At 44.4% G+C, this 121,896-nt stretch overlaps 3 protein-coding genes across 5 annotated transcripts; 2 read left to right on the forward strand and 1 right to left on the reverse strand.

Annotated features, from left to right (window-relative positions):
• Nucleotides 1-10,608: 10,608 nt before the first annotated feature.
• Nucleotides 10,609-17,243, forward strand: LOC112252642 (fibroblast growth factor receptor substrate 2). Its single transcript, XM_024424078.2, has 7 exons — nucleotides 10,609-12,064; nucleotides 12,617-12,700; nucleotides 12,830-12,921; nucleotides 13,159-13,345; nucleotides 14,733-14,867; nucleotides 15,141-15,304; nucleotides 15,589-17,243. The coding sequence occupies exons 3-7, from the start codon at nucleotides 12,856-12,858 to the stop codon at nucleotides 16,732-16,734; spliced, it is 1,698 nt and encodes a 565-aa protein (XP_024279846.1). The 5' UTR covers nucleotides 10,609-12,064; nucleotides 12,617-12,700; nucleotides 12,830-12,855; the 3' UTR covers nucleotides 16,735-17,243.
• Nucleotides 17,244-18,812: 1,569 nt separating this feature from the next.
• On the reverse strand, nucleotides 18,813-43,517 carry nup160 (nucleoporin 160). Of its 2 annotated transcripts, none has more exons than XM_024424081.2 (30): nucleotides 43,373-43,517; nucleotides 42,551-42,659; nucleotides 41,600-41,810; nucleotides 36,488-36,786; nucleotides 36,250-36,364; nucleotides 35,831-36,067; nucleotides 35,575-35,672; nucleotides 33,997-34,081; nucleotides 32,357-32,509; nucleotides 32,059-32,229; nucleotides 31,747-31,846; nucleotides 29,541-29,706; nucleotides 29,166-29,299; nucleotides 28,730-28,884; nucleotides 28,448-28,584; nucleotides 28,261-28,331; nucleotides 27,965-28,115; nucleotides 27,637-27,706; nucleotides 26,248-26,346; nucleotides 25,905-26,024; nucleotides 24,840-25,127; nucleotides 24,613-24,718; nucleotides 24,266-24,487; nucleotides 24,037-24,147; nucleotides 23,708-23,831; nucleotides 20,441-20,542; nucleotides 20,131-20,272; nucleotides 19,856-19,981; nucleotides 19,411-19,506; nucleotides 18,813-19,318 (listed from the first exon to the last, which is right to left on the reverse strand). In XM_024424081.2, the coding sequence occupies exons 1-30, from the start codon at nucleotides 43,461-43,463 to the stop codon at nucleotides 19,235-19,237; spliced, it is 4,173 nt and encodes a 1,390-aa protein (XP_024279849.1). In that variant the 5' UTR covers nucleotides 43,464-43,517; the 3' UTR covers nucleotides 18,813-19,234. The 2 variants fall into 2 exon arrangements, with proteins under 2 accessions (XP_024279849.1, XP_024279848.1); XM_024424080.2 differs by having other exon boundaries at nucleotides 28,730-28,887.
• Nucleotides 43,518-54,198: 10,681 nt separating this feature from the next.
• On the forward strand, nucleotides 54,199-121,623 carry cttnbp2 (cortactin binding protein 2). Of its 2 annotated transcripts, XM_024424082.2 has the most exons (22): nucleotides 54,201-54,700; nucleotides 58,611-58,718; nucleotides 94,233-94,460; nucleotides 97,899-99,342; nucleotides 101,461-101,667; nucleotides 102,590-102,689; nucleotides 104,776-104,926; nucleotides 105,928-106,158; nucleotides 109,524-109,641; nucleotides 111,293-111,592; nucleotides 115,470-115,565; nucleotides 116,305-116,384; nucleotides 116,678-116,864; nucleotides 117,418-117,585; nucleotides 117,805-117,986; nucleotides 118,205-118,389; nucleotides 118,557-118,762; nucleotides 119,423-119,605; nucleotides 119,695-119,746; nucleotides 120,178-120,289; nucleotides 120,380-120,481; nucleotides 120,637-121,623. In XM_024424082.2, exons 1-22 carry the CDS (start codon nucleotides 54,620-54,622, stop codon nucleotides 120,958-120,960), a joined length of 4,845 nt encoding a protein of 1,614 aa, XP_024279850.1. In that variant the 5' UTR covers nucleotides 54,201-54,619; the 3' UTR covers nucleotides 120,961-121,623. The 2 variants fall into 2 exon arrangements, with proteins under 2 accessions (XP_024279851.1, XP_024279850.1); XM_024424083.2 differs by lacking the exons at nucleotides 120,380-120,481; nucleotides 120,637-121,623 and adding an exon at nucleotides 119,882-119,931 and having other exon boundaries at nucleotides 54,199-54,700; nucleotides 120,178-120,268.
• The last annotated feature ends 273 nt before the right edge of the window (nucleotides 121,624-121,896 follow it).

Raw genomic sequence — 121,896 nt, forward strand, 5'->3', positions numbered from 1 at the left:
TTGTAGACGCGACCCTTTGTTAAAGTTTTGAACAATTGTGTTGTTTACAAGGAGTGCAAGGGCAAATTGAGTTACTGCACACGCGCACTTTACAGAGAAAGTGTTCCCTAGCGGAAATATAGAATCTCGCTAGCTCATGCTAGCTCATGCTAGCTCATGCTAGCTCATGCTTGGCTCTGCCCACCTCCTTGCTTTTTTTCTGCCCACAACGTTTAATTTACTCCCATTGCAAACGGCACAGATTAACTATCTTGAGTTAGTTATAAATATCTTTGAACCATTTGACCTCTGTACTAGAGACACTATAGTTTTTTTGGACCCCTGTTCTTACCTCTGACGCCCTCTACAATTTATCCCCTCCATAGAGCCAGAGCGTGTTCAGTACCTACACTGCCGCCCCCAGAACTCCACCTCCATCTCCTGCTCCTGGGGCCCCCCGGAGGCCGACTGTGACTCCTACACCATTGAGTGCCTCCACCAGGACTCCCGCACCCTGGTGTACTCCCGGCGTACGGGCCGCGACAGCACCCTCTACCACATCACCCAGCTGGAGCCGCACAAACGCTACACCGTCTCCATCAAGGCTATCTCCGACAGCATGACCAGCGAGGCCGCTGAGGATAGCGTGGTCACCATGATCGACCGTGAGTGCCAAAGGTTTTGTTTGGCTTGTGGTCACAGTGACTGTGTGATGATGACCACAGGGAGAGATGCGATACGGTCAACTCTGTATGGCTAAATGACAGCCAAGGCCATTGACTTTGAGTATGGTCTCACTGCTGTCTCCTCTAGTTATTTTGTGGTCCTTATAGGTCACTTTAACCAGTTATAAACATGATTCGAAGGCCACTATGATCCACTGTGGTGTGAAGCTGTTGTGGGCTGATATTCTGTGAACTAGGATTCTGCTAGTCCATGTATGTTCCCGGCTAACAAGGTACATTCCAGTACAATCCTAGCTGTTCTATTGCTGCGTTTCTCCCTCCAGGCCCTCCCCTCCCTTCCCTCAGCACCCGGGTTAACAACAGGGCTGCTCTCATCACCAAAAACACCATCTTCTTCAAGTTTAACTGCAGCTGGTTCAGTGACATCAACGGAGCAGTCAAGTTCTTCACAGTGGTGGTGACCGAATCTGAAAGTAAGCAGAATGAAGGTTGAACAATATAGGCAAACCTAGATAGAGAGACATACTGACAGAGATGGAGAGATAGAGAGACATACTGACACAGAGATAGAGAGACATACTGACACATAGATAGAGAGATATACAGGCAGGCAGGCAGGCAGATAGATAGATAGATAGACCTCCAGCCCTATCTATCTATCTATCTATCTATCTATCTATCTATCTATCTATCTATCTATCTATCTATCTATCTATCTATCTATCTATCTATCTATCTATCTATCTATCTATCTATCTATCTATCTATCTATCTATCTATCTATCTATCTATCTATCTATCTATCTATCTATCTATCTATCTATCTATCTATCTATCTATCTATCTATCTATCTATCTATCTATCTATCTATCTATCTATCTATCTATCTATCTATCTATCTATCTATCTGCTTGCCTGCCTGCCTGCCTGCCTGCCTGCCTGCCTGCCTGCCTGCCTGCCTGCCTGCCTGCCTGCCTGCCTGCCTGCCTGCCTGCCTGCCTGCCTGCCTGCCTGCCTGCCTGCCTGCCTGCCTGCCTGCCTGCCTGCCTGCCTGCCTGCCTGCCTGCCTGCCTGCCTGCCTGCCTGCCTGCCTGCCTGCCTGCCTGCCTGCCTGCCTGCCTGCCTGCCTGCCTGCCTGCCTGCCTGCCTGCCTGCCTGCCTGCCTGCCTGCCTGCCTGCCTGCCTGCCTGCCTGCCTGCCTGCCTGCCTGCCTGCCTGCCTGCCTGCCTGCCTGCCTGCCTGCCCTGCCTGCCTGCCTGCCTGCCTGCCTGCCTGCCTGCCTGCCTGCCTGCCTGCCTGCCTGCCTGCCTGCCTGCCTGCCTGCCTGCCTGCCTGCCTGCCTGCCTGCCTGCCTGCCTGCCTGCCTGCCTGCCTGCCTGCCTGCCTGCCTGCCTGCCTGCCTGCCTGCCTGCCTGCCTGCCTGCCTGCCTGCCTGCCTGCCTGCCTGCATATCTCTCTATCTATGTGTCAGTATGTCTCTCTATCTCTCTCAGTATGTCTCTCTATCTCTCTCAGTATGTCTCTCTATCTCTCTCAGTATGTCTCTCTATCTCTCTCAGTATGTCTCTCTATCTCTCTCAGTATGTCTCTCTATCTCTCTCAGTATGTCTCTCTATCTCTCTCAGTATGTCTCTCTATCTCTCTCAGTATGTCTCTCTATCTCTCTCAGTATGTCTCTCTATCTCTCTCAGTATGTCTCTCTATCTCTCTCAGTATGTCTCTCTATCTCTCTCAGTATGTCTCTCTATCTCTCTCAGTATGTCTCTCTATCTCTGTGTCAGTATGTCTCTCCATCTCTGTCAGTATGTCTCTCTATCTCTCCATCTCTGTCAGTATGTCTCTCTATCTCTCTATCTCTGTGTCAGTATGTCTCTCCATCTCTGTCAGTATGTCTCTCTATCTCTCCATCTCTGTCAGTATGTCTCTCTATCTCTCCATCTCTGTCAGTATGTCTCTCTATCTCTCTATCTCTGTGTCAGTATGTCTCTCTATCTCTGTCAGTATGTCTCTCTATCTCTCCATCTCTGTCAGTATGTCTCTCTATCTCTCTATCTCTGTGTCAGTATGTCTATATAATTGCTGAATGTACAGTAGGTTGATTTCTTTGAATTACTGTAATCATGGATGGATGTGATTGTGAATCCACCCCCCCCCCCTCCAGACAATGAAAACATTCAACCAGAGCAGCACCACCCTCTACCCTCCTATCTGGACTACAAATTGAACACTTCCGTCAAGGCCTACCAAACCAGCTACTTCCCCAGCCGCTGCACAGAGGGATCAGACAGCGAGACCCAGAGCTTTGCAATCAGCCTGGGTACGGGTATGGACACCCTCGGGGGGGCATGTGACCACCTACAGGCCCAGGACAGGGAGCAGGACCCAGACAAACACAGAGACCACCCTTTCTGTGATGGCCCACTCAAACCCAAAACTGCATACAGGTATAGTACAGGGTTCTGCCTAAATCAATCCAGTTTCCTCCCGCAGTCTTGGCAGATCTGTCGTTTCTTTGTTGCTGATTTCTGCAAGCAGGAATTTGCCCCGCTGTGTACGATGATGTCATATTGCCCGCAGTTTGTTTTTCTTTTATCTGTAGTTGATCAAATTGGGGCCTTAGAGTGTAATTCTGTAACACTTTATTTGGATAGTCCCAAGTAGATAGTTTGTAGATGTTCAATGACTCAACAACATTTCAGCTAGTGTCATACAGTGGGACCATACTGGGTGAGATGTCATGGTGGGCTTTCTCTTCTCTCTAGGCTCAGTGTGCGTGCGTTCACCCAGCTTTTTGACGAGGAGCAGAGCAGATACACCCCGCCCCTCTACACAGACACTTACCTGTCCCTCCCCCTGGTCACAGAAGCAGGTGGGATACTATTCACACACAACTCTGATTGGTTGATGGTGTATGATGCCGAGGTGTGATTGGTAGTTAGCGAGAAATGCTTATGAGTGATTGGTCCTCTATGAGAAAGACCGTTGATTGGTTGTATATTCCTCTCATAGAGCCCCTGAGCGGTGTGATCGAGGGCATCAGTGCCGGCATGTTCCTTATTGTCATGATGGTGGGAGTCACTGCACTGCTCATCTGCAGACAGAAAGTTCGCAAAGTGTGAGTTCCTGGCCCTCCCTGCCCCATGTAACCTACCCACACACTTTGACCTACCTATACACTGCATACCAGCTTGATATTGCACTCTACATACAACACTTGTGATTACAGTAGTGTGCAGGAGCGGCGGGTGGTCCGACTGAGCATGAGGAGGGAGAGGCCCACATCAGGAGTGCACATGGGCGTCAGGGGGTAAGAGGAGGAGCAGTCTGTGATCAGTTCTAATGCATTTCATTTGTTACATATATAAAATATAATGTGTTTCCTGGCAGGATAAAAACTCACAAAGAAATGACCATGAATGCATTTGAGCCAATAATACCTTTATCTCCTCTTTTTTTCCAGTAACCGTCGTATTTCAAGGTATGTTTTAAATGCTTTGGTTATTGTTTTCACCCAATTACTGTTAAGTCCATTTTGGTTCGTCTTTTGCTCCACTCTGTTTGGCTCAAACCTTCTTTTTTTAAAAATCTGTTGATCCTGCTGCAGCCCCGTCAAGATCATGCACTTTGAGTCCCACTACACCAAACTCCAGGCTGACTCCAATTATCTACTGTCTGAGGAGTACGAAGTAAGACTGGATAACATTCACTGTCCGTTGGGCATTCTCAATCACATATAATAGCATTGGAGTACATTTACAGGAAGTGGGAATAGTCCTATTTACTTTACTTTAATAAAGAAAACAATACAGACGTGTGTAGATGTATTTTCCTGCTCTGACACCTATCTTTTAATTTAAAGTGTTTTAAATAGTAGATTGATTATGACATTTTATTAAAGGCATACAGTATTTACAGTGGCAAGAAAAAAGTATGTGAACCCTTTGGAAGTACCTGGATGTCTGCATAAATGTGTCATAAAATCTTCCTCTAAGTCACAACAATAGACAAACACAGTCTGCTAAAACTAATAACACACACACAATGATACGTTTCCATATCTTTATTGAACACACAGTGTAAACATTCACAGTGCAGGGTGGGAAAAGTATGTGAACCCTTGGATTTAATAACTGGTTGACCCCCCCCATTGACAGCAATAACCTCAACGTTTTCTGTAGTTGCGGATCAGACCTGCACAATGGTCAGGATCAATTTTGGACCATTCCTCTTTACAAAACTGTTTCAGTTCAGCATTATTCTTGGGATGTCTGGTGTGAACTTCTCTCTTGAGGTCATGCCACAGCATCTCAATTGGGTTGAGGTCAGGATCAGACTGGGCCACTCCAGAAGGTGTATTTTCTTCTGTTGAAGCCATTGTTGTTGATTTACTTCTGTGTTTTGGGTTGTCGTCCTGTTGCGTCACTCAACCTTTGCTGAGCTTCAATTGGCACACAGATAGCCAAATGTTCTCCTGCAAAATGTCTTGATAAACTTGGGAATTCATTATTCTGTCGATGATAGCAAGCTGTCCAGGCCCTGAGGCAGAAAAGCAGCCCCAAACCATGATGCTCCCTTCACCATACATTACAGTTGGGATGAGGTTTTGATGTTGGTGCGCTGTGCCTTTTTTTCTCCACACATAGTGTTGTGTGTTCCTTCCTTCCAAACAACTCAACTTTAGTTTAATCTGTCCACAGAATATTTTGGAACATCTAGGTGCACTTTTGCAAACTTCAGACATGCAGGAATGTTTTTGTTGGACAGCAGTGGCTTCTTCCGTGGTGTCCTCCCATGAACACCATTCTTGTTTAGTGTTTTACGAATCGTAGACTCGTCAACAGAGATGTTAGCATGTGATCTCGCAGTCAACTTTGCAGGACGGACCATCCTAGGGAGAGTAGCAACAGTGCTGAACTTTCTCCATTTATAGGCAATTTGTCTTACCGTGGACTGATCAACATCAAGGCTTTTAGAGATACTTTTGTAACCCTTTCCAGCTTTATGCAAGTCAACAATTCTTTATCTGAAGGTCTTCTGAGATCTCTTTTGTTTGAGGCATGGTTCACATCAGGCAATACTTCTTGTGAATAGCAAACTCACATTTTGTGAGTGTTTTTTTTGTAGGGCAAGGCAGCTCTAACCAACATCTCCAATATTGTCTCATTGATTGGACTCCAGGTTAGCTGACTCCTGACTCTAATTAGCTTTTGGAGAAGTCATTAGCCCAGGGGTTCACATACTTTTTCCAACCTACACTGTGAATGTTTAAATGATGTATTCGATATAGACAAGAAAAATACAATCATTTGTGTGTTATTAGTTTAAGCACAATATGTTTGTCTATTGTTGTGACTTAGATGAAGATCAGATCAAATTTGATGACCAATTTATGCAGAGCTCCAGGTAATTCCAAAGGGTTCACATACTTTTTCTTGCCACTGTATGTTCAGTAGGTATCTTTGGTAACCCTAACGTGTCACTTCCTGTGTAAGGACTTGAAAGACGTAGGAAGGAACCAGCCCCTGGACACAGCCCTACTGCCAGAGAACAGGGGGAAGAACCGATACAACAACATCCTTCCCTGTGAGTCAGATGCACAATGCGATTTCACAGGGTTCGAATACATAGACAAAAAACAAGGGGATTTAGAGATTTCTTTCCTTTCAATATGACAACTAAATTGCCAACTCAATGTCTTTGTGCACGGCCTGTGTTGTGTAGACGACTTGACCCGTGTGAAGCTGTCCTATGTGGATGATGATCCGTGCTCTGACTACATCAACGCCAGCTACATTCCTGTAAGTTATCCAAACAAACGGACAAATCCGAACCAACCTTCACTCTGGTAAAATCCCCTCTGCTGTGTGGGGTGGGGGGCTGGAGGTGGTTGGGAGGGCTGGGGTAGGACTGGAGGTGGTTGGGAGGGCTGGGGTAGGACTGGGGTAGGATTGAGGTGGTTGGGAGGGGTGGGGTAGAACTGGAAGGGGTTGGGAGGGGGTGGGGTAGGGTAGGGCTGGAGGTAGTTGGGAGGGGTTGGGTAGGTCTGGAGGTAGTTGGGAGGGGTGGGGTAGGTCTGGAGGTAGTTGGGAGGGGTGGGATAGGGCTAGAGGTAGTTATGAGGGGTGGGGTAGGACTGGAGGTAGTTATGAGGGGTGGGGTAGGACTGGAGGTAGTTGTGAGGGGTGGGGTTGGACTGGAAGTTGTTGGGAGGGGTGGGGTAGGGCTGGAGGTAGTTTTGGGGGGTGGGGTAGGGCTGAAGGTAGTTGTGAGGGGTGGGGTAGGGCTGGAGGTAGTTGGGAGGTGTGGGGTAGGGCTGGAGGTAGTTGGGGGGGGGTGGGGTAGAGCTGGAGGTAGTTACTGAGTTGTTGGGAGGTGGGGTAGGACTGGAGGTAGTTGTGAGGGGTGGGGTAGGGCTGGAGGTAGTTGTGAGGGGGTGGGGTAGGACTGGAGGTAGTTGTGAGGGGTGGGGTTGGACTGGAAGTTGTTGGGAGGGGTGGGGTAGGGCTGGAGGTAGTTGGGAGGGGTGGGGAGGGCTGGAGGTAGTTGTGAGGGGTGGGGTAGGACTAGAGGTAGTTTTGAGGGGTGGGGGAGGGCTGGAGGTAGTTGTGAGGGGTGGGGGAGGGCTGGAGGTAGTTGTGAGGGGTGGGGTAGGGTTGGAGGTGGTTGGGTGGCCTGCGACACCATTTTTATATAAAATTATTTAGTTACCCCTCCATGTAAAATAGTTATGTAATCAATGTTACTTTTTGAATTTGGGCTATGACAGTCTATTACAGTCGGACAGTATTTACAGTATTTCAATCTGAAGATGCATCAGAAAGGTATTGGGAAGTTCAATAGATCATCAGGCAATAATGTTGTATGATCTTCTGTGTAGAAAAGAACATAATCATTGAAGATGTTATTTTTCCCCCAGTCTGATTTAGTGCCTAGGATTGTCCACTCGGTTCTAACGGCTTGTGGGTATAGTAGAGGGAAACAGTACGGGCGTATGTGTTCCTTAGAGTCATATATGTCAGGGATGGGGTCATAATATTTTGTATCTTCCTTAAACTATTCAAAAGATAAACATTTGTAAGAAGAAAACAGAAACCACTCTGTTCATTAAAACCGCCTCTACCAGAGGTTACTTACGTTACCCAGGTTCTATGAACCAAGTGCAAATGTTCTCTTAGGACCCCATTTTCCAATCAGATGGGGTCGCGACCCCTAGTTTGGGAAACCCTGCCGTAAACTCAGTTCCTCGGTGCAGGGTTGATTGATTGATTCTCAGCCATGTTCCTCAATTAGTATACCTGGGATTTACTACTTACTACACACCCTGTGGAGCATAAGGCTGCCACAAGCCCATGCCATGCCGGATAATAAGGGTCAGGTGAAAAACGAAATGTCAATTAAATCTCTTCCTTGTTTCAGGGGAATAACTTCCGTAGGGAGTACATCGCCACTCAGGGCCCACTTCCTGGAACCAAGGATGACTTCTGGAAGATGGTGTGGGAGCAGAATGTCAATAACATTGTCATGGTGACGCAGTGTGTGGAGAAAGGCAGGGTGGGTAGAAGGAGTTGCCTTTTTGCTTTGTCCGGACCAGTGCTGCTATCATGTTCTATTGAACAACATGTTATTACAATGTTACTATCTACGCGTCTTTGTGTGGTCCTTCCAGGTGAAGTGTGATCACTACTGGCCCTTTGACCAGGAACCTTTGTATTATGGAGACCTCATAGTCCAGATGCTGTCTGAGTCTGTGCTGCCAGAGTGGACTATCCGGGAATTCAAGATTTGCAGCGTGAGTGTGCAGGACACTGATTCTAGAAACTGTTTTTTTTTTTAAATACCAAGTTCTTTTCTTCAAAGTGATATATTGTGTGTTGGCCTTAAATTCAGTTTCACATATAGTAGTGATTGTTTTTTTTTATCATATTGAAATACAGTGGGAGTAGTGAACTATATATGTAGTTAAATTAGTAATTTATCTAAATTTTGCAGTAGCTTGTTGGTAGTTCAACTAAATTCAAATCTAGGTAGTGTTTTTGGTAGTTAATAACTTTTTTTGCCATGTAGTGGCATGGCTAACTACTTATGCAAAAATATAAGCAAATATGGGTGAATCGGGCAATAATTTAAATATTTTGCAGTGTCAGACCTGCCTAATTCTCACTTGAAATATGTTGTTTTGTGTTTAATAGGCAAAATTTCACATTCTGTTAACATATGACCCAAAAATGAACTGTTCTTGCAATTTGTAGTCTATGACATTTCAGATTTACTGTATATATGATAATGTTTCACAAAGTAGTTTGGTTGTAGTAAGTAACTTGAGTTAGCTAAGTAAACTTTTTCTGAAGGGTAGCTTTAATGTAGCCTAACATCTTCCAGTGTGAAGTATTTGGCAGCTTGTTAAACCATATTTTCAGAGTAGCTTCTCCAACACTTGAAATATGACCATAATTGGGTGCAGCTAATGCTGTCTTGACGTATCATTATGTGACAGCACATACAGTAGGTAAGTAGCGAGCTGTGTGTAGTCAGCCTCTAGTCTCTCTTTCTGACTGTGTCTTAACTCCCATGCAGGAGGACCAGTTGAACTACTCCAGGGTGGTGCGTCAGTTCCACTACACGGTGTGGCCCGACCACGGCGTCCCAGAGACCACCCAGTCACTCATCCAGTTTGTCAGGACCGTCAGGGACTATGTCAACAGGACCCCTGGGTCTGGGGCCACCGTAGCTCACTGCAGGTGGGTCACTGTCCCAATTCCCTAGTCTCCCATTCAAAACAAAAACTCCATAGGACACACTAAGATATAGTGTCTCGTCTTTCCTGAAGAGACAGTATAGTTACAGCCTGCAGTAATGACCAGAGTTGAGGTTAATTCCATTTCAATTCAAAAGAAATTGACTGAAATGATGTTGACAAATTATATTTCCCCTCTCCGTTTAGGTAAGGTAACTAAACTGTATTTGTCCTCCAACCCTTTCTCTCTCTCTCTCTCTCTCTCTCTCTCTCTCTCTCTCTCTCTCTCTCTCTCTCTCTCTTTGTCTTTCTCTCTCTCTCCTCTCTGTCACAGTGCTGGTGTGGGCCGTACAGGGACTTTCATATCCCTGGACAGAGTCCTGCAGCAGCTGGACACAAAGGACACAGTAGACATCTACGGAGCTGTCTTCGACCTGCGTCTCCACCGCTCACACATGGTGCAGACTGAGGTGAGACGGGTGTGTGTTTGTGTGAGATACAGTTTTACAGCTTTACTCTCTGTTACTCTGTGTGTATGTGCAGTTGTGTGTTAACTCCAGAACCTGTGTTATGTAATAACACATCCTGACATTGATATATCTGGGTATGTTTCTTTTCTTCTTTTCTTTAAAGTGCCAGTATGCATATCTCCACCAGTGTATGAGAGACGTCCTCCGAGCCAGGAAGCTTCGCAGTGAGCAGGAGAACCCCCTCTACCCCATCTATGAGAATGTCAACCCTGACCCCCAAAGAGGTAAGCCCTCACATTCCTTATAACTCTCTGTACTGCAGTTCATATCTAGAAGACATCACAAATGATCTATCCTGTCAAATATTAGCCTGGTGCCTGGTCCAGTCTGTTTGTGCTTAGCCAACTCCTGTCTGGGTTAAAGTAAGATAATACAGTATTCATATGCCATTTAGCAGACACTTTTATCCAAAGTGTCTTACAGTCATGCGTGCATGCGTTTTACATATGGGTGGTCCCGGGAATCGAACCCACTACCCTGGAATAGCAAACATGTATGACATGGCAACGGTAGTAGAGATTACTATAACACTTACAGTTATACAACCAGGCTACACAAGCAACCCATTTCAAACACAAAACGCAGCTACACACATTTAGGAGGTTGGAGAGCTGGATGACATCACAAATTATATTTTTTGTTTTGTTTTTGGCCTACAGATATGGTGTATGCCAGACGTTAAAGAGTGTCAGGACTACTGAAGGAGAGAACTGTTTGTCCTTTCACTAGTATAGCACTGCAGGGACACATGTTCTACTATTTCTGTTGATTGTTCTTTTCTAGATATTATGGAATATAGAACACTTTATAGCTATTAAATGATACGAGAATATATATTAACAGAATTGTATATACTTGCCTTATATCTGTGTGTTTGTATATATGCTTTACATTTGCATCCTTGGCTTTCGTACACAGTGTGTTCATTTTGTTTGTTAAGCTGCCATTTATACATTATTATGTGGCAAAGACCAAAAACCTGTAAAAAAATAATAATAATTCTGATACTGCATAAGTAAAAATGATCTAACAGTATTCACATATCTACAGTAAATGTACAGGCTATTGCATCTTTCACAAGTCACATTTTTGTCAAATGTTAGACAAAAATGCTTTCTGTTTGAAATTATACTTATTTTCATAAGCACTGAAATCATTCAAAAATATCTGAAATATATATGTAGATAAACCCATTGCACATTTATTTGTAGATATTGTACAGCACGTGCGATATATGGCTTGAATAGAAAACTAGTCATGCAAAAGGATGACCATATGAGTTATGAAAGCACACCGTTTATGTTGTGTAATCCATATGTGTAGCCTGTAAAATGATAATGATTTTTGTGTATATTTTATGTATTTTAACACATCGTTTGATGTATTTTAAAATCATGTCATGGAACTACAAATCACACACACACAACTCACACATCGGCAAACATGATTGTAATCATCTGAGTGACTGATGGATTCTGTGAATCATTACACAAATTATAGTAGTTACTGTATGCAGTTTCCCATTTTGCAATCTAAGTAGGCCTAGAAACGTAACAAGACGAGGGCATTAATATATTATTTGAGTGTTTCAATAAAATACTTAGATAACTAAAAAAATAATTGACAATTATTTATTCATATAATACATTTATTATGGAGTCATGATTTGGGAGATGATGACCAAAGAGCCCCCCCAATCCTCGCGCATGCGCAGTGGGCTGCACATTCACCACATTGAAAATGTTTGCCTGAAACTCTCGGAAGTTTAGCCAAGAAGTTGCTGTGATTTACCTAGCTGCAATAAAGACGGTGCCACTAAAATAAACGAGCTTATTTTTTTTTGGGGGGGGGGTGTATATATATATATATATATATATAGAAAGAGAGAGACATAAAGGATTATACATGGATTTATATCAATTTTCATTATCTTGCGGTCGAAAACATGAATGGTAGCCACCTTTGGAAGAAGTTGTGATTTATTTATTTTTTTGGCGCTCTACTAGCTAACAACGCAGAGGAAAGATGGTGGAGTTGAGCTAGCTTCGTATGAGTAGCAGAGCTAGCTAGCTAGGTTGCTATCGTTTGTGTCTGAAAAGTTTGGAAGAACTGCCCCCTTCCGTTTGCCATACTCGTAAGTATTCCAAAAATGTCTTAGTTAAGACAACTTGCAATCTATGTTTTTTTTATTACTAATTCGCTAGCTAACTAGCGTGGCTGCTAGCATTTCACGAGAGCTAGCTACTGTAGTTAGCTAATGTTAACCTACTGGCTACAGTAATGAATGTGCTAACGGTGAAGTTTCGTAGTTAGTCAACCACGTCTGACCAAGGAGGTTAAGTTACTAACGTTAACATTATCTAACCATTTGAGGAACTAGCTAGCTATAACGTTAACTATATATTTTCATATCAATAAAGCCAGTTAAACCAAAATCGTGTATTCGGAATATAATGCTTTGGCCCAAGCTACTTCTAGAGTTAGCCAGCGTAATTCGGTAACTTTAGCTAGCTTGTAACGACGTTAACTTTCCTTACTAGCTAACATTGTCTTATTTACATCCTTTGAGGCCAACGCTAACCTTTTAACTTGCCAGACACAATAGCTAGCTAACGAACTCCAGTTGTATAACAAACTAGGTCGTCCAGCTACCTAACTTGGCTGACTGTAAATGATCTGTGTGCAGGCCCACATCTTATGTTGGCATAGCAGATAAAGAAAACATGAGTGCTCGGAAGATGGAACCAGGGATACTGGAGGTTGGATCTAGGTAAAAATATATATTTTTTACTTTCTTTAGGTACAACTCTTCCTATGGTGAACATTCACTCTTCCTATGATGTCTTTTCACTCTTATATGATGTCCATTCAATCTTATTTAAATCACCTTATGATCCAGACATCAGATGGTGCTCTGAAGAAGCCATGGGTAGCTGTTTAAGCTGTCCAGAGAAGGAGTCAATCCCAGATAATCATCAAACCAAATTTAAGGTGAGTCTCTTGATCCACTACAACAAACATACTTCAGCGGTGGATCATTGCTGAGCCCATATTCTACTCCCTAGTTATGACAGATTTTGCGACATGTCAAAATATGGAGACCTCTCACCTGAATGAATGGGAGATATTGGTTGCATAATGAAGACCAGCTTCAATGCATTGCAGAGTACACATGTTTGTGTCAACTGACACAGTGACCATTGTGTAACATTATTGTTCTGTTGCCAGGTGATAAACGTGGATGACGATGGGAATGAGCTGGGCTCGGGCATGATGGAGCTGACAGAGGTAGAGCTCGTCCTCCACACCTATCGCCGTGACGACGTCAAGTGGCCCTACATGTGCCTGCGTCGCTATGGCTACGACTCCAACCTCTTCTCCTTCGAGAGTGGCCGCCGCTGCCAGACGGGACAAGGTAAATTAATAGAGCTTTCCATTCCGCAGAATTATTGATTTCACGTATTTCATTCATTGATTTTTGTCATTTTCAAGGGCCGCTCTCAGCGTATGTCGCACCATTGACATTGAGGTCATTTAACAGACGCTCTTATCCAGAGCGATTTAAAGGAGCAATTATGGTTAAGTGCCTTGCTCAGTGGCACATCAACATATTTTTCACATAGTCAGCTCTGGGATTCGAACGAGTGTTCTGTCAGTTACTAGCCCAACTGTCTTAACCGCTAGGCTACCTAACTAACTTATGTGGTGCCCCAGCTGCCTGGGCATTATTATACATTTTTACATTTTAGTTATTTGGCAGACGCACTTATCCGTAGCGTTAATCATAAGGGAGCTAGGTGAGACAACCACATATCAGTCATAGTAAGCAAAACATTTCCTCTATAAAGCAGATATCAGCAAAGTCAGTGCTAGTAAGAAAAGACAAGTGTTAGTGCCAGAGGCAATGGTGTTAGTATTTGTTTTTTGGGTGGGGGAGGGTTAACCGTGATAAAAACCACATCAGAATACATTGAATCACATCTGCAACTAGGTCATTAGGACCCAACATCAGCTTTACTGTTATATCGACTTGAACCAGTGAAATATTGATTATGCTGCAATGCTAATGACACAATTGTCTGTGTGGTTATTTTTTGACTCCATCCATGCTTTCAAAGGGATGAGGTCTGGGGGGGGGGTACTATGGGTTCTGGGGTTCTGGTAAGTCAGGCTTGCTGTGTTCCCGTGCTGTGATAATGATGTAATAATGTGATTACCAGAAATGTTAGTCATAGAAATAGAATCATAATGGCTTCATTGACTTAAATACGGCAATAGAAGCCCACTCTCGTGATTCTATTTCTGTGGTGACAGTATTGATGCCTGTGTCTGACTCTGTGTGGTGTTGTGCTTGAGGGAGTTGGAGTTTTCGGGTTTGGTCCCGCATAAGTTGTGTGTTCTGTTCTCTGTGCAGTGTGACTAGTCTCGGTGATAGGATCCTGTGTAGTTTGTCCCTGATGTGATGCCATACCTATGGTTGTTCCTATGTGTTCCTTCTTGACGTATTACTACGCTTCCTTTTTATCTCTATGGCTCTGTTGCTTTCACCTATCCAGTCCCTTTACATCATTGATTACAGGCAGGCAAGGGCATAGGTGGCAAGGACAAGTTGAAAGAGCCCATAGATGTACAAAACTTTGTTAAACGTGAATGCGTGAGCAGTGCTGGTAATGGTTGTTTCTCAAAAGTCTATATTGCAGTCGTGCTGCCCAATGTGTGGTTCCTGAGTTGAACATCATGATGAGCTCTGCGGCGCAACCGCACTTTTGACTTTTCTTGACTGCGTTTGACTGTGTCTTCAGGGATCTTTGCCTTTAAGTGTGCTCGGGCGGAGGAGATCTTCAACATGCTGCAGGAGGTGATGCACAACCACAGCATCAGTGTGGTGGAGGAGGCCGTACTGGAGACCAACCAGCAGGCCACACATACTCCTGCCGGTAATCCTATATTCATCCTACAACTAGGGCTTGCACAGGCCCCATAATGAATACTTCTACCAACATTTGCAATGACCTGAGAAATGCCTGTTCCTGTCCCTAGAATGTCCATTGCCTCATATGGCTGTCACGCTCTCAAATACCTAACTCTTTCATTACTGAGCCTTCCTTCATTAGATAACTGCTATAAAAAGAAAAGGCTGAAGTCTTGTCTGTCAGTCAACCCTTTCATTGTCCCCACTGACCCCCAGTTCTTCGCTTATGTCTATTCAGCTCTGGGCTACTCTGTTCCCACCGTGCACAATGGTGTCACCCGGATCCCTTCGGTGGGCGACGCCCCCTCGCACCCCTCCACACGCCACCCGTCTGTGGCCAGCACCCGACTGCCCTCAGTGGGAGAGGAGTCTACACACCCCCTCCTAGTGGCTGACGAGGCGGTGAGAGAACAACTCTAACACCAAATGCCTGGCGAATTTGAGGGAATAGAATAAGGCCTGCCCTGCACACTGAAATACTCCCAAAACGTATAGCTTTATTGATAAAACTACACCTCCATACAAATGTTTGGGTCATGTTCAGTAGAGCACATTTTGAGATATCCTAAAGAAGACACCCACTGTGCTACTTGTGACATCGATGGGAAATAATGAGTTGATGTAGAAGCTGCTGAGTTGGAGTGATAACGATGTTCTATTAACCCTGTCTCCTGATCCGTCCACAGGTCCACACTTATGTGAACACCACAGGCCTGCTGGATGACCAGCCCAGCCCTCTGACTGCTCCAGCCCCTCTGGACAGCCCTGGCTCAGCCCAGTCCCAGTGCCCCCCTACACCACCACCTCCGCGGGTAGCCAGACCAGAGCCCCAGGCCCAGCTCCAGGAAGAACCCCAGGTACTGCTGGAGTCCCAGGGGGTACGCTTCGTGCTGGGGCCCACCCCTGTGCAGAAAAAGATGGCCAAGGGGAAGCATCAGACTGAGGATGGAGATGAAGAGGCAGGGGAGGACTCAGAGTCCCCGGAGCCTGGAGAGGGAGAGACCAACGGCCACACAGACACGGAGGCCCCAGCATCACCAGAGGGCCAGCCTCAGCCATCCTCTACACACTCCAATGGCTCCTCTGCCTCTGTCGGGGCTCCAGCCACAGCCCCTCGCCGCCATCTCTTACCCCCCGTGACCCCTGACACCCTGCAGAATGTCAACAACTCAGCCCAGCGGCGCACAGCCCTCCTAGACTACGAGAACCTCCCGGCCCTGCCACCCGTCTGGGAGACCCGCAAGCCCAGCAACGAGGAGGAGGAGAACAACGGTGGACCCCGTGGTGGAGGAGGCCAGGGGGGGCTAAAGATGTCCTCCCTCAACGGCTACAACCACCACCAACACAGCCTCCTCCACCACTCCTACTCCCATCCCCTGTCAGCCCACCCCCCTTTGTCAGCCATGGAGTCCTCCCACAACTATGTGAACACAGAGAATGTGACTGCCCCCCTCAGCGCCCGCTGTGCCCCCGACACGGCACGCCGCCGCAGCGACGGGCCCATCGTGTTCAACTTCGACTTCCGCCGGCCGTTGGGTCAGGAGCATCCCAAGACGCTCAACTACATCGAGGTGGAGATGGAAACTACCGCCTCTTCCTCCGCTGCCTCCAAGGGTGCGTCCTCAGACACCAGCAACCCCCACACGCCCCGCACCCCAACCTCGCCGCCTCTGCCTACCACCCCCACGCGCCGCACCGAGCTCTACGCCTTCATCGACATCGAGCGCACCGCCGCCATGTCCAACCTGCAGAAGGCCCGGCCGCATGACGACGGGTCACTGAGGAAAACGCGGCACAATAGCACAGAGCTTCCCACCAAAAGCACTGTCTGACGATTACCTGATCCGCCTGGCACCTTTTTCTACTATTTACCCCTTTTTAAAATATGAAACAAATGGGAAGGCAGCCTATACAGGGGCCTTTGTTAGAGACACAGACAGAGAAACACGTGACGGAGACATTGGAAATGCAAAGAGACTCCAGAAAGCGGTCCTAAAATGAGATATAAACAGACTTGATTGGGGTTACCTGTAAGGGAATTCAGGTAGACCAAAGTAGGTACTTACTTGCCATATACCAATTTATTCCTATGGTAATATAATACCTCTTCTCCTTCACCCATTCTACAGTGCATTTGGGTTGTTTATTATGTTAATAAGACTGGACTGCATTCCTCCTCACCCACCGTACAAATCAGTATTACTGAACAAAGCATTCCATTTAGCCTTTTTATGATTCACTACATGCTGCTGTAATTTCAGTATCTGAGGATTACATGGTACACTTCATGTTTGACTATGTACAGTAGATTCTGGCACAATAAATGTCTGTTCTGTTTGTATTTAGCTGATCAATGCTTCCCCCCTTAACTTTAATCCTAGATGATCGAGCACTAACTAGATATGAAGGTATGACATGTATTCTATCCAAATTATACAAGGTTTGATATTGTGGGTATGGGCCTCCTTATATAAATGACCCGATGTGGTTTGATATCCCTCAATATTTTAACAAATTAGATGACATCTAATATACGCTACTGGTCAAAAGTTTTAGAACACCTCATTCAGGGGGTTTTCTTAATTTTTACTATTTTCTACTTTGTAGAATTAATAGTGAAGACATCAACACTATGAAGTTATGTAAAACCATAGTGATAAATCAACATATATTTGAGAATCTTCAATGTAGCCACCCTTTGCCTTGATTACAGCTTTGCACACTATTGGCATTCTCTCAACCAGCTTCACCTGGAATGCTTTTCTGAAAGTCTTGAAGGAGTTCCCACATATGCTGAGCACTTGTTAGCTGCTTTTCCTTCACTCTGCGGTCCGACTCGTCCCAAACCATCTTAATTGGGTGGAGGCCAGGTCATCTGATGCACCACTACATCACTCTCCTTCTTGGTCAAATAGCCCTTGCACAGCCTGGAGGTGTGTTGGGTCATTGTCCTGTTGAGAAACAAATGATAGTCCCACTAAGCGCAAACCAGATGGGATATCGCTGTGGTAGCTAAGTGTGCCTTGAATTCTAAATAAATTGGACTGTCACCAAAAAAGCACCACCTCCATGCTTTATGGTGGGATCATCATCTGTTCAGACACCAAAAATCTCCAATTTGGGCTCCAGACCAAAAGACAAATTTCCATTGCTTGTGTTTCTTGGCCCAAGCAAGTTTCTTCTTGGTGTCCTTGAGTGGTTTCTTTGCGGCAATTTGACCATGAAGGTTTGATGTTAAGTTACTTGAACATCCTCTGCAGCAGAGGTAACTCAGGGTCTTTTCTGTGACAGTCGTAACGCTTGGTTTTTGCAACTGCACTTAAAATTTTCCATATTGATGGTTGTTTCCTCTTTGCTTATTTGAATTGTTCTTGCCATATGTACTTGGTCTTTTACCAAATAGCTCTATCTTCTGTATACACCTACCTTGGCTCAAACGTGTTAAGGCAGACCTGTTAATTGAAATGCATTCCAGGTGACTACCTCATGAATCTGGTTGAGTGCAAAAGCAAAGGGTGGCTATTTGACGAATCTCATTTTGGTTACATGATTCCATCTGATTTCATTCTACAATGTAGAAAATAAAAACCCTTGGATGATGTCCTAAAACTTGGAACGGGAGTGTACGTGCAGTTCTAATTTGTCTCAGCCTTAATATGTTCTACTTGCTAAGAACATTGGAATGCCTTTAAGCTAGACTCTGCAATATGACAAGTTAACCTTCAATGCATGCTTACCTTAGGTAAGAGCCAATGGTGCTCTTGTAAGATTTGAATACTTCCCTGCATACATTCAGAGAAGAGACACAGGGTTCTTGTTGATTTATGAAGGAAGTTGCCCTGCTGTGTTTCATGTCGCTGAGTCTACCTTCAGTGTGTTCAAATACTAATAAAATGGCATTTAGGACAACTTCTCAATACCAAGGAAAACTTTAATTGCATTACAATTTACAACAAACATGATTGTAAAAGTTCACAGGCAGCAAAGTACAAAAGGACATGTTTCAATATGATTACAATGTAAAAAATACATTGTCTCCAGAGGTGAAAACACCTTGAATTGTTAGTTGGAACTCAGACAATATATACAGTACATTTGAGCAACAAGCAGGTAAGATGCACTCTTTTCCTGAACTCAATCTGGTGAGATTCATACAAAGTGTTTATTTGAACCTTAATACAAAAATAGGTGTATTTATCTTCTTCCAGAGTCATGACAGTAAGCGCACCATATGGAGGGGCAGTGCTATGGCTCTTTCAATTAGTCTTTCCAATACGGTTAAGGTGAGGAGGAAAGGTTAATTGAGATTGAGCCTGTGTTCTGACTGAGGTGCTACTGGGCCTGGAGCCTTCGCCTTGTTGTCTGGTCCACCAGTTTGTGGTAGTCATTCAGCTTGTCCTGCAGTTTGTTGTATATCTGAGAGGACAGTCATAAGAAGCATGGTGATTCGTGTTAACATTTAAACTGATGACAAAGTCATTTAAAAACAGTATTTTAAATGGACTTACACTGGCGTTAGTCTGGGTCTCGTTGAGCGCCTGAAGAAGCTGGTCGATGGAAGTGTATGGGAGCCACACCAATGATGCTGTAGCAGAGAGGGGCCTCTGTAACACACACACACACCATTAACATCTCAGAGAAACACAAGGACAAACATTTGGCTTTAATCTTATCAATCCCTATTACATTTTAGAGATGAGAATCAAGTTAACTCAAAATGGGTAAAACAATTGCAAGTGATTTATGCTGTAATGTGGGGTCCCCCCCAAAAAGTGAAGGAACTCAGTTCGGCTTTCAATTTGCCCTTAAATTGTGGTAGTGCATCAGTTTTCCTCATGTCAGTCATTTCATAAATAGCTCCTAGGTATGCAATGTCCAGGGGGTTGTGGGATGTTCCCCAATGCTGGAAGTGGGCCAGAGTGAAACAGTTTGGGAACCCCTGCTGTAATGTACCTCAATGCCGAAGTACTGGTGTCCCTTCCCCAGGAGAGCATCTACGTACTCCAACACCAGCTCAGCTGCTTCCTCCAGCAGGTCATAGTTCAGGTAGAGCCGTAACAACGCTGCAGCGTCTACGCCCTGAGAAAACAGGTTTATGTTACAATACAAGGGAGCAAATATATATATATTTACATAAATCTAATTAATTTCTGAAAATGTGTCTTGCATCTCAAATGGCACAGCGTCACATTTAGTGCAATAGTAGCACAAATACTGCGCTCTCTCACCTTGTAGGTGTTGACCATCCAGTCCGGCAGCGGTACACCGTGTGACAGCAGCTTGTTGATGACACAGCGATGGTGCTGAGCATTCTGTGTAGGGTGCTTCTCCAGGTAGGAGGCCAGCAGGCGCCAAGCCTCATCTGTCGCACTGGAGGGGAAAGTACAACTATTTATCATTTTTTCACTCGCATGATTTCACTTTGGCTTAATTGGTCAATTTGATCTTTTGATGAACTGTTATAATATTCTCAACAGCACCACAGTGGAATGACCAACCAATTTGTACTATGAAGTGGTCAAATTTAAAACAACCAACCTTGACTCTTTGGTTGTGATGATGGTAGACAGCTGATTGGCAGCCAGCCAGTTCCAGGCTTCATTCTGACTCTCCTCTCCACCGTACTGTAACTTTATACACCTAAAAAAAGAAATAGTTTTTTTTGTATAATAAAAAAAAAAGCTAGCATCACACCACTATGAACCAACAGGAATAAAACCCTTGTATGTGCATGGGAGTTCAGACAAGGCACAACTGCTTACTTTGTCGTGATCACTACAGACTAAATACAGTGCATTGGGATAGCATTCAGACCCCTTGACTTTCTCCACATTTTGTTACGTTACAGCCTTATTCTAAAATGGATTAAATTACATGTTTCCCCCATCAATCTCCACACAATACCCCATAATGACAAAGCAAATAACTGTTACATTTTTGCAAATTGATTAATTTAAAAAATGTATTTACATACAGTACACATCAAAAGTTGACACCTAGTCATTCCAGGGTTTTTCTTTATACTACATTGCAGAAAAATAGTGAAGACGAACTATGAAATAACACAGAATCATGTAGTAACCAAAAAAAGTATACATATATTTTATTTGATGAAAGCTTTGCACACTCTTGGCATTCTCTCAACCAGCTTCTTGAGGTAGTCACCTGGATTTAATTAATTAGGTGTGCCTTGTTAATGGGTTCAGTTGTGTTGTGACAAGGTAGGGGTGGTATACATAAGATAGCCCTATTTGGTAAAATACCAAGTCCATATTATGACAAGAACAGCTCAAATAAGCAAAGAGAAACAGTCCATCATTACTTTAAGAGATGCAGGTCAGTCAATCAGGGAAATTTCAAGAACTTTGAAAGTTTAAGTACAATTGCAAAAACCATCCACCACCATGACTGGCGCACGTGAGGACCACCACAGGAAAGGAAGACCCAGAGTTAACGCCGCTGCAGAGGATGAATTCATTAGAGTTTACTGCACCTCCAATTGAAGCCCAAATAAATACTTCAGAGTTCAAGTAACAGACACATCGCAACATCAACTGTTCAGACACTGTGTTGCTACAAAGAAACCACTACTAAATGACACCATTTGGGCCAAGAAACGAGAGGACATTAGACTCTGGGAAATCTGTCCTTTGGTCTGATGAGCCCAAATGAGATTATTGGTTCTAACCGCCGTGTCTTTGTGAGACGCAGAGTAGGTGAATGGATGATCTCCACATGTGTGGTTCCCGCTGTGAAGCATGGAGGAGGAAGTGTGATGGTGCTTTGCTGGTGACACCGATGTATTTATAATTCAAGACACACTTAACCAGCATGGCTACCACAGCATTCTGCAGCGATACGCCATTCCATCTGGTTTGCGCTTAGTGGGACTATCATTTGTTTTTCAACAGGACAATGACCCAACAGACCTCTAGGCTGTGTAAGGGCTATTTGACCAAGAAGGAGAGTGATGAAGTGCTACATCAGATGACCTGGCCTCCACAATTGGGTTGAGGTTGGGTGATTAAGATGGTTTGGGATAAGTTTGATCGCAGAGTGAAGGAAAAGCAGGAGGCCAGTGCTCAGCATATGTGGGAATGCCAAGAGTGTGCAAAGCTGTCATCAAGGCAAAGGGTGGCTCCTTTGAAGAATTTCAAATAAAATATATTTAGATATTTTAAACATTATTGGTTACTACATGATTGCATGTGTTATTTCATAGTTGTGATGTCTTCATTATTATTCTTAAAATGTAGAAAATAGTAAAAAATAAAGAAAAACCATTGAATGAGTAGGTGTCCAAACTTTTGACTGGTACTGTAATTATTCAGACCCTTTGCTATGAGACTCGAAATTGAGCTCAGGTGCATCCTGTTTCCATTGATCCTCCTTGAGATGTTTCTACAACTTGGAGTTCACCTGTGGTAAATTCAATTGGATTGGACATGATTTGGAAAGGCACAACACCTGTCTACATAAAGTTCCCACAGTTGACAGTGCATGTCAGACCAAAAACCAAGCCATAAGTTTGAAGGAATTATCCGTAGAGCTCAGAGACAGGATTGCGTAGAGGCACATACCTGGGGAAGGGTATCAAAACATGTCCGCGGCTTTGAAGGTCCCCAAGAACACCGTGGCCTCCATAATTCTTAAATGGAAGAAGTTTGGAACCACCAAGACTCTACCTAGAGCTGGCCACCTGGCCAAACTGAGCGATTGGGGGAGAAGGGCCTTGGTCAGGAAGGTGACCAATAACCTGATGTTCACTGACAAAGCTCCAGAGTGGAGATGGGAGAACCTTCCAGAAGGACAACCATCTCTGCAGCACTCCACCAATCAGACCTTTATGGTAGAGTGGCCAGGTGGAAGCCACTCCTTAGTAAAAAGGGCACATGACAGCCAGCTTGGAGTTTGCCAAAAGGCACCTAAAGGACTCGCAGACCATGAGAAACAAGGTTCTCTGGTCTGATGAAACCAAGATTGAACTCTTTGGACTGAAAGCAAAGCGTCACGTCTGGAGGAAAACTGGCACCATCCCTACGGTGAAGCATGGTGGTAGCAGCATCATGCTGTGGGGATGTTTTTCAGTGGCAGGGACTAGGAGACTAGTCAGGATCGAGGCAAAGATGAACAGAGCAAAGTACAGAGAGAACCTTGATGAAAACCTGCTCCAGAGCACTCAGGACCTCAGACTGGGGTGAAGGTTCACCTTCCCACAGGACAACAACCCTAAGCACAGGCAAGACAACACAGAAGTGGTTTCAGGACAATTCTCTGAATGTCCTTGAGAGCCCTAACGTAAACACGATCGAACATCTCTGGAGGCCTGAAAATAGCTGTGCAGCGACGCTCCCCATCCAACCTAAGAGCTTTAGAGGATCTGCAAAGAAGAAATGGGAGAAACTCCCCAAATACAGGTGTGCCATGCTTGTAGTGTCACACCCAAGAAGACTCAAGGCTGTAATTGCTGCCAAAGGTGCTTCAACAAAGTACTGAGTAAAGGGTCTGAATACTTATGTAAATGGAATGTATTTTTAATCAATTTACAAAACTTTCTAGAAACCTGTTATTGCTTTGGCATAATAGGGTATTATGTGTAAATAGTTTTCTTCCCCCATCAATGTAATCAAAGGCTGTGACGTAACAAAATGTGGAAAAAGTCAAGGGGTCTGAATACTTTCAGAATGCACTGTACATGCATAACTATGGCATTTACGTAAATCATGCAATGTCAACGAGAGATATGCGTATAAATTCAAGTCACTCCGTAGAGTTCAGACTGCCCTAACGAAGCTAGCAACTTACTTGAAGGCGAGCCCCTCGAAGATGGGTGTGAGAGACAGTTTGAAGGTCTGGCATAGTGAGAGGGCACAGTCAAACAGTCCTGTTTGAACCAGCAGGGACACCATCTCTACTGCAGAGGCACTGCCTGCAACACAACACACAGTCCGCTATTAGATATCTGGCATTAGATTGGGGGAATTTGTGAAGAGATTAGTTGCCCTACAGGAATAAATGATCATTTAAAAGAAGTGCCAAAGGCTACAGTTAATTGACTATAGCTTACTGACTGACATTTCACCTTAGCATGGTTCCCTTCATACATTTGAAAGAATATTGTGTCAGTGTTGTACCTGCGATGGCAGCGGACGGCGGGTGGTGCTGAGCCAGGTTGAGGCGGCTACGGGCCAGGGTGTACTCCTTCTGAAGGTCCTTCAGCTCCAGGATGTCGATCTGACCACTTACTGCAGACACACAGATCAATCGACTTCAGAACCAACTTCACTGTCATACACATTTCACAACCCAACAAAGAGTAGCACAAAGACGCAAAACAGCTACGGCTGTAGTGTCTAGTCTCACCTGGACCAGTAGCAAACTCTCCGTCGTAGTTCCTCTTCGGTGACGCGCCAGGCCTCTCATACACCGCGCCAGAGGACGGCTGTACGATCCAGGCGTAGTCAGGTCTGATGAGTCGTAGACAGTTGAGGGAGGCCAGGTAACAGTTAACCTGTTTCTGGAGACCTAGCTGGGTCCTCACCTCCCTGCCCAGACGCATGCCGTACTCAAACATCACTGTACCCGCTAGAAGTGAGAACACAGTTATATAGACGCACCATACAGAGAGAGGGGCAAACACACACTGGACGGCGATTCAAAATACCGTCACCCTCCTTTTCGAACAGCTACTAGCATTAATTCCCAACTACCTTTCCTGTAGTTGTGTCTGTTGATGTGGAAGGCGTAGAGCAGCTCGTAGTAGTTGTGAGACATCAGGTCCACTGCTCTGGCCCTGGACTCAATGATGCTGACCACCTGCAGCCAGAGGAGGACACACGGGGAGGGTCAAACACAGATCTAATACAATTATCTAGTGTGTCCATAATGGGCTCTGACCAAATGTAAAGAGAAAGTGTGTGTGTGTGTGTGTGTGTACCTCGTCGTGCAGGTTGACGTAGGAGAACTGGACCAGATCCTGAAGTTGAGAGCGTTCACAAAGAACCACCACCAGCTGACGCAGACAATCCAACTGCCTGCTGGAGTCAGGGTTCTGTGTGAGGGCTTCGTAGGCTTGGCTGTTGTGTCCCAGGTCCAGGTGGTGCTTGAAGATGCGGGTCCACAGGGCAGCCTGACTCCTGGGGTCGTTGACGGCCTCCGTTATGGCCAGAGTGGCTAGATGGATGACCAGCTCTGGTAGACCAACATCCTCCAGTAACCGCAACACCTAACACACACACACACACAATTAAACCTGCACACATATCCACATTGTGTTTCAAAGAAGGCTTTCCAATCCATAGTTTTGTTGTCACGATACCAGAATTTTGACTTCCATACAGAGGCAAAAAAAAAAAAAAGCCATATCAGCTTTGAAATCAGCATATTATGCATTATGGTTTCCATATTACCACAAACAAAGTACTATGGGTAGTGAATAGATTTTCACTTTAGCTGTAAACTAGCAAGGAAAGTTAGGCCTACAAAAGCTGGAAGCTTCCGGTATCTTCTTGAATTGTAAAGTGTTCTAGCTTGTATGGACATTGTTAATTACTGTTCACAAAACAATTTCTACAGCCCAGACTCCCAGTGCAGGCTAAGTGGAGAGCTCACATGATGCAGCCCAGACTCCCAGTGCAGGCTAAGTGGAGAGCTCACATGATGCAGCCCAGACTCCCAGTGCAGGCTAAGTGGAGAGCTCACATGATGCAGCCCAGACTCCCAGTGCAGGCTAAGTGGAGAGCTCACATGATGCAGCCCAGACTCCCAGTGCAGGCTAAGTGGAGAGCTCACATGATGCAGCCCAGACTCCCAGTGCAGGCTAAGTGGGGCAGGTACAATGCGCTCGTGCCATAAGGGGGAAAATCGCTGATACAGACTTGATCCATGACACATTTGACAGAAGTACAAAAAGTACTAGTACCAAGACGTTTTTTTTTTTATGTTCCAGTATCGAAAAAGTACCAAAGTGTCAGTATACCGTGCAACACTAATCCATAGTAACCTTGTTGTAGTACTGTAGTCTTGAGGCGGCTGTGACCTCCTCCTCCTCAGCTCCTGTCAATCTCAGCAGAAACTCCTCTTTCTCCACCTCTGTCGCTGCCTCCTGAAAACACTGCAGTGCCTGGTGAAACAAGATGACAGGACAGGGGGTAAAAATAAAAAAAAAACACAGCTACAAACATGATTGAGATTAGAACACAACAGATACAGTAAGCACTGATGCTACAGGTCGAAACACAGAGGATAGTTACAGCCACTGCCCTTAGAACTACAGAAACATTTATTTCAGAAAGGTATTCTCAAATGCACAAAAAATAAAAGAAAGAAAAAACAGAAACACACACCTTCTGTCCCTCTCCATTGGCCAGGTAACACTGGCCCAGCATGAAGCGGCAGGAGCCCACGTTCACCTGACACCAGGGCCCAATGAGACGCACATACTCCTGGAGAGAGAGAGCGTGAGAATGGATTCTATTTCAAATGTATTTGTAGGATTTTCATTCAAATCTGCTTTGACAAACAATCAATACACATATATTTATTGTTCCAATTGGGAAATTGTTTATGCAGTCAGGGGAGAAAAAAACCAACCTAACATTACACTGAACAAAAATATAACCGCAACATGTAAACTGTTGGTTCCATGTTTCATGAGCTGAAATAAAAGATCCCAGACATTTTTCATACGCACAAAAAGCTTATTTCTCTCAAATTTTGTGCAAAAATGTTTACATCCCTGTTAGTGAGCATTTGTCCTTTGTCAAGATAATCCATCAGCCTGGTCAGCAACACCTTCTGTTGGGAACACTAAAAAGGCCAACTAAAATGTGCAGTTGTCACGCAACAATGCCACAGATGTCTCAAGTTGAGGGAACGTGCAATTGGCATTCTGACTGCAGGAATGTGCACCAGAGCTGTTGCCAGATAATTGAATGGTCATTTCTCTACCACAAGCTGCCTCCAACATCGTTTTGAGAATTTGACAGTAAGTCCAACCGGCCTCACAACCGCAGACCACATGTAACCACGCCAGCCTAGGACCGCCACATCCGGCTTCTTCATCTGTGGGATCGTCGGAGACCAGTCACCCGGACAGCTGATGAAATGTTAGATTTGCACAACCAAATAATTTCTGCACAAACTTCCAGAAACTGTCTAATGGAAGTTCATCTGCAAGCTCGTCGTCCTCAACAGGGTCATGACCGGATTGCAGTTTGGCGCCGTAAATGACTTCAGTGGGCAAATACTCACCTTCGATGGCCACTGGCACGCTTGCTCTTCCCGGATGAATCCCGGTTTAAAATGTACCGGGCAGACGGCAGACAGCGTGCATGGCGTTGTGTGGGGATATTGAAAATGTCACTGTTCTTCCATGGTCTGCATACTCAGACATGTCACCCACTGAGCATGTTTGGGATGGTGGATCAACGTGTACGACAGCGTGTTCCAGTACCTGCCAATATCCAGCAACTTCGCACAGCCATTGAATTGGATTGGGACAACATTAAACAGACCACAATTAACAGCCTGATCAACTATGCGACGAGATGTGTCGTACTGCATGAGGCAAATGGTGGTCACAACAGGCGCTCATCTGTATTCCCAGTGAAATCCATAGATTTAATTGACTAATGTCCTTAGATGAACTGTAAAATCTTTGAAATTGTTGTTGCGTTTATATTTTTGTTCAGTATATTATGTGAGGGTCGTTGAGTCTGTGGGAAGTTTTTCACCTGCAGTTGTGTGTACTGGCAGTTGCCCATCAGACATTCAGGGAACTGGAAGCCTGGATTGTTAGGCCAACTAGAGTGTGTGTGTTAAGGGACAACTTCTTCACAAATATACAGTACACCTCATCGCAACTCTCAGAGGTTAATAATCAAAAAACTTTCCTAAAGCATATCAATCTTAGCCTAGCGTATGCTAATGCCTGTGAAATTGAAGAAACACCTAGCATAAAGCACTCCAACTCCGGTCTAGCTGCATTTGAGGAGAAGAATAGCTTTGCCTGAAGCATATATCGACGCTAGGGCTAGCCTAGCGGTGTGTGTGTGAGGATACAGTTGCTGAGCCAGCAAGGTGACCACGCTGGAGACCATTTGGGGCCAGTGGAGTAGAGCCGTGCTCTGCTGCTGGGAGTAGATTTGGGTGACGATGGCCTTCCGCGCTACGCTCTGGTAGAACAGCTCCACCACCGTCTGAGGGCTCAACACTAAAGGGGGGTGGGGGGGACAGGGGGTGGAAAGGATTTAGTGTGTGTTTGAGATTGACTATGTTGTGGTCAGACTTTTATTAACTACTCATTATGTGATCAAGATGAGTGATTTTGTGCCTGGCTGTGATCCCCTCAAACACACCTGATCTGTTGCTGGCCAGGGCTGGAGAATCAGACAGCTCTAAGACTGAAAGGTGCTGCAGGTTGGCATCTCTGGAGAAGAAAAATCAAGTAACATTTTAGTTTCTCTGAGGAACCCGAAAACTACAATTTGGCCCTCATATACGCTGACGGTAGTATCTGTACAGCGTGGGTGTGTGTGTGCGTACATAATGTCGAGGGGCACGGCAGTGGCCAGGCTCTGGCTGATGTGTTTGAGGAGATAGTAGGAGGAGAGCAGGTGAGAGGAGCGGGGAATTAGGTCCTGTTGTAGCTGGAGCAGCTGATCCCCTCCAGCCAGGAACACCTGGAAAACACACACACACGTTTTAAGTCAAAGGAGTAGCTTGAGATGTGAATGACTGAAAGTGGGTATGGTAGGAGTCCAAACGTCAAGAAATGTGTATACATGCTGGAGTATGTACGATTGGGCAGTGTATGTGTGTACGTACATTGTCTCCGAGGCGTAGGTAGAGCTGCTGCAGTATGAGTAGATCCCTACAGAACAGGACTCTGGTCATGGCCATCTGGCAGACAGCCTGACAGATAACAGCCACTGCCACACTGCTGCCATACAGTTGGGACAGACTAATACGCACTGACAGGCCTGCTGGGACACACTCAAGCGAGACACACGCACGTAAAGAAACAAAACGCGCACACACACACCAATTTACACTTGAACCAGTCCGATTATTTTCATTTAGAAGTCTGACCGCTGTTTGAACACAGACTAAGCTCAAACAGGATTCAGCTTAAGTTTCTACTCAAATAACAATAGGATCAAAAACCTAAGGGCTGATGAAACAGACATCGCATAGCATTATCTAGGGCTAATCTGTGCTGAGATATTAGCGTTGGTAGGTCTAATATTATCTAGGCGTTTACCTGTGGTGAGAGGTCCCTCTCCTCCTGGCTCGGAGTCCGTCTCCAGGTCCATCTCTCTGATCAGAACAGCCATGGCCGACACCGGGTTACGGATGTCCTGCAGCTTGTTCTGAATGTCCTCGATCACATTCTCACTACGATGGGAATGAAAGATGTGTAACGGTCAGTCACACAACACAGCAATGCCTAAATGTGTAGGACCCATAGGAGGTCAAGAAGGTTTGTTGGTTGAAATTCAATTCATGAGAATCGAAGATAGAAAAATGGCTAATGAGAATCTGTCAATTCATTGACTTTCAAATTTACCTCCATAAACGGTACATAGTCATTTTGGAAAAAAAAGGTAAACTGTTGACGTGTGTGTTTTGTACTGACTTGTCATTGGCCAGTAGGTTCTCCAGCACCATCTCTGCAGCCCTCTCAGGTGACTGTAAATGTTCCAGGGCCTTCTCCATCTCATAGGCCATGTCCCCCGGCACCGCGTCACTCACCAGCCTCAGACACTGCACCAGCTGCATCACGTCACGAGCAACTTCTGGGTCTGGCCATGGGGAAACATGGTAAATGGGGAAACCGGGGTCAGTGGGGAGCACAGACGAGCCAAAACGTAACTAAACAAAGGGAAAGAACAGAACTAAAATGTCTACCTTACAAACAAAACCAACTTGGTACTTTGAGCCAAAACGGCTACTTTAAATACAGTTGACAAAAATAAACCCAGTGAGTAAAGAGCCCTCTAGATCTAAAATGGCTACTAGGTCTATACATAAAAGAACCAGTAGACAGAGGAATGAACCAGTCAGTCCCAACGCAATAATGCATAATATGTAAGGGCTTGCAAATTTGACCAATCACTGCACTATTTCTGCACATTAGAGGTCGACCGATTCTAATTTTTCAACGCCGATACCGATTATTGGAAGCCCAAAAAAGCCGATACCGATTAAATCAGCCATATATATATATATATATATATAAAATTACTATTACAACAATACTGAATGAACACTTATTCTAACTTAATATAATACATAAATAAAAATCTATTTAGTCTCAAATAAATAATGAAACATGTTCAATTTGGTTTAAATAATGCAAAAACAGTGTTGAAGTAAAAGTGCAATATGTGCTGTAAGAAAGCTAACATTTCAGTTCCTTGCTCAGAACATATGAAAGCTGGTGGTTCATTTTAACATGAATCTTCAATATTCCCAGTTACGTTTTAGGTTGTAGTTATAGGAATTTTAGGACTCTCTCTCTATACCAGTTGTATTTAATTTACCTTTGACTATTGGATGTTCTTATAGGCACTATAGAATTGCCAGGCTAATCTCGGGAGTTGATAGGCTTGAAGTCAAACAGTGCTGTGCTTCAAGCATTGCGAAGAGCCGCTGGCAAACGCACAAAAGTGCTGTTTGAATGAAATCTTACGAGCCTGCTGCTGCCTACCACCGCTCAGTCAGACTGCTCTATCAAATCATAGACTTAATTATAATAGAATAAACACACAGAAATACGGGCCTTTGGTCATTAATACGGTAAAATCCGGAAACTATCATTTCGAAAACAAAACGTTTATTCTTTCAGTGAAATACAGAACCGTTCTGTATTTTATAGAACAGGTGGCATCCCTAAGTCGAAATATTGCTGTTACATTGCACAACCTTCAATGTTACGTCATAATTATGTACAATTCTGGCAAATTAATTACGGACTTTGTTAGGAAGAAATGGTACACACAGTTCGCAATAAGCCAGGCGGCCCAAAATGCCATATATACCCAGACTCTGCTTGCACTGAACGCAAGAGAAGCAACACAATTTCCCTAGTTAATATTGCCTGCTAACATGAATTTCTTTTAACTAAATATGCAGGTTAAAAAAACATATACTTCTGTATTGATTTTAAGAAAGGCATTTATGTTTAGGTACATTGGTGCAACGGCAGTGCTTTTTTTGCAAATGCGCTTGTTAAATCACCCGTTTGGCAAAGTAGGCTGTGATTTGAAGATAAAGTAACAGGCACCGCATTATTTATTTGCAATGTAGGACAAGCTAGTTAAACTAGTAATATCAACCATGTGTAGTTAACTAGTGATTATGTTAAGATTCATTGTTTTTTTATAAGTTTAATGCTAGCTAGCAACTTACCTTGACTCCTTGCTGCACTCGCATAACAGGAGGTCAGCCTGCCATGCAGTCTCCTCATGGAGTGCGATGTAATCGGCATCCAAAAATGCAGATTACTCATTGTTATGAAAACTTGAAATCACCCCTAATTAAATCGGTCGACCTCTACTGCACATAGAACTGACCCATCACCGCAGTACAAAAAGAGGGTTTGCAATTTCAACCAATCACCGCATAATATTGTTCAATCAAGGCACAGTCAAACCTTTTCACTCAGTCAGCATCATTTTTGCCACAAATTGGACAAAACCAACAGATTGCCACGCAAAATGTCAGAATTGCCACAGTCAAATCAAGCATTTCACCCACAAATACCACAAACGTAACCCGTGAAATCCTGGAGGGACTGTCCAGTAGCGGACAGTAAAAAGAGTTTGGAGAAAGGTCTTTACCTTCACTGACAGGCGTATCCTCCTCTGAGAACAGGTACTCGTCAAAGGACAGGTACATGTGGTCCACAGCAAAGCAGGGCAGCAGGAATGACACAAAGCCCTTGAATAAACACAGTCATTCACTGATTGACAAAAATCCGGGAAAGTAATCCAGAAATACTTTTAATAGAAACTGGGTCCCCTTAGTCCCTTTTGGGATAGATGGTCCTGAAGAAACTACGTAGAAAACATAAAAGAAACAGACACGTATAAGAGAGTTGTGCGTGTTTGAAGACATGGAGCTGTATGTGTGCGCGCCTCTCCTTCCCGTACCTTCTTGAGCAAACAGACCATGTGTGTGTGTGGGTTGAGCAGTAGGCCGAGCGGAGTGGCCAGAGCCTCCTGGTACTGCAGACAGCAGGCGTAGAATTTAGACCAGAACTCCACTTGCAGCTGCCTGTACTCCTCCTGGCTAAACTCAAACTCTGTCACACTGCTCTGCAGCTACATCGGGGGAGAGAGGAATACATATTGAAAACGCAGCAGAAACCAGTCGATAAAATAAAAAGTCTGCAGAAGGGAGGAAAAGGGGAGAGCGAGAGAGAATAAGCAAAGAGCTGGTCTAGCTTACCTCGTTCTCCACAGCCACCGTCACTTCTTTCTTGAGGGTCTCCCAGGGGAGGTCGGCGATTCGCTCTGTGCCTCTCCTGTAAATCTGTAAGGCTTTGACTATAGCAGAGGCAGTGAATCTCAGGGGGGAGAACAGCATGTCCAGGTAGGTCTCCTGTCATAACACAAAGACAAATTAGCTTGATTACAAAGTGTAGCGTTATTCTTGTGGAGAGGCCCAATGTTGACAATATGGAAAAAGAGGATACTTGTTCGGGAGAGTTGATCAATTGTAGGGACGTGGATCTCCCCTTTCAAGATGATTCAAATCTAGTAACATGGGCTCCGATGAGATACGCTTTAGTTTGAAACGATTTGGTTTGTTTAGAGGATCGAATCAATGCAATTCAGTTCGCTGCGAAACAATGCATAAACACATTAATTTTCCCTTCTAAATTAAAATATGTTGCTGATGGAGCTCCTGAGCTGGGACTCTCTGAACTAACTTCTCTCCTTCTGTGTAAATTATGTCCATGGGGTACGGAAAGGGAAAAGGGGATAACCTAGTCAGTTGTACAACAACGCGTTCAACTGAAATGTGTCTTCCGCATTTAACCCTCTGAAACAGAAAGGTGCGGGGGGGGGCTGCTATAATCGACATTCACGTCGTTAGCGCCCGGGGAACAGTGGGTTAACTGCCTGCGGCTCACGAAAGTGATTAGAGCCGTTATGACATCATCAACTTTCCCCTGTACATCTAAAAAAAAATGGACTGTTTAAACCTGGAATACACGTCCGCTTGCAATATTAAAACAAAGAAGTCATTGCAAACAAACTGTTTTTCCCCCTCGCACATCATTGCACACGCGATAGAAGAGCACAATACGTACTGTAATATATTTTTTTTACCATGTTGAGCAACGCTCCTCAACTCTAAGACAAAAACAATAACGGTGGTGTGGCGGCCAGTGGCGCCGCTTTCTCCTAAAGCGAAACTATTACTGACGGCGAACCTGAACAATCATAAATAAAATCCTAAAATAAGCACGGATCAGCAGTTATAACTTCATGAGTTGTCTCCAGTAGGTTACTTTTATTCCGGTAAAACAATGCATTTCAGAACAAGAACCCAGCAAATCTGACTGGTTATCACTAAACTCATAAACTCCATTTTTACAAGCAGTTGAATGCTGAAGGTGCCGCGAAGCTGCGCAAGGCGTGCAGTTTGATGCGGCTACTGATATTGCCCGGGGTTGTTCGGGCACGCAAAATGACTAGTAGATCAATGACTGTCGACGCAGTTACATGCTTAGTTCCACACTGAAGGAGAAGATGCATCAGCTGTGAAGGGAATCTTCGGAAGGTGGAAAGTAAAGAGATTTTTTTTTATTCAACCGGCAGCTCGTAATGTCTTAAATCGATTTTCTGACCAATGCATGGTACATTTGGATCCATTTGGGGTCCCGCAGACAGATGCACTCATCTTAAACATTTGAACCGGGGACCGATGCGTATTGGTGAATCGTTACACCTCTAATCAATTGCAATGATGTATGGATAGAGGGCAAAGTCAAACATCTTTTTTTGTTGTTTAAGTAAGTTCTGATTAATCAGTACAAATCACAATTGAAATCAGCGGTGAATGATGTGATGTTGTCTTACCCTGGGGTCCTGGTCTGCTCCAATGTGGACCTCCTCCTCGGGGGCAGGCTGCACAAAAACCTGGTTCCACTGACCTGCCGTGGAACTGAGACATATCATAAAGGAGGTTAGATAAGAAAAAAATAAAATAGGAGTGTGAAATGACCACACTACAAATAATATTATTTTGGATATATTAATATACACTTTTAGGTACACCCATCTAGGACCTGGTCAGGCCCCCCTTTGCCTCCAGAACAGTCGGAATTCTTCAAGGTGTCCGAAACGTTCCATAGGGATGTTTGTCCACTCTGACACAATGGCATCACAGTTGCTGCAGATTGGACGGCGGTACATTCATGCTGCGAACAGTCCGTTCCATCTTATCTTAAAGATGTTCTATTGGGTGGAGGTCTGTGGGGCTGACCAGGCCACTCAAGTAAACTGAACTCGCTGTCATGTTCCACGTCATGTTTTTCCACTCCTCAATTGTCCAGTGTTGGTGATCTCGTGCCCACTGGAGCACCTTCTTGTTTTTAGCTGATAGGAGTGTAAATCCAGCGTGGTCGTCTGCTGCAATAACCCATCTGTGACAAGGATCGACGAGTTGTGCATTCTGAGATGCCCTTCTACACACTGTTGTACTGCTCCGTCATTTGTGACCCGCCTGTTAGCTTGCACGATTCTTGCCATTCTCCTTCGACCTCTCATCAACAAGCTGTTTTCGCCCTCAGGACTGCCGCTGACTGGATGTTTTTTTGGTTTGTCACACCATTCTCAGTCAACCCTAAACAAGGTTGTGTGTGAAAAGCCCACGAGTGGTTGGAAGTTTCTGAGATGCTGGATCTGGCTCGCCAGGCACTGACGATCATACCGCATCCAGTCTCTTAGGTCACTCGCTTTGCTTCGTCGAAATGCTGCGATGCCGGTCTGCCTGCATTATATAAACAAGCCACGTGACTCCCAGTCTATAGGTGCGACCTGGGGCGGCAGGTAGCCTAGTGGAAAGAGCATTGGACTAGTAGCCGAAAGGTTGCTAGATCGAATCCCCGAGCTAACAAGGTAAAAATCTGTCGTTCCGCCCCTGAACAAGGCAGTTAACCCACTGTTCCTAGGCCGTCATTGTAAATAAGAATGTTCGTAACCGACTTGCCTAGTTAAATGAAAATACATTTTTGTGAACCTAGAAAACTGGCCGTTGAGTGTATAAGCATAAGAGTCCATTACACTATCCAAAGGATTTTATTTATTTCACCTTTATTTAACCAGGTAGGCTAGTTGAGAACAAGTTCTCATTTGCAACTGTGACCTGGCCAAGATAGAGAAGAGCAATTCAACAACACAGAGTTACACATGGAATAAACAAAACATAGTCAATAATACAGTAGAACAAAAGAAAACAAAAAGTCTATATACAGTGAGTGCAAATGAGGTAAGTTAAGGAAATAAATAGGACATGGTGGCGAAGTAATTACAATATAGCAATTAAACACTAATGGTAGATCGGCAGAAGATGAATGTGCAGGTAGAGATACTGGGGTGCAATGGAGCAAAATAAATAAATAAATATCCAAAGGATAATCTAAGTGTAATACTCACTGTTCAAAGTTTATGTATTTCACCACGGTCTGGTTGGTATCGTCAAGCCACAGGCCCCAGATGTCCGTTGAGGTCAGAGCAAAGTCCACCAGCGTCTCCTGAACACAATACAGGAGATCAGTCAGCAGTCAAAACAGTCCATTACTGATGAGATTTTCCTTTAAAATATTATCCTACCTACACACACATTACAGCCGCATCAGCTAAATAAAATCTGTCTCACACCAACAGAGTCAACCCGCCTCCCTCCACGTACCTGTGTGGCAAAAAGCGAGGAGATGTGGTCCAGGCTGTAGCGATTGTTGTCCGTGGCCACCAGCTGCAGAACAGTGAACTGTCCCCTGGAAGGTACAGCCAGGTATACGGCCAGACACAGCCCCGTAGAGGGGGAGAAGGCTAGCCGCAGCCGATGGCCCTGCCCTGGGGAACCCTTCACGCCTCGGCACGCTGGCATGTACTCCAACATGTCAGTCTCCATCAGACACACCTGGTCCTGTAGGAGGGAGGAGGAGGGACATCATGTTTGCAAAATACCTTTTTTTAGGTATAAAAACATTCAAATGAAAAATTAAGCTTAACATCCTTCCTCTAAAGGACATTTCTTGGCAAAAAACACAGGTATGCTTCTGAACTGCTGCTAATGCAGACTGACCACAGTATCTCTACGGGACTGACCCTATAGGACCACATGCGTAGTTTATGGTCCTGACACAGAGCGAATATGAAGGTGTCGTCCTCCAGTTCCCTTACTGCCAGACTCAGGGCCAAGTCACCAGGACTCTGCTCACCTCTGGATGGGACACAGGAGCACAGGGAGGGTTACACACAAACAATAGAACCAGTGTTGCTTTACACAATGGGGCTATTGCACGGACCCACACTCAACCTATTCATGGACAACATGATATCTAACCTGATTGCAGTTGGCATCCAGCCAGCGAGTCTCTGCATTACAGAGCTCCTCTTCAGCTCCAGAATGGTTATGCTACCCTGTGTGTCATGTGGGGGCAGTGTGATGACCAGGATGCCCCCAGCAGGTGATGCCAGGGCATAGTGGGCCTCTCCCTGGTGGCTGAGCCAGGCTGCCGAGGCGGAGGGGCCTGCTGTCTGGCCTACGGGGCTGGGGATCGCCACGCTATGGGCTGGGTCCTGAAGACTCAGCTTCCCCACGTCTGTGAAGATAGACTGCATCTGGAGCTCTGTCACCAGCTCCTGTAGAAGAGAGGCGAGGAAGGAGAAAGCATATTTGTATTCAAATCTAAATTTTATGTTTCACATGCTTCGTGAACAGGTGTAGACTAACTTGGGAAATGCTTACTTACAGGCCCTTTCCACCAATGCAGAGAGAAAAATAGAAAGATCATAACACGAGGAATATAAATACACAATGAGTAGTGACAACTTAGCTATATACACGAGGCACCAGTACCGAATCGATGTGCAGGGGTACGAGGTCATCGAGATAGATATGTAGTCTATTTTTAGGGCCTTCCCCTGAGACCGCCTGGTATAGAGGTGGCAGAGAGCTCAGCCCCAGTGATGTACTCTGTAGCACCTTGCGGTCTGATGCCAAGCAGTTGCCATACCAGGCCGTGATGCAACCTGTCAGGATGCTCGATGGTTTAGCTGTAGAACATAGAGTATCCAAGGGCCCATGCCAAACCTTTTCAGCGTCCCGAGGGTGAAGAGGCGTTGTTGTGCCTTCTTTACGACTGTGTTGGTGTGTGTGGACCATGTCAATTCCTTAATGATGTGGACACAGAGGAACTTGAAGCTCTTGCCCCACTCCACTACAGCCCTGTCGATGTGGATGGGGGGGGTGCTTGGCCCTCCATTTCCTGTAGTTCACGATCAGCTCCTTTGTCTTGCTGATGTTGAGGGAAAGGTTGTTGTCCTGGGCTGACACCACACTACCAGGTCACTAACCTCCTCCCTATAAGCCATCTCATTGTCCCCGAGGGGCCCCCGTGTAGAGGTACAGAGTGGCGGATGTGTTGTTGTTGCCTACACTCACCACCTGGGGGTGCATGTCAGGAAGTCCAAGATCCAGTTGCAGAGGGAGGTTCTCTGTCCCAGGGTCCTGAGCTTAGAGAGCACTATGGTGTCGAACACTGAGCTGTAGTCAATGAACAACATTCTCACATAGGTGCTCCTCTTATCCAGGTGGGAAAGGGCAGTGTGGAGTGCAAGAGAGATTGCATCATCTGTGGACCTGTTGGGGCGGTATGTGAATTGGAGTGGGTACAGGGCATCTGGGATGATGTGTTGATGTGAGCCATGACCAGCCTTCCAAACCATTTTATGGCTACAGATGTGGGTGCTCTGGGGCGGTAGTCATTTACAGGTTACCTTGGCGTTCTTGAGTACAGGGACTACGGAGGTTGGTTTGAAACCAGTTGCACAGGACACCGAAACTTCGGTACTTTGATACTAGAACATGAAAAACAGTTTGGTAGTCGAATTTGTTAAGTTTCGGTACTTCTGTTAAATGTGTCTCACGGATCAAGTCTATCAGCGCAGTCAATGTCCCACTTAAAGCACACCGTGCCTGCTGCACTTAGCCTGCACTCGGAGTCTGGGCGGCATCATGTTACCTCCCTTCATGCTGCAGAGAAGTTAACACACTTGAATAATGGGACACAGCACGTAGACATTTTGAAACTGTTCTCAAAACAATGTCCATACAGGCTAAAACACTTTACAATACAACAAGATACTGGTAGCTTCCAGCTTTGCAGTCGAACTTCGCTTGCTAGCTTACAGCTGAAGCCAACATCAATTCAATACCCCTAGTACCTTGTTTGGGATAATATGCACACCATAATGCAAAACATGCTGACTGATATTTAAGTGAATGAAAAAAGTTTTGGTGGCAGTCTCTCTCACCTCTCCCAAAGATGATCTATTACCTCAGCGAACTGACTGAATAGGGCTCCGACGGGCTGCCCCAGTCTTGCTTCGTGATTGACGTTATTACTGGTTAGAGACAGCGTGCACTTTTATAAAATAAAGCTACTTCTATGCAAATGTTGTTGCTCAGTACAATGAAATAAATCCCAAATGGAAGGGTTACAGATTGTCATGGGGCTACAGATGTCAGCCAAAACAAGCTCAGTAACTCAATGCATGCACATGGACTCACCTGTATTGTGATTAGGCCAAGGATACATCTTGATTTAGCCGTTTTATCAAGATATTTACCACTCAAATTACCATTATGTTATGCAGTTTGGTAAAACTAAGTCAAATGTATTGTATGATTGTACAATGAATGCATACATGGAGGTCTGAAAATGTTTTACATAAAAATATAACGTAATGATATTGAACTCAAAAGATTACCAATGATTGAACAGCGCAGTAGCTGAGTTTATCCGCCTGGACCAAGTGCAATTCTGTGACTTTGGCTAATATTACTTTTTTTTTTTTTACCATGGTATCGTTTTGGTATTGAGTAAAGTGATTGTACTAAGTATTGTGACAATAAACCCAGTATTGAAGTAAAAATGCTGGTATTGTGACAACCCTACACATTTTATTTTAGGAATACCAGACAGGCTCAGGTTGAAAATGTCAGGGAAGACAATGATCAGCGTGTGATCTGAGTACATGTCAGGGTACTCAGTCTAGCCCCGAAGCCGTGTGAATGTTAATTTGTTTAAAGGTCTTACTCACATCAGTTACGGAGAGCGAGATCACAGTTGTCTGGAACAACTGGTGCTCTCATGCATGGTTCAGTGTTGCTTGCCTCAAAGCGAGCATAGAAGGCATTTAGCATGTCTGGTAGGCTCGCGTCACTGGGCAGCACGTGGCTGGGTTTTCCTTTGTAATCTATGATAGATTGAAAGCCCTGCCACAGCCAATGACCGTCAGAGCCAGCATAGTAGGATTTGATCTTAGTCTTGTATTAACACTCTCCTGTTTAATGGCTCGCCGGAGGTCGTAGCGGGATTTTTTAGAAGCATCTGTATTAATGCCCCTATCCTTGATGGAGGCAGCTCAAGCCATTAGCTCAGTGCGGATGTTGCCTGGAATCCATGGCTTCTGGTTGGGATATGTACGTCCCGTCATTGTGGGAACGACGTCGTTGATGAACTTATTAATGAAGCCGGTGACCGATGTGGTAAACTCCTCAATGTTATCAGATTAATCCCTGAACATATTCCAGTCTGTGCTCACGAAACAGTCCTGTAGCTTAGCATCCGCTTCATCGGACAACTTCTGTATTGAGCACATCACTGGTACTTGGCGTTTTAGTTTTTGCTTGTAAGCAGGAGGATAGAGTTTAGAGGTCGACTGATTAATCGGAATGGCCGATTAATTAGGGCCGATTTCAAGTTTTCATAAAAATCGGAAATTGGTATTTTTGGGCGCCGATTTGCTGATTAAAAAAAAAATCTTATATATATATATATATATATATATATATATATATATGTTTTTTATATACCTCTATTTAACTAGGCAAGTCAGTTAAGAACACATTCTTATTTTCAATGACGGCCTGGGAACGGTGGGTTAGCTGCCTTGTTCAGGGGCAGAACGACAGATTTTCACCTTGTCAGCTCGGGGGATCCAATCTTGCAACCTTACAGTTAACTAGTCGAACGCAATAATGACCTGCCTCTCTCTCGTTGCACTCCACAAGGAGACTGCCTGTTACGCGAATGCAGTAAGCCAAGGTAAGTTGCTAGCTAGCATTAAACTTCTTATAAAAAACAATCAATCATAATCACTAGTTAACTACACATGGTTGATGATATTACTAGATATTATCTAGCGTGTCCTGCTTTGAATATAATCTGACTGAGCATACAAGTATCTAAGTATCTGACTGAGCAGTGGTAGGCAGAAGCAGGCTCGTAAGCATTCATTCAAACACCACTTTTGTGCGTTTTGCCAGCAGCTCTTCACAATGCTTAAAGCATTGTGCTGTTTATGACTTCAAGCCTATCAACTCCCGAGATGAGGCTGGTGTAACGGAAGTGAAATGTCTAGCTAGTTAGCGCTCGCTAATAGCGTTTCAAACGTCACTCGCTCTGAGCCTTCTGGTAGTTGTTCCTCTTGCTCTGCATGGGTAACGCTGCTTCGATGGTGGCTGTTGTCGTTGTGTTGCTGGTTCGAGCCCAGGGAGGAGCGAGGAGAGGGACGGAAGCTATACTGTTACACTGGCAATACTAAAGTGCCTATAAGAACATCCAACAGTCAAAGGTTAATGAAATACAAATGGTAGAGGGAAATAGTTCTATAATTCCTATAATAACTACAACCTAAAACTTCTTACCTGGGAATATTGAAGATACATGTTAAAAGGAACCACCATATGTTCTCATGTTCTGAGCAAGGAACTGAAACGTTAGCTTTCTTACATGGCACATATTGCACTTTTACTTTCTACTCCAACACTTTGTTTTTTCATTATTTACTTGAGGCTAAATGTATTTTATTGATGTATTATATTATGTTAAAATAAGTATTCATTCAGTATTGTTATAATTGTCATTCTTACAAATATATGTTTTTTAATTTTTTATTATTATAAAAAAGATTTTTTATTTTATTTTATTTATTTATTTTAAAACTGGCCGATTAATCGGCGTCGGCTTTTTTGGTCCACCAATAATCGGTATTGGTATTGAAAAATCATAATCGGTCGACCTCTAATAGAGTTATGATCAGATTTGCCATAAGACGAGGGAGACCCTTATATGCATTTCTGTGTGTGGAGTGAATGTGATCAAGAGTTGTCACCTCTAGTTGCACAGGTGAAATGCTGGTAAAAATTTGGTAAAACGTATTTCAGTTTCCCCACATTAAAATCACAGGCCACAAGAAGCGGCGCCTCTGGATGTGCATTTTCTTGTTTGCTTACAATGCAGTGGTTTAAGGGAGTGCCTAAGATCGTGCTGCGCTGTCAACCAAATAAAAACATTATTTTCCCAACTCCACCCCTGCTTCGGACCTACTTTTCATGCATTCTGGTTTAGAAACGTTATGAAAAAAGGTTTTTAAAAGAGGGACTTACGCTGCGGTACATGCGTGTGGGGTGTGGCAGCACCAGCCGGTGCACGGTCTGATTGGTGACAATGAGGATGATGACATTGTTGAGGGTCTCCTGGATGTGGACACCTCCGGGCAGCAGGTGGCAGTGTGTGATCTTGAGTTTAACAGCATTGTTCAGTAGGTTGGTGTCCAGAGACTGCTCCACCAGCTGAACTGTGTCCCCAGAGGTGGACCTGGAGAGAGGACATAGATGAGACAGCATGCCAATTCCAATTAAGGCCTCAAGAAGCTGTGTGTGTTTTACATGTCAAATTAAAATCGGCATTGACACATGGCTAGCCCGGGTAAGTGCCAGCTGCATCGTGTGGCTTCTCAGTCTGGAAACTGTGTGATAGAACCCATGTCACATACAGTGGTCCTCCAAGATTAGTCTAGGACAGAGTCTGGCAAGAGAACACAGTCTGGCTATAGATTTAAATCAACACTGGTATGTTGTCAAAGAACAAAAAACCCAACAGAAGAAGTATATGATAAGAACATTCAGACAGAAAAAAAAAAAAACACAGACAAAGTGCCTTAAGGTGTTGAGCTACCGTGAGCCGCAAGAACAGCTTCAATGCACCGTGGCAAAGATTTTACAAGTGTATGGAATTCTATTGGAGGAATGGCTCAGGCACCGCACCAGAATCTCCAATAGGTGTTCAATTAGGTTGAGATCTGGAGACAGACACATGCTTCCTTTAAGCACACTTGACTGCTTTGAGACCCCTTTTTCAGAGTCACAGAGATCTCTTCTTCTAGCCATGGCAGCCAAAAGAAAACAGGCATTGTTATACAGGACGGGATGTTTACTGCTTAATTAACTCCGGAACCACAGATGTGTGGAAACTTTCAATATACTTTGGATCCCTAATTTCCTCAATTGTTAACTTCATTTTGGCAGTTACCTACAGACATACATAGCACAACTCACCAGTGTATGCATCTGTTGCTAGTGATGGACAGGAGTTTTCCACTCTCCTCATAATGAAAGCCTCCTGCGCTGTCCGGGTATTTTACACCGCCAGGAAGAGCATTCAGACCTGTTGAGAAACCATACATGACATCTGGTCGGTTCTAATAGAATGTTGCATCGTGGCTTTGCTTGTTGACTGTCTCAAACTGTTTTGGTCTGACACAGACAGGTGGTTAAACAACTTGCTAGGTTTTTTGGGACTGTGCCGGAGTCCAGACTGACCAACAACTTTCTGTGTCCAATAACTGCGGTTGCAACGTTAGCGGTCAATGAAAGAGATATCAAAAAAGCATAAATCTATACATATCCTATACGAATGTGTCAATATAAAACCAATAGTTAAAACATTGCCTTTCAGAATCTGGAAGCCATCGCTACAGTATGCTGTAAAACGAGCAGACCGTGGTCAAAAGCGGTTAGTTAGCTAGCTAACAACCTGCTTATGTTACGCGCGAGGATACTGATAATTGAAAATCATTTCGGCGTACGGTGTAGATAAGCGAGGTATCTAGCTATACATTGGGGTTGTGGTGCTCGGGTCCATCAAACTACAACTGCAGAGGACACAGTTACCTTGCTTGTTAGTTTATTAGCACAGACAACACGCCTGCTCCGTGGATGTCAGTAGCTAACGTTAGCTAGCTAACCAATCCATTGAGCTAGCGCGTAAGCGGCCCTAATGGTGAGTCACTCACGACCTCACTACAGCGTGTGTCACAAAAATCTTTCATATCAGTGAATAGAAAGCGGAACAATATTTTAATATTCGTAAAGTTTTACCGAGGTTTACAGTTATCTCCCGGAATCTTGGTAGGGTTTCCCTCTCAAATCCACATATCTCTATAAAACTCCTTTCCAAGACCGCCGCCATCTTCACCGCATTGAGTTCTGGGATTGAATGACCGCCTTCTGGCCTTTCAAAAATTTAAAGCTGTAGCCACAGATAGAAAAGTGAATGGGTTAGTTATTAAAAACATTTTTTGCTGTAGCTCTCGAAAGACAAGTGAACCTCTCTGGCTTCTCTCTCATCATCAAACATCGCTCTCTTGTTGCCTCTGTCATGATAAAACATCATAGCCACGTTTCAGCACCCTCTGAAAAAAGTTTGGGGTCACTTAGAAATGTCCTAGTTGCAAAATGAATAGGAAATATAGTCAAGACGTTGACAAGGTTATAAATAATGATTTTTAATTGAAATAATAAATGTGTCCTTCAAACTTTGCCTTCTTCAAAGAATCCTCCATTTGCAGCAATTACAGCCTTGCAGACCTTTGACATTGTAGTTGTCAATTTGTTGAGGTAATCTGAAGAGATTTCACCCCATGCTTCCTGAAGCACCTCCCACAAATTGGATTGGCTTGATGGGCACTTCTTACTTACCATGTGGTCAAACTGCTCCCACAACAGCTCAATAGGGTTGAGATCTGGTGACTATGCTGGCCACTCCATTATATACAGAATACCATCTGACTGCTTCTTCCCTAAATAGTTATTGTATAGTTTGGAGCTGTGCTTTGGGTCGTTGTCCTGTTGTAGGAGGAAATTGCCTCCAATTAATTAAGCACCGTCCACAGCGTATGGCATGGCGTTGCAAAATGGAGTGATAGCCTTCCTTCTTCAAGATCCCTTTTACCATGTAGAAATATCCCACGTTACCACCACCAAAGCACCCCCAGACCATCACATTGCCTCCACCATGCTTGACAGATTGTGTCAAGCACTCCTCCAGTATCTTTACATTTTTTCAGCGTCTCACAAATGTTTTTCTTTGTGATCCGAACACCTCAAACTTACAATTGAAGTCGGAAGTTTAGATACACTTTAGCCAAATACATTTAAATGCAGTTTTTCACAATCCCTGACATTTAATCCTAGTAAAATTCAGTCTTAGGTCAGTTAGGATCACCACTTCATTTTAAGAATTTGAAATGTCAGAATAATAGTAGAGAGTGTTTATTTCAGCTTTAATTTCTTTCATCACATTCTCAGTGGGTTAGAAGTTTACATACACTCAATTGGTATTTGGTAGCATTGCCTTTAAATTGTTTAACCTGGGTCAAATGTTTCAGGTAGCCTTCCACAAGCTTCCCACAATTAGTTGGGTGTATTTTGGCCCACTCCTCCTGACAGAGCTGGTGTAACTGAGTCAGGTTTGTTGGCCTCCTTGCTCGCACACGCTTTTTCAGTTCTGCCCACAAAATTTCTATGGAATTGAGGTCAGGGCTTTGTTGTCCTTAAGCCATTTTGCAACAACTTGAGAAGTATGCTTGGGGTCATTGTCCATTTGGAAGACCCATTTGTGACCAAGCTTTAACTTCCTGACTGATGTCTGAGATGTTGCTTCAATATATCCACATAATTTTACTTCCACATGATGCCATCTATTTTGTGAAGTGCACCAGTCCCTCCTGCAGCAAAGCACCCCCACAACATGATGCTGCCACCCCCATGCTTCATGGTTGGGATGGAGTTCTTTGGCTTGTAAGCCTCCCCTTTTTTCCTACAAACATAATGATGGTCATTATGGCCAAACAGTTGTATTTTTGTTTCATCAGACCAGAGGACATTTCTCCAAAAAGTACGATCTTTGTCCCCATGTGCAGTTGCAAACCGTAGTCTGGCTTTTTTATGGTGGTTTTGGAGCAGTGGTGATAGATACTTTTGTACCTGTTTCCTCCAGCATCTTCACAAGGTCCTTTGCTGTTGTTCTGGGATTGATTTGCACTTTTCGCACCAAAGTATGTTCATCTCTAGGAGACAGAACGCGTCTTCTTCCTGAGAGGTATGACGGCTGTGTGGTCCCATGGTATTTATACTTGCGTACTATTGTTTGTACAGATGAACGTGGTACCTTCAGGTGTTTGGAAATTGCTCCCGAGGATGTACCAGACTTGTGAAGGTCTACAATTTATTTTCTGAGGTCTTGGCTAATTTCTTTTGATTTTCCCATGATGTCAAGCAAAGAGGCACTGTTCGAAGGTAGGCCTTGAAATACATCCACAGGTACACCTCCAATTGACTCAAATGATGTCAATTTACCTATCAGAAACTTCTAAAGCCATGACATAATTTTCTGGAATTTTCCATGCTGTTTAAAGGCATAGTCAACTTAGTGAATGTAAACTTCTGATCCACTGGAATTGTGATACAGTGAATTATAAGTTAAATGATTTGTCTGTAAACAATTGTTGGGAAAATTACTTGTGTTATGCACAAAGTAGATGTCCTAACCGACTTGCCAAAAGAAATTTGTAGAGTGGTTGAAAAATGAGTTTTAATGACTCCAACCTACAGTGGGGCAAAAAAGTATTTAGTCAGCCACCAATTGTGCACGTTCTCCCACTTAAAAAGATGAGAGAGGCCTGTAATTGTCATCATAGGTACACTTCAACTATGACAGACAAAATGAGAAAAAAATCCAGAAAATCACATTGTAGGATTTTTAATGAATTTATTTGCAAATTATGTATTGAGACTCATTGATCCACACAATACTAGCCTTCATTTCTCAGAACAAGAATAGACTGACAAGTTTCAGAAGAAAGTGCTTTGTTTAAGGCTGTAATCGAACCCACAAATGCTGATGCTCCAGATACTCAACTAGTTTAAAGAAGGCCAGTTTATTGCTTCTTTAATCATAACAACAGTTTTTAATGATCAACTAGCCTTTTTATAAACCTGGATTAGCTAACACAACGTGCCATTGGAACACAGGAGTCATGTCATGGTTGCTGATAATGGGCCTTTTTACTCCTGTGTAGATACTCCATAACAAATCTGCCGTTTCCAGCTAATAGTCTTTTACAACATTAACAATGTCTACGCTGTATTTTTGATCAAGTTGATGTTATTTTAATGGACAAAAAAACGTGTTTTTCTTTCAAAAACAAGGACATTTCTACGTGACCCCAAACCTTTGAACGGTAGTGTATATATATACAAAAGTTTTAAAAAATGAAATATGGTAATATCTCATTTATGTAAGTATTCACAGCCCTGAGTCAATACTTTGGAGAAGCACCTTTGGCAGTGATTACATCTGTGAGTCTTTCTGGGTAAGTCTCTAAGAGCTTTCCACACCTGGATTGTGCAATATTTGCCCATTATTCGTTTCGAAATTCTTCAAGCCCTGTCAAATTGGTCGTCGATCATTGCTATAACAACCATTTTCAGGTCTTTCCATAGATTTTCAATTTGATTTAAGTCAAAACACTACCTCGGACATTTTTGTTTGTCCCATATGTGTGCTGCCAGCCTCCGGGACCTGCCGGTCATTGAGCATGGTCTGCAATCCTTCGGCCAGCTTCTCCTGGATCAACTTTGTCAAGCGCACCAACCACAGACACTACCTGTATGTCCCTCAACAGGTACGTACACCATAGAATTAAATATAGAATCGTAGGGCCTATAATTATAGGAGGACCTTTTTGACGTACACAACCAGGCTGAGTTTAGGACAATTCAGTGAGACATGAAACTGTGTAACATGGCATGACATATTTACATATAACAGTGTGTGTGAGTGCATGTATGTGTGTGAGTGCATGTATGTGTGTGAGTGTGGTGTGTTTTTTATTGTGTGTGTGTGTGTGTGTGTGTGTGTGCATGGGTGTGACAGATACATGTAAAACCAATTGCACTGTTATCACTAACTGTCCAACCAACCCAATCATGGCAGGTGCTACTCCTAGGTTGGTCGTTCTGGCAATGCCCAGACCGTGTCTCTGGCCCTGTTCGGATGTGTAGTAGCGACCATGACAACCACGTCAACATTGTGTCCTGGTAGTTACATTTTTTTAAAGAAAGGAAATATGCTTCTCTGCTAAAATATGGGTCAAATATTGAAAGGAATGTGAGTCTTATTCAGTACATTTACTTATTGCTTGCTTTTCTAATGTCTACCAACCTTGCCAGCTAAGATAGCTAGACAAGCTAGCTACTCTAACTTGATTGATAGCCTGAAATCGTTTCTTGGTAGCTAGTTATGAGGCTGGGAGATTGGGAACCTATCTGGGTTAGCTAAAGCCAACTTCATAAAATTGCTATGTGGCTAGTGGTACTACAGAGAAACAGAAAAATACAAAAAAGTATATATTATTTTTTAATAATAATAATAATAAATAAGAATTATAAACAGGACAATTCATAGGGGGCAAGTGCCCCTGTGCCCGCTATGGGCATGACGCCTCTGCCCATCTCAACAGGCTGCCCCAGTGTTAAACACACATCTTGTGTTTCTGCACTCTCTCATGCGTTGGTTCAATAAGCCGACATCTAAACATTTATTGTATTTTTGTTTAATTATTTTAAAAGTCTTAATGTTTTTTGCAGTGTGGATACCACTGGTGGATTCAAATAGGTTTTGAAATCATTTCAATGGAACCAATAATAATAATAGTTTCAAAACTGTAACACCTGCCCACTTGGTACTGTTGGGAGATTAGAGCAACAGCTCAAAGTATTTGAAACATTTCAAATAGTATGAACCCAGGTCTGACAAATGTCTGTGCCAACCAACATTTTTAACACTGCCATGCCGCTAGGCTACCGAGGTTCGAACTGCTGTCAGTCCCAATACCGACCACAAGGGGGCAATAAATTACCACAGAGCTTTGACAGTGATTCCATTTATGAGTATACCACTATCGATTCAATTCAATTCAAGGGGCTTTATTGGCATGGGAAACGTATGTTAACATTGCCAAAGCAACTGAGGTAGATAATATACAAAAGTGAAATAAACAATAAAAATGAACAGTAAACATTACACTCACAGAAGTTCCAAAAGAATAGAGTATTTACAAATGTCATATTATGCATATATACAGTGTTGTAACAATGTACAAATGGTTCAAGTATAAAAGTATACAATGGTGTTTGTTCTTCACCGGTTGACCTTTTCTTGTGGCAACAGGTCACAAATATTGCTGCTGTGACGGCACAATGTGGTGTTTCACCTCTATCATCAGACTCCCGAACTCCCACATTGAAATGGGTCTGAATCCAGAATATATTTCAGTGCATCAACATTATAGACACTGTCTACCCAGATATATTCAACAGGACATCACCATACCTGATTTTAAAAGCTCAAACTGTTGAAGTGTTTCAGTTTCACCTTTTAATATATGCACAAGTACAGTGAAATGCCTTTCTTGCAAGCTCTAAGTGTTTGCATGGCACAGAATCTAACCTGCATGACTTAATGTGAGCCCTTAAGTGTTTGCACTTCAATCAAACACCAACAGTAAGTGTTTGGTTGTGATAAAGAGCTGACTAGATGGATCAGTATATCTTCATTACCTGTCAAAGCCAAATAGAGGCTATCACTTGCTGTGAAAGTGTAGGCTATTACCCTAACATAATTACAATTATAAGTTTGATGGCTGTCTGCATTCTGGCTTGGATCCCAACAGACATTCTTCACAAACACAATTCTTCCATTGTGACCTGATCTACTTGACAACAACAAAATAAGAAGACGCATTCTAGTTCAAAAGGTTTGGTCGGAAATGCTAAATCGAGTCAAAGTCAAATCTGATGAGCTTTGTGTTACACGTAATGTATTGAGACTCATTGATCCACACAATACTACTTGCGGGACAACTCCTGAACGAGTTTGTCTGTTCGTGCATGCACGATTAGGGCCCTGAGTTCTTCCTCATGATCTGACCAGGAGAAATTCCAGGTCCTAACTATGGCTATAAATATGAAGTAGGGCCCAGAGGTGTTCCTGGTCAAGTCACACACAGGGCCTTAAATCTATGATAGTATCTGTGTCGCAGTTTTTTTGTTGTTGCTTTGAAACAATGTGGTACATTTTCACAACTCTTAGTACAAAACCCCAGACTGGTGACACTTGTTACGCAGCCAGTCTTTCATTCAAAACCTGTCATCGTGCATTAATTTGGATTGTAAACGTCTCTTACCACACAACCATTGAATCAAAATGAAAGTTGATTGTGAAATATAATAAGAACATTGGTTTAATCACCAAATCACAACATAATTATCTCTTTTCAATTTTGTTGTTTTAACTACCAGTTCCAATGCAAGCAATGCAGGATACAGGTTTCAAATTGCCCTTAGAAGTGCTAAAAGTTAAATGCTACAGTCCTGTAAATTACAGTAGATTACACAGTTTTCACATTTGACAACACACCTACATTACCCAACAAATTTGACAGAAAATCTATAATTTCCATAATATCTATCCAATGTGCAATCAAAGGTGTGATCAATGAAGACATCCTCTACAATCATTCATTTTTTCCCAGATATAATTGCAACATAGGTGTACTGTAATCAAATGCAATAAATTAAATGAAAATAAAACATAACGTTTAGCACACACTCATTTGCGTCAAGCCTGTCTTGAGCATGATATCATTTACAGTGAAGTCTCATATTTGAATAAACTTTATTGATCCCAGGGAGGAAATTGGGTTAAATAGGCCAATTTTGACTTTACGGCAAATGTGAGGTAGGTATATGGTACAAACCTTATGCTCTTTTTTTGTTTTACTCTAACTCCATTAGCAGTTTCCTTGTCTTCCTCTCGGGGACGGAAAGATGGGAGGGGGATGATCTCTCTCATGACTGACACCAATGCAACAATCAACTAAGCAAAGTAACCATCAGAGGGAGAGAGACAGAGAGAGATAGAGGGGCCTCTGTAATGCTACGCTATGCTACATGCCCCCCCCCCCAGCACTTTGAGGGACTTGGCTCATAGTGACTCGCTCATTGTCGATACACACAGCGAGCACAATGGCTTCCTGTTGGTGACGAGGGTGGAGGGAGAGCAGGGTGGGCACTGGGCAGCAGAGCAGCTATCACTAGTTCCAGTGTGCTCGTGCGTTGGGTCGTTCCGCAGACAGACCAGGCGGCCCGGAAAAAAATGACTTTGTCCCGGATGAATCTCACGTCCTGGCGAGAGCTTCAAATGGGGAGACACAGAGGGTCCGGATAGTGACTCAACAGAGAGAGAGGGAAGGAAGAGAGGATGTGGGGAGGAGAAGAGGAGGGGATGGAGGACAGAACTGGGCCACAACTCTTCCTGATTTTCCTGAGTGGCTGCCAAAGCCTGAAGCAGACCTCGCGCTCTCTGAGCACGCTGAACAAAAGTTGCTGTTGTCCTTTCTTCTCTCTCTGCCCCTTTCTTCCCAATCTCATGCCCTCTCGCTCCCTAAAACGTTGGACCAACATCCTCTGTTTGAGGAGCAGGTGCTACAGCCACACAGTAAAACACTACTGCAGAGTGACTCAACACTTTACTGTCTGTCAAGTGTTGACAAACCACAGGGAGTGGAAAGCAGCTAATACTGGTCATTGTGGTTAGGGTTGGGGCTTTCAAAGGTGCTAGTGTGAAGTTTGTTTGCCACCGTATTTCCATGTTTTTTAATATTTTTTTAAAGTTAACAAATCATTATATCTGTCATTTCCACCTGCCTCATATGTTGCGTTATCATAGCAATTTAACTGGTATGAAATTATACAACAAACCACAAAGCAGGAAAGGAGGAGAATTTGTCAGAGAGACCGAGAGCAAACTTGTGAAGCAGGTAGAAATGATAGAAATACGCAAGGCACTAAGGCAGTCAGGGAGAGGAGACTAGGAGAGAGGAGACTAGGAGAGATAGACAGACTAAGAGTAGAGGCCCCATCTCCATATGGAAGGAGGTGTCGAAAACGCTAAGTCTGCACTATACCCCCCACCCCACCCACCCCCGCGCCTTCCAACCACCTACCCAGGCTTTTAGAGCGAGTCCTAGCCTAGGGTCGTGACCCTGATACTGGCACCAAGCGTCAGAGAGAAAGACATCCTTGTTCCAAACAGCCCCTGACTTCAGTTCAGATGGATGCCACAAAGATGAAGTCAGACAGAAACTTGATGACTTCAACACCGGACATGGCTGTCATCCCACCTGTGAAGCACAATCTGCCAATGTTGCATGTTTGTTATAGACGACACAGTAAACGCATCGTTTGATGACCTTTTAAACATGCACTACCTGTTTGGTAATGGTAGACTTGGTTTGCATTTACAGTACATGTGACGGATCATGATAACTCTTTTATGACACTTGGCATGGGATAATGTAGCTGCATAAAATACACCTAACTGTCAACCCCCAAGAGCACAATCTGTCACTTCTGACAAGTTGTAAGTGCTCAGTACTAGTTGTTTTGGTCTGCTTTAACTTTAAATATATGACTGTTTTTTTTAAACATTCAGCATGGCGTTCCAATCCAATATCCAATTCAGAGGACCTGTCTGTCAATCCTAGACACAAAGAATGCCGGGGATCCAGTTCTGAGAGGCCCCTCTCTCTCTCTCTCTCTCTCTCTGATGGTTACTTCCTCTGTGGGCTGTCCTGAGTGTCCTCACATCCCCCAGGGGAAGACACTCCATATACTGTGTGTTAGAAACAGATCTAGGATCAGACTTACCCTCCTTGAATACTTACCTTAGGGTCAATATACCTTGGGTCAATATGCATGCACGCAGGAGGACTTCTTTGTATCGCTTCTTTTAGGTAGGATATCAGTTACACAAGGCTTAAAACCTGTGGGGCCTAAGGGCCAGTTTTGGTTTATTGCATAGCGTAACTACAACACATTTCCTAAGATGCATTTATCCCCATCATAATATTGTTCTACATAATTTTTTTTAAGCATCCCATAATGCCTTATTCTACATTGTTAAAAGCTCGAGTTAATTGCTAAGCCGCTGTGCTGTGGTTCACCTCAGCTTAAGGCTAATTGTTCTGCAGTACATTGCATGAGCATTGTTGTGTGAGCATAATGTGAAACGAGGTTTCATTAGATGCTTCTGCTGCAACACACAGATGTATGCTGGCCCTAATTTAATTTGATCACAGCTTGCTGAACGGGAGGTAGGGCAGGTCTACCCTATGCCCTTAATAGTGTACTACTTTTGACTAGGGCACATAGGGTACCCATAGGGTTTTGATCAAAAGTAGTGCACTGTAAAGTGAATGGGGTGCCATTTGGGACGCAGATCAGGTCTACCGTTCCAAAACCCCCCACTATCCAGCCCCAGCCTGTCCAATATCAATAGTTTCTGCTGTGATGCCCTGGGAACGCTGGTTGCCCAATTAGCATAAACATGATTAGCCAGATTTGGCCCAGAGTCAGCGTTCAATTAGGCCGGTTGAGCAGTAACAGTAGCTCCCTTCTGCAGTTTAAAAATAGCAGTGTCTTTGTAGCTAACAGCACCGCTGGTGGTCCACAGTACACACAGTCAGTTACACACAGAGGGTAACTGTCAGTAACAAACGAGACCAAGAGTTCAAACCAAACTCCAACTTTGGTTTTCCTCTGTCTCACAATTAAACATAAAGAGGGCCTGAGGTTGAACTCATGGGAGCGAGGAGGTAAAAGGTTGTAACTGAGGGCGGTTTATTTTGGGCTAAAAGTACTCAAAACCATTGTTGCATTCTAATGAGGATGTAGCTTATAAAGTCATGTAATAAGTACGTTTACAGTCATTATTTTCCTGAAATCAATTTTGGAACTTGACAGCTAAGTCATGCGAGTGGAAGTTTTGTTGACTGCCAGTGGGGGCCCCCCTCATCCAAACAGTCCCCATAATCTCCAACTAATGACACATTTCCCTTCAGCACCATGATGGAGAGAGGGGATGGAAGAGATTATCTCCGCATAACATCTTCAGCAACATCCAGCAATCTGCAGCAGATTCAGACATGAGTTTGGGGATTTGACAGAACAATCATAGAGTATAGGCTATGTCTGTCTGAGACCCAAGGGCCTGCAGGGCCACATCGCAAATCAATCATTTTGGGCGGAACTGGAAGTCCCCTTTAACAGAGCACAGAAGGACTGGCAGCTGTCCACTTTGATTGGGCCCAGGATAAATGTGGTAATTGAGACAACACAGTACTTTACTATACATACTTTTATACTATGACAGATGTAGGCGAGAGAGTGTTGAACAAAGAAATGGGACACTGTGCGGTGTGATGTCACCAAGGTATTCTACTGTGCAGGTCATTTCAAAGCAGCAATGGCACCGGCTATTTAAAACAAGGGTAAACACAAGCGAATGTCAGTCGTTATCATAGGCCATGAAAATGTGCTGGCAATATCCTGTATTTGACCCAAATAGTGTATCAGTGACCTGGTTCTGTAGGACAACAAGGAGGCTAAGGATCACCCTCGAATCCTTTAATGGCACATCTGGACGCCCCAGTAATATTTATATTCATATCCGTGATGATAATCTGTGGACTGGAGAGCCATTGTTGACATGGTGACAGATATCTCTTTGATACATGACCTATCCATGCATGTAGCAATCCATCGGCTAGACATCTCGTTTACAATGACACGTCGATAGGCCTATCTTTAATAATTAAACACATTATAGGCTATAATGTCTGACGGGCAGGAAAATGTAACCTGTAAAATAATAGTGGGTATCCATTTGCTGGATATTTTATAATGCACTAGGGGGCCTATGCTATTGTGTGTAATCCGAATAGGCCTCTCGGCTTTGGCTGTTGGCATGCAACAACAATAAATCCTCAGGTTTATGACTATGTGATTCACAAATCCACAGTCATGGAAAGGGTAAATAGGCGATTTAGGCAGTAGACGCGGTGGGGTTCCTATTCAAAAATAGGACACAGCCTTGGCTACACTCCTACTTCGCTCCCCTTTCAATCACTCTTTAACGACCGCGCAGCACACCTCATTTCAAGTTGCGAACGCACGATTCGCATCTGGAATACGCCTCGGGTCCACGCCTACGGACCAATTCCCCCCTCCACCAACCTGCGTGCCCGAAAAACGCCACGGTCCGGTCTAGGCCAGACTGTCTCGTACGCGGAGGCACATTTCTCTCTCTCGTGTTATAGAAATTTGAGGCTAGAGTCGTGTGTGAGATTTGCATTCAGCAGCGTAATAGTTAAAGCGGTACCGAATGCGTTGTTTTATGTTCTGTGTGGTGCCCTCACTCCAGCAGACCGCTACAGTAGGAAGATGGCGTCGGAGGGAGCGAGCGGGGAGCAGCCTCCTCCGGTACAAACACTGGCAACCACAGTGCTTGGAAGTGTCGAAGCGGTGAGACCTTTTGTTTTATATTATATCCAGGTCTATATGTTTACATCGTTGGTATCCCCCCCCCCCGTTTTGGAATAAAGGAAAGGGAGTAAGGAATTAGGAAAGACGGCGCATTTCTCTACGAACCTGAGTGTTCATCTTGAAGCAACAGCAATATGTTTGGCAATGTAGAGAACAGCAAAACAAGGGTTCTCTGATTTGTGTAGACGCCGACTATACATATGATCAAAGGCTTTTATTGGAATTAAAATCGTATAGAAAGGCAAAGGAATTGGGTTTATATATCACAAATAGGTTAATAGCTCAAATGTTGGTACGGCCCATATGGGGAAACGTAGTTGGGCTATAAAGCACTGATTTGCGATGGTTGCAAAGGGGGTTTCAATCTGTACTTACAGTTGAAACTCAATTTGGGCTATAGGTTTTCGCTCTCACAGACCGGGATGTATGTAGGCTAGTCGTCTGAATAGATAACGAGCTTGCTTTTGACATGGCTGTTCGATGCATAATCGTGCCCTTTTTCACTCAGTCAACGCTCCAAATTGAAACAAATTATGTTGATTGCTGTGTGTCAGTGAGGCTTTTGACGTGAATATGTTGTTATCAGATGTAGCCTAGTTGTGTTTGAACAAACCTGCCTCTACGGTTAAAGAGAGAAAGACACTAAATATTCTATGAGTATCTCAAACCTCTTACAATCTTACATTTTAAGCAGCTCTTGTCTGACCACAAAGCATGGCCTATTTGCAGTCAAGAATAATGTTTCCTATTCTGTATAGGCCTACTAATGCTTTTAGATTTGACCTGTGACCCTTAGAACAATATTAGAAATGTTGACTCTCAGTGAAAGTGGTTTTGTTTGCCTGCAAACTCTCCACTAATCGGACTGAGCTGCAATTGTTTTAAAAATCCGGGACTTCTCACATTGGTCCCTCATCTCGCAGACAGGTTGCAACATGTGTGCCAGGGCACCGGCTTGCTACCCCTCTGTGCAAATGAATCAATCTCTTTCCCCGCCGGAGGGGGCCATGCAACCTTTCCCTGGTTGTGGTATGCTTGGATGGTTCCATGTGCTCTGTTCAGTCAGACCATTGCCCACTACCTATTCTGCATGAATTTACTGACTGGTCAAAAGAAAGCCATCTCCCATTTGCCACTTGACTTTATCCTCAACTACATCATATACTACACTCATTTTTATATGTAATTGAGCAGTCCTATAGGACACGGGAAATATAAAGAACTGTTCTGGGTTTGAGGTTGAAAGGCTATTGAGAATATGGACTGTTCTTGACTGGAAGATCCCAAGGCTGTTGAAATGGGAGGAAAATAAGACATGTGGGTGGGAGGAAAAGGCAAGAATATCAAGGCAAAGTAAAATAGCGATGGAAAGGGGGCAGAGTGAGAGCAGAAAGAAAGCATGAGAGATGGACGGAAGGAGAGCAGTGAGAGAAGCGGGGGGTTTATGTACACCAGAGACATGTCTAAATTGGTCTTCATTTCAGTGACTCAGCTGGTATAGCTCAGAGTACTGTGTTAGCCAAGCCAGCCCTGCTCTCCTGAGCGCGTTCAGTGCACACTACGCTCCTTCCTTGCTTTAACGGCCCATTCTGCTGAACTGGTACCTCGACGACGGCACCGCAGCACAGCAACCAACCGTCCCCTCTGACTCGGCCATACATCTCTGCCTGTCTCTCTCGCGAACCGTCTTTCCAAACATGCCAGGACAAGCCAGGCCAGCTAGCCTCTCTTTAGGGGGGCTTCTGTTTCTATGCTCCCAGTTAAATAAAGCTCTTTGCATACCCCTGCAAGACCCTCCTTTTGTTTGCTCTCGGGGGAGGAGTTTCTCTTGTGAAGGGTCCTTGAGGACCGGCTCACTTGGTTTAGAGAGGGGTCAGAGGGTGAAAAATGGTGCTGGGGTGGGGCCACACTCGTCACCTCCCCCAATTCGCCCTATAGCATTAGTTATTACGCACACATTTTTTACTACTTGTTCCGTTGTAGAGGGATGTCTAATTTATTTGAATGTCACCACTAATCCAACCTATTAGGCTATAGGACAGAGCCCATAGTAGTTGGCTCTTCCTTCCCTCCACATAGTGCAAATACACACTCACCCACACAGAACAGCTATTTTGAAACGCACGCCTCATGGAACAAATTAGCATTAGCTTCCTTCACCTGCTCACTGTGCAGAAATGCAGGAGGGTGAAATGCCACCCGAGCACATTGACGAAGACTGGGGGGCCCACATGATATGCTTTGGTTTGGATAGTGTCGTGCAAGCCTTCCCGAGACTCCCAAATCCGATTCTCCAAATGGCTCACTGGCAGCACAGTGAGGGAGAATGCTGTGTGGGGTTGGTTGGAAATTGATTAGCTTTTTTTTTTTTTCAAGCTTTCAAATCGATTGCTGGATTCTTTCCTTTTAACCCCCTGCTGTCTTGATTGGTGCTGTTCAGAATTAAATAGAATGCCGTACTTTCTAAGGGCTTAAATCACACTGTATCCTGGTTCGCTTACTTGCACTACTAGTTATTTGACAAATATGTATTAGGCTAAAACCTGTCTCATTGTTGGCCTATGATTTACGCAAAAGTTGACGTACCGATATCTCAAGCCCTATGAGTGTCTTGTCATCAAGACATAGTATTTGAATGCCCAGTATTTAGGGACACTTTGTACTACAACAGTCTGCTAAAAGATCAGACCTGCTGATTCCATATTTTGTCCGTGATTTAAGAGAGGGCTTTGAAGGAGGCTGCTGGGTCAAAGATGAAAAAAATGGAGAAATCTTGGCAGGGATTGAAACGCATGATAGTAAATCACGCACCTATGGCAGGGTGATCGAATGTCGTGAACAGGTACCAATGAATGTGCCTATGCGCAGATCGACTAGAACACTTGTGACTTGAGGCAAGGAGGTCGTCTCTTCCTCCCTCCCAGATTATCTTTGGTTTATGATGTTTTATTGAACAAATAGCCGTGCAAAAAGGAAAGCTCCTCTGGGATATAAATTAAATAGAAAAATGGAATTGGATGTGTTTCTAGAAGAGGGGTTTCTCTGCAGATGTTCTTGCCAAGTTACTTTCTCCCATCCAATCTTACCTCAGTGTATCTCTGCCGGTGAGGTTCTCTCATTTTCATTGTACACTTGTGAATGTAGTTCAGTTAAATTCCCCATATCTTCAAAAGCTGAGGATGACTAGACAAGTTCTTCTTATTCAATCAGGACAACGGGTCTTCAGTCTGTCAGTCAGTTTTACACTGCTGTCTCTGTCGTGGAATGTAGACGAACCAGCCGCCGCTCCAATGTCCTCGCTCCTCACCCCACTAGCTGCCATTCGGATAAACCCAGGAACGACGTACATTTGACATTTTTTTTTTACATTTTTCTTTTTTTAAGGGTGTTTTATTTCCCTTTTCTAAGGGCAACAGTCAGAGAGGATGGAAAAGCCTTTTAATCGATTGAAGCAGCAGTAGAAAGTGGTCCCGTCACTCACAATTACCCTCATCCTCATTCTTTCTCCCTGTCCGTTCGACCCTGCGGGGTCCGTCTGGCAAAATCAGCGTTTAATGATGTGGCTAAATGTAATTGGACCTTTTTTAATAGCCTCAAGGTTCGGTCAGACATTTAGGTTTCGTTAACGTTACGAAACTATCTTGAGGAATGAGTTCTGTTTGTCATCGTGCGACTTGCAAACCCAACTGTTTTGCAGTAAGTTGGTGCTCTGAAGTTCTATGCATGTCCTTTGCCCCAAAATGTGGGATTTCCCAAGGATTAATAGAAACATGTCCTATAGAACATGGTGTCAAATTATTTCAGGAGACAAAAACGTGTTTTAGTTATATTAAAATGTTTCCTATGTTGCGAATAATACTTATCTTTCTGTGTGTGTGCGTTTTTGCAGAAATGTGAGTTTAACATGGATAATCTGAGCAAGCCGGAGCTCCTGACCCTGCTCAGCATCATGGAGGGAGAGCTGGAGGCCCGGGACCTGGTCATAGAAGCCCTGAGGGTGAGTCTGGACCACACACACACCTAAGTTTTCAGTACCCTTGTGAGAAAATGCAATTGGGAATTGAACCGTTGTTACAGATGATGCAAGCTGTAGAAATCTATATGGACTTGCTCAATACATATGCGGACTGTGATACGTCAGTGTTTACTTGTCAGCGATATGGACGAAGGATGTTATTTGTGTAGGCTTGTTGTTGTTGTTTTAAGGGCCACTTTGACCGAAATCTGGAAGTTCTACAGTAGGGATGAGGTTACTCTATTTGGATTGAGAAGGTTCTACAGTAGGGATGAGGTTACTCTATTTGGATTGAGAAGGTTCTACAGTAGGGATGAGGTTACTCTATTTGGATTGAGAAGGTTCTACAGTAGGGATGAGGTTACTCTATTTGGATTGAGAAGGTTCTACAGTAGGGATGAGGTTACTCTATTTGGATTGAGAAGGTTCTACAGTACAGATGCGATGGATGGTGTGGTTCAGTTGGATGCAGACAAGGTGACACGGTGTCCGTTCCTCTCGGTTGTGTGTCCTGGCATTGAGGTGACTATCCGTCCTCCTCGGGGGGCTAAGTGGCAAGTTATTTATGTGAGAAGAACCATTCGGGACACTCTCTCCCCTCTACCCCCCTCCTCCTCTCTCTGCTGTATTTAGGTCAGAATCACACCACTGAATTTTGCTCGCTGCTCCACTTCGAGCTGTCTTGTCCTCTTAAACTTTTTAATAGGTTTCTTAATGTTGAGTAGTTCTGGGAGCAGGGCTGGAGATGGGATTGAGGCCAATCTCTTTTCTTAGCCTCTGGAAAGTGATATTTGAAATCAGCACGTTCTCTACTGGCGAGAAATGCGGTTTGTACTGTATATTACGGTTTGTACTGTATATTGCGGTTTGTACTGTATATTGCGGTTTGTACTGTATATTGCGGTTTGTACTGTATATTGCGGTTTGTACTGTATATTGCGGTTTTTCTTTGATGTAGTGCGTTTTTTTGTTTGTTGTCCTTATCGACCTGACTGGCCTTGAACAGTGTTTTCTGGCATCATTTTCTTTTCTTCCTTGCGCCTAGGCACTGGCTGTGCTTGGTTTGGATCTATACAGTGCATTCGGAAAGTATCCAGACCCCTTGACTTTTTGCACATTTTGACATGTTACAGCCTTATTCTCAAATGGATAACAAACAAACAAAAATCCTCATCAATCTACACACAATACCCCATAATGACAGAGATTTAAAAAAAAACTTTTTGCTAATTTATAAAAATGAGAAACAAATACCTTTTACATAAGTATTCAGACCCTTTGCTGTGAGACTTGAAATTCAGTTCAGGTGCATCCTGTTTCCATTGATCATCCTTGAGATGTTTCTACAACTTGATCGGAGTCCACCTGTGTTAAATTCAATTGATTGGACATGATTTGGAAAGGCACACACCTGTCTGTATAAGGTCCCATAGTTGACAGCTCATGTCAGAGCAAAATCAAGCCATGACGTCGAAGGATTTGCCCGTGGAGCTCTGAGACAGGATTGTGTCGAGGCACAGATCTGGGGAAGGGTACCAAAACATTTCTGCAGCATTGAAGGTTCCCATGAACACAGTGACCTCCATCATTCTTAAATGGAAGAAGTTTGGAAGCACCAAGACTCTTCCTAGAGCTGACCGCCCGGCCAAACTGAGCAATTGGGGGAGAAGGGCCTCGGTCGGGGAGGCTCCAGAGTTCCTCTGGGGAGATGGTTGTCCTTCTGGAAGGTTCTCCCAGCTCTACAGCACTCCACCAATAAGGGCTTTATGGTAGAGTGTGTCTTTTACCACTCCACAGTAAAGGACACATGACAACCCGCTTGGAGTTTGCCAAAAGGCACCTAAATGACTCAGACTATGAGAAACAAGATTCTCTGGTCTGATGAAACCAAGATTGACCTATTTGGCCTGAATGCCAACCATCATGTCTGGGGGGAAACCTGGCACCATCCCAACAGTGAAGCATGGTGGTGGCAGCATGCTTGTGGGGATGTTTTTCAGTGGCAGGCACTGGGATCCTAGTCAGGATCGAGGGAAAGATGAACAAAGCAAAGTACAGAGAGATCCTTGATGAAAACCTGCTCCAGAGCGCTCAGTACCTCGGACTGGGGCGAAGGTTCACCTTCCAACAGGACAATGACCCTATGCACCTAGCCAAGACAACTCAGGAGTGGCTTCAGGACAAGTCTCTGAATGTCCTTTAGTGGCCCGGACTCGAACATCTATGGAGAGACCTGAAAACATCTCTGCAGCGACTAGAGCCTGCCTGTTTGGTCGACCGATTAATTAGGGCCGATTTCAAGTTTTCATAACAACCAATTAAAAAAATAAAAAATAATTAAAAATATATATTTTTCAATACCTTTTATTTAACTTGGCAAGTCAGTTAAGAACACATTCTTATTCTCAATGACGGCCTAGGAACGGTGGGTTAACTGCCTTGTTCAGGGGCAGAACGACAGATTTTCACCTTGTCAGCTCGGGGGATACAAACTTGCAACCTTACAGTTAACTAGCCCAACGCTTTAACAACCTGCCTCTCATTGCACTCCACGAGGAGCCTGCCTGTTACGCAAATGCAGTAGAAGCCAAGGTAAGTTGTTAGCTAGCATTAAACTTATCTTATAAAAAACAATCAACCAATCATAATCACTAGTTATAACTACACATGGTTGATGATATTACTCGTTTATCTAGCGTGTCCTGCGTTGCATATAATTGATGCAACGCTGGGGGATGATTTAACAAAAGCGCATTTGCGAAAAAAGCACAATCGTTGGACGACTGTACATAAACACCAATGCCTTTCTTAAAATCAATACACAGAAGTATATATATTTTAAACCTGCATATTTAGCTAAAAGAAATCCAGGTTAGCAGGCAATATTAACCAGGTGAAATTGTGTCACTTCTCTTGCGTTCATTGCACGCAGAATCAGGGTATATGCAACAGTTTGGGCAGCCTGGCTCGTTGCGAACTAATTTGCCAGAATTGTACGTAATTATGACATAACATTGAAGGTTGTGCAATGTAACAAGAATATTTAGACTTAGGGATGCCACCCGTTAGATAAAATACCGAACGGTTCCGTATTTCACTGAAATAATAAACGTTTTGTATTCGAAATGATAGTTTCCGGATTCTACCATATTAATGACCAAAGGCTCGTATTTCTGTGTGTTATGTCATAATTAAGTCTATGATTTGATAGAGCAGTCTGACTGAGCGATGGTAGGCAGCCGCAGGCTCGTAAGCATTCATTCAAACAGCACTTTTGTGCGTTTTGCCAGCAGCTCTTCGCAAGCACAGCGCTGTTTATGACTTCAAGCCGATCGGCCTAATGGCTGGTTTAACCGATGTGAAATGGTTAGCTGGGTGTGCGCTAATAATGTTTCAACTGAGACTTGGAGTAGTTATTCCACTTGCTCTGCAAGGGCCGCGGCATTTGTGGAGCGATGGATAACGATGCTTCGAGTGTGGCTGTTGTCGATGTGTTCCTGGTTCGAGCCCAGTTGGGGCGAGGAGAGGGACTGAAGCTATATTGTTACACTGGCAATACTATACTACTAATACTAAAGTGCCTATAAGAACATCCAATAGTCAAAGGTATATGAAATACAAATGGTATAGAGAGAGAGTCCTATAAATACTATATTAACTACAACCTAAAACCTCTTACCTTGGAATATTGAAGTCTCATGTTAAAAGGAACCACCAACTTTCATATGTTCTGAGCAAGGAACTTAAACGTTAGCCTTTTTACATGGCACATATTACACTTTTACTTCTCCAACACCTTTGTTTTTGCATTATTTAAACCAAATTGAACATGTTTCATTATTTATTTGAGGCTAAATTGATTTTTATTCATGTATTATATGAAGTTGTAAATGAGAACTTGTTCTCAACTTGCCTACCTGGTTAAATAAAGGTGAAATAAAATAAATAAAAAAGTTAAAATAAGTGTTCATTCAGTATTGTTGTAATTGTCATTATTACAAATAAAATGTTAAAAAATCGTCAGATCAATTGGTATCGGCTTTTTTGGTCCTCCAATAATCGGTATCGGTGTTGAAAAATCATCATCGGTCGACCTCTAGCAGCGATGCTCCCCATCCAACATGACAGAACTTGAGAGGATCTGCAGAGAAGAATGGGAGTAACTCCCCAAATACAGGTGGACACCAAGCTTATAGCGTCATACCCAAGAAGACTCAAGGCTGCCAAAGGTGCTTCAACAAAGTACTGAGTAAAGGTGCTGAAAACTATTTTTAAATGTCATATTTCAGTGTTTTATTTTTGTATGCATTTATAAAAACAGTTTGCTTTGTTTTTTTAATGATGCATTGGTGTAGAATTTGGCTGTAAAATAACAAAATTTGGAAAAAGTCAAGGGGTCTGAATACTTTACAAATGTACACCCATCTCTCGTTCCCTCTTTCTCTCTGTTTCTCTCTTTCTCATTCTTTCTGTCTGGCATTCATGCTGGCTTTTAGTGTTCTTCCCGACTCCCTCCCTGTGGATATCGTATCTCTGCAAAAAATAAATAATGCCCTCTTGACTGTCGTGATGACTGTCCCAAACACAAAGACCCTACTTGTTCTCCCTGAGATAAGCCTGCTCAAAGAGGGAGGAGAGCGATGGATGGATGGATGGATGGATAGAGAGGGGGGGCCTATACCCTGAGAGAAAGAAAGTGTTTCCCCTTTTGTTTGTCTGTTTCACTTGCTTTGGTGCTGTAAGCATGTGTTTCCTATGCCAATAAAGCCCATTTGAAGTGAGAGGAAAATAAATGGGAAGGGAACTAAAAAGAGTTGAGGACAGAGATAAGGGGCCCACATCTTGACGTCTTGAGGGGTGGAGAGGCTGACATCCTCTGTGAAAGTGGGATGGACGGTGTGCCAGAGAAGATTTGGCTGACAAAATCCTCTCAAATCGCCAGAACGAATGGAGCCGTAAAAAAAAAAAAAGTGTCATCTGGAGACCAGCTGGCTAGAGCCATTGATATCACACAGTTAGACAAGTCCTCTTCTTTTAAACCAACCACTAGTGCTGTGCCATTTAACCAAGATTTTGTTTTGTTGTAAACAACTAATTGACCGACGTCTGTTTTAATTATTTGAATTACGTTGTAGTTTTTTTTCTTTTTTTCTGTGAGCTCAATGAGCACCACACAGTTTCTCTAGAGATACATCAGAGCCAGCCTGAACTGTGCGATGTAATGAGGGAGTTGTAGTTTCCAAGCATACAAACGCGGTAATTAACTAAAATGACCTTTGTCCATTGCGCATCTACTTGTCCAGTCTGCGTTTCTTTTACACAAAGAATCCAGGTGCTGTAGCTCTACCTGAAAGTACATGATCTAAGTGATTGATAGTTGGTATTCAGCAGTCATAAAAGTGTGCCTTATTTACTTTGAAGAACTACTAAAATAGTGATTTTTGTCAGACAGCATAGGTAGCAGCTCTGTAGAGATGATGACTTGGAATGAAATAAGTCATCAAATAAAACAAATGTATTACACAACTGAAATACTTTATTAAAGTCATTTGAATAAGTGATTACGTGATATGCAGTAATGAGCATCATGGGACTTGTAGTAATTGTTTTATTTTCCGTTACAGCATTCAACCTACATAATGCATTGTAATAAAATCAACAACAAAACATTGACAACAATGATAATTTAGGAATTGAACCTAAACCAAACCGACCTCAAAAAGCACTAATTGCTCAGCATTACCAACCACAGTACGGTACAAAACACCAGACACGCCGAGCCACCCACTGTCCCTAATATCGCCACACAGACAGACCTCAAATGTTGACCGACTAAAGTGTGGTGGGCCGCTTGGTATTGGTGTTTTTGTGTTTGCGGTGTTTGAGTGTTAATTAAGAGGCTTTTGTGGCGACGACTAATTAGCATGTGGCTAAAACTGGCTGAGCCCCGCGAATCAGTTTCATTTTAGAGAATAGAAGGGCCGTAAACAGATTAGCCAAACGAGCGCAGTCACATGATTAGTGCAGCAGTACAGCAGAGCACTCTCATTCTTCTGGTGGCTGAGCGTGTCTGTCAATGATCAACTGTCAACAACCAGGGTTTAGTAGCAGTTGGTCCGGGCAACCACTTAACCTAAGACTGGGTAATAAAACACAGTTTGTTAAAGGTGCAGAAATCGCTCCATCATTTCCTGGTGACTAAAATTCGAATAGTTTTGTCTAATTTCAGTTTGCGACAAAACAAGAGGTAATTGTGTGGAGAATCATTGTAACATCTAAGCCGCTGTGAAATCTATTTTTATTTTCAGCTGTTTGAAGCTGGTATACAAAACCGAAAGTATAAGGCACTGGAAGCATAAGAACGGTGCATATAGATCAGCTCTACCTACCACTTATTAGATGCTTTCAATGAGAATGGCAGATCTATAACTCACATTTCTATGTTTTGGTCAGGCATCCAAAATGTGACATATTGCAGCTTTACAAGTGGAAGCTCTTTTTTTTGGAGTGCCAAAATCTCCCATGGGGATGTTTGTTCATAATTCATGTAAAAAAAATATATATATATAATAATAAAGCTATATGGTGGATCCCCTGATTTGACCTATGCAGTTGTTAGATCGGGGATTATTTTATGTAAGTAAGGAAGGAAGCATTTTATAGGCTTAAGTATTCCAAAAGGGCACAGGTCCAGCACACCAGGCATATATTAATTCCACCCACTACTGACTTTGGTTCATTCTTTCGCATGCTCCCAACAACAGCGCTGCGTGTGATCTCTTGTATGAGTAAAATGCTATGATACCCTTATTCTTGAGGCATTATGTAGCCAACGTTTATGCATAGCAGGATGCCCCAAGCAAGTTTTATTTATTTAAAAAAATACATAAATATATATATAAGCTTTGAGACATGGATTGTGTGGGGGTGGTGATGCAGGGTTGTAACATGAGCCAAAAATCTCAATGACTCTATCGCCATGCGGGGGGGTCTGGTTGCTATGTGGACATCAGAGCCAGGTGGTTGGTTGGATGCTAATTTGCTAGTGTGGCGGAGAGAAGAGGGTTAAACTGAGACTTAACACCAGCCAAGGTAGACCAGCCTCTGTAGCCATCCAGTTATCTATATATACATACACCCGTCACTCTGCCTCTCCGGTGGATTTATGTCTTACATTTTATCTCCATACAGGTTTCTGTTTCCAAAACTAGAATCTGTAGACTTTACCCTTCGCCAAAGTAATTGTTTCATTTATTTTATTTTAAATGTGGTGTTTAAAATGTATTTTGACACTGATAGGGGTGGGGGAATTTGAAGCCCTGTCAGACTGAGACAGGTTAGCCTCTGGAGAGAATGGAGTCTGACTGTGTGGTTGACCAAGTGTCTGTCTTGAAGAGGGTCAGTGCACACTGGAGTCGTGTGTTGTTTTACAGGGTCAGCCATAGTAGTACCTTTCGGTTACTGGCACAACACTAGGCTACCACTAGTCTACCTGCCGCCTTATAACACATGGGGATTGGAGAAGAGAGAGGTTTAGGAGGTAGGTCTTAGGAAGTTGCTCTCACTCTCTCTCTCTCTCTGGTGATTGGTGGGCTACAGGGTGAACTGTCTCCCGGTTGATTGGATGACGCAGCACAGGCCTGTTTGATGTGCGCCAGGCTTCACTCTAATGTTGCGCGAATGTGTTCACACAGGGTCGTTCCACCTTGATTGCCAAATGAAATAGGAGAAGGACACAAATAGCCCCCCTCTCTTTCTCAATCTCACTTTGCTGTGTGTTTGTGTGTGTCCTTCTTCTTTTGGCTGTGTGTGTGTGTGTGTGTGTGTGTGTGTCAAGGTTACCGTTGGCTGGTAATTGCTGTTTTTTGTATATATTTTTTTTAAAGCATCCCCCCCCCTCATTCCCCGTCATGCTTATCGGTCTCAAGGTTTATTTACATAATTTGGTGGAATTATATTGACCCATGTGTGTCATTAGTCATCATGTATCTTATCACATACGCACAGCATACAGAGCCTATTTTTAGCGGAATATCACCTCCGCTCTAGATCCTCATCTCGTTGCTGCTCGAGTTAAACCTGCTTTTAGAAGCCCAGTCATTGCGCAGCAATTCTAAATGCAATCGCATGTTAACTGTTTTTGCTGGCTGCTAGGGTTGCAAAGGGTCGGAAACTTACCGGTAAATTTAAGTTAAGCCCCGGGAATTTTGCTTAAATTCGTCAAAAAAGTTAGCTTATAACAGTGCACCATTTTTGGGGGGGGGAGACAAGGCAATTCTAGGTCTTATGGCATATTTTGGTTAAACTATCCCCAACCCTCTGCATGCACAGTGCATTCTTCCATCACATGTACAGCTGATTCTCAAGATCTTGCACACTAATGAGATGCTATTGAGCCCACACTACTACACTGTCTGAGCCAAGGACTACATGCTTTCTGGAAAGAATGCAACAAAGATGCAGAATCATCTGGCCAAGTGCATAAAGTTCCCTCAGCGCTCACAACAAGCAACCTCTGACAAAAGTCCCTCTACTTCTGTTCAAGATGAAAATGATGAATCAAGACAACCTAGTAATAGCTCATGGTCCTCCTGGAATCAGATTTCTTTTTGACAATGGAGGAATGTAGTCAGAGAAATGCTGATGAATGTCTTATGCAACTGGTTCATCTCTGATTCTCACAGGCAATGTGTATCGGGAGAGATTTCTGAGTGTTCTTTGCCCAGCATACACCCCTCCAACCAGACATGCTTTATCACATAAATACACTGAAAGAATAAACGTCTTGTTTTCGAGATGATAGTTTCCGGATTCGACCATATTAATGACCTAAGGCTCGTATTTCTGTGTGTTATGCTATAATTAAGTCTATGATTTGATAGAGCAGTCTGACTGAGCGATGGTAGGCAGCAGCAGGCTTGTAAGCATTCATTCAAACAGCACTTTACTGCGTTTGCCAGCAGCTCTTTGCTGTGCTTCAAGCATTGCGCTGTTTATGACTTCAAGCCTATCAACTCCCGAGATTAGGCTGGTGTAACCGATGTGAAATGGCTAGCTAGTTAGCGTGGTGCACGCTAATAGCGTTTCAATCGTCACTCGCTCTGAGGCTTGAAGTGGTTGTTCCTCTTGCTCTGCATGGGTAATGCTGCTTCGATGGTGGCTGTTGTCGTTGTGTTCCTGGTTTGAGCCCAGGTAGGAGCGAGGAGAGGGACGGAAGCTATACTGTTACACTGGCAATACTAAAGTGCCTATAAGATCATCAAAGGTTAATGAAATACAAATGGTATAGAGAGAAATAGTCCTATAATAACTACAAACTAAAACTTCTTACCTGGGAATATTGAAGACTCATGTTAAAAGGAACCACCAGATTTCATATGTTCTCATGTTCTGAGCGAGGAACTTAAACGTTAACTTTCTTACATGGCACATATTGCACTTTTACTTTCTTCTCCAACACTTTGTTTTTGCATTATTTAAACCAAATTGAACATGTTTCATTATTTATTTGAGGCTAAATAGATTTTATTGATGTATTATATTAAGTTCAAATAAGTGTTCATTCAGTATTGTTGTAATTGTCATTATTACAAATAAAAATGTAAAAAGTCCGATTTAATTGGTATCGGCTTTTTTGGTCCTCCAATAATCGGTGTCGGCGTTGAAAAATCATAATCGGTCGACCTCTAGTTGGCAGTGTTGTTCTGCTCTCCAGAGCAACAAATCTTGTGCTCAGGAGTAGGTGTGTCATCTCTCGAATGTCAACAGAGCACATGGCTACACGTACAGGAATACGGATAAGGAAAACAAGCAGCATTTCACTAGCTAGGACCAGCATACGGATAGTCTAGATGTCACTAGCTAGGACAGGGATTAGCATACGGATAGCCTAGAGGTCACAAGCTAGGACAGGGATTAGCATACAGATAGCCTAGATGACTAGAAGAAGCTATATAGGTCGTTGGATTGCTGAAGCATGGTCTGGGACGGTGTGTCACAGCCTCATCGGACTAAGCTTGTTGTTATTGCAGGCAATCTCAATGCTGTGCGTTACAGGGAAGACATCATCCTCCCTCATGTGGTACCCTTCCTGCAGGCTCATCCTGACATGACCATCCAGCATGACAATGCCACCAGCCATACTGCTCGTTCTGTGCATGATTTCCATGGCCATGGCCAGCGAAGAGCCCGGATCTCAATCCCACTGCAGAACGTCTGGGACCTGTTGGATTGGAGGGTGAGGGCTTGGGCCATTCCCCCCAGGAACGTCCGGGAACTTGCAGGTGCCTTGGTGGAAGAGTGGGGTAACATCTCACAGCAATAACTGGCAAATCTGGTGCATTCCATGAGGAGGAGATGAACTGCAGTACTTAATGCAGCTGATGGCCACACCAGATACTGGCTGTTACTTTTGATTTTGACCCCCCTTTGTTCAGGGACACATTTTTCCTTTTCTGTTAGTCACATGTCTGTGGAACTTGTAAGTTGTTGAATCTTATGTTCATACAAATAAATCCAAATCAAATCAAATTGTATTTGTCACATACACATGGTTAGCAGATGTTAATGCGAGTGTAGCGAAATGCTTGTGCTTCTAGTTCCGACAATGCAGTAATAACGAACAAGTAATCTAACTAACAATTCCAAAAAAACTACTGTCTTATACACAGTGTAAGGGGATAAAGAATATGTACATAAGGATATATGAATGAGTGATGGTACAGAGCAGCATAGGCAAGATACAGTAGATGATATCGAGTACAGTATATACATATGAGATAAGTATGTAAACCAAGTGGCATAGTTAAAGTGGCTAGTGATACATGTATTACATAAGGATGCAGTCGATGATATAGAGTACAGTATCAACGTATGCATATGAGATGAATAATGTAGGGTAAGTAACATTATATAAGGTAGCATTGTTTAAAGTGGCTAGTGATATATTTACATCATTTCCCATCAATTCCCATGATTAAAGTGGCTGGAGTAGAGTCAGTGTCATTGACAGTGTGTTGGCAGTAGCCACTCAATGTTAGTGGTGGCTGTTTAACAGTCTGATGGCCTTGAGATAGAAGCTGTTTTTCAGTCTCTCGGTCCCAGCTTTGATGCACCTGTACTGACCTCGCCTTCTGGATGACAGCGGGGTGAACAGGCAGTGGCTCGGGTGGTTGATGTCCTTGATGATCTTTATGGCCTTCCTGTAGCATCGGGTGGTGTAGGTGTCCTGGAGGGCAGGTAGTTTGCCCCCGGTGATGCGTTGTGCAGACCTCACTACCCTCTGGAGAGCCTTACGGTTGAGGGCGGTGCAGTTGCCATACCAGGCGGTGATACAGCCCGCCAGGATGCTCTCGATTGTGCATCTGTAGAAGTTAGTGAGTGCTTTTGGTGACAAGCCGAATTTCTTCAGCCTCCTGAGGTTGAAGAGGCGCTGCTGCGCCTTCCTCACGATGCTGTCTGTGTGAGTGGACCAATTCAGTTTGTCTGTGATGTGTATGCCGAGGAACTTAAAACTTGCTACCCTCTCCACTACTGTTCCATCGATGTGGATGGGGGTGTTCCCTCTGCTGTTTCCTGAAGTCCACAATCATCTCCTTAGTTTTGTTGACGTTGAGTGTGAGGTTATTTTCCTGACACCACACTCCGAGGGCCCTCACCTCCTCCCTGTAGGCCGTCTCGTCGTTGTTGGTAATCAAGCCTACCACTGTTGTGTCGTCCGCAAACTTGATGATTGAGTTGGAGGCGTGCATGGCCACGCAGTCGTGGGTGAACAGGGAGTACAGGAGAGGGCTCAGAATGCACCCTTGTGGGGCCCCAGTGTTGAGGATCAGCGGGGAGGAGATGTTGTTGCCTACCCTCACCACCTGGGGGCGGCCCGTCAGGAAGTCCAGTACCCAGTTGCACAGGGCGGGGTCGAGACCCAGGGTGACGAGCTTGGAGGGTACTACGAGCTGATGACGAGTACTACGAGCTGACTACGAGCTGATGACGAGCTTGGAGGGTACTATGGTGTTGAATGCCGAGCTGTAGTCGATGAACAGCATTCTCACATAGGTATTCCTCTTGTCCAGATGGGTTAGGGCAGTGTGCAGTGTGGTTGAGATTGCATCGTCTGTGGACCTATTTGGGCGGTAAGCAAATTGGAGTGGGTCAAGGGTGTCAGGTAGGGTGGAGGTGATATGGTCCTTGACTAGTCTCTCAAAGCACTTCATGATGACGGAAGTGAGTGCTACGGGGCGGTAGTCGTTTAGCTCAGTTACCTTAGCTTTCTTGGGAACAGGAACACTGGTGGCCCTCTTGAAGCATGTGGGAACAGCAGACTGGTATAGGGATTGATTGAATATGTCCATAAACGGAATATGTCCGTAAACACACCGGCCAGCTGGTCTGCGCATGCTCTGAGGGCGCGGCTGGGGATGCCGTCTGGGCCTGCAGCCTTGCGAGGGTTAACACGTTTAAATGTCTTACTCACTTCGGCTGCAGTGAAGGAGAGACCGCATGTTTCCGTTGCAGGCCGTGTCAGTGGCACTGTATTGTCCTCAAAGCGGGCAAAAAGTTATTTAGTCTGCCTGGGAGCAAGACATCCTGGTCCGTGACTGGGCTGGGTTTCTTCCTGTAGTCCGTGATTGACTGTAGACCCTGCCACATGCCTCTTGTGTCTGAGCCGTTGAATTGAGATTCTACTTTGTCTCTGTACTGGCGCTTAGCTTGTTTGATAGCCTTGCGGAGGGAATAGCTGCACTGTTTGTATTCAGTCATGTTACCAGACACCTTGCCCTGATTAAAAGCAGTGGTTTGTGCCTTCAGTTTCACACGAATGCTGCCATCAATCCACGGTTTCTGGTTAGGGAATGTTTTAATCGTTGCTATGGGAACGACATCTTCAACGCACGTTCTAATGAACTCGCACACCGTATCAGCGTATTCGTCAATGTTGTTGTCTGACGCAATACGAAACATCTCCCAGTCCACGTGATGGAAGCAGTCTTGGAGTGTGGAGTCAGCTTGGTCGGACCAGCGTTGGACAGACCTCAGCGTGGGAGCTTCTTGTTTTAGTTTCTGTCTGTAGGCAGGGATCAACAAAATGGAGTCGTGGTCAGCTTTTCCGAAAGGGGGGCGGGGCAGGGCCTTATATGCGTCGCGGAAGTTAGAGTAACAATGATCCAGGGTCTTTCCACCCCTAGTTGCGCAATCGATATGCTGATAAAATTTAAGGAGTCTTGTTTTCAGATTAGCCTTGTTAAAATCCCCAGCTACAATGAATGCAGCCTCCGGATAAATCGTTTCCAGAGAGTTAAATAAAGTTCGTTCAGAGCCATCGATGTGTCTGCTTGGGGGGGGATATATACGGCTGTGATTATAATCGAAGAGAATTCTCTTGGTAGATAATGCGGTCTACATTTGATTGTGAGGAATTCTAAATCAGGTGAACAGAAGGATTTTAGTTCCTGTATGTTTCTTTCATCACACCATGTCACGTTGGCCATAAGGCATACGCCCCCGCCCGTCTTCTTACCAGAAAGATGTTTGTTTCTGTTGGCGCGATGCGTGGAGAAACCCGCTGGCTGCACCGCTTCGGATTGCGTCTCTCCAGTTAGCCATGTTTCCGTGAAGCAGAGAACGTTAGTCTCTGATGTCCCTCTGGAATGCTACCCTTGCTCGGATTTCATCAACCTTGTTGTCAAGAGACTGGACATTGGCAAGAAGAATGCTAGGGAGTGGTGCACGATGTGCCCGTCTCCGGAGTCTGACCAGAAGACCGCTTCGTTTCCCTCTTTTTCTGAGTCGTTTTTTTTTTGGTCGCTGCATGTGATCCACTCGGTTACACTGGTTGTGAGGCAGAACACAGGATCCGCATCGCGAAAAACATATTCTTGGTCGTACTGATGGTGAGTTGACGCTGATCTTATATTCAGTAGTTCTTCTCGGCTGTATGTAATGAAACCTAAGATGACCTGGGGTACTAGTGTAAGAAATAACACGTAAAAAAACAAAAAACTGCATAGTTTCCTAGGAAATATTTACACATGTTAAGTTTGCTGAAAATAAACGCAGTTGACAGTGAGGACGTTTCTTTTTCTTGCTGAGTTTATTTCCATGGTTCTAGCCATAGGCGCGTTGTGTAATACGTTTTGGTGTCATTACGTGTTCAGTCTTTACACGTTCTTGAGAATCAAGTGGTTCAGAGAAGCAGGTGTGACCTTGTTCCAAGCTTTCTCCCTTGAGAGCCAATTCCATCGCAATGCGAAACGCAACAAGACTGTATTGACTATGGAACAGGGGAAAATATCAATAAGGGATCATTATAGGTAACAGATAACACGTTCAAATTGGTATGCTTACGTTATTGATCATTTCAATGGTTTACTCTATGGGCAGCTGCCCGTTTTGTCCCTCTGGCCATGGAAAAACTGTTTCAATTACTCCTGGGTTGATGAGGGCTGGGAAAACCTGCATGATCTGTCACACAGACTGTTGCACTGTTAACGGCATCATCAGTGTCTTCGGTAGTTAAGTGTTGGCATTATCAAGTCCCAGTTCATCTCCTCCTCATGGACTGCACAGTGTCTCTGGGAACTGGTCTGCCCGTCTCACCTGTTGCCGTTCCCCCCCCCCGTCTTCTATCTGTCGAAGCTCTTCATCAGTATATTCTGGCTCATATATAAATATGGTTCTCAATATGCTCATAATAGTGGAAATATCCAAGTGCCCACAAAGACATGAGATGGCTGACGTTTTGAAGCATTTTATTTTGTCCGCCCACTACCACTATAAGGCTCATGCAAGCAACTAAGCCAGCCAAAGAAATCTCAGGAATGGAACTCTGACTAAAACCACTGTCGAGATGATGCTTCAACACTGAAAAAAAGAAAGTGGAAAATGAAGTCTAACATGCAAAAAAGAACCGAAATGTCCCTTTAAGAATGTTTTTTTCCATTTGTCACATCCCCCAGTGCGCAGTATTGTATGTTCCGCAGAGTTCTATGTTATGTGTGCATGATGCCTGAGTGTTGAGTGGAATGGACCCTCGTTAGCAGTTGAAGGAAATTAACCACCCCACACACACACACACACACACACACACACTGTTAATTCACCGTGGGTGTTTTGCGGCGGGGTTTGTTGCTCGTGACAGAAGGAGAGGAGCAGCTGCGAGCAGTTGTTACATCACCAAGCAAGGACTGCTGTCGCCGTCACCATGGATAAGAGGCCTGATGACCAGGGGAGAGCGAGTCCGACAGAGAGAGAGAGAGAGGAGAGTGACTAAGTGAGACCGAGAGTCAGAAAGCCCAAGAGATGTTAGAGAGACAGACTGTAGCTCTACTCCAAATCTCTCTCTCTATCTGTATTTCTCTACCTCAACCCTTACCTATCTCATTAGCAAAACGTCCCCCCCCAGTCATCTTGGGCTGGGAACAGCCAGGACCTCACGATATTATCATGACACTTAGGTGCCGATACGTAATGTATTGCTGTTCTTTACCGCGACGTTGTTGTAATTTGATGGTCCAAACCCAGGTAACATGCACACCTTTTGGCCGACCTATCAAGTTGCATGGGGAATGTGTAGTTTGGAGAGAGCTTGCACACTGGGAACATGTCGGTCGAGACATCCAGAATAGAATAGACATCAGCATGTTGATGTCTGGTCGACGTATAAACGTTGTAAAACTGCAGAGTTTAGAATGTGGACATTCTACATACATCTGCACGACGTCTTGCCAATGAGTAAACGCTGTCTAAACTTCTTTCTTCCCAATGTATCCTGTATACATCCTGCCTACGTTGGGCAGACGTGTGTGTGTGTGTGTGTGTGTGTGTGTGTGTGTGTTATCTGGGAACATATTGCTCACTATATGTCTGTTGCAGAGTGCGCATGAGAAACTGATCAGTCATGGAAATGAAAGTGCTGAAAACACGTTGGCTCACTATTTAAAAAGGGGAACGAGCTACAGGATGGAGAATACCAGAGTTTTGGAGCAGGTACAGTCGACTAGCGCAGAAATAACACTACCTAGCAACAACAACAACAAAAAGATTCACACCCCAAGACTTTTTTTTTCTCGCTCACATTTTGTTGTGTTACTGTCTGAATTTAAAATGGATTCAATTGAGATTTTTTTTCTCTCACTGGCCTACACACAATACCCCATAATGTCACCGTTTTTCATAATTTGTCAAAATGAACTGAAAATGAAAGCTGAAATGTCTTGAGTCTAACTAAGCCTAAATACCCCCAGGAGTAAAAATGTGCTTAACAAATCGCATAAGCTGCATGGACTTTTGTTTGCAATAATAGTGTTTAACATGATTTCTGAATGGCTACCTCATCTCTGTACCCCACACATACAATTTATCTGTAAGGTTGAGCAGTGAATTTCAAACACAGATTCAACCTCAAAGACCAGGAAGGTTTTCCAATGCCTCGCAAAGAAGGACACTTATTGGTAGATGGTGTATCAATACACCCAGTCACTGCAAAGATACAGGTGTCCTTGCTAACTCAGTTGCCGGAGAGGAAGGAACGCGCTCAGGAATTTCACCATGAGGCCAAGGGTAACTTTAAACCGTTTTAATGGATGTTGTCAGAGAACTGTTGTTCCTCCAAAATAGAAACCTAAATGAGAGCGAAAAGGAAGCCTGTATAGAATAAAACAATTTCAAAACATGCATCCTGTTTGGAACAAGGCACTAAAGTAATGCTGCAAAAAAATGTGTCAAGCAATGAAATTTTGTCCTGAATACAAATAGTTTTGTTTGGGGCAAAATGAAGATGGGAGATGAATTCACCTTTTCAGCAGGATAATAACCTAAAACACAAGGCCAAATCTACATTGGAGTTGCTTACCAAGAAGACTGTGAATGTTCCTGAGTGGCCGAGTTACAGTTTTAACCTAAATCTGCTTAAAAAACTATGGCAAGACTTGGTTGTCTAGCAATGATCAACAACCAATTTGACAGAGCTTGAAGAATTTAGAAAATAATAATGGGCAAATATTGTACAATCCAGGTGTGCAAATCTCTTAGAGACTTACCCAGAAAGGCTTGCATCTAATGGCTGCCAAAGGTGATTTTAACATGTATTGACTCAGGGGTGTGAATACTTATGAAAATGATTGATTTCTGTATTTAATTTGCAATAAATGTGCAGACATTGATAAGAACATGTTTTCACTTTGTCATTTTGGGATATTGAGTGTAGATGGGGGGAGAAAAGATTCCATTTAGATTTCAGGTTGTAACATAACAAAATGTGGTCAAGGGGTATGAATTCTTTCTGAAGGCTGTGTGTGTGTGAATATACAGTTGAAGTCGGAAGTTTACATTACACTAAATTGACTGTCTTTTTAAAAAGCTTTGAAAATTATGTAATGGCTTTAGAAGCATCTGATAGGCTAATAGACTCAAATTATGTCAATCTGTGGATGTATTCCAAGGCCTACCTTCAAACTCTGTGCCTCTTTGCTTGACATTATGGGAAAATCAAAAGAAATCAGCCAAGACCTCAGAAAATAAATTGTAGACCTCCACAAGTCTGGTTCATTCTTGAACGTGCATTTGGAAATTGCTCCCATCTGTACAAACAATAGTACGCAAGTATAAACACCATGGGACCATGCAGCCGTCATACCGCTCAGGAAGAAGACGCGTTCTGTCTCCTAGAGATTAATATACTTTGGTGCGAAAAGTGCAAATCAATCCCAGAACAACTGAAAATGACCTTGTGAAGATGCTGGAGGAAACGGGTACAAAAGTATCTATATCCACAGTAAAACGAGTCCTATCTCGACATAACCTGAAAGGCTGCTCAGCAAGGAAGAAGCCACTGCTCCAAAACCGCTCTAACAAAAAAAAAAAGCCAGAGTACGGTTTGCAACTGCACATGGGGACAAAGATCATACTTTTTGGAGAAACGTCCTCTGGTCTGATGAAACAAAAATAGAACTGTTTGGCCACAATGACCATTATTATGTTTGGAGGAAAAAGGGGGAGCCTTGCAAGCCGAAGAACACCATCCCAACCGTGAATCACGGGGGTTGCAGCAGCATGTTGTGGGGGTGCTTTGCTGCAGGAGGGACTGGTGCGCTTCAGAAAATAGATGGCATCATGAAGGAGGAAAATGATGTGGATATATTGAAGCAACATCTCAAGACATCAGTCAGCAAGTTAAAGCTAGGTTGCAAATGGGTCTTCCAAATGGACAATGACCCCAAACATGCTTCAAAGTTGTGGCAAAATGGCTTAAGAACAACAAAGTCAGGGTATTGAAGTGGCCATCGCAAAGCCCTGACCTCAATCCCATAGAACATTTGTGGGCAGAACTGAAAAGGTGTGTGCGAGCAAGGAGGCCTACAAACCTGACTCAGTTACACCAGCTCTGTCATGAGGAATGGGCCAAAATTAACCCAACTTATTGTGGGAAGCTTGTGCTACCTGAAACATTTGACCCAAGTTAAACAATTTAAAGGCAATGCTACCAAATGCTAATTGAGTGTTTTTGTAAACTTCTGACCCACTGGGAATGTGATGAAATAAATAAAAGTTTAAATAATTCTTTCTACTATTATTCTGACATTTCACATTCTTAAAATAAAGTGGTGATCCTAACTGACCTAAGACTGGGAATTTTTACTAGGATTAAATGTCAGAAATTGTGAAAAACTGAGTTTAAATGTATTTGGCTAAGGTGTATGTAAACTTCCGACTTCAAGTATGTGTGTATATATATATATATGTATATGTATATGTGTGTCGATATATTGTCCAAAATAATGTTGCGAGATGTAACTATCAATTTATTCCCTCATCACTACTTTCATCCCCGTTGTACTCTCATTCTTTCTCTGTTATCATCTCTTATTGAAGAGTGTGGAATAGCTCTGAGCACAGGGCCATGGTTCCCGATCGATGACTAGGCATCTGCGTGAGGAGAAGGGCCTGCCAGTGTGTGTGTGTGTTTTGTGTCTGTTCCTCTTGGATATAATTAATTGAGATGTCTCCCACAGACTTTAGTAAGAGTAATTATGATGAATAATAGGGTATTAGACTAGAGGAATGTTAATGACAATGAATAATGACAAAGAATATGATGACTTGTCATTCACCACATTTCAATTTCATCATTCCATTACAATTGAAAGAATGATTAACCAACTAAAAGGTGGTTAAATAATTAATCCTACAAGAAAGCAATTCACAAACCGCAATGACAGCAGAGACACTGGCCAGCACTGCCACAGACCCCAGACCCCAGACCCCAATGACTACTTAGATAGAAGTTCTATCGTCACCGTGTCAGCAGAAATCCGACTGGGGCTAGCCACAATGGAAATAAACCTTCAGGCTCGGTGTTAATCCTCCATAATTGTTACGTTCATGTTAATGTCGCCTCCAGCTGGAGCGTCTTTATATGCATTTGAATGATCATATGAATTAAATCAATCAGTCCATGGGAGCTGTGGGGACGTGACTGGAGCTGTTGGAATGGGAAACGCCAAGAGTGTGTGTGTGTGTGTGTGTGAGAGAGAGAGAGAGGCTGAGGATTGAGGAAGGGCCGGGAAGTGATGGGAAGAGAGCGGTGTTTTAAGTGCTGCTGTGTCTGTGCTGTATAAGGCCTGGCTGGCTTTCATTTGGACTGGTGCCCTGTGCCTCCCCCACAGCAGACAGTAACCCCACTACAGCCCTCTCAATGAGACACTCCGTACTGGACGGTGACACCTGGCCGCTGTCTGCTTTTATTAAAGATATGTAGACATAGATCACCGCCACTACTGGCTTCCCAGGCAGTGGTCAGTAAAGCTATAGAGTTCGCTGCCACAATTCAAGGCAAGGGCTTAGCAATGTTAACGTAAGCCTTTAAAAAAAAAAAATTAATCGGGAGGACTTGCCCTATCCATCCCGGTAAACTGTTTCCTAGTTTAACTATGTATGTGTGTGTTCAGTTTCATATCCATGGAAATTCAGAAACTGTCTGTAATAAAACAACCAAATGAGGTTGTTCTCTTCTTTATCTCTGTCTCAGTACAGTCCTGCCTTGAGGCTGCGGCTAGGGGTCGTCTGGCTTGTGAGGAGAGGAGGTCTCGGCCACTGTCTTGTCGTTATACAGAAACAGCTCTGTCCTATAGGAGAGGATAGCAGAAGAGAGCTGCTCTTCTCAACACTGGCTCTTCTGTTGTCTTCTCGTGGTTACACTACTGTTAGCACTGCCCTCCTACCTGCTGTCAGGGGACACAGGGCTACCTACCTTTTTTAGGTCCCCACATTTTGAACCTGGTTAGGCCCCCGTAGTGTGACTCGGGGGGGGTGTTTGTCGCACGTTTGCCCTCTATTCCTCTACAGTAAAATGCCAACGCAAGTCAGCGTCATTCACAAGTTTCTTCAATGCCGCAAGGACTTTCCTGACTTTCCTGGCCTGCCTCTTCTGTTCCATTCTACTCCCAACATTACTTAACCACCCACCTCATCTCATTTATGGCCACATAGTGTCTTTACAGCCTCCCCTCAATCCCTCCTCCATTTGGTAGGTTTGGGTTGGCGGCAATATTCCCAGGCAGGGGACTTTAATTCAATCTGAATGGAGGTGGTTGTTTTTAAAGGATGCAGAGCGCTTTGGGGTCGTTACAGTGTGGGCTTATTTTATTGGAACCCGCGGTATGTACACTGAGCTTCTGGGGAAGAGGAAGGCGAAAGCTGCATGGTTTAGGGAGAGGGCAAGGGGGGCGCGTATTGAAGGGCGGTCCGCTGGGGTCTCTAAAGCGGGTGGGTTATGCACCTAGGGCGGTCCGCTGTGTGTGTATTGAAGCGGGTGGGTTATGTACCCAGGGCGGTCCGCTGTGTGTGTATTGAAGCGGGTGGGTTATGTACCCAGGGCGGTCCGCTGTGTGTATTGAAGCGGGTGGGTTATGTACCCAGGGAGGTCCGCTGTGTGTGTATTGAAGCGGGTGGGTTATGTACCCAGGGAGGTCCGCTGTGTGTGTTTAAAGGAAACCAGGGTTGTCAGTCTATATTTGGCGTAAATGCATGGTGATGGGCGGAAACATAGCTTCCTTGGAGGTTTTGGGGGTTAAGAGACCAGAGGCAAATCAGCCCACTCAGACACACGCACAAACACCCCCACACATGAACACACACACACTTTTTGAGGAGGTCCGCTTGACCTTCAGCCATGTGCGACCTCCAGTGAATGAGTTAGTGGTTGTTAGTTAGTTAGCCAACATGAGTTTGATCGCGTGATGAACAGTGTGTGGTTGACGTGATCTAGGAGGCCCCTGTCCAGACTGACCATTAAAGAGGAACAGAACATGTTTTAATAGGCATGTGACTGGGCAATTCCACAGTAATGGAATAATGCTTTGACTCTGTTTTTTTTCTCACTTTAAAATATATGCTAAACAAAAAAAACAAGGACTGCTCAAGGACTACGTCTAACACTTTCCACAAAATGTACAAAAACAAATTCAGCAGATTAACTTTGCAGGTGTGAACTTTGGTAACGCCAATGCGAGCAGATATTGCACTAACTTCCAGTCATTGCACTAACGCTAGTTAGCATTGGCCGGCGAAACTACCTAGAACTTCTTTAATACTGGACACAGAGACCTGAACATGGTTTCCACTAGTTCATCTGGCTCTGGGGAAGGGAGTATCCCTTTAAAAGATGTCTGCAGAAAGACTGGGGTGTCAGCTATGACATGGCACCGTGAGTTTTATAAAAAAAAAAATCTATTTTTGGTTATTCAAGTACAGTAAGTGAAGTGGCTTTACACCCGGTAACAGAATTACGTCATGGGTCCCTGGTCTGTACTACACAGAAATGCATAATTATGGATATGAATGTCATTCTCCTCGTGTTTCACAAGTTTGGACAGTGCATCAGATCGCAGAAGAGTATAGTGCATAGAGTGTAGAGTTCTGTGCAGTATGTTACAGTAGAATATACTGTATTTGACTCTACTGTACTATACTCTACTCTTTCTTTACTGTAATGTACTGTGCTATCTAAAATTGTGAAACACACGTCTGTGATGGGTTCCGATTTGATTGGGTCTGTCTGTGGGCGTTTACATCAAGGTCAAGGTGGGCTGAATAAATGTCAACTGCTCATGGGCGTCCGGTGCTCAGTGGGTGAGGGTGTCGGTTACATTCAATGGAGAGACAAAGGGGCTCATGGGTAGGTGTGCGTGAGCGAGTTTGATTGATCGCTCATGGTTTTGACCAACAGACAAGGAAAACCATCATGAGCTGAACATAACAGTATACCACTGTAAGGGAGGACAGTAGCGGGTGACCAAAATATATTTTGTGACTTATGATTTTCCGTGGTAGCAAATTCAGTTTTGTAACAGAATTAAGAGTTTTAATCACTTAATAATTAACAAACAAAATTCATATCAGTAAAATGACGACAACTAATTGATAGGTCTACCTTTACTTGTTACTTCGGTGAACTTTCATTATCCTCCCTCCTCGTGAGGGAGAGAAATTAGAAAATATCTTAAAGATATGTGGGTTTTTGGTCAGTATTTCTTAAACTTACAGAAGGTAAACAATTTCTCCAAAATAAAATATACAGTAAGTGTTGATTAGTTGGCAGGGGTCTTTACGTCAACTTTTAGTGTGTTTTTGATGTATTTCTGATACCATTTTAAGACTTTTTCTGGTAGATGTTTTCTAAGACCCATTTTCCATCTATTTATCGTGAAATCAAAGCCTCTTTATTTATGATTATGCCACTTTTTTTTTAACATGGAAAATGGTTGAAAAATGTATCTATGCCCAAAATATAGACTCTGAGCTTTCATTTGACACCCAAATTGATGTGCTCATGGGCCCTTTTTAGATGGAAATGCCCCGGTGTGTTAATGGACTTGTTGAAGGGTCAACAGCCTCCGTCTCACACACACACACACACACAGACACAGAGAGAGAGAGTTCATTTGATTGAGTGGCCGGCCTCGCACTCAAGCGCTACACACACACACACCAAATGAGGTGTAGATGCGTTTGTGCACAAGTGAATTGCATTGTCACCTTGTGCTGTACATTGTCAGTGCCCCGCCACTCTAAAACAAGTGCTAAAACCACAGCTGCCATTTTACCTCCTGTGTCTGGGACTGAAAGCAGCAGAGTAGTGCTGGTAGAGTGGGGTTCATTAAATGTCTGCTGTGCAAGACTCTAGGCCATGGTATTTGTCATTGAGAACTTTAGCAGGGCCTACCATCCACTCTAGGCATATGGTTTATTACTCTGCCAACCTCTAAACAACCCCTTCTCTTTCTCTCTCTCTTTCTTTCTTTCTTGCTCCCCCCGTCTCTCTCTCTCTGCCTGTCCTTTCTTCCCCAACCACCCCCATTTCTGTCCCTCTCTCCCCCGATTCCCCCACTTCTCTCCACCTCCCTTCCCTGGCATGTTTTAAGTAGTATTTCCTCAGGTCTGTGTGTTGGTGCTGCTGCTTCTATTCAATGTGCTTTTCTAACTGCTCCCCTGTGTATTCATGACAGTCTATTCAGGGGTCTGTCACCGTCTCACTTGCTACACTCTCTCTTCCCATAGTCACCATTCCCTATTTTCATTGGCTAGCCATGGGGGAGCAATGACCTTTGCCACCCACTCTTATTGGTCGGTCCTCAGTTACGCTTGGGGTGTTTGGGTGTAGGGTGACCCGAGCTGCATTCAGAATGTGTGGCCTGGTATAATTTTTGCCAATTTGTGATATGGGATTACGTTTTGGAATGCATTCAAAATGGCACCCTATCCCCCTACATAATGCACTACTTTTGTCACACTTCAGTTTAGACCCACCCACATATTGTGCTTGAACATAATGTTCCATCTTATTTGTGTTAAGGATGCGCATCTCTCCCTTTTCATGACGATTTGATACGTATCTAGATACATGGGCTCCGATACAATACAGGAACGATACATTTCAGTTTGAAACAATACGGTGCGATTCCATTTGATTAGAGGAACGAATCGACGCGCTTCGTTCTGATGCGATACGGTTCGACACACAAACATTTGCTGAGTGTATATATTCATTTTCTTTTCTAAAATTTCAAATCTTGTGAGCTCAGCGTCTCTGAGCTGGATCTATCTAAGCTGACTTGTCTTTGTGTGCGTACAAATGATGTGTGTATGTGGGTACCTGAGCTGAGCCATAAGGGAGACGGGGCATCTACCACACCGCTATCAGATTGAGGGGGGGGGGTGCAGGCAATGCATGCTTTGTGATCTGAAATCACCATCACCCATTAATTAACTTGTCATTTTTGCAGATTAGAAGTGTTTGAGCTGGTAGTGTATTGACATTTATCTTTAAAAAAAAATAGCATGACAAAGCAAATGAATATATAGCACAACTTTGGATTTCACCCAGTCTCAAAATTGAATTGTTTTGATCGCTTGGATTTTGACCGCTTGCATAAACTCCTGTAACCCAAATTTGCAAGCTCTGATATTGCTCATATTTTTTATATAAGTAGGCAGTTGTCTGCCCTACATACACAAACATAGATAATTAGGATATCTTAATGCATATTGGAAATATAGACCTGGGAAACATATATTTAGAAAAGGAATACTTTCACCAAATTACCAAAAAGGATTCTTTAAACTTCACCAAGTTATCCCATTAGGTAAACTATTTACAGTATTAAATTGCCTATTGTAGAATAAAGGTAACCTTTCACGTTGAACAGCTTCAGTGCTGTTCTTTGTTTACACCCATTTAGCATCGTTCACACCCGCTAATGCCTTACATGCTGACCAGACCGGACACGCCGGCGAGCGCGAGTGTAAATGGAGAAATCCATGTTATTCAATTATTGCACCCACACTGCTCGCGCACGCCAACGAGCGTCTGCTTTGCCAAGGGCAAAAATAAAAGTAATTCCTATTTCTGACGCAGATCGCGCTGCAAGTCCTGCCTCTCCCATCTCCTCATTGGTTATACCCACATGGGTGATTGAAAGACAAACTGTTTTGCCGGTCGCCGTGGTAATACTATGAAAGTTTAGATGCCAATCACCATATAAGTTCAAAGATGAAAAAGCCTGGAAGGAGGAGAGATGACTAGAAACAATTCGGTTGACCGTTTTATGTGTGGATTAATTGTCATCCCTCTCAACCATACAATTGTTCAATTCCTGTCTGTTGCAGATTTTCATTCTCCCAAGTCGTCCTATAATAATGTGGGGTTATGTTATTGTTATATCTCTGTGTACATTTAAGGGCCAGATGTGCTGCCCCGTTCTGAGCCAATTGTAGCCTGAGTCCCTCTGTGGCACCTGACCACACGACTGGACAGTAGTCCAGGTGTGACAAAACTAGGGCCTGTAGGACCTGCCTTGTTGATAATGTTGTTATGTTCCTTGCTCAGAACATATGAAAGCTGGTGGTTCCTTTTAACATGAGTCTTCAAAATTCCCAGGTAAGAAGTTTTAGGTTGTAGTTATTATAGGAATTATAGGACTATTTCCCTCTCTACCATTTGTATTTCATTAACCTTTGACTATTGAATGTTCTTATAGGCACTTTAGTATTGCCAGTGTAACAGTATAGCTTCCGTCCCTCTCCTCGCCCCTACCTGGGCTCGAACCAGGAACACATCGACAACAGCCACCCTTGAAGCATCGTTACCCATGCAGAGCAAGGGAAACAACTACTCCAAGTCTCAGAGCGAGTGATGTTTGAAACGCTATTAGCGCTCACTCCGCTAACTAGCTAGCCATTTCACATCGGTTATTTTATTTATTTTACCTTTATTTAACTAGGCAAGTCAGTTAAGAACAAATTCTTCTTTTCAATGACGGCCTAGGAACAGTGGGTTAACTGCTTGATAAGGGGCAGAACGACAGACTTGTACCGTGTCAGCTCGGTGGTTTGAACTTGCAACCTTCCGGTTACTAGTCCAACGCTCTAACCCATAGCCTACCCTGCCTAATCTCGGGAGTTGATAGGCTTGAAGTCATAAACAGCGCAATGCTTTAAGCATTGTGAAGAGCTGCTGGAAAAACGCACGAAAGTGCTGTTTGAATGAATGCTTACGAGCCTGCTGGTGCCTACCATCGCTCAGTCAAACTGCTCTATCAAATCATAGACTTAATTATAACATAATAACACACAGAAATACGAGCCTTAGGTCATTAATATGGTTGAATCCGGAAACTATCATATCAAACAAAACGTTTATCATTCAGTGAAATACGGAATTGTTCCAATGTTCCATATTTTATTTAACGGGTGGCATCCAGAAGTCTAAATATTCCTGTTACATTACACAACCTTCAATGTTATGTTATGTTTTTTTGTTATGACATTTGTGTTTCTTTACGTAATATGTAATTGTACTGTATGTGTGTCTATAGTTTTGTTCAATGGTGTGTTAGTGTACGTAAGTTGTTTTGTCTGGAACTTTGTCCCCCCCCCCTGCTGCTGTCGGACCAGTTCTCTTGAAAATAAATGTTATCTCAATGAGAAAAACCTGTATAAATAAAGGTTAAATAAAATAAAAAATGTATTAAATAGAGCCCTCCTCTTCTCAGCCGCCTCCAATGACGTCGGTGCTATACCATAGCCTTATTTATGCATTGACATTTTGGGATTCCCCTTTTGGCACAAGCCTTCATATAGCCTAAATGAGCACATTCTATTCAATTCACCCATTAGTCACATGAGTATTCGGTTTGCGATTGGTTTTGACCGAGAGAGCACTCATACCTGCTGGGTTGTTCTTGTTAGCCTAGAGCTGTTGGCATCTAGACCTGTAAATGCCATTGTAGTGGGACTGAATTAGCCACTCGCACGTTCCCTGCCTGCCTGGCCTGCTGCTCAGCTGGTTATATAAGAGTGGCTTGGTTTGTCCCTAGCGGTGGAAGCTCAACACCAGCTAACGGCTAATGTAAATGTAATGTCACTGACTGTTCCTCTGCTGTCACGTCACCCGGAGGCAAGGCACACACATTTCAGTAGGATAGACTCTAAGCAAACATGCTGTGACAGAGAGAGAGAGAGAGAGAGAGAGCGGGAGGGAGGAACTTAGAGGCATAGAGAGAGACTGAGAAATGAAGAATGTTGTGAAGAATGGATGGGGTGACACGGATGGAAATGGAGAGAGGGAGAACTGGAGACGGCGTGAGTGAGGAGGGATGGAGAGTAGCTAAAAAACGGCTATTCCAAAATGGCAATACCATTTAGAATGGCTCCACTGTGGTGCAGCTGTATACTGTAGTAGAATATGACACACAGATAGAAAGTGGGTAGACTGGCCCGTCACTTTGAAGCTTCAAACAGCGTTCGAAACGTCAATCTTTTCTCGAATGCTATCTGCAGGTGCAGTTGGTATGCTCTACTATAGGTTTAAGTGCTGTTGCAGATCCAAGGAGGATGTGCTCAGACATGATGTATTAGTTGTTAGTTGAATGACTTGATCCAATCCGACGCTACTGTTGCTGACACATTCCTATTGAGCAACACTTAAAAACATGAACAGATTCTACTTGTCTACCCATGTGTGAAAATCTCTGTTAAATCAGCCTTATATTCTCGACTGTTTCCATTTACAGACCCCCTGAGTCACTCCTCAAACAAATCTCCCTTTCCTGTTCTCTCACTCTCTCTATCTTTCTCTCTCCTGCTCTCTTTTCTCTCTCTCTCTCTGTCAGGCATGTGCTGGTAAATGTTCATGTGTTTATTGATCCCTCCAGCAAAGTGAAATCCCTCACGACTGCATGTTTGGCCAGTGTTCGCTCGCTCTCTCTCTCTCTCCTCTTGCTCACTCTCGCTCGCTCTCTCGACTCAAAAGGCAGATCTGTTTCTATGTTACAGTAAGCTACCCAACATACTGGAAATGAGAAGAGATAATCATTTGATTCATGCTGTATGTGTGTGTCCGTGTCTCTCTCTTATCTAGATCATTACATTATTCCCATACTGTTTTTCTAGTTGGCAAATTAGTGGATGCCCTGTCTCTCTCTTGTTAGTAGAGCACAGACTGTGATGTGCGCATGCACCCCCCTCCATTCACCTTCCCTCTCATTGCCCAACTAATCATCGGTCTTGCTGTACATTTGAATCCATCTCCTATGATCCTTTGGGAAGCCCAGGTCTTTTCATATGGATATTTGTCTCCCACAAGGCATTGCAGCACAGTGAAGGGTACGCTCCACCCCACCCCACCCCACTCGAGAAGAAAAGGAATAGAGAGACGATCAGGATGAGTCACTCTTCTCTTTCGTTCTCTATCTCTCCACCCTCTCCCTTCCATGAGGGAGGGATGGCCTCACCATGAAATATAGAACATATGGTAAATGGATCTCTAGTATTCGTGTTCGTGTTACATGGGTTAAAAAGGAAAAGACTGGTATGAGAAGTGCATGTATGGTTGAAAGACCTTTTCATTGAAGCAGGTACACTTCTTTGGTGGTACTTTTTGACAGTTCAGAGGAGTAGGTTTAGGTGTTTTTTTTTTTTGACGCGTCATGTCTTATGGTTGTTCACGTGGGGTGGGGTTCAGGGGCGGCAGGGTAGCCTAGTGGTTAGAGCGTTGGACTAGTAACCGGAAGGTTGCAAGTTCAAACCCTTGAGCTGACAAGGTACAAATCTGTTGTTCTGCCCCTGAACAGGCCGTCATTGAAAATAAGAATTTGTTCTTAACTGACTTGCCTAGTTAAATAAAGATAAAATAAAATAAAATCGTAGCACCTGGGTGGGTGTGACAGAAGGGAGAGAGAGCTGGGGGACCCCCAGGATCCATACTGCCCCAGGGGGACCCCCACCCCCTGGACACACACACACTCTGGCCAGTATTCCAGTAAAGCCTCCAATATCCCAGAGCCCTCCGTATATCTAGAGAACATAAATGTAGATAGCCTATCACGGCAAAGCTTTATCCTCAGTCATTAATATATTTCGTTTTTCGTCACTAAGCTGACCTAGAAACTTAAATGAGGTGTTTTAGTGAATGAGAACAGGGGGAAGCAGTGTTGCCAGTCGTGTGTGTGTGTGTGTGAATATCAAAGGCAGGATCTTTAGATGGGCAGCTTTGAGGCAGAACTCTTGCATTCAGACATGATTTTTTGTTAATGACCCAAAAGAGTTTTTTCCCCCTGGTTCTTGCAAAGAACAAGCTAGTGTGTGTGTGAGAAGAGAGGCAAGGGAGAAGGCCCCGTGGAAGTCTTTAAATACCACAAAGAGCTCGCTGTGTCTGATTTAAACGGTCCTACACACACCCACACACAGTCGACAAAAGCCTCTCTCATGGCTGACCTTTCGACCTTGGCCCCTGCCGCATATGATTCCAACCGGCCATTATTCCGGAGTCCTTGATGGCAGAATTTCCCAATCCCAGGGTTGTCCTTCTGTCTGCCTGCTAAAAAATATATATATATATATTCCCCTGGCCCCACCATCACACAAACCCACCCTAGTAGCCATGTAACTAGTCTACTAATTGCCCTCAGCATAACTCATCCTATCTCGCAACAGGCGAGCATTAGCAGCAATAGCGTCAGTTTGTTTAGCCAGGGGTTGGAGGTGTATGGGGCCCTGGTCGGACTATGGTGGGCGATGTTAATCTGGAGCCCCTGTGGCTGAAATGAGGAACTTGTGGAGCAGTCAACGTATTGACCAAGCTGTCATTGCACGGGTGAGGTAGCACATAGAAATGTAACATGTAGAGGTGGTGACGCGATTCTTTATTGCTACGTAACAGAGACGTCTCCGTTCTACATAATGCATTTCTATCTGCCTCTTGGAGTTTTATCTGGGAGAGCAGCAGAGCACCAGACAATAGCTGAGTGTCAATATTAGTAAGGGCCTTCTTTGCCTTTCAAAGTTAAATCATTTTTCTTTGAGTTGTAGAGGAAAAGATCACATGTACATTTATTAAATCCTTCTAGATTTAGGTAGCCTTTCCTCTCTGCACATATATATACACATGTTTTTTTTTACCCTGTAGCTGTTAGAGATATTGATTTATGCATTAAGGCCAGATTGACACTGCCTCTAATGTAAAATTCAGATTGTCATGAATACACAATTAATGGGGCTTTGAATAAAATATGATCCTTTTTCTCCAGACGAGCTTTGAGTGCTCTCTTTTTCTCTCTTTCACTCTCACTTTATTTTATCACACCCGCTTCCTTCCGCTGCCACTCTTGCTCTCTCGCTGCCACTCTCTTGCTCTCTCCCCTATCCCTCTCTCCCTTCCCCCTCTCTCGCCCTCTCTTCCTCCCTCTCTCTCTCCCTCCCTTCCCCTCTCCCTCCCTCTCTCCCCTCTTCTCCTCTCTCTCTCACCCCTCTCTCCCTCTCCTCCTCCTGACTGTGCTGTTTCTCTGGCTGCGTTCCCTGAACCCTCTCACCCAGCTATGCATGCCTGTAAAGGTCGATGCTAATAATACTGACTGGGGCCTTAGTATACACACAGCACTGGCAGTAAATATACTCTGATGTTACTGCAGTCTTACTGGTGAATAAAACACTATGAATATTGAAATACTCTGTTAGTAGTAGGGCTACATGGATACACTCTGAAATAGACTGCCTATATTGTTAACTTTCAGTACAGTACTGTCCCACATACATACATACATACATACTAGAGGTCGACCGATTTAATTAGGGCCGATTTCAAGTTTTCATAACAATCGGTAATCTGCATTTTTGGACACCCATCATGGCCGATTACATTGCACTCCATGAGGAGACTGCATGGCAGGCTGACTACCTGTTATGTGAGTGCAGCAAGGAGCCAAGGTAAGATGCTAGCTAGCATGAAACATATCTTATAAAAAACAATCAATCTTAACATAACTAGTGATTAACTACTCATGGTTGATGATATTACTAGTTTAACTAGCTTGTCCTGTGTTGCATATAAACAATGTGGTGGCTGTTACTTTATCATTGAATCACAGCCTACTTCCCAAACGGGTGATTTAACAAGCGCATTCATGAAAAAAGCACTGTCGTTGCACCAATGTGTACCTAACCATAAACATCCACGCCTTTAAAATCAATACACTAGTATATATTTTTAAACCTGCATATTTAGTTAATATTGCCTGCTAACATGAATTTCTTTTAACTAGGGAAATTTTGTCACTTCTCTTGCGTTCTGTGCAAAAGAGTCAGGGTATATGCAGCAGTTTGGGTATATGCAGCAGTTTGGGCCAGCTGGCTCGTTGAGAACTGTGTGAAGACTATTTCTTCCTAACATAGACAGCCAACTTCGCCAAACGGGGGATGTTTTAACAAAAGCGCATTTGCGAAAAAAGCACATTCGTCTAAGGTGTATGTAAACTTCCAACTTCTACATACATACATACATACATACATACATACATACATCATGGGGAGTGTTAAACACGGACTCTGCTAGGAAATACCACAGGCATGCAGGAATATCCTCCCGCAGTCAAAACAGCTGATCTTGGACATAATAAAAAACACCTTATCCTTAAGCACACCAGGGAGCAAAACTATTGTCCCCCTGTACAACTTTCCATCAATAAATCTCCCCCGGCTGTCAATTCCACACTAATAATATTTTTTCCTAAGCATATTGTTTCCCAGTGTACTATGTATTTACAGTATGGGGAGGTATTTAAGTATCCATTCTAAATGACACTACAGCCATAACAGCACATTTGTTTTCAGCATTTGTCAAAGGACCTCCAGTAGAGGAGCCTCTTCCTGCTCACCAGGAAATAGATAGCTTTTCCATTTCCTGCAGGACTTATTAGAGCACAGCGCTCTTATTCCTGATTCACACTACAGGGCCGACCCTATGGTGTAGTGTGACGCGGTCTTGTTTTGTGCACTGTCCTCTTCCAAGTGTTCCAACCTGCGCGTATACAAAGATGTCAACCTTGCCCTGTTCCTTAAAAAGTATACTTATTAACCACAGAAAGCATTTATTAAGCACTTATAAATCATTAATTAACCGTAGCAAGGGTCTGCCTCTGGTTATCTGCAGGTCATGTGACACTTACTAGCCTGTGCTGGTCTGGCCACCCTGAGGTAGCCATGTCCTCTCCAGTGTAAATATTATTGGATGGATACACCCCCCGGAAATAAACGCTGGTTACAGATGCCATCTCTCTCACAGGGAGCCACGGGCTGTTTTTATTTGTTGAGGTAAACAGAATTTTCCGCTTGTTAGTTACTTAACGTGCCCTAGAGTTGTCCTCTAAGAGCTCTGTATTCAGTAGAGTGTACTGGCATCAAAACACGGAGTATCGTAGAGTAGAATGCCCATGTATTTACCTGCCAACAACTGGCCACATCTATCCTCTTTTATACAAACCAGATGAGTAGTCAGAGTAGGGCTGGACGGGATACCATATTTTACGAAATACCTGTACTGATGCACGGACCGCTTTTTTTTTTTACTTAACTTTTTTTATACGGGTTTTTGAATGTTTTGGTGTGTTATTGAATGTGATACGCCGCGTGTAAAGTCCATATTTCTAGTTTACTTTGCTACCTGAGTCATCTCTCTCCGCTCTCTCTCTCTCCATGCCGCTTTCCACACAGACCTAGCCCCGCCCCCTGTCACTCAAGGAGCGCATTTGTAGTTCCTCCACCACGAGACGCTTGCGTTCAGTCTCTGCGTTGTTAATGCAAGCACATGTGGTAATGTTGACGACAACGATGGCGTTTTCACTTTGCTTCTTAATAGAAGTCCACTGGCGTTTTTATAATTACACCAATAGTTTGTTTCTTACATCTGGAAACCGCTAGTTTGTCTTAGGTTGGGTCTAAATGTTGTTAGACGCTAATTCTAGTCGCTAATGCTAATCACCAGCTAGCTAATACTTGTACTGAGTCAGAGCGAACGTAACTAATCAAATTTATTTATAAAGCCCTTCTTACATCAGCTGATATCTCAAAGTGCTGTACAGAAACTCAGCCTAAAACCCCAAACAGCAAGCAATGCAGGTGTAGAAGCACGGTGGCTAGGAAAAGCTCCCTAGAAAGGCCAAAACCTAGGAAGAAACCTAGAGAGGAACCAGGCTATGTGGGGTGGCCAGTCCTCTTCTGGCTGTGCCGGGTGGAGATTATAACAGAACATGGCCAAGAGAAAACATTCAATGTATATAAAGATTATAGGGTCCCCTAGGAACACTTGTCAACACTTTGGTTTCTACTCTGTCACAATAACTCCTCCCTGGCATTTTCATTTGTAATGTCAAAACACTGCATTTAAAGTACCCAATATTATATTCTAACTATAGAATTAGAATAATCATTCTACTTCCATGATTCCAACAGTTCACCCAAGCGTTATGCTTTAAATCACAAGTCAAAGTCAAATTGCAAGGTTTGGTTCAAAATAAGGCCTAGATTGTTTCGTGCAGCCCTGCGTGGGAATTATCTCAATGAGCGCAGGGAAATGCAGACGTTTATGAAAATGCTGAAAAGTATTTTTGAGATATTTTGTCCATATCGCCCAGCCCTAAGTCAGTCTCCTAATAATCCTATGTTGAGACAGTATAAACGTCTGTCTGTCTGTGTCTGTGTGTGTGTGTGTGAGGCGGGGGTCTGTGTATGGTAGATCCCCTGTAATTAGGGATGATATTTGTGAAAGCGCAGTGGAGAAGACCAGATGTCTGTGACCTCACTGCACTCTCCACATCCATACTGATTTACACATTAAGGAAAAGATCAGATGGGTATCAGATATGCAAAAGATCTGAATCGGGATGCCTTTGTAAATGCAGCCACACACACACACACACACACACACACACACACACTTTAATGTCCCACACCCAACTCTCTCTCGCTTGCTCTCCCCTCTTTCTTTCTTATTCCTCTCTCATCCATACTCTCTCGCTCTCTCGCTTTCTGTGGTATGTTCACAGTTAACGGTCAGAGTAATGGGAGCTACCTTTGAATGTTTGGGGATCACCATCAATCTCTACCCTGCTCCTACCCTCTGTGTGTGTGTGCTCATGCGCGCATGTGTAGCAAGGCTATGCAGTAGTTTGTTTATGTGTGTTCAAAGTATTCCTATTTAATGCACGTGTGCGTTCTGTGAATTTCATCTCCTTCTTTGGCGAAGCATCGGCCACAAGAGCACAGTAGCTAGCCACCCCACAGGAACACATTCTGTGTCTGTTCTCTCACTTCTCTTTGTGTGTGTCTCTCTCTCTCTCTCTGTTTCTCACTCCCCTTCTGCTTGATTTCAAGACCAACTGTCATAAATGATTCCTTTTTCCCTGTGCACACAGAACTCAATGTCCTGAACATTGAACACTGTGAATGTAGCACTGTAACACTGTAGAGGTAGCTTCATGTTCAGCCCTAGCCTAGGGGAGATCCCCTTTTCCTCTGAACAATGAAGGAATGTAGGGTTTCAGCTTCTCTCCAGGAATGTACAGTAGTGATTCGTCCTTAAAACTGTCGGCGTTTTACTATTTAGTGCCTTAACCAAGGGGTTTGGTTTGAAGTGGTTTATGACCTGTGATCCTTTGGTCACTGGCTCGTGAGCTCAATGATCGTGTGGTCAATTAATACATGGTCAATGGTGTCCACAGTTGCCCGAAGGCCTAGATGATAATAATGGCTACAGTAGCTTAGCGTAGCTGCATTGGCTAACTGACACTTACTCATAGCAGTGCCTCAAATTCACCCACCGGTGCTCTTATGCCCAATAAAGACTCTTGCCTGATACCAAATCATGCCGGTGCATTAAAAAGTACTTAGGTGCCTGGGAATCTATCCCCAGTTATTGTCTTCCCATTGTCTACTTATTTTCCACCATAATTTGCAAATAAATTCATTAAAAATCCTACAATTTGATTGTCTGGATTTTTTTTCTCATTTTGTCTGTCATAGTTGAAGTGTACCTATGATGAAACTTACAGGCCTCATCTTTTTAAGTGGGAGAACTTGCACAATTGGTGGCTGACTAAATACTTTTTTGCCCCACTGTATCTGCCCATCTGTGTTACAACATCCCAGAATATTACTAACAGATTAAACACACCATTTCCCCTGCCTCTCGACTCCCAATGTAATCTAACAGACACCATGGCTCCTGTAGCAGTGAGTGGTTGGACAGGAGAGTGGAGCTTAGGAATTGGCCCACGCCAGAGAGGGCACAGTGGGCACAGCATGACCGTCTGGACTTGCCTTTCCCACGACCCGCGGGGCTGGGCTGAGCCAAGGCTGGCCAGAGTGCAAGTGAAAGGGCTGAGCTGAGACTGGGTCCCATCAATAACATGTATATGGGTCTAGGACAGGGGTGGACAGTTCTTAACTTGAAGAGACCCTGCGTGTGCAGGCAATTAGTAACACTTAGGACCACAGACATGCTAATCAATCCACTCGTATAGTAATCGTCAAACGTGTACCTAGCTAATGCCCTTCGGCTTTTTAAGAATCGATTGGTTGTACAAATCAAATGGTCATAGACCAGAGGAATCACAGAATTCCATCAGTCTGTCTCTCTCTATTTATTTATTTATTTATTCTATCTCTCCGTAGGCGCGGCGGAAGGAGGTGTTCCTGCAGGAGCGTTACGGCCACTTCAGTCTGACCGACCCCTTCCTGGCCCTGCAGAGGGACTTTGACTGTGTCCCGGGGGGGGACAAGGAGCGCCGGCCTGTGGGCTCCAGCCCCATCGCAGTCCTGGAGGCTGTCATGGCCCACTGCAGGAAGATGCAGGAGAGGATGTCAGCTGAGCTGGAAGCTGCCGAGAGCAGGCAAAAGAGGGTAGGTTATGGGAGGCTATGTGTAGACAATACTATAATATGATAACTGTGTGTGTGTGAGATGCATTTGAAGTTGCTTTGCCATATTTGGTTAATGTCAAGTGTGTGAATGTGCGTGCGCGCGTCGGAGAGCAAGTGTATGTATCTGCTGTACATCTTACTGTCCCTGGACTATGTAGGACTACCTGTCTGATTTAAGTCCACCGTGGCCAGATGTGTTCCGCCTCCGTCCTGTTTCCCTTCTCTCTGTGTGCTATTCCAGCAGAGGTAGTGGGTGAGGGATGGAGTGGGTGAGCGTAAGGGTGTGTGTGTGGGAGGTTGGCAGGGCGAGTGTGAGGGGAATGGTGTGCGTGGCAGTGTATAATTGTCTATGGTTAGATAGAATGTTGGTGTGTGGAATGGGGCTTGCCTGGGAGGAAGGCGGGGGGTGTATGTGGGAGAACTGCTCTCCTTGTCCTGCTCCTGAACCCTTCCACCAGTCACAGAGCCAGCGGAGACCCGAGATTCTCTCCAACCGGGCTTGTGTGGTTGGGGAGACACCTCTGTTAGCCAGCACTGTGCTGTGTGCTCCAGATAAGCAGTGAGACACAGCCAGCCAGCCAGCCAGCCGGGGGATGATGCGGAGAGAATGGAAGAAGGGGGGAAGGTAGAGTAAGAGAGAGGTGATTGAGGAGTATTTAGAGGATCCAGTTCTGTACTAGCTAATTCCATTGCAAAACGTTTTGCTACGGTGTGCCCTACTCGACATGACCCTGCTGTTTACGTTTAGCCACTGAGACACAATGAAACCTGCAGCCGCTCCATTTTGACTCAATGTCACTACAGCAGCACAGCATGGAGTCCAAAACACTAGAAGCTCTTGGCTCATTTTCCCAATACCCCTTCCCTCCCACTCCTGGAATAAACCATCTCCCCCAACCTTCTGCCTTTGTCACGGTGACAGGCCACACGATTGTCTGGATGAGGCTAGCCGTTTCATCTGCCACAAACCAGAACATGACAACGACGAGAACGCCAAACACATCGTTAGTGCTGGTCTGTGAATAATAACATACTGGAACATAAACAAATACATGAGAAACAACTTTAAAAAAAAAAATCCTATCCCGAGTTCACACCGACCCCCATACAAAGTCACGTTTTTCTGAGTCATCTTCTTGAAATATGAATGGGTTTTAAAAGCCAGCTGAAAGGCCTGGTGCCATTCATCTGTGTGTAACACTCCGCTCACCTGCCTGGTAGAGTGCAAGGCTGTGTGTGTGTGTGTGTGTGTGTGTGTGTGTGTGTGTGTGTGTGTGTACTGGCATAATGCATTATGAATGAGTCATTAGGAACAGGGCAGGGTCCTCACTGACTTGTGTTGCCAGTGAGGTGAACACGCCGAGTGGACAATGCAAGTAAATCAAATGGTCCTTTAGGGAGAATATAGACTCCACTCTAACAAGACCCGCATCCTAAATGGGAGAAATGAGTGTTTCCTCATGGCAACAGATCTCACCGTAGTACAAACGGCACAGTTGGAAGTGCTTCATTTCAGTCGGATGTCATTCTGTTGCTATTCCAGCTTCATGCCGTAGGAGCTACTCGGCCTCATAGGAGTGACGTAACAGGGACTCAGTCGATCAGTCCGAGATGTGTGCTCGTTCCTGTGAGGATTACAAGGGGTCGTGTTTGGGGGTGGGTAGCAGGCAGGCGTAGTGGATATCAGCCTCATTGTTTGGGCTCGTTAGAGCAGCGGGGCAGGCAATCGCCCGGAAAGCCCGGTTAAGCCTGTACCCTCGCTGCCAACGCACAGCTAACAATAGCAGCCACGCTCCAGATATAGTCGCCCGGGGTTGACAAGTCATCGAAATTCAATCAGATGTTTGAAACGTTAGATTCCATCGTCCATTTTTTTCCCCGTGTGAGCGCCGTTCTTCCAATAACTGCTCCGTCGTGTGTGTGTGTGTGTGTGTGTGTGTGTGCTATTTTGCATATTGACTGTTTCTGTGTAAATTAGGTATTTTGCTTTCTGAATTATGATTAAATCAATATTCTAAAATGGAGGACTGTTATTGCTGAATTCAAACGGGTCTGTTCTGTATTCTGTGGTCTTTTAGGGAGAGACCGACAATACTGAGGTCATTTAAACATGACTATTTTCCACTGTTGTGTGAACATGGAGAGGAGAAAATGTTCCTCATTCTTGTTCAGTTAGTTGAGCACTACTATTCACCTTGTCCTTTTGAACATACAATGTCAGCTTGCAATTATTGCCAAGTGGTGTTTCCTGAAAGGTTTGTAGCTTTTCAAGATCATCGTAATTCCATTGTAGGCGTTGTCGTGTTTTCAAGTCTTTGGTTATCAGACCAGGTAGGTTCAGGAAATAGTTTCAACAAACGCAAGGAGCCTAGAGAGCACCTCCACAGTTCATAAAGTGAGCATATTGATTTCAGTGTGTTGGCGAGCTGCGCTCTCCACTCTGGGCGTGATTTGAGGGAGGTGTGTGTGTGTGTGTGTGTGTGTGTGTGTGTGTGTGTGTGTGTGTGTGAGTAAGGAGGGAGCAAAGTGAATGCACGTGCGCCTTTGTGCATTGGATTAACGTTAAGGTGATGTGTGTGTGTGACGCAGGGCCTACGTGGTATATGTGACGTGCCGCAGATCTACTGTATGTCATGTGGCGGCGTGAGTGTGACATGCTGTACACCGAGCATACAAATCAACACCTACTCGTTCCGTGACACAGACTGACCAGGTTAAAGCTATGATCCCTTTATTGATGCCACTTGTTAAAAAGGACTTTTAAGCCTTGAGACGATTGATACATGCGTGTGTGCCATTCAGAGGGTGAATGGGCAAGACAAAAGGTTTAAGTGCCTTTGAACGGTGTGTGGTAGTAGGTGCCAGGCGCACCGGTTTGTGTCAACAACTGCAACACTGCTGGGTTTTTCACACTCAACAGTTTCCTGTTGTGTATCAAGAATGGTCCACCACCCCAAAGGACATCCAGCCAACTTAACACAACTGTAGGAAGCATTGGAGTCGACATGGGCCAGAATCCCTGTGGAACGCTTTCGACACAGGCGAATTAAGACTGTTCTGAGGGCAAAAGGGGGAGGGTGCAACTCAATATTAGGAAGGTGTTCCCAATGTTTGCTATACTCCATGTATGTTTTGCAAAATATATACCAGATGTGGGTAGTAGATATGTGTGCTTGATATCTGTGTAGTTTGATGTAGGTGTGATCTGACCGTGTGTGTATGTTGTTACGCAAATGTGTGAGTGTGTGCTGATAACGTGTGTGATTTGAGTTTCCATGTTAGAGATCATTTGTACAGTTTGTGTTTGGAATAGCGGTGTGTTGTTCGGTCTGTGTGTCTGACAATACAGTGCGTGTGTGTGTGTGTGTTTTTTCTAAACGACATCTCCCCTGACTGGCTTGTGGTCTCTGTCTTTCAGCTGCAGCTGGAGAAACTGCAACTGCAGAGTCTGGAGCAGGAGCACCGTAAACTAACCGCCCAGCTGAAGGACGAGCGGGAGAAGAACAAGCACATCGTGATGATGCTGGTGCGGGAGTGCAAGCAGCTGGCCACGCGCGTGGTGGAGGAGTCGCAGCGCTTCGACGAGATCTCCGCTCGGCTGGACGAAGAGGGCCGCTCTGCCGGGCGGCTGCAGGAGGAGCTGACGGCAGAGAGGCAACGCGGACAACAGCTAGAGGCCAAGATGGAGAAGCAACTGTCAGAGTTGGACACGGAGCGTGAGCAGCTGCGTGCCAGGCTAGGCCGAGAGGAGACTGAGAGCCTGAGCCTGCGCCGGCTGGTAGAGCAGCTCAGGACTGAACGGGACGGTCAAGATGTTGAAGACGGTAAGGATGATAGAAGGGTCTCGGCCCAACTGGGTGCTGCTGCCGTGGATCCCACCGCTGCCACCAACACGCCACCGCCCAAACCTACGGTCTCTGTTGCCGTGGCCACGGACCCCGTCATATCCCGGACGGCCTGCTGCCAAACAGATCTGTCCCCTCCAGAGGCCGAGGGGCAGAAGAAGCCAAGCCCCCTCACCATCCCTGTCAAACCCACTCCCACCAACTACGCGGGCCTCAGCCTGCCCAAGACGCCCAGCGCAGGCCGGGGGCTGGTCCATAGTAGCGCAGGGGGACTTCCTCAAACGGGGGAGAACGGAGCAGAGGGCCAGACGCCCCACGGGGGACTTCACTCCCCAGCCCCCACTCCAGCGCTGCCCACGGGGGTGAGCCCTCGCGTCCAGGCTGCCCGCTACAAGTTCCAGGAGCAGGACCAAAACGGCACGGCTTCCCACAGCAGCCCACCGTCCCGCGACCTCTCCCCCACCAACCGCGACAATTTTGCCGCCAAGCAGCAGGCGCGCCACACCGTCACGCAGGTCCTCTCACGTTTCACCAGCCCCCCAGCAGGGGGCCCCAGCGCCCTCCGTCCCGGCCTGCCCCACTCCACCTCGGAGGGAGGCCCCTTCCCCGGCCGACTGGGCCATCCCATTGGCCTCAAGTCCCCCACCGTGGCCAGGATCGACCGGGGCAACCCGCCCCCCATCCCGCCCAAAAAGCCGGGCCTCTCCCAGACCCCATCCCCTCCTCACCCACCCATCAAAGTGGTGGGGGACGGCAGCCGCTCCCCCGGAGTGGGTTTAAAACCCGCCACGCCCCAGCTGCCGCCCAAACCCGCCCTGGACCTGGTCCCAGCCCTGACAGCGTCTCAGGTGGGTGCCTGCCCCCCCGTGAGGGGGCCGCACCAGGCCGCATGTGCAGAGTGCCCCCCCACCAGCGCTGCCATCACTGTCAGTAGCCCCTCCATAAACCCCTCCTCCTCCGCTAGCGCTCCATCCCGTAGCCCCCGTGCCCCAGGCAGCCCCCTGGCAACAGCATCAGGTAAAGGGGCACCACGCTCCCCCTACCGCTCTCCCCCTACTGCCTCTACCTCTCCGCTCCAACTATCTTTCCAATGCTAGGTTAGCCTAGCTTAGCGTAGTGTTCAGGATATAGGGAACCTGCTTTAACCACAGGAGTCCAGAGGAGAACACAACAGAGCAGGGTCAGTCAAGTTCAGCTCTCGTCCCTCCCTGGCCCTAAACCATTGCTTGAGACCTGATCTCTCTGTACGCATACTTAATTCTCTTCCCCCTCCTTCAGGAGCCTGTCGTCTCCCTGCTTCTCCATAGACCTATTCTGACACGTTATCCCCTAGCTAGCAGCTGTAAACAGACCAGTGGCAGGCTAATATCATGTGCCTGGATAAAGGGTCAGATGCTAGGCTAGCTTGCTCCGGCTGTAGGAACTAGGAGCGTTACTCCACTGTTTCTTGAGGTTTTGAGGTTAGTTTTCCCTGTTCAAATAGGGTGTGTAGGGTTCCTATGAGTAACCCTCCTCTCTGAAGCTGATGCCAGTGGCTGCTCTCTCCCCTCATCCCCTTCATCGTCCACTAGCATGATACCTGTGACCCTTGACCCTTCTTCCTCTTCATCACTACCCCCTCCCTGCACACTTCCTGTCTGCACATTTCCTGTTTTCCCTTCACTAACCCCTCCCACTGACTCTTCCATTTCCCTTCCTGTGTCAACTCCTGCACTCTGTTTTGATGTACCTATTATGTATGTTGACAGTCCTATGAATGTTGCTGCTGTTGTGCTTAAACTACTACTTCTTGTTTATACTGTAACGTGTGTTTATTGTCGCAATTGGTTGAGAAAAGGTTTTCCACAACCATTTTCCAAGCAATCAAGTGGAGAAGTTGCGTGATGCAAGTCCTGTTTTTTTTTTTTTGCCTTTTTAGTTTTTAATGTCAATGTGAGAGAAGTGTTTCGCACTACACTGACCGAAACGAACTAGTAATGGTGCTCGTTAGTTCTTAGTACAGATTTCGCCGTTTTCTTTTGACATTTGCAGTATTCTATGCCCCACATTACTTCATGAAGTGATACATTTGCTTTTTAGGTTAATGGTCCCGTTGTCAGATTCCAGTCCCAAAGTTGTTTTGTTTATCCAAGTCAAGTTTGTCTCAATGTTTCAATATGCCGATGAAATTGTATCATTTCCAAAACGCACTTCTATTAAGACTAGATCACTATACAACGTCTGACTCCACAGCGGTGAGACAGACTTTATTTTCGACTCAGAAGACCAAACTAACCAGCCGATGTAATATCACCAGTAGTGGTGTGGTCTCTGTTACCCGTCGACATGGAAACGGTGACTGCTGATTTACTTACCCCCCTCCCTCTCCTTTTCAGTCTATCAGACAGGGGTGTTCCCGGAAAGGTCTTCAGCTCGCTTTGCTCCACCCACTTTTTTTGAACCTGTTTGTCCTGAGAAGTGTCAAATAACCCACTGTGTCCCTTTTTTTGTAGCGTTGTAGCTAACAACGGCCTTTACCTTCACTCCCACCCCGTCTATAGAGCAGAGTTTTTAGCATTTTTACAGCACAGTAGATTAGAGCTGAATAATATTAGGCCTATGCTGTTGAGTTGCAAATTAAAAGTAGGCTATTGGCTTTTCTTTCTTTCTTGTCCTTTTTACTGAATCGTGTTATGGTTTCTTCTTTACATTTTTCTTTGCTCACACACATCCTGCTAAGTAACAGTGTTTTGTCGACATACTAAACGGTTTGTGCATGGATGGGGTCGGTGTGTTGATTGACCATTAAATACACGCGTGAATGGGGATTGTTGTGGTTGGTTGTGCGGCTGGATGGATGGATGATGGTTGAGAAAATGCCCTCCATCCTACACCTGGGTTCCATGACTTGTCCACCTGTTCTGAAAGGCAACTTATTCTATGTCGTTGCTTACGAGGGCATATGTAGCAAAGGGAACAAACTCTTTTAAATTCACTCCGTTATCAATAGACTCATGCTTTCTCGTTTGAGCTGTAACTACACTAGTCATTGTGTCGTGGAACTCCCAGGTGTCGTCCCTCCCCCTCTTCTCCCAGCCCCTCTCTATCAGCTTCCCTGCCATGTTAAACCTTGTGTCCCCTTTAACTCCCATTTAGGCTGGTGTCCCTCCATAGTCCCCTCGCTAACCTGCGGTGGGCCCGTTGCCCTGGACGACGGGCGCCCCCTGCTCCTCCAAGCTGCTTCCCAGGGAAATGTCACTTTATTGTCAATGCTGCTTAACCAAGATCCAACGGATAATATTAGTCACCTTGAAGACCACCCAACCTCTGCCTTGTTTTCTGCTGCTCAGACCGGACACACAGGTACAGTCATCACATTCTGTTGGTCGCACGCACCGAGTACAACAGGTGTAGACTTTACCGTGAAATGCTTACTTACGAGCCCGTTCCCAACAATGGAGAGTTAAAAAAGTAAGACAAGTATTTGCTAAATAAAATAAAAAAAGAAATGGTTACACTATTAAAATGACAATAACGAGGCTATATACAAGGAGTACCAGTGGCGAGTCGATGTGCAGGGTTACGAGGTAATTACGGTATGTACATGTAAGTGGAGGCAACTAGGCAATCAGGATAGGTAATAAAACACAAAGCTGCAGCATATGTGAAAGTGGGTCTGTGTGTGTGTGTGTGTGTGTGTGTGTGTGTGTGTGTGTGTGTGTGTGTGTGTGTGTGTGTGTGTGTGTGTGACGTCAATATGCATGTTTTTGTGTGTGTGTGTGTCATTGTAGTATGTGTGAGTGTATGGGTAGTCTAGTGAGTGCATAGAGTCCGTGCAAAACATATATGATACACACCTGAAGATGTTCAACTCCATTGATTCATTTTAGTCAATACAGTTATTATAATTGATATGAAGCACAGAATTACTGCAGATAGACAACATGGGAATTGTGGCCTCGAGGGACAGCGATCCCTGCTCACTCGTGTGTCAGAAAAACCTCCTGCTGTTCCACTCTTAGGCGGTAGACACACACACACACACACACACACACACACACACACACACACACACACACACACACACACACACACACACACACACTACCTACCTATTGCAGCCAAGATTTGAAGCCTTTCTTTCACGTTTGATAGTGTTCTGTCATTCAATGGTTGTTGATCTGTAAACAGTGGCAATGTGCAGAGGCACAAGTAAAACCCTGTTTCATTTAAAGGAAAGAACTGAGGAAATAAATGGCTATTTCTCTCTCCCACTCTCTCTCAGACTGTGTTAAGCTGCTGCTGACTTCAGGGGCGTCTGCTGATGTTTCTGATGAAAACGGATTTACGCCTTTACACTTTGCCGCCGCGTTCGGACACCACAGGTTGGTGCACAACGCACGCAACCCCTGTTCTTTACATCAACCTGTCTCTAAAAACAGCCACTGCTACATACTGCAACCCCTCAATATCTGGTTCCATAATGGAGCCACTGCCAGTAACTGTCGGCTCAGTATCTGGCATGCGTACAAACTGACAGATATTGTGTCTCCATATGTATCACACACAGCAAACTGTCAAATCCTGCGCTAAGCGTGTGACATGTCATTGTGTTACTGTACATGTTAAATATAGTATCCTCTCAAATATAGTGTCGTCCACGTTTGGATGGACTTGGCGGCTCAGAGTAAAAGTTGCCTTTACCGCACAGATCTAGGATCAGCTTACCTGCCCCGAATCCATAAAGGGAAATTTACGTTTTAACTTCATATTCATCATCTCCAGTACCACCCCAACGTCAACATATGTGACAAATGGTGCGTTTCTATGTTTTTATGTTAAAAAAAAAAGATAGAGGAAGATGACATCAGCAACCAATTAGTAGACAAAACCCTACACATATTTGGTTATAATTACACGATGCACACCGATGTAATTCGAAACACTTATCTTCCTTACTGCGAAACACAACGGGCAATTTTCACATATGTTGGGATACTGCTGGAGGTGAATATGAAGTTGAACAATTTTGAAATGTGCCTTTAACCTCGACGGGATCGGTGTCCTCCCCTCTGCGGGATGGTTGAGCTAATGTGAATCCCAGGACATAGACATGCCTATGGGCAGAAAGCTTACGTTCTTGTTAATCTAACTGCACTGTCCAATTTACAGTAGCCATTACAGTGAAAGAATACCACGCTATTGTTTGAGGAGAGCGCACAATTAGGAACTTGATAATGTATTAATAAACCAATTATGCACATTTGGGCAGTCTTGATACAACATTTTGAACAGATATGCAATGGTTCATTGCTGCCATCTAGTGGCCAAAATCAAGATTTTGCCTGGGCTGTAATAATACATTATGGCCTTTCGCTTGCATTTCGAAGATAAAAAATATATAAAATAATGTTTTTTTCTTTGTATTATCTTTTACTAGATCTAATGTTATTCTCCTACATTAATTTCACATTTCCACAAACCTCTAAGTGTTTCCTTTCAGATGGTATCCAGAATATGCATTTCTTTTGCTTCAGGTCCTGAGCTACAGGCAGTTAGTTGGGTATGTCATTTTAGGCGAAAACTGGAAAAAAAGGGTCCGATCCTTTAACAGGTTTAAATTAGGGGTTTCCCACCCCTGGTCCAGGGGCAGTTGTAATCCTCTACTTCTCTGGCGCCCCCCTGTGGACACCTGCAGAGTGACGTGAGACAGGAGCAGCTGGGGATGTCTTGTCCTTTATGTGAGCCATGCTGTGCTGGGCACACATCCAGCCCTGCCCTATACCATCCTCTGTTGAGTGTAGAGGCATCCTGAGTAAAGTAGCCCTTAGCCCTGACCTAGGTATGAACAGTGGTGGCTGGTTGGAGGCGGTATAGGAGGACGGGATAATTTTGAATGGCTGGAATGGAATAATTGGAACGGTATCAAACATATGGAAGCCACGTTTGACTCCATTCCATTTATTCCATTTCATCCATTACAATGAGCCCATCCTCCTATAACTCCTCCTACCAGCCCCCGCTGAAATGCATGTTACCAGTGCTGCAGTAAACGTTTTGAGACAGTGAAACACCACTCTGTGTGAGTGACTGTCAGCGTGCCGATCGGCTACCCCCACTATTAATACTACTGTTGTTGCCAATTACAACACTGCACATTCACCAGCTGGCCAGGGCTAATACGAACACACACTGACCTATGTCTGCAATACAGGAAAAGGGTGACCGTTTGACAGCGTAGAAATGTTACCATAACTTTTAAGTTTGACAAGAGTTTCACTACCTCTACGGGGCTGTTTCCTGGACAGAGTTGAATATAAATCAGGATGAAGATAATTCTACTGAAACGAATCCGTATAAAAAAATCTGTTCTAGACTAGGGAGTCCCAGACTAAAATAAGGAGGATGCTTCAAAAACCACGAAACCGCCCCTGTGTGTGTAACCTGACCTCTTATTGTGTGTACGTCCAGGTGTGTGGAGGCCCTGGTGTCTGGTGGGGCTGATGTGGATCATGGGGCTGTGGGTGGACAGACCCCTCTGTTCGTGGCCAGCGGAGCTGGCAGGCTGGACTGTACCAGAGCCCTGCTCAACGCCGGTGCAGACCGTTCACGATCCACCACTGTAAGTCCCCAACTGGAGCCAGATGTCCTCAACCGTGCCTTGTTGTCCTCCCATTTTCAGATGGTCCTTCACGGGCCCTTATTGTCACACTCAGGACTGAGATCGTTTGACTTTTATTCCCCCCCCAGTCAATCAAGATCACAGAAAGCTAATTGGGTTTTAATGTCTGCTAGACGAGTCGTGCAGTCAGTCCTTAGAACACATACGCTTCAAAACAGCAAGGGAGTTAATTCACTTTTCACATTTGCATCACAACACATGGAGCTTCACAGGGCCTTTTAGTCAAATTTTTGTTATATTATTTAACCTTTATTTAGCTAGGCAAGTCTTAAGAACAAATTCTTATTTACAATGACGTCCTAGGAACAGTGGGTTAACTGCCTTGTTCAGGGGCGGAACGACAGATTTGAACCTTGTCAGCTCGGGGATTCGATCCAGCAACCTTTCGTTGGCCCGGCGCTCTACCTGCCAATCAGTGTTTCACTTACAGATTTCCTGTATCTCTAAAGCAGGGATATTTTTTTTTATTTGACCTTTATTTAACCAGGCAAGTCAGTTAAGAACAAATTCTTATTTTCAGTGGAAACAGATTTGTACCTTGTCAGCTCGGGGGTTTGAACTTGCAACCTTCCGGTTACTAGTCCAACGCTCTAACCACTAGGCTACCCTGCCGCCCCAAATATCTCATATGACCAATTTACTCACGGTATTGTTGTTGCCAATTATTCATGAATGTGTTTTGCTTAGTTGTGTATTTAGACAGCTATGTCTAAATGTCCTGGTGACGCCCCTCTGCGAATAGCCACCATGTTGTCCCTGGGGCAACTGTGTACAAATGCAGCTCCACTGGGATATTTTGGTCAACATCACATTTGCAGAAGTCATATCAACCAATATATCACAGAAAGTATTTCCAATGTTGTGTGCATTTTTAAATTGGAACAGCTTGGAGTGTATGCAGGTGGCTTATGTCTTTGTGTGTGTGTGTGTGTGATCCACAGGACAGCTGCACGGCTCTCCACGCAGCGGTTAGCTCGGGACATGTGGACACTCTGCGGCTTCTCCTCTGCCACCCTCCCCCTGACCACACACACCATGACCCTGACCACAACCATAGCTCTGACCGTAGCCCTAGTCCTGCCACGGTCCCGATCCTATCCAGCACCTTGCTGAACCAGGCAAACTGTGAGGGCTGGACCGCTGCACACATCGCTGCTGCCAGAGGCTTCAAGGTACTGGGACATGACTTGTGTACTGAAAAAGCCCAAAGCAATGTATTATGCACTGTATGTATGCACATAGACACATTGACCATATTTTTCAATTTTGTTAATTGGAGACAAACAAAAATGCACATGCTTACACATATAGTAGCTGTGCAGAATTCCCCCAATTTCAACCATATACGGCCTATTTGTGTTTTTTAAATTATATTGTTAGAATAATAATGTTTGAAAATATCTCATTTACAAATACACTTGCATGAAATGACCCTCTATCAAACCAGCATCTTTCAAAGGTACCACCCCCTCACAATCTGCCTCCTAAGCTCCTGTATTTTTCACCATGGATTTCATGATTGTTTTTGTAAAGTCCTCTTGCATATTCAACATTAGTTGGGAGACTATGTTTATAATCTAAACACTGTTCTCTAGAATTGACAAATGCACAAATCATTTACATTTTGAACAAGATCAAAAGCCCTATTTATGAGATTGGGACGTTGCTTTTCGGGAGCGATCTCCATTGTAGTGAGTTACTTTGTGAACATTTGAATAAAGTCTGAACTTTCTTAAACTGTACCAAAAAAAGGAACACCCACCTGTGCAAAGAACGCTTCCTCCTTGGTCTTGTGGTATAAATATTGTCTTTATGCGTTTAACCCCCGTCCAAGGGTCAGTGTTGTAAAGTATGTCGATCAAAATCCACATTTGACATTTTGAAGGGGACCGACATGTTTTAGCAGTCATAGCAGACGTTGGCGCGATTGTAAAATCAATTGGGGAAATTATCTTTGTACGAGCAAGAATTGGAATATGCATTGGTTCTCTTTTGAAATGTGAATCAATCCAGCAACAATTGTGCCAAGTTCATTTACACCGCACAGAAACCAGGGATTTAAATACTGGAAAGAAGGGAATCCTGCGGTGGGCGGAGTATGCATGTAGCTTCACACAGACGCGTACTGTGCCTTCTGAAAGTATTCAGACCACTTTTTCCACATTTTGTTACCTTACAGCCCCCCCCCCCTCAATCTACATAATGACAAAGCAAAAACAGTTTTTAGAATTGTTTGCTAATTTATATTTTAAAGAAGAATTATAAATTAAATTACATTTACATAAGTATTCAGACTCAGTACTTTGTTGAAGCAGTTTTGGCAGCGATTACAGCATAGTCTTCTTGGGTATGACGCTACAAGCTTGGCACACCTGTATTGTGCCTTTTTGCTGAGGAGAGGCTTCCGTCTAGCCTCTCTCCCATAAAGGCCTGATTGATGGAGTGCTGCAGAGATGGTTGTCCTTCTGGAAGGTTCTCCCATCACCATAGAGGAACTCTGGAGCTCTGTCGGGTTCTTGGTCACCTCCCTGACCAAGGCCCTTCTCCCCTCATTGCTCAGTTTGGCCATGCAGCCAGCTCTAGGAAGAGTCTTGGTGTTTCCAATTTAAGACCTCATGGCTTGTTTTTTTGCTCTGACATGCACTGTCAACTGTGGGACCTTATATAGACAGGTGTGTGTCTTTCCAAATCATGTCCAATCAATTGACTTGACCACAGGTGGACTCCAATCAAGTTGTAGAAACATCAAGGATGATCAATGGGAAACAGGATGCACCTGAGCTCAATTTAGAGTCTCATAGAAAGGGTCTGAATACTTATGTAAATAGGATATTTCTGTTTTATTTGACTTTGTCATCATGGGGCATTGTGTGTAGATTGCTGACTTTTATTTAATCCGTTTTAGAACAAGGCTGTAACGTAACAACATGTGGAAACATTGAAAAGACTCTAAATTGAGCTCAGCAGTCTGAATACTTTCCCAAATGCTGTGTGTGTGTGTGTACAGTTGAAGTCTACATACGTTTAGGAAGTTTACATACGCTTAGGTCATTAAAGTCATTCAAATTCGTTTTTCAACCACTCCACAAATTTCTTGTTAAGAAACTATAGTTTTGGCAAGTTGGTTAGGACATCTACTTTGTGCATGACACAAGTAATTGTTCCAACAATTGTTTACAGACAGATTATTTTACTTATAATTCACTGTATCACCATTCCAGTGGTTCAGAAGTTTACATACACTAAGTTGACTGTGCCTTTAAAGAGAATGGACAATTCCAGAAAATTATGTCATGGCGTTAAAAGCTTCTGATAGGCTAATTGACTCATCCTTGGCTAATTGGTAGGCTAATAGGTTAATTGGTTCATCCTTGGGAACACTTTCCAAACGCCTGAAGGTACCACATTCATCTGTACAAACAATAGTATGCAAGTATAAACACCATGGGACCATGCAGCCGTCATACCGCTCAGGAAGAAGACGCGTTCTGTATCCTAGAGATGAATGTACTTTGGTGCGAAAAATGCAAATCAATCCCAGAACAACAGCAAAGGACCTTCTGAAGATGCTGGAGGAAACAGGTACAAAAGTATCTATATCCACAGTAAAAGGAGTCCTATATCGACATAACCTGAAAGGCCACTCAGCAAGGAAGAAGCCACCTCTCCAAATCCACTGTAAAAAAGCCAGACTACGGTTTGCAACTGCACATGGGGATGAAGATTGTACTTTTTGGAGAAATGTCCACTGGTATGTTTAAACAAAAATAGAACTGTTTGGCCATAATGACCATAGTTATGTTTGGAGGAAAAAGGGGGAAGCTTGCAAGACGAAGAACACCATCACAACCTTGAAGCACGGGGGTGGCAGCATCATGTTGAGGGGGTGCTTTGCTACAGGAGGAACTGGTGCAATTCACAAAATAGATGACATCATGAGGATATATTGAAGTAACATCTCAAAACATCAGTCAGGAAGTTAAAACTTGGTCGCAAATGGGTCTTCCAAATGGACAATGACCCCAAGCATACTTCCAAAGTCAAGTTATTGGAGTGGCCATCACAAAGCCCTGACCTCAATCCCATAGAATATTTGTGGGCAGAACTGAAAAGGCGTGTGTGAGCAAGGAGGCCTACAAACCTGACTCGGTTACACCAGCTCTGTCAGGAGGAATGGGCCAAAATTAACCCAACTTATTGTGGGAAGCTTGTGGAAGGCTACCTGAAACATTTGACCCAAGTTAAACACAATGCTACCAAATACTAATTGAGTGTATGTAAACTTCTGACCCACTGGGAATGTGATGAAAGAAATCAAAGCTTAAATAAATCATTCTCTCTACTATTATTCTGACATTTCACATTCTTAAAATAAAGTGGTGATCCTAACTGCCCTAAGACAGGGACTTTTTTTTACTCTGATTAAATGTCAGGAATTGTGAAAAACTGAGTTCAAATGTATTTGGCTAAGGTGTATGTAAACGTCTGACTTCAACTGTGTGTGTAATATATATTATACTGTTTTGTGTGCTGTCAGGACTGCCTGGAAGTGCTGTGTAGCCACAGTGACCAGGACATAGAGAGGAGGGACAAGTGGAACCGCACCATCCATGACGTTGCCACCGACGACTGCAAAGACTTACTAGAGAACCTATGTGAGTACCAGCACCAGGGTGTGTGCACGCTTGCTTTTTTGTTCCAGCCTAGCACGTGATTCAACTGTGGCTCTTCTGTGTTTGAGTGCTCCATCCCCCTTTTCAGTCATGTGGACATATGTAATTGGCTTCCATTACATGCGATCAAACATTGCAATAATACTGCACTGAATAAAAGTATAAACGCAACATTCGCCCCCTAATCTATGGATTTTACTTGACTGAGAATACAGATATGCATCTGTTGGTCACAGATATCTTAAATAAAAGGTAGGGGCTTTGATCAGAAAACCAGTCCGTATCTGTTGTGACCACCATTTGCCTCATGCAATGTGGCACATCTCCTTCTCTTAGAGTAGATCAGGTTGTTGTTTGTGGCCTGTGGAATTTTGTCCCACCCCACTCCTTTTCAATGGCTGTGCGAAGTTGCTGGATGTTGGCGGAAACTGTAACACACTGTCGTACACGTCGATCCAGAGCATCCCAAACAAGCTCAATGGGTGACATGTCTGGTGAGTATGCAGGCCATGGAAGAGCTGGGACATTTTCAGGAATTGTGTACCGATCCTTCCGAAATGGAGCCGTGCAATATCATGCTGAAACATGAGGTGATGGCGGAGGATCAGTGGCACGACAATGGGCCTCAGGATCTCGTCCGGGTATCTCTGTGCATTCAAATTGACATTGATGAAATGCAATGCAATTGTCCATAAATGATGCCTTCCCGTACCATAACCCCACTGTCACAATGGGGCACTGTCCACAACACTGACATCTGCAAACCACTCGCACACACTACGCCATCTGCCCAGTACAGTTGAAGTCAGGATTCATCCGTGAAGAGCACACTTCTTCAGCATGCCAGTGGCCATCGAAGGTGAGCATTTGCTCACTGAAGTCGATTATGACTGCCGAACTGCAGGTGAAGACCCTGGTGAGGATGACAAGCACTCAGATGAGATTCCCTGAGACGGTTTCTGGCAGTTAAATTTAAAAAAAAAAATGTAACCCCTTTTTCTCGCCAATTTCGTAGTATCCAATTGTCTCATCGCTGCAACTCTTGTAAGGACTCGGGAGAGGCAAAGGTAGAAGAGCTGTGCGTCTTCCGAAACACAACCCATCCAAGCCGCATTGCTTCTTGACACAATGCCCACTACTGCCAAATTCTCTAAAACTACGTTGGAGGCGGCTTATGGAGAGAAATTAACATTCGATTCACTGGCAACAGCTCTAGTGGATGTTCCTGCAGTCAGCATGCCAATTGCACGCTCACTCAACTTAGATATCTGTTGCATTGTGTTGTGACACAACTGCACTTTTTTACAGTGGCCTTTTATTGTCCCCAGTACAAGGTGCACCTGTGTTAATGATCATGCCATTTAATCAGCTTCTTGATATGCCACACCTGTCAGGTGGATGGATTATCATGGCAAAGGAGAAATGCTCACTAACAGGGATGTGAACAAATTTGTGCGTGTGGAACATTTCTGCGATCCTTGGTTTCAGCTCACGAAACATGGGACCAACACTTTACATGTTGCATTTTTCTATTTCTGTTCAGTGTAAAACGAATTATCTCTCTCTGCCTCCCCTCTCCCTCTCTCTTTTTTGTTATTTTATGCACCACTCCCTCCCTCTCTCCCTCCCTCAGACTCCTACAGGGTGTTAGTGTGTGTCCAGTCCAGTGGCTCAGGAGAGCCCATGTGTCCAGTGGAGGTGTTGAAGGATGGGGTGTGTGTGAGCGTGCTGGGGGGTGTGTGTATTCACCGGGCTACGCGCTGGGCCGAGCTGAACTACGCCCTGGGCCAAGCCTTGACCTCTCACCTCCAGCTGCTCTGTGGCGACACCAACACACACACACACCAACACACAAACCAGCCCACCAGAGATGACACACACCAACACACACACCTGGGACTGACCCCCGCTAGCATGGCCTCCATCCTCATAGGTAAGGAGCTGTAATGGTTGTTGTTCAATTGATTTACTAGTTAGCTTATAATAAATACCGATATGACTTTAACACCTTGACATTGCCTTAGCTAGTGGTACGTTTACCAAAGTGTAGCCTAGCCTGCTGTCTCTAAAGGATATCCCAAACAGAGAGCATACTCTTGGTGAGCAGGGCCTTGTCTGTTTTTTTTAAGCCAAATCTCCCAACCTGAGCCAAGTTTACAGAGGTGTTGTGGCCTATTTTGTGCGACAATGCAACATGTTCCAAACAGCTGCTACCTCTGAACGCCTCCCGACCGCCCCTGGGTTCAAGTTTGAATTTCCCTTAGTCAGCATGAGGGAATGGATGGCACCCAACAGGAGACCAACGACTCCCTGCTGAACTGAATCGCTTATCTGAATATGAATCTCTCTTATTCTCAACAATGAATCGCTATTACAGTAGGAGTTCATTCCAGGGGAATCTCTATGGAAAGTATGGTTCTTAGACAAATGGGTTTTCAAATCAAATTGTATTTGTCACATGCACCGAATACAACTGGTGTAGGACTTCCTGTGAAATGCTTACTTAAACAACAACGCAGTTTAAAGAAGAAAAAAAACAAGTGTTAAAAGTATTTGTTAAATTAACTGAAGTGAACGCTAAAAAGAAAAAGAAAAAAAAAGAAAAAATGACACATAATTAAAGAGCAAGAATAAAATGACAGTAACAAGGCTATATCCAGGGGGTACCGGTACAGAGTCGGTGTGTGGGGCCACTGGATAGTTGCGGTAATTGAGATAATATGTACATGAAAGTAGAGTTAAAGTGACTATGCATAGATGATAACAGAGAGTAGCAGCAGTAAACATGGGGGGTCTGTGTTAAACATGGGGGGGGTAGAAGCTGTTAACCAGTCTGTTCAGGAATCTCATAAATCAAATTTCTCAAACATACAAGTATTAGGCACCATTTTAAAGACACAAATTCTCATTAATCCAGCCACCGTGGCTGATTTCAAAAGTGCTTTTACAGCGAAAGCTCCACAAACGATTGTTAGGTCACCACCAACTCACAGAAAAACTCAGCCATTTTTCCAGCCAAAGAGAGGAGTCACAAAAAGCACAAATAGAGATAAAATTAATCACTAACCTTTCATGATCTTCATCAGATGACACTCATAGGGCTTCATGTTACACAATATATGTATGTTTAGTTCGATAAAGTGCATATTTATATCCAAAAATCTCATTTTACATTGGTGTGTTGTGTTCAGTAGTTCAAAAACATGCTGCGATTTTGAAGAGAGCCACATCAATTCACAGAAATACTCATAAATGTTGATGAAAATTCAAGTGCTATGCATGGAACTTTAGATACACTTCTCCTTAATGCAACCGCTGTCAGATTTTAAAAAACTTTACGGAAAAAGCATAATCTGAGTACAGCGCTCAGAGCCCAAACCAGCCAAAATAAATATCTGCCATGTTGCGCAGTCAACGTTAGTCAGAAATAGCATTATAAATATTCACTTACCTTTGATCTTCATCAGAATTCACTCCCAGGAATCCCAGTTCCACAATAAATGTTTGATTTGTTCGATAAATTATTAACATTATGTCTAAATAGCTTCATTTGTTAGGGCGTTTGGTAAACAAATCCAAGCGCGCGTTCAGGTCCAGCTGAACGTCGGATGAAAAGTGCAAAAAGTTACATTACAGGTCGTAGAAACTTGTCAAACTAAGTATAGAATCAATCTTTAGGATGTTTTTATCATAAATGTTCAATAATGTTCCAACCGGAGAATTACATTGTCTGTAGAAAAGCAATGGAACGAGAGCTACCTCTCATGTGAATGCGCGTGACTGAGATCGAGGCTGCTGCCAGACTTGACTCAATCAGCTCTCATTTGCCCCCCTTCACAGTGGAAGCCTGAAACAACGTACTAAAGACGGTGGAAGTGGAAGCCTTAGGAAGCGCAAAATGACCCATATCCAACTGTGTATTCGATAGGGGCTGAGCTCAAAAACTACAAACCTCAGATTTCCCACTTCCTGTTTGGATTTTTTTCTCAGGTTTTTGCCTGCCATATGAGTTCTGTTATACTCACAGACATCATTCAAACAGTTTTAGAAACTTCAGAGTGTTTTCTATCCAATACTACTAATAATATGCATATATTAGTATCTGGGACAGAGTAGGAGGCAGTTCACTCTGGGCATGCTATTCATACAAAAGTGAAAATGCTGTCCCCTATCCCAAAAAGGTTAAGCAGGAATCAGGAGTTTAGATTTATGGTCAGATTTGCCAAATGGGGGGCGAGGGAGAGCTTTGTACACGTCTCTGTGTGTTGAGTAAAGGTGGTCTATAATTTGTTTCCCCCCCTGGTTGCTCATGTAACATGCTGATAGAAATGAGGTCAAATGGATGTTAGTTTCCCTGCATTAAAGTCCCCGGCCACTAGGAGCGCCGCCTCTGGATGAGCATTTGATTAGCTGCAGGTGAATCCCCGGCCCTTTTTATATCTCTCAATTTCCACATAATTATATCTTAACTATTTCACTTGGACATTTAGGAGTAAATGGCAAATGAATAGCAGGCCGTAAAATAAAACGTAACAAAGGTTTTTGTGAGGATGAGTCCCTTTATGAGTAGCTGTCAGTAGGGTTTAGTTGTGTTTTATTCACATTCACAGCTTTAAAGCTGGATTTCAGTGAGTGTTGGATGAATGGTTTTGGAATGAATTGACTCCTTCATAGATGATTATTGAAATCGGGGCTCGTTCCAGGCACCTGGCGTTGCAGCTGGTTTAGCAAAGGTTACACTCACACAGACACACGCAAGCAGGCACGCCCACTCTCTCGCTCTCTCTTTTGTTTCTGTATCGCACATCCACCACACATTGCAGCTCTGTTGGATGGCACGCATCCCTGGGTCCTGTCCAAAGTTGTGATCGGGCCAAGCCGGAGAGGGCTGGAACATGAGCCTAATTGAGCTTGGCCCGATCACACCACACCACATTCACACAGAGCCTGCCCAGAATGAACACACACACACACACACACAAGCACACTCCAAGGAGGTAATTTCCCGGTCACATTGTTAGGACAAACTCCCTAACGTGTATCCTGTCTACTATGAATGACTAATCTCGGCACCGAGAACCAAATCAACTGTTACATTTTTAACATGCTAATGTTAAGTCTGTCACAAGAGACTAACGAATGACTGGCTTGGTACGTGGTCTGAACCGACTTAGTGAAGTCTGGTCGAGCCAGGGGAAAGATAATCCAGTCTGTCTGGCTGAGCTCAGACAAAGGAAAGGCGAATGGGTCTGTCCTCTGTTCAACACGTCAAGGTGACACCAGTTAGTGGGAATTATGCCGACGCAACTGCTTTCCCCCCAAAAAAACTCAAGGACGAGAGCGCAAGGGAATCCGCGGTCAAGGGAGGGATGAAAGCGAGAAAGAGAACAGTGGCGACTGGGGATGCATTATGGATGAGGTATGGAAAGATAGAGGAGGAAGGAGAGCCGGGGGGAGGGGAGGGGGGTTGACATATTCAGGGAAATGTCTGATTTCTGTGTGATGATCAGCGCCGTCAATGGGTTTTTGGGGTTGTCTTTCTTTCCACCTCTGAGGGAGTGTGCGCGGGTGGGTGCGGCACCATGTGTGTGCTTACAGAACCTTTAACGTATTATCAACTGTGTAAATGGGACGTTGACGTAAAGCTGTCTAGACATGGCTACAGGGTGTCGTATTTAGGTTACGCTTGAATGCTGTATTTGTTGTTGGTATGCAAATGTCTGTGCTTTTTATTGTAGCATGTATTGTGTGTGTCTTCAGTGCAGTGTGTGGTGCTGCTGTTAACATGTCACGTTGTCTTGTTGTTGTAGGTGACACTGTGTGGTTGCCAGGTCAAGAGCTGCCTGTGTCTCCATGGGACCTGGTCAGGAAGCCACTGAGCCAGAACATCACCATCAGACTCAAAGGTACCAATCTGGCAACCCTGATCATCTTGGAATACAGCTCTCCTCTTTTTATTTTTTTCTTCTCTTCTCTTTTCTCCTCTGTGTGTGTGTGTGTGACGCATTGCCAGGGAATCTTTAGCTAGCTTTTTCTCTTTCTGCTGTGTTTATATGGATGGGTTGGTTGTTTAGCAACAAAACCGGACGCGTGCGCAACTATGGGGCGAAACAGACAGGGTTGGCTTAGACTGTTGACTATATTTCGTCTCCATCAATACATTTGCACAATGAGCACTTGTTGTCTCAAATACATCATTACAGTTGTTGGTTAGCTAGCAAATGTTTTGTCGTATTAACATTGACATGACATCAGTCAAAACAAGACAATGTGTCAAGAACAAGATACAACTAGCTGACACGAGCCACCTGCGATTCCCCACATGGCAGATTCTAGTCATTATTCCTAGCCATCTGGCAATCCAGCCTTCTGCCCCTTTGAAGTGCGCAAACCGTTTTTTGTGACGTTGTCAGCTCTATTGGCAGGCTCACTTTCAGCCTGCTTAGAAGCGTGTGTTTTGACAGCGCAGGGAAGATTCCTCCAGTTTTGACACTGAAACAGCGTATCTGAAGCTCAGAGCAGGTAAAACTCTCAGGAGGATATTCAAGTGTGTGTATATGTGTGTCTGTCTTCCTGCATATATCTATGCGTCTGGGTGTGTGTTATGATTGCTCATTTCCATGTGGGTTTTGCGTTTCTCGACAGGTCTGTCGGAGTCGTGTCTGGATGAGCTGGCCCTGGAATCTCTTATCCCCCTTCAGCTGCTGCAGAACTACGTCCGCCTGGTACACACACACACACACACACACACACACACACACACACACACACACACACACAGAAAAAGGACAAGAAGAACATTCATATCATTATATGGATTCCCAAAATAGGTCACTTGGATTTTAGGTATAGTATTGTTATGCATGTTAGTATGCCCTCTACTGGCCACATCACCTTTAGCATGAGAATGTAGTGACTGTGAGTTCCTGTGTCCCCCATTTCTGCCTAAGTGTGTCTGAAACTGCTTGCAGCTTAGTGTGTCACTTTGTTATATTCTTTTCCACTCATCCCTCTTCAGGTGGAACAGTACCGTAACATTATCTTCCACGGGCTGGAGGGGAGCTGTCAGGAGTACCTAGCCAATCAGATCTCCCGCTGCATCAAGACCAAGCAGGAAGTGTTGGGTGTGGCCTGTGACATCATCAGGGTGGAGGTAGACAGGAGTCTGACTAAACAACAGCTGTTGGACACCTTCATAACTTGTGGTAAATGCCTATAAATCACACTCCACCCTTATTGGATTGTTCTATGTGTTGTTTAACTTCTTGATGCACCCATCCCGTTCATCCAAACATCAAAATACTGCCCCCTACACTCAAGGGGTTAAGCAGCAAGGCCCGATGGGGTGTGGTATATGGCCAATATACCGCAGCTAAGAGCTGTTCTTAGGCCGGACGCAACCAGCTTAATTAGAGCAGTAAAAATAAATGTTTTGTCATACCTGTGGTATACGGTCTGATATACCACGGCTGTCAGCCAATCAGCATTCAAGGCTCGAACCGCCCAGTTTATAATATAGTAATATAGATATACCTGCCTTTTGTTCTGTTCAGGGAGCTTGGATTGTGTGTTATAGAATCTACAGCTTGTGATTTTTGCCTCTTTTTTTTTTCTCTCCCCCTCACTGTATTTGATGTGTGTATTTTTTTGATTTACAGGGCTCATTTGAAAAATAGACCTTGGTTTTCAACGTGACTCCCTGTCAAAAAAAAGGTTCAATGAAATAAAAAAATCTAATTGTCTGTGGTCTCCCTGCAGGTTTCCTGGTCCCAGTAGGTGGTGTCTCTCTGTGTAGCAGTACTAATAGGGTGGGGCGGTGTGTGGTGGTGGTGTTGGAGGGACTAGAGAAGGCCCACTCTCTGACTGAGCTGCTGGGCGACCTGTGTGAAGGCCTGGAGAACCGTGGCACGGCCTACCTACTCCATGGTGAGGCCTACTGGATATAGACTGGCTGACTGAATAAATTAATGGGAGTGTATGTGTGTGTTGGGGGGGGGTGAACCAGCGAGTGTGTGAGTGAGCGGATGAACTGTGAGGGAGTGAAAGAATGAATGGATTAATTAAGGAAAGAATAGATGACAGAATGAACAGGTGTCTAACTACACCCACCCCCTCCCCTCCAAATCATCATCCTCCTCCCAACAGGCCAGATGGGCCCGCACCACTTTCAGGAGGGAGGCTTTCTGATTGGCACGCTGTCCAAGTCCCGCCTCAAGGGCTCAGAGCTCCGCCTCCAACAGCACTTCCGCTGGGTAACGCTGCGCTGGGACTCGGAGCCGCTGCACGGCCTTCTGGGAAGGCACCTCCGCAGGAAGCTGCTCCACAAGGTCAGTCACAGGAACACACACTGCTCCCTTAGGAACAGACCTAGAATCATTGTATCCGTACCTCGATCCGCTAGGGCACAAAACACAAAACGGACCTTAGATAATTCGTCTTACTCGCGCAAGTGGGGGCCAGCCATCTTGGTTTTCTCGAATAAGATTGGAAATATAGTGACGTTCTGGAAAGCTGCGCTTTCCCTTGACACTCTCTCTCTCTCCAGACGCAGGGTGGTGGCAGTGGTCAGGCTCCTGAGGGCCTGCTGGAGAGGACGGTGTGCTGGGTGAGCTGTGTGTGGCAGCAGCTGAATGCCTGTCTGTCCCGCCTGGGGACCCACGAGGCCCTGCTAGGACCCCAGCTATTCCTCTCCTGCCCCGTGGTGCCAAACAACACACAGGCCATCGTCAAGTATGCACCTGTTTGTGTGTGTGGGGGGGGGGTGCAAACTTGTGTTTCAAGCTTAATTTAAGTTAGACTATGTATGACTGTGTGTTTCTGAAGCAAACTAAGGAGATAGGGGAGCAGCAATATTCTGTGTGTTGTTTCTGTATTTCTTTTCCCGTGTGTTCCTCCAGGTGGCTGGCCCGGCTGTGGAACATGGTGGTGGTCCCTCGCGTGGAGGAATCCATTGTCTCCCGGGTGACGGTAAAGCGCTCCTCCGGCCAGCGGGTGTCGCCTAACAACCTGCGCCTGAGCTCGGGCCAGCAGGCAGTGGTCAAGGCTGCCCTCAGCATCCTGTTAAACAAGGCCGTCCTGCAGGGATGCCCACTGCCACGTCACGGTGGGTACACACTTCACTATTGCCTGAAAATTCACCCTGATTTTCATTCCGCCGCACTATGGATCGCTACAAGCGTTCAGTCGGAAACTGCCATCCCTGAAGTTGTTAGTGTGACTTCAAAATGAGGGCCGTTGTACAAAACAAATTCATCAGTGATTGGATTGTTTCCAACCAATCTAACCGATCAGTGCCTCAAAGTTGATGTCATCATGTTGGCCGGCTCTGGTCCAAGCCATCGGTTTCTGGGGCCAATCAGAACTGTCAGAATGCGTTTGCATTCGCGAAATCGCCAGGGAGGGAGGAAGAAGAGGAAACGTCAGTTGGTCCGAGCGACGTGGATGGGTAGCCAGGCAAAAATTCACATTATAGGGCCGACCCGAACAGAACTGAACTGCGCTGGATCACTTGCGTATGTTCTTTTCACATTGTCATTTCCAGCATGGGTCCAGCAACTACGGTGGATGCGTTACCAGGCCAGCTCAGTACAGCTTGACTTGCTTGGATGGGTTTGTCCCTTTTTTCAAATGTGAATCAGGATTGTATCTTTGTTTTGGATGGATGATAGGTAGACTGGTTGGCTCCTTGTTTGCCAGGTTGGGCGGGACGTAGATAAAGAGAATAGTGTAATGCTACCTAATGTTAATGTCTTTCCCTCATCAGAGATTGATAGGCACCTGTTGGAGTTCCAAGGTGGCACCTTCCCCCTCGCAGCCATTGGCTCCTGTAAAGGAAGTGGTGGCAGGAAGGGGCGGGACAGCGGCATGTGGAGACGCGCTAATACCAGCCCACGGAAGAAGGGGAGCCCCACCTCCAACTGGACCTGTGGAGGTTCCCTCAGAGAAGGTCAGGATGAAGCGGTGTTTCCCCCCCCCCTACGATTCCTGTTGGAATAGCCATAATGAGTGTTCATGTTGTCCTTCTGTTGCCCGCAGGGTCATTGTCCAACACGGATGTCCGCTTTATCACCAACGGCAACGCTCCAAGGTGAGTGACGTTAACCCGAGCCGTTTATTTGACACTATTAGGAAGTTTCCATTTATTCATGGTTTGCAGTAAAATGTGTTAATGTGACGCCGGCTCTAGTATGTTGTTTAGATCATGTGATATGCTGTGTTCTAGCCTCTAGGAAACGTGATAGAATAGAGTATTGCTGAGAGCATCCAGCAGGGGTCAGTGTGTAGTTTTATCTGAGTGTGTACTGTTGTACTGTACTGTGTGATTGTATTGTGTGGGGTTGTACTGCACTGTGTGGGGTTGTACTGTACTGTGTGGGGATTGCACTGATGTTGTACTGTACTCTATGTATGTGTGTGGGATTGTTCTGATGTTATACTGCGTGGTGGGATTGTACTGTTTGTTGTATTGTGCTGTGTGTGGGATTGTACTGATGTTGTACTGTGTGTGTGTGATGGCAGTGTTGTAGATGGGGACCCTGTGAGTCTGTCTCTCTGCTCTGACGATGAGACTGATCTGATCAGGGAGCTGCAGACCATGTGCTCCAGCAAGTCAGAGCCAGACATCAGCAAGGTAACTCTCTCTCACTCACTCACTTACTCACTCACACACACACACCATGAGGTTGACGTTTTCCGCCGGCTGTATTTTTCTGCATTGCAGATTGCTCGGTCCAAGGGGGACTTCATTGTCTTCTCTGGCTCTCCAAGTGGACAATCGCCCCGCCGGAAGACCGACCATGAAGCAACCGCTCGACCACAGACGGTGAGTCAAACTGCGCTTAAAGGCCTAGCACCAACACACCTATTCAGTTCAGCTCATCACGTGCAGCGCTAGAACAAAACTGAACTGTCTGGTGGTCCTCCAGTAGCGAGATGAGCAAGTGTTTCCCAACCATCTGCCTGTCTACCCCTTTACAGACCGGCAGCCGTCACTCTACTCCCAGCGCCGCCCCAGGCAGCCCCGCCCCTAGCAACGAGAGGCGACCAGCGTCGCGGCCCAAATCTCAGCTCCCCGTCCCCAGCAGCAGGGGGCCGCAGCCACGAGCCAACAGCAGCAGTGCCGCACCACGAACACCCACTATGACCGCTAACCGCAACGCGGCCAGAACTGAACCAAGCAGCAGCAAAACAAGGCAGGCCCCAACCAGACATAACAACCACGTCAACGAGAACAGCCAACAACACGAGGACATTTGGATCCTACACCGAGACCTGCATGAAAACAACAACAATACAAAGTAGTAGATGAACTTCCTCCTCTTCCACCTCCCTTCCTTTCCTCCCACCCCTCCGCTGTTGTATCCCTCCATGTTGTAGTTAGGCTTATGACGGCCTTTTAGTATTTGTACTTGTTATCCGTACTTGTTAAACTGTATAGCAATTGTGTACTTGGGGACCATAGTTTTATGATATTATACAGTATTGAAAGAAGTTTAAAAAAAAAACATTTCGCAGGGAATTATGTCAAAAGGAAAAAGACAGGATTTACCTTTTGCGGTGAGTGTTTTGGATCAAAGAAAAGCAGGCAGGTTGTTTTTGCAATTAGGTATTTTCTAATATTCAAGTGTTTTATGTTTAAATAGTTGCAAGGTTGGTTTAAATACTGTTGAAATTAATCAGGGTTTTACCAAATATTTGTAAATAAGAATTAGTAACTTTAATGGTATATAGATTGGTGTATGTGGTATTATGCTTGTACAGTAAGAACTCAAAAACAAAAGCTGAAGAAAAAAAACCATGTACATATGTTTGTAATGATAATAACATGCGAATTCGGTTCATAACTTTTCACTTGTTTCAAAGTGAATGGAATGTGGCAATAAGTCAATGTAATTGCAAACACAGGACATTTTTTTTTTTGCTTTTGACGTTAAGCCATAAATAAATACTTTAAACTACCCACAATTCTGCCCACGAGTCATGGTTCGATTAATCCATACACTGATACAAATTTCAAAGCAGCATGGTTTGTTCGCTTTATTTCGTTCAACATGTTTTTTTTTAATGAAAAGTGTTATTTTGAATGGCCATTGTTGATAAATGTACAGGAGATATTTTTGTCAACCTTTGGTGTTGATCTGTATGATGTAATGTCCTGCCTCCTTTAAGAACAAAACATTAAAACCGCACTGTTAACCCCAACAGTCCTCCACCTCGTGTCTTCTTACACCAGACTAC

This window comes from Oncorhynchus tshawytscha, linkage group LG06, assembly GCF_018296145.1.
Source record: "Oncorhynchus tshawytscha isolate Ot180627B linkage group LG06, Otsh_v2.0, whole genome shotgun sequence".
Taxonomy (NCBI): domain Eukaryota; kingdom Metazoa; phylum Chordata; class Actinopteri; order Salmoniformes; family Salmonidae; genus Oncorhynchus; species Oncorhynchus tshawytscha.

Excerpts from the sequence above, each read along its gene's own strand:
- LOC112252642 (XM_024424078.2), top strand. The coding sequence starts at position 12,856 with ATGGGTAGCTGTTTAAGCTGTCCAGAGAAGGAGTCAATCCCAGATAAT. Across the intron at positions 12,922-13,158 it reads ATCATCAAACCAAATTTAAG|GTGATAAACGTGGATGACGA; the intron begins GTGAGTCTCTTG and ends TTCTGTTGCCAG. Across the intron at positions 14,868-15,140 it reads GGCCACACATACTCCTGCCG|CTCTGGGCTACTCTGTTCCC; the intron begins GTAATCCTATAT and ends ATGTCTATTCAG.
- nup160 (XM_024424080.2), bottom strand. The coding sequence starts at position 43,463 with ATGGCGGCGGTCTTGGAAAGGAGTTTTATAGAGATATGTGGATTTGAG. Across the intron at positions 26,025-26,247 it reads CCAATGGAGAGGGACAGAAG|GCACTGCAGTGTTTTCAGGA; the intron begins GTGTGTGTTTCT and ends TTGTTTCACCAG. Across the intron at positions 24,148-24,265 it reads AGAGTTTGCTACTGGTCCAG|TAAGTGGTCAGATCGACATC; the intron begins GTGAGACTAGAC and ends GTGTGTCTGCAG.
- cttnbp2 (XM_024424082.2), top strand. The coding sequence starts at position 54,620 with ATGGCGTCGGAGGGAGCGAGCGGGGAGCAGCCTCCTCCGGTACAAACA. Across the intron at positions 99,343-101,460 it reads CCCCCTGGCAACAGCATCAG|GCTGGTGTCCCTCCATAGTC; the intron begins GTAAAGGGGCAC and ends ACTCCCATTTAG. Across the intron at positions 104,927-105,927 it reads ACCGTTCACGATCCACCACT|GACAGCTGCACGGCTCTCCA; the intron begins GTAAGTCCCCAA and ends TGTGATCCACAG.